The 114,830-nt window shown below is 45.7% G+C and overlaps 2 protein-coding genes across 3 annotated transcripts; both read right to left on the bottom strand.

The window, feature by feature from the left end:
- Positions 1 to 3,118: 3,118 nt before the first annotated feature.
- On the bottom strand, positions 3,119 to 85,602 carry Arfgef2 (ARF guanine nucleotide exchange factor 2). 2 transcript variants are annotated; one of them, XM_075963111.1, is made up of 39 exons: positions 85,287 to 85,602; positions 69,648 to 69,678; positions 68,921 to 69,044; positions 62,691 to 62,837; positions 61,352 to 61,531; positions 60,736 to 60,991; positions 56,877 to 56,945; positions 54,474 to 54,625; positions 50,755 to 50,885; positions 47,841 to 48,075; positions 47,044 to 47,143; positions 45,556 to 45,695; positions 43,860 to 43,968; positions 42,590 to 42,773; positions 39,934 to 40,045; positions 39,266 to 39,471; positions 37,258 to 37,342; positions 36,954 to 37,125; positions 35,949 to 36,100; positions 34,156 to 34,284; positions 32,981 to 33,139; positions 31,994 to 32,141; positions 30,824 to 30,923; positions 30,628 to 30,668; positions 30,365 to 30,534; positions 28,763 to 28,914; positions 27,511 to 27,683; positions 26,373 to 26,533; positions 25,414 to 25,544; positions 25,154 to 25,283; positions 24,453 to 24,588; positions 23,274 to 23,412; positions 23,117 to 23,171; positions 20,413 to 20,527; positions 17,078 to 17,208; positions 13,160 to 13,328; positions 10,108 to 10,246; positions 7,424 to 7,541; positions 3,119 to 6,641 (listed from the first exon to the last, which is right to left on the bottom strand). In XM_075963111.1, exons 1-39 carry the CDS (start codon positions 85,405 to 85,407, stop codon positions 6,465 to 6,467), a joined length of 5,379 nt encoding a protein of 1,792 aa, XP_075819226.1. In that variant the 5' UTR covers positions 85,408 to 85,602; the 3' UTR covers positions 3,119 to 6,464. The 2 variants fall into 2 exon arrangements, with proteins under 2 accessions (XP_075819226.1, XP_075819227.1); XM_075963112.1 differs by having other exon boundaries at positions 54,474 to 54,622; positions 85,287 to 85,553.
- A 9,125-nt stretch (positions 85,603 to 94,727) lies between these two features.
- Positions 94,728 to 100,455, bottom strand: LOC142844435 (EKC/KEOPS complex subunit Tp53rkb-like). Its single transcript, XM_075962883.1, has 3 exons — positions 100,149 to 100,455; positions 97,966 to 98,384; positions 94,728 to 97,729 (listed from the first exon to the last, which is right to left on the bottom strand). Exons 1-3 carry the CDS (start codon positions 100,453 to 100,455, stop codon positions 97,670 to 97,672), a joined length of 786 nt encoding a protein of 261 aa, XP_075818998.1. The 3' UTR covers positions 94,728 to 97,669.
- Between the last annotated feature and the right edge of the window lie 14,375 nt (positions 100,456 to 114,830).

Genomic DNA, 114,830 nt, shown 5'->3' with positions numbered 1-114,830 from the left:
TTGAACTCAGGACCTTTGGAAGAGCAGGCAATGCTCTTAACCACTGAGCCATCTCTCCAGCCCAAGAATAAATTTTTTAACAACAAAGAGGGGCCTTTAGTTCTTACTGAGTACAGTCAATGTGGCAGAAACACCCCCACTGTCCAGCTCAGGATGTAAGCTGGATAGAAAAAAAATGTGATGTCTGTATTCTCTGTTTCTACTTAGGTTGGTTTTTGTTTTGATTTTGAGACAGTGACTCACTCTGTAGCCCAGGCCGGCCTTTAACTTGCTTTAGGTCTCCTGTCTCAGGCTCCTAACTGCTGGGATTGCAGGCCTAGGCTACCATGCCTGGCTTATTTTGGGCTTTTGAGGTCAGTTCTTATGATTGGCCTATGTAGACTGACCTTGAACACCTGATCCTCCTGCTCCATCTACCAAGTGTGGGGCTACCGGAGGCATGAGTGCTGTGTGATAATGCTCTTGCACACTCTAAAGATTTGTCACTTGTATTAGTTTAATAAAATGCTGATTTGCTAGTAGCCAGGCAGGAAGTTCAGATGGGGCAATCAGACTAAGAATTCTGGGAAGAGGAAAGGCAAAGTCAGTCACTAGCCAGACGCAGAGGAAACAAGATGAGAATGCCTTAGTGAGAAAAGGTACCAAGTCACGTGGCTAAACACAGATAAGAATTATGGGTTATTAATAAACCTGAGTTAATAGGTCAAACAGTATATAATTAATATAAGCCTCTGTGTGTTTATTTGGGAGTGAATGACTGTGTGAGCGAGCAGGACAGAAACTTCCATTCACACCTAAGCTTGACTTTTCTGTTCCCTCATTTAAAAAATAAAAAATTGGGGCTTCTTACATGGCTCTGTGGCTCATGGCACTTGCCACCAAGCCTGACAACCAGAGTCTAAACCCCAGGATCTACATGGTTAAAGGATGGAACTTATTCTTGGAAGTTGTCCTGTCACCTCCACCTGTGCCACAGCATACTTGTTGACATGTACACATAAAGTATACCTTTGCATGCACATAAAAAGTGTAATTAAAAACTTTTGTTTGGTGCGGGGCATAGCACTGCAGGCCTTTAACCAGCATCAGGAGGCAGAGGCAAGGGGATCTCTGAGTTCCAGGCCAGCTTGGTCTACAGAGTGAGTTTCAGATCAGCTTGGGCTACACAGAGAAACCCTGTCGAGAATATCAATAACAACAACAACAACAAAAATATAAAACAAAAGCAAAAGTTTTTTTTTGAAGTAAGTTTTTTTGGGTTTATTATATTACTATTATTATTATTTGTTTTTTTGAGACAGGGTTTCTCTGTAGCTTTGGAGCCTCTCCTGGACCTCACTCTGTAGATCAGGCTGTCTTGAACTTAAGAGTGCTGGGATTAAAGGCACGTTCCACCACCACTGCCCAGCCTTGAAGTAAGTTTACAGCTGCTGCAGCTGTAGTTCGTTTGCTCGTCTAGCATACACTAACCCTCGAGTTTCATTCCCAGTGCTCCATAAAACCAGGTCTGGGGTGTGTTCAGTAGTTCCAGCATTTGAAAGACAGAGGTGGGGGATTGCTATGAGGTCAAGGCCAGCCCGAGTTACAGACTAAGACCCTGTCACAACCAGCCAACCAAATAAATAAAGTAGCTGAGATTGCAAGTATGCACCACCAGGCTGTTATTCTTATTTTTTGTAGTGTTAGAGATTAAACACAGGATTCAATGCATGCTAAACATGTACTCTACTGCTGAGCTACATATACCACCTCAGGCCCATGCCTAGTTTTCATGAAACCTTTCCCAAATCCTCATTCTCACAGGTGGTGCTTCCCGAGACCAGCGCCCTCCTTGGAAAGCTTCATTCCGGCCCTGTTCTACCTTCTTCCTCCTCACAGCTAGTCTGTCCACAGGCAAAGGTTAGCTCATCCAGACAGTGGTCCTTTGAGGTCTCCCTGAAGTCATATGGATCTGTGGAGACAGACCTCTTGTTCAGCCACTTCTAGGGGTGTGTGTGCTAGGAGGGACAGACACATACACACATTCATAAAGAGGGTCTCAGACACACTCACACACACAGCTTTGCAGTGCTGACTGAAGGTTGAGGAAATGATGCCAGCCATGGGCCAGTCCTCCCACGCTGCCATGTGGAGCCTGAGAATTCTACTTTTGAAGCTGTTGTTATAGTTCATTGGTAAAACCAGCACGCATGGAATCTTGGATTTGATCCCCAGAACTGAATAAAGACCAGTGCAGTGCACCCCTCATAATGACAACATTATGAGTATGTGGGGGCAGGAGAATCAGAAGTTCAAGGTCATCCTTTGCTACATAGCAAGTTCAAAGGCTAATTTGGGATATAAAAAATTCTCCCCATAAATAAATAAACAAGTAAATAAATACTGAAAAAGATTGGGGATGTAGCTCAGCGACAGCACCTGTCTTGCCTGACCTCTGGAGCTCACTCTTCAGCATCATACACTCAAAGGGGTCATCAGTATTATCATCGTCTCCCTTCAACATTCAAGGACCATCATGGAGGAGAAGGCAGAAGGAATTTAAGAGCTAGGAAAGAGGGCGTGTTGCGGAATGCTGTCTCCTGGGCACGGTGTGGCTGTCGCACTCTGGAACTCACCACGGCTGTGCAAGAAGAGTGAGGATGATACACTGTGATGATCAGACCACCTTAACAATGGACTCCAAGAAATCAGAATCCTCCAGGAGATCTCATGCTAGGAAAGGAGAAGGCATAAAGCCTGGGCAAGCCGGAGGGGACCCCACCACACACTTGACAGACTACCCTGCCAGTGAGCAGAACCGAGACAGTGATGGGTCAGAGACTGGTGGCCAGGACTGCTGTTATGAAGATTTCTTGCCCTCTGCTTTCATTTTTATTTTATAAATGTGTGGGTGTGTGGAGTGCCAAGTGTGGAGACCAGAGGAACCTCTGTGGATGGTCTGTCTCCACCTTTATGTGGGTCCCAGGGGTCAGGCTCAGCTCACCAGCCATCTCCCCTGCCTGGAGCCAAGTCCCATCACCAGCGGGGAATGACAAGTTTGTATCTGCTCTGGCAACAAACTCAACCCAGTCCAACCTATACGGCTTGACAGAATATAAAGTATGACATTAGGATCGGCTTTACTTTTTAAAACTTTATTGATTTTCCACCTGATCAAAGCATGGGGTATTTAATAGTATTATACATAATATTTTTACATAGAAAACTTTACATAGCATTTCATATTATATAATTCTGCTTTATTCTTTCAAAAATGTTTACATCCATTGGGCAAGGAATGCTTTTCATTAAATTATCAATATTAAATGCACTTAATCATTGTGTATAGATGAAATCAAAGTAGCTAGTAACTAACTTTTAGGCATTTTCAAAGAGGAAAAACATACATTTGCACATAAAGAAATGTTTGATGCAAATATGCAAGATAAAATTTTTTAAAAAATTAGAACACTGAGAAAACCCACACATTTGATGAGTGTCATTTTCTGAGAGCAAGGATTTTCAGATGGAGTCATTCTTTACGATGCTCAGCTTTGGTTTTTTTGTTTTGTTTTGATGCTTCCCAAACCACAAAGCTGCTAGTAGACAACTCCAGCTTCATGTGAGCTTTAGCTGTGTCTACCCTCCCACAGACAGTGAAACAGGGTTCAGGAGGATCCAGTGCCTACTGCCACCAGTATCCACTAGCACTGTAGCAACAAACACCTGAGTGGGGCGGCCACATCTGCATGTGCCAGCATGTTTTTTTAGAAGTAGAAAGACAAGTAAATACATAGCCATAATCACAAAAGAACAACAACAAAACTTTTTTTTGAAGGTGGTGTCTTTATAGTTTTTCTCATTTTTTTTTCACAAAAGTCACCTGTTGGAGGAAAGTGTTGTGTTTACAGATATCACTATACAACTTTCCTAATGTCTGCTTTAGTTATACAGGATGAGGGAAGGTGTGCTTGACTCTAGGGCGCACACCAGACATGCGCACACCAGACATGGCATCCCCACTCTGTTTGCTGCTCAGATGCCAAAGCTGGTGATTTTCTTAACAGAACCGCTTGGAACTGCAGCTTGGGAACAGAAACTTCTTCAGAGACCAACACTTAAAGCATTCTGATAAAGAAATAAGGCCTTGGAAGATAAGCTGCTCCGCCCTTCCTCCTCTGCTGCCCCTGGGCAGCATCTGCCTGTGAGGGTACACAGCTGTTCCCACTCTGCACTGATGTCCAGTGGGCTCAAGCTACATTTGCCATGACAAAGACTAGATTTGTTCATTACAAAGAATTTATACTGAATGGCTTGTTTCTGGAGGTCAGGGACACCACTGTCCACTGACAAGAAAAGTTACCCTGAATGGTTTTACACTGCTTTTAAAAGATCTATTGCTGTACAATTCAAATGCATCATTCAGAAAAATCAATCTTTTTACATAACAAAATGATAAAGAAATTCGAGCCCAGAAAAGTCAGTAAGAAAACACACTGACACACTCCCCACTCTGTAAGGGGCAAAAATTACAGAGGAGGCAGGGAACACTGGGGGCAAAGCGCTGGTGTAGATGGGTGGAATGTCACATGACAGGGGAGGAGAGCCACCAGTCAGGGACACAGCTCAGGCAGGATGTACCCACTGAACATAATGCATGTTCCCTGATTACATGTGTAGTACAAATACTGCAGGGACCACTGAGAGCTGAGGTCATGCTGAGTGGCAACACCAGGGAGGACATCTCAGGTGCAGGTTTGCGGTGCAGCAAAAGATGTAACAGATTCCAAGACACGTCAGTCACATGTGCTCACACCTGCACTTACGCCAACATTCTCCCACAATCCCGCCCTGCGAGGTCATGGCCCTCTCAGCTGATGTGTTAGGAATGATCTCAACCTGCTACTTTTTTCTTTGGTAGAGAAATTAAAATACTTTTTGGGAAATACAAGCATAAACACAAGTTCTGCTGGCCAAACTGAGCATGTGGCGAGGCTGTCAAAAACAAGAGAAAAAAACAGCAAAAGCACCAGGAATCCCTCTCTAAAAAGAAAAAAAGGGTCCAATTCCACAGACGCACTCCCAAGGGCTGACTAACTTCTAAGGCACCAGAGTTGACATAATACAACCCCAATTTGTAGGACTTGATGCAGGCAGAAGTCTGGATGTTTCCACTGCATTTCATGACATAGCTTAGTACTCAGTGCTGCCCCAGATGAACAGTGGGGGAGGGCAGACAAGGAATCGTGTGTTGTCTTTTTCATGGGCTCCAGATCGATTAAGCTTCCTCTAGCTTTGCTGCTGTGGGTGTTGGGAGCGCTCAGAATTCTCTCTATGAGGTTCTGGGCATGACACCATTACCAGTGTAAGGACCCCAGAATCTAATCTCGCCAAAGACGCCAGCTCCTGGCCCTAATTAACAGCTCTAGGTGCCACCCCGGCCATTGTCACAGTCCAGCTGTGCTGGCCCCACAGTAGCTCCAGTTCCACTCATGGCAGGGTGGGGGGCACTGGAGTGACCCTTATTATACTAAGTTACTGTCCCCTCCTCTGATGGTCCCTCTAACAGGGACGGCAAAGCAGCCACACTAACTGTCAGACACTGCTGAGAAAAAACTACAAAGGTTTACTCAAGGATAAACAAACTCTGGGTCAGGTGTTTCATTTTCATTACTATTTCATATTAGAGATTTCAGAGAGATGTGCAATGCATTCTGGAAAATTTATCTAGAAAATTTAACGGAACACTCACCCACAAATACTTCCAGGAAGGCTAACACCTTCATTAAACTCTTTTTTCCCTACAGACTTTGTCTCCCCACCTTACTAAAACAGGGAGCCATGAGGCACTACATTTTCTTCAAACCTTGCAAGCTCTTTACATCTACTAAGCTCTGCCTTTAATCAAATCTTCAATATAACTTTGTAAAATACTCTAGAAGTCACTCAGACAATAACAAAACATAAGAAATAACATTCTTTTCCCTACCTTTCTTAATCTAAATAGGCTGACCCAAAACTGACACAAACATTCAAACTTCTCTAATACATTCAAACAACAAAACACCCAGCGTACTTAGGCGGCAGTTAGCCTTACGAGGAATTTTATTAACACACTCTCCAATAAACACGAATCTATACAGTGATGTTCAGTACATCCAAGGAGAATGACTTCCTCCAACAAAACATTTATCGCCAGTCTTGGAACTCTGCGAGAAAACGGTGGTTTTCACAACGACAGATGTGATAGTTCTGTCAGCGAAACGGAACGACGGATGGAGAGCTGACTCTCCATCACTCTGTTACTGGTATGCAATGGGTTAATGAGACACCGTGAGCCTCTGCTGGGGACTCTGAGGAGGCCAATGTACAGGTCACCACTATCCAGGTCTGAACCCCAACAGGGTGGGTGGCTCCCTGTTTGCCAGCCAGGATGTCATGACGGATACTCTGCAGAACCATAGCAGTGACCGTGGGAGCCAGTGCTACCACGTTGATGACAGTGCTGCGGGCACTTGTGATGGCTCTTCTGGAATCCATATCTTATACACCAGGCCTATCCGCAGGAAGAACTTCCGGAGAACTGCTCGGAGCTCAGGGATCAGGTCAAACTGCATGATTTCACACAAGTAGGGGTAGTATACTGAAGCGTGTGCTTTGAACTTGCAGTGGGAAAGCAGAAAGCCAAGTTAGATATGGAACATTTCTTTGGTTTTGCACCAGTTTTCCAAAGGTATTTATCTCAGTCTAAACAACAATATTCAACAACACTGCTGCAGCTTTTTCTTATTATTAAAACTTTTAGCTGGGCGACGTGGCATATGACTAAAGCAGAAAGACTGCAGGTTCTGGGCCAGTCTGGGCTACACAGCAAGACCTCTCATGGCCAGGCAGTCGCAGCACACTCAAGAAAACGAGATCTGGGTGTGACTTAGTTGGTAGAGTGCTTGCCTAGCATGCATAGGGCCTTGAGTTCAATCCCGAACACCCCCAACATCACACAAATCAGTAAGTAAATAAATCTTTTTTTTTTTTGTCCTGGAACTCACTTTGTAAACCAGGCTGCCTCTGCCTCCTGAGTGCTAGGATTAAAGATGTGTGCCACCACTGGCCAGCTTGTAAATAAGTCTTATAATGCTGCAGAAGTAGAGGCAGAAGGATCAGGTGATCTTCAGCTCACAGGGAGTCCTGGGCTATATGAGGCCCTATCACAAAACACCCTCAACGAACCTGTCCATTTTAATGATACTGAATTTTAGTTATAATAGTCTTGCTTCCCCAACAGCCACACACATGGTTCACACTTCATCCTTTCTCAGCTGGGAAAGGCCCTGTCATCAGAAGACACCCACTTTCCTAACGAGCTGTCTGCACAGTCATCTCAACTGGAAGAAAAGCACCTACCCCGACCAGAGTCTGCAAGAGACATTAGCATTCACTGTACCTTTTCGTCATTAATTTTGAGGGTTTTGGTTAGGAGTAACAGCAGGAGATTCGTCCATGCTTCCCGATGGCTTTCAGAGTTCACAGTAGTGAAATAGGCAAGCGCTTCACTGCAAACCCTGGAATTAAGAGACAGGCATGTCAAGACAGTAGTTGGCATTTCATGTCCAGTGAAGAGTCAGATTCCTTCAGTGCCCTACTAAATACCTACACTGGCTATGCCAACCTGGGCAAACCACCAGGTCTTCATTTTTTCTGTCACATGAAAGCTTGGCTCTGGCAATGGCCAATGTGAAGCTTGGTCAGTCTGTAGCACATGAAGCACTGAGGACTTCTTCACTGTATATATTAACTGTCTCCCTTCTCACCCGTACCACGTGAAATTCCTCCAGACTTAAATGTTGTGCGGCAGCCCAGACAAGAGATGCTAGGAGCCTATGCTTTAGGCTTGATTTAATGACAAGGGTATGGAGAGAATAAGGCGGGAGAATTATGAGTTTAAACTAGCCAGTTTTCTGTGGTATATAGGGAGATTCTGTCCCAAGGAAGGGTGGGGAAGAACCATTGTAGCTCCTTTAATCAAATAATTCTTTCAGTCAAGACTTAGTGCTGGGGTTGGTGTAACACACCCCCAACATTTAGGAGGCAGAGGAAGGAGACCAGGAGTTCAAGGTCATCCTTGGCTACATGGTCAGTCTGAGGCAGCCTGGGCTACATGAGATCCCATTTCAAAAGATCAAACAAAAGTCTATTATAATATTCTCACTGTAAGACATCTGGAAAGGGTATAAAATTATTACTGTAAGAAAGGAACTCCATTGTTTTAAAGGACACACGAGAATATTTTATAGCTGATTTCTCCTCCTACATCTCTTTTTTTGGGTGTGTGTGTGTGTCCACATAATGCTAAGAAATGACCCTATGATGTCTACCACTGCACTATGTAGTCAGCCCCTCATCCCCAAATAGCTGCCAATATTTTATTATAGGAATATACCAAAATCAAAATATTGAAAATTGATACACCCACTTAACAGTTAAGAGCCACAGAATGATGTTTCTGTGTGCCGCTACTAGTTGTGTTGGAGACTGCCGCCTTAGTGCAGGGAGCCAATGATGTGTGTTACTGTAGATTTCAGAAGAGTAAAAGAAAACCTGGGAACTTGAGGTGCAGCTCAGTGGTAGAGAATGTACTTAGCCTGTCAAGGTCAAATTCACACCCCAGCATCAAAGAGAACTACGAAATATGAAGCTCAGCAGCCTTTTGGTAATGGCCAGGAAGTGGGTGGAAACTGGCCTGCAGTTTACATTGCTACACTTCTGTGTGTTGAACCTGCTAATTCTATGACCCTGTATCTTCCTGCAAAGAAGGAATGACAGGATGTCAGGGCTGACAGCAACTCCTTGGACCTCCTCACAGGAGAAACCTACCCACCTGAGTACCAGCCAGAGCCAGGACTTCCCTCAGTCTCAGCACTCAGAGGTCAGAGCACTTTTTACAGTTCAGGGAGGGGTTGGAATGCAGAGGAATAGCCCTGCCTACTCTGCTCAGGATTCTAGGATCTGAATGGATGAGGCAGAAGAAAGCCAATCACGGAGTGGTGTTGAGTAGGAATTTCTCTCCTACACTTTTGTATGTAATCCTGGCTGGCCTGCTACTCAAAGGGATCCACTTGCTTCTGTCTCCCAAGTTCAGGACAAAAAGTGTGTGCCACCACACCTGGCTTTTTTTTTAAATTTATTATGTATGCAGTGTTCTGTCTACACATATGCCTGCAGGCCAGAAGATGGCACCAGATCTCATCCTAGGTGGTTGTGAGCCACTAGGTGGTTTCTGGGAACTGAACTTGGGACCTCTGGAAGAGCAGCCAGGGCTCTTAACTGTTGGAAAATATTATTTTCAGGTGTGTGACTTTTGTTTACGCTGTATATGTTTAACTCTATGAAGCTGTGATTTTCTTTGCCTGTCTAAAACACCTGATGGTCTAATAAAGCGATGAATGGACAATAGTGAGGTAGAAGCAAGGACAGGCGGGGATTAGTGTTGTGATCTAGCTGCCCTCACAACCCCCCTCCACACAGCTGAACTTCCTTGTGGTCTATAATTGACAAGGATGTTTGTGTTCTTTCTGGCCGGTGGTTTTACATAGAAGTAGTAGAGGTATAAAAGGCTTTAGCTGGGGTAAAATAAAGGTTACTGTTTTTCCACCTGAAAAGAAGCTTCCGTGTCTTAATCCCAACAACCCCTCCCCCTCTGCAGCAGGCCAGCAGGCAGAGAGTAAAAATAGAAGGAGAAATCTGGGAGGAGAGGGAACTAGGAGCAAGAAAACAAGGAGAGGAGGACATCAGGGGCCAGCCACCCAGCTACACAGCAAACCACAGAGAAAGTAGTAAAGCAAGGTCTACAGAAATAGAGAAAGAGAAAAGCCCAGAGGTCAAAAAAGGTCAGGATAATTTAAGATAAGAAAAGCTGGCAAGAAACAAGCCCAGCTAAGGCCGCAAGTTTATAGCTAAGAATGAGCCTCCATGTGTGATTTATTTGGGAGCTGGGTGGTGGGCCCCTCAAAGAAAGTCAAAAGAGTAAAATACTCAAAACATTTAATCCCTGATCTATCGCTCTGGCCCTCTCCTATTCTTTTTAATTCACAGAATTATTAGGTAAAATTAATGGGAAAACAATCTTACGTTAAAAGTCGCTGCTGTATTTCACCCCAAGAATCCCTGCGGTCCTCGTCGACATACATTCTAAACAAGATCCTCAAACAACAGGCCAAGCTGCTGGTTTCTTGTTTGAGAAGATTGGGTTTGGACTTGCCCTTGAAGCCTAGAGAGACAAGGCAATCAGGTCAGCAGTACACATTACCAGCCTGGACAGTTGAGATGCCATGGGAGAGGTAGTCCTCTAGTTAAGCAAGAAACTGTGAGGCAGCTGGGTGGTGGTGGCGCAGGCCTTTAATCCCAGCACTCAGGAGGCAGAGGCAGGCGGATCTCTGTGAGTTCGAGACCAGCCTGGTCTACAAGAGCTAGTTCCAGGACAGGCTCCAAAACCACAGAGAAACCCTGTCTCAAAAAACCAAAAAAAAAAAAAAAAAAGAAACCGTGAGGCAAATGGTGGTGGTCATGACTCTCCAGCGTGACCTGTGCAGGTGCAGTGCTTCTTCCATTTAAGAATTTTAGCACTCATGCCAGGCGGTGGTGGAGCACACACCTTTAATCCCAGCACTTGGGAGGCAGAAGCCAGTGGATCTCTGTGAGTTTGAGGCCAGCTTGGTCTACAAGAACTAGTTCCAGGCTGGAGAGATGGCTCAGTGGTTAAGAGCATTGCCTGCTCTTCCAAAGGTCCTGAGTTCAATTCCCAGCAACCACATGGTGGCTCACAACCATCTGTAATGAGGTCTGGTGCCCTCTTCTGGGCTGCAGACATACATACAGACAGACTATTGTATACATAATTAATAAATAAATTTAAAAGAAAAAAAAAAGAACTAGTTCCAGGACAGGCTCCAAAGCTGCAGAGAAACTCTGTCTTAAAAAACCAAAAAAGAAAAGAGAATTCTAGAGTTCAGGCTGGCAAGAGGGCCCAGTGAGAAAAGTCACTTACTGTGTAAGCCTGGAGACCTGAGCTGACTCCACAAAGTTGTCTTCTGACAGCCACAACACACATGCTATGGTATGTACATACCTTTATGTTATGCACAGACAACAGTTTTTAAATTTTAAGAAAGGCCGGGCGGTGGTGGTGCACGCCTGTAATCCCAGCACTCAGGAGGCAGAGGCAGGTGGATCTCTGTGAGTTCGAGGCCAGCCTGGTCTACAAAGGGAGTTCCAGGACAGGCTCCAAAGCTACAGAGAAACCCTGTCTCGAACCCCCCCCCCCCAAAAAAAAGTTAAAAAAAAAAAAGGGCTGGAGAGATGGCTTGGTGGTTAAGACCTTTGTCTGTTCTTCCAGAGGTTCTGAGTTCAAATCCCAGCGACCATATGGTGGGTCACAACCATATGCAGTGAGATTTGGTGCCCTCTTCTGGCCTGCAGGGATACATGCAGGCAGAATATTGTATACATAATAAATAAATAAAACTTTAAAAAAAAAGATAAATTTTAAGAAAGAATTTCCTTTAATCCCAGCACTTGGGAGGCAGAGACAGGTGAATTTTTGTGAGTTCAAGTTCTAGGATAGCCAGGCCTACATAGAGAAAGCCCATATCATAAAAAAAGATTGATGTGGGATTCCTCTCTGTATGCTGTGAATACCATTGGTTAATAAAGAAACTAGTTTGGCCTGATAAGGTAGGTAGGTGGGGAAAACGAAACTGAATGCTGGAGAAAGGAGGCAGGGTCAGAGAGAAGCTATGTATCCCTACCAGAGACAGACGCCAGAACATTACTGGTAAGTCACTGCCACGTGGTGATACACAGATTAATGGAGATGGGTTAAATTTATATGTAGGAGTTAGTCAAGAAGAAGCTACAGATAATGGGCCAAGCAGTGATTTAGTTAATACAGTATCTGTGTGGCTATTTTGGGACTGAGCTGCCCCGCAGCTGGGAAAACAAACTAAGATCCTTCCCTTCAACAGATGATGGATGATTTTGCCTACAAAGCACCACAGTTTTTTTTTAAGTATGAAAATATGCTTTATACATATATAATAGATAAAATATTAATGTAAAATTAATAATTACATTAATAATTAGAATGAACAAAATGTTAGTATATAAAATATTAATATATATAAAAACAATCAGCCAGAGATGTGCCAATTACTCTGGACAAAACCTTCCCACAGGCAATGGGCATGGACAACAGTCATTTAAAATGGGCAAGGTAGCGCATGCCTTTAATCCCAGCACTCAAGGTAGAGGCAGACAGATCTTTGAGGTTCTACAGAGTGAGTTCCAGGGTACCCAGGTCTACACAGAGAAACCCTGTACCAAAAACCAAACCAAACCAAAACTAAACCAAGCCCACACAAAACAAACTAAACAACAACAACAAAACCTCAGAGTCAGGCCTAGTGGCCACAGCTGTAATCTTATCACTCAGGAGGCTGAGACGGAGACTACCATAGCCTGGGCTCATAGCAAACAATTTTGTTTCGACAAAACAAGGTATCTGGGGAGAAGGTTAAGGGATCATAACAAAAGTCTGTAGAATGTTTTGGCAAAGTTCAGGATTGTAAGACACCTACAGTTTCTACCCATGGAAAAATATGTAAGTATCAGGGGGCTGGAGAGATGGCTCAGTGGTTAAGAGCACTGCCTGTTCTTCCAAAGGTCATGAGTTCAATTCCCAGCAACCACATGGTGGCTCACAACCATCTGTAATGAGGTCTGGTGCCCTCTTCTGGCCTGCAGGGATACACACAGATAGACTATGGATACATAATAAATAAATAAATATTAAAAAAAAAATATGTAAGTATCATATAGGCTGGTGAGACGGTTCCATGGTCAAGAGCACTGGCTGCTCTTCCAGAGGACCCAGCTTCAGTACCCAGCACCCACATGGAGGCTCACAGCTAACTACAACTCCATTCCGAGAGGATGCAGTGCCCTCTTCTGACCCCCATGGACATCAGGCATGTGGTACACCAACATACATGCAGGTAAAACGCTCATACACATAAAAACAAACAATAAATTAAAACAATATTAACATCAGAACTCTCTCCAAAGACTTTAGTATTTTAGGATGGTGTCTGGTATGGCTTGTCACAAGCCTGTCTGTGTGCCTCACCTGCTCTCCAGAGAACAGTTCGCTGCTCATAGTTGGAATTGAAGGCCTTGGAGAACGAATGGGACTCCTGCAGGCAGTCCAACAGCTTGAAGAGGTGCTGGGAAGACATGAACTTGTACATGCCCTGATTCTCCGTCTCGATGTGGATATCTGCATCTAGTGTGTCTTGCTAAAGGGGAGAAACAAGATGGCTGAATGAAGACTTTAGCAGGTACTGAGGCATTGTTAGGGCAGACAGACAAGACAGTCCAAGTCTCTCAGAATCACTCTTGGAGTGCTTCCACTCAGAGTCTGTCTCTGGCTGCATGCTGAGGGGCTGTGTGGTGGCGGGCTTGGGACCCATGTTTCCAAGCTGTCAGTCAGTACTGTCTGCTGCGTAAGCAGGGAGTGTGCTTCAGTACCTCACTACAACACTGTGCTTTTTCTTTTCTTTTCTTTTTTCTTTTCTCTTTCTTTCTTTCTTTCTTTCTTTCTTTCTTTCTTTCTTTCTTTCTTTCTTTCTTTCTTCCTTTTTCTTTCTTTCTTTCTTTTTTGTTTTTTTTGAGACAGGATTTCTCTGTGGTTTTGGAGCCTGTCCTGGAACTAGCTCTTGTAGACCAGGATGGTCTCGAACTCACAGAGATCCTGTGCTTTCTCTTTTCAAATGCAATCAAAGTGGCAGATGGCCAGAGTCCCAAGCTAACAAAGACAGGGAGAGGAGAGCTAAGCCCATGGCTATTGGAGATCAGTCAGATGACTACTCAAGCCCAGCGATGGCCTTAAGACTGGCTAAATATGTGTGCAGTGCTCCAAACTGTTAGTCAATGTACAGCCTGAAACCTGACACATGCTCAAGAGACTTTTATATTTCTGGAAATTTCTAGGAATTGGCCATCCTCCTCGTAAGAGGCTGAGGAGGAAAGACTGTAAAGTGTCCTAAGTTGATCTAAAACTCTGGAGCAGTTGCTGTCAAAACCCCAGCTGATGCCAGATGTGCTAACACACACCTACCTGCTATACCAGCTGAGACAGGATGATCAGGACTAGCTTGGGCTACCCAGTGAGTTCGAGGCTGAGCTGTACAGTGAGACCCTATTTTAAAGCAGATGCTAAACTCCATACAAGATTTGGATTGGTAGAGAAATCTTGAAAACATACAAGACATTCCCAGCTTCTAAAACACTAAAAAGCTACAAGAATCAGGTTAGTGTTCCGCTGGCACACAGATGGCGATGAATTAAGCAGCATGAGGACACAGAAACAGGCCTTGTACTGATGGTAAAGTGGCTTCTGAGACAAATGCCAGGAAAGGAAAGACTGCATCCGTGCTGAGGGCGCAAGACCATCACACACCAGAGACAGAACTGGGTTCCCACTTTACACAGTACACAAGAACAAAGCATGTTTGAAGATGTAAGGACACCTCATGCAGAGCACCCTTTCTTTTGAGACAGGGTCTCTTTTATGTAGATCTGGCCATCCTGAAACTCACTCTGTAGACCAGGCCAGCCTTGAATTCACAGAGCTCCTCCTGCCTCTGCCTCTAGAGCACGACGATTAGAGGTGTGCACCACCACCTCTGGTCACTTATATAAACATCTTAAAACAGTTAGAGGGGGGCTCAGCAGTTAAAGAGCTCTGGCTGTAACTCACATGTTGGCTCACAACTGACTAAAACTCCAGTTCCAGGAGATCTAACGACCTCTCCTGGCCTCCTTGGGCAGCAGGCACTTTGTGCACAGATACTTATGCAGACAAAACACCCATACAAATAAAATTAAAAAAAAACTCTTAAAACATGGTTCTATAGATAAGTATGGTGGGGTGCACCTGTAACCTTAGCACTGGGGATGTAAAGGCAGGAGATGGAACACAGCCCAGCCTAAGCTAGGAAGCAAGTTCAACGCCAGTCTTGGCAGACATGAGAGCCTGTCTCAAAAAACAAAAAACAAAAAACAAAAAAAAAAACAAAACAAAAAACAAGCCAGGTGGTGGTGGCACACTCGTTGAATCGCAGCACTTGGGAGGCAGAGGCAGTGGATCTTTGAGTTTGAGGCCAGCCTGGTCTGCAGAGGGAGTTTTCTAGGACAGTCAAGACTACACAGAGAAACTCTGTCTTGAAAAAAATTTAAACCAAAACCAAAAACTGAAAACACACATAGAAAGGGAGAGGAGTTTCCGGTCATAACTGACAAGGAATGAGCATGTGTTATATACACATAACTTAGAGTTTAACAGTAAAGCAGTATTTATGAAATGGTCAAGTGTCCACCAAATCAGATGGTAGACTCTACTACTGTTAAAGACACCATATGAGGGGTGGAGATGGGACATTTTTCTTTTTTAGTGAGTAAGAGTACTGCTGTGCAGTAGCCTGTTTTAGCTTCCGCAGCACTGTGATTACAGGCAAGCACCGCCACACCCAGTATCAGTCATAATGGCCAGAGGAGTAACTGTGCTATGGAATGGCCACAGCAGAATGTTATGTGGCCATATGTCAAAGAGATACTGCTGTGCTGTGTAATACAAATGAACTCAAAACTCCCTGCTAAATTAAAGGATCACACCCCAAAGTTCACACTCTGTACTCTATATATGAGATGCTCTCAACAGGCAAATCCAGAGACAGAAAAGCCGATGAGTAACTCGCACGGTCAGAAAGAGGAAAGGGGACTGCTGATGGCCACAGTACTGTTTTCACAGGAAAACATTCTCAAGTGACAGTGTCTGCATGCCTTTGTAAAAACAAAGGACTGGACTGCTTAGCTTAAAAAAATGAAAAGGGCAGAACGTGCAGCTGTGTTAAATTCAGCAGTTCTTATCCACTTAGGTGGCGACAGGGCTGAGGCTCTGCCTGGATACAGGTTGCTGGCTGATTGCAGCCCCTCACTCAGAGCATGCTAGCCTCAAGCTAGCAAAGTCTCCAATGCAGCATAAGGTTATTGCCTGGATGCTGGACACTAGTTCTGCTTCTAGAATCGTTTACATGCAGAGAGCCTCACATACAATACAAAGATGTGCTTCCTAAAGAAAAGCTGGGGGGCCGGGCAGTGGTGGCGCACGCCTTTAATCCCAGCACTCGGGAGGCAGAGGCAGGCGGATCTCTGTGAGTTCGAGGCCAGCCTGGTCTACAAGAGCTAGTTCCAGGACAGGCTCCAAAACCACAGAGAAACCCTGTCTCGATAAACCACACACACACAAAAAAAAGCTGGGGCTGCTACATTTATTTTGTGTGTGCATGGGTACCACAGCATGTATATGGAGGTCAGAGGGAGTCGCTTCCCTCCTTTTACCATGTAGGCCCTGGGCTCCAACTCAGGTTTTCAGGGTCAGTGGCAAATGCTTCATTCACTGAGCCATCTCACTGGCTTCAGGAGTTTTTATATACATATTGTTCCTCTCACATTTTTGTTGTAGTTTTCTCTGTAATCCCCTGGCTTGCTTTTGTTTCTGTTTGTGATTTCTGAGACAAGGTCTTATGTAGCTCAAGCTAGCTGCAAACTTACTGAGTAGCCCAGGCAGGCCTTGAACTCATGACAACTCTCTGGCCTTAGCCTACTGAGTGCTGGGATCTCTCACATGTGCCACCACACAGCCTTCTCAGTTATTGATGATAAAGCTGTACAGCAAGGGTAGGGAGTTTCCCTGAGATAAACAAACCTTTCCCTAGCACCAAGGGAGGGTGGTACCTGGGCAGTGCTATGCTAATAAGCCAACTCTAAGGGGAATAAAGACCTTTGCCTTTCAGTGTTCTCTGTGGTGTATGTTGTTCACTGTGCTCAACTGCCAGTGAGCAGCACAATGTTTCTAAATGTAAGGGTGGACAGAGATGAGCATGATGGGATCGGGACTGCCCATCTGTGCTGGCTCCAACATGTTGCTGCTACTCACAGCCTCCCATGGACAAGAGTGCCCCAGCCCAGGCCCTGGGGTAGTTACCTGGGCAGCAACCATGTGCTCTGCATCCTCCTTTTTGCTGGTCGCAGGGTAAAACACGATGTTGTCAATGGTCTGTATCAACTCCAACTGAACCACACACTTGATGAGGAGGCTGGCCAACAGCTTCTGATCTACATAGATGATAAACATTAACCCTGACAATGATTCAGTACTCTTCACTGAGCTCTTCCTGTGTGCCCAGAACACACAATGAATGAAAACCCTGCCCCCCCCCCCAAACATCCACAGTACCCAAAACAACAGGTAGGACCTAAGAGTGGTGTTCGGTGGCATGACAGGGTAGAGAGAGGTGAACCACCAGGGTTGTATTGCAAGCTTAAGCAAAATGCCAAATGTCTCCTCCCAAAAGTGGTTATGAAACAACAAAAGAAAAAGGAAAGCAGAAAAGGAGGGAAATTCAGGAAAATTGAAAAGGAAAGTAAGAAAAATTGAACAAAGATCTGAAGGTGAGAGAATCGACTGCAGAACCTGTGTCTTTCAGCAAGTTTCACCGTCAGCCACAGTGCTCCTACACTGCAACTGTGGGCTGCGCCCTCATGGCGGGCAGGCAGGGTGCCGACACCAGCTAGCTTCTGAAAGCAGACATAGCTCAGTTTATAAGGGTCCGGGGAGCTCTTCTAAGTTCTTAGTTTCTTGGCCACTTTTTTCCATCTTGGAAGTGGTGCAGCTTTCTGCATCTCCTACTTCTCTACATCTTTGACATGATCTTTAGGGCACTTGTACCCATGAGGTTCTAGATTTGATCCCCACCCCTGGAGTGGGGTATGAGGAGGTGCTCTTTTACCCTATAGAATAGTGAACCTTTGCCTAATCACAGTTCTTTATTCTGACTGCTCCATGCACCCTGTGTCTCCAGCTCGAGGGCTTGAGCATCTCAAAAGTTCTGTCCGATTCGTGGTCCACTAGGTAAAATGAAACTCTCTCTCAGCGCATGAGAGAACTAGAATGTTGGAAAGTCCAGCACCGCGACAGGAAGATGGAAAGCAGTTGTCTTTTTAAACGTGGGTGTAAAAGTCTACAACAGTGTAACAACTCTCTCTGCAGAATGTTCCAACTTTCGAGGGAATGAGGAGTCAGTTCAGGGGTAGAAGTTTCCCTAGCATGTAAAGTCATGGGTTCAATCTCCAGAAACACCTAAAAAAAATTTTTTTTGGTGGGGGGAGGATTTTTTTAATGTATATGAATGTTTTACCCGCACAGACATTTGTGCTGCATGTGCATTCCTGGTATCCAAGGAGGCCAGAAGAGGGCATCAAACCCCCTGGAGCTGGAGTTATAGAAGGTTATGAACCTCCAAGTAGAACTGGACCCAAATTTAGGTCCCTATAAGAACAGGCAGTGCTCTCAATTGCTGAGACACCTTATCTTTCCAGCCCCCTAATCAAACTTTAATTTTAAAGAATACAAAGTCATCTAGGTGTGGTGGCACACACCTATGATCCCCAGTGCTCAGGCAGCAGAGGCAGTGGATCTCCTTGAGTTCATCAAGGCCAACCTGGTCAAAGCAAGTTCTAGAAAAGCCAAGGCTACACAGAAAAACTCTGACTCAAAAAACAGAAACAAAACAAAAACACAGTGACATTAGCTGGGCATGGTGGCACACCTTTAATTCCACACTTCGAGGCAGAGCTCTAAATAGCAAGCTCTGACCTAATAGCAAGTTCCAGGACAGCCAGGACTACATGCAGAGAACTTGTCTCAAACAAAAATTACAAAGAAGTTGTAGCTGATGGTAATAAAAAAACCAAACTATTCAGCCAGGTATGGTGGCCATATCCTGGAGGCTGAAGCAGGAGTCGGGAAGACTGTAAGTTTCAGACCAGCAGGACTAAAGTTGGATTGTGGTTCACAAAACAGAACAAAACAAGAAATTGTGCAGACATTTTGAGCTCAGAAGGGAGGCTGAGTTGGGAAAGCAGGAGAAGAATTAACTGCTGCCTGCAGGCACAGCAGGGACTCCAGTCCCAAATACCTCTCCAAATGCAGACATGTTTATACCTGACCCCATCCAACTAATGACTTGATTTAGAGATTATGACAGATCAGGAACCTTTAATCCTCTGGCTATGAGCAGTCACCAAAGGACAGGACCTCAGTCCCAGGGGCCTTCTCAGTGGATTTCAAGAGGATTTTTATTCCTTCAAAAGGTAACAGGGATCACATATTGTCTTATCCTACTGTGGTGCTTCAGAAGTCAAGTCCGTGTTTACTTCACAGCCTGGCACGTGGAGAATGGGGTGGGATTGCCCTGAAGACAAATGATGGGGACACCACTTCAGACAGAACTGGAACACTGTGAAGTGTCAAAACTGTCTGGCCCTGTCAACTACACATTGGTAAGTTATAGCACCTGCCATTCAAATGCAAAGTGGCATTCTTCAAAGGACAGCAGAAAGACCAATGAACTCGCACACGGAACAGGACAGCATCTGGCACATAAACAGGGCCATACAGTGCAGCCCTGGATGGCATGGAACTATCTATACAGATCAGGACAGGAGCATCAAACCCAAAATCCACTGCTAGAATTAAAGGCATGTGTGCTCAACGCCACAGTCCAGGTGTTTTTTCTTTGAAGTCACTGGAATTGGTTTGCAGAGCACCTACAGCCCCAGGTGGGCGTGACAGACATAGAGAGCAGGTTCTCACAGACATGGAAAAAGGCTCCGGTCAATTAAAATTAAACAGGAAATCACTCTAGAGACATATAATTTTATTGAAGTATTCCCAAAGATCAAGCAAACAGGAGCAACCTTAACAGATGGCAACCTGGAAGCATCCATCAAAATACCAAATGTTCTTCTTACCCTCTAACCCCATTGCTAGTTAATTTCTAGGAATTTTCTAATGACGTGTGTTAACGCAGAACAGTACACAAGGGTGCTAGTCACAAATGACAATAATTAAACAATAACTGTCCATTATTAAGATTCATCTAAACAAAGATGCATCTATATACTGGGGTACCGATAACAGCAGGAAGGAATGTGAAAACTATGTATTGATAGTGAATGGTGCATTAGGTGAAAACGCACTATCACATACTATCCTATAACTGGTATAAAAAGGAGAGGAAGACGTGTGTTTGTAGGTACATATGTGACTATGTACAAGCATGTATTTGCAAGTATATGGATAAAATGACTTGAGAGAGGCTGAAGTGAGCCTGGCAACACTGTGGCACGGGAAAGGGGAGGAGCAGGAAGAGTAGTGTTTGTTGACACTTCTGTGCTTCCCAAACATCTGCGTCACATACATGTCTGGTCCAGTTAAAATAACTAAATGGCAACACACCCAGAACAAAAGAGTCTTACTTGCATATGGTGCACCCTTCCAGCTGTCATCAGTGGGGTTGGAGAACTGGCTCTGTCCTCTCTCGGAGGCATTTCTGTCTATGCTGCTCAAAGACTGACGGTCCAGGTCCAAATCCTAATGTAAATCAGAAAAAAACAAAAAGACAATGTTTGTTTCTCTTTGGTATCCAGCAAAGATGTGACTTTTAACCAACTTTTAATACCTATGGCTCATGTTAAATTAGTTAAAATGTCACAGTTTCCTATTTAAACTCAAAACATTTCTCTCCACATTATAATGATGAGTGTGGCAGGTTTTTAATTAGGTCAAGTTAAAAAATAAACCAGCAATGTTGTAGCTTCTCATACTAAAATGAATATTTAAAGACAGAACTAAAATGATGAATGAACAAGATGGCACAGCAGGTAAAAGTGCTTGCTGCTGAACCTTGTGACCCAAGTAAGTTACTTTAGGTTTTTAGAGACAAGCTCCCCCTATATAGCCCTGGTTGTTCTTGAGCTTACTATATGGACCAGGCTGGGTTTGAACTTACAGAGATCCATCCACGTCTGAGCACCACCATACCCAGCAAACCCAGAAAATATTTAAATACCATGCTTTACTTTAAACTGAATAAACTCTTGGGCCAGTGAGATGGCTCAGCAGGTAAAAGCACCGGCTACTATATCTACTGTTTAATCCTCAGAATCCACATTATGAACTAAGAAGCACTTCTCCAAGTAGTCCTTTAGATACAGGCGGGCACACAAACATACACAATTAAACAACCTAGGGCTGGAGAGATAGCTCAGTGGTTAAGAGGACTTGCTGCTCTTCCAAAGGTCCTGAGTTCAGTTCCCAGCAACTACACGGTAGCTCACAACCATCTGTAGTGAGATCTGGTGCTCACTTCTGGCCTGCAGGGATGCATGCATGCAGAACACTGTATACATAATAAATAAATAAGTCTAAAAAAAATCGGAAAATAAAAATTGAATAAACATTGACTTCATCTATCTTCACGTTTAAGGCCCAAATCCTTTTAAAATCTAATGTTCTTAGTGTTATTTGGGAATGTAAATGAATCACACGCCTTCCTGAAGTACTAAAACAAAAATTGTTTTTGTTTGTTTTAGTTTTTCAAGACAGGGTTTCTCTGTGTAGCCCTAGCTGTCCTGGAACCTGCTCTGTATTGGGAACTCACAGAGATCCGCCTGCCTCTGCCTCCTGCGTGCTGGTATTAAAGGTGTGCTCCACTACCGCTCAGCTCAAAACAAAGAATTTTAAAGAGAGATTTAAATCAGAATTTTTCAGTTAAGAGCATTTGACTGTTCTTTCAGAGGAACAGAGTTTGATCCCCAGTACACAAGTCAGGCAGCTTCACAACCACCTGTAACTCCAGTTCCAGGGGATCTGAATCCCTATTCGGGACTCCATGGGCACTGTACTCACATGCACAAACCCATACTCATCCACACAGATATACACATATCACAGTTTTTTTTTTAATTAAAATTTATGTGACTTCATACAAAAAATACCTGGGTGGTGGCGGTGTACACCTTTAATCCCAGCACTCAGGAGACAGAGGCAGGAGGATCTCTGTGAGTTTGAAGCCAGCCTGATCTACAGAGCGAGTTCCAGGACAGCCAGTTATACACAGGGAGACCCTGGCTCAAAAAAACAACAACATCACAAATAAATAAATAAAACAAAAAATAAGATGATCACTTATTTGGTGAGCAGGGCACTGTTAATTCAGGACAACAATAAGCAAGGAGCTGTTTGAGGATTTCAACAGAAAGCTGGTCCCAGAGAGAACAAACTTGCAGTACTGAGCAGCTCCTGAGAAGACCTTCTTTTTTTTTTTTTAAATATTTATTTATTATGTATACAATGTTCTGTCTGTGTGTATGTCTGCAGGCCAGAAGAGAGCGCCAGACCTCATTACAGATGGTTGTGAGCCACCATGTGGTTGCTGGGAATTGAACTCAGGACCTTTGGAATGAGCAGGCAATGCTCTTAACCACTGAGCCATCTCTCCAGCCCCGAGAGAAGACCTTCTTAAAAAGACACAGAGACACGCTCACAATGCTCTGTGCTCACCTACCTGCATAGAGTGCGAGCCCTTGGCATGTGCAGACACAAAGGACAAGAAATGCACGTGGGTTTTTACTGCAGGAGACTTATTTTAAAAAACACCTTTCTGTACTTTGTAGGAAATGATAAAGGCCTACTTAGTTCTTGGGGAGACAAGGCAGAGGGGCTCACTATAAATCCCCTGGCTAGTCTGGAACTCACAGAGACCTGCCTGCTTCTGTCTTGAGCACAGGGATCAAAGGTGTGCACTACCACACCAAGCAGGCATGTTAACAGTAGATCTTGTGAACCTTGTGAACTTTTTCACTCCTGTAAGAAAACTATAAAGCATATAGGCTGATCGTTTGATGTGGGTTTTTTTCCCAAGACAGGGTTTCTCTGTGTATTGACTGATGTCTTAAATTACATTTTATTTGCTTATTTTAAGTATTTGGGTGGGCTAGGAAGGGGAGGGTGTGCCATGGTGCACCTGTAGGAGTCAGTTTTCTGCCTCTACCATGTGAGTCTAGGGCACTGAACTCAGGCCATCAGGCTTGGTAGCAAGTGCCTTTACCCACTGAGCCACCTTGTTAGCCTAGGCTGACTAACCTTATTAAGATACGAGAAGAAAATAAAGGAACTTACCAAATGTTTATCTGATGACTCTTCCTCCATTCCCGCAGGTCTCCATGTAAGCAAACTTAAGGGAACAGGAGACAAGGCAAAGATCAGAGTAAGTTGCACCCGGGAGCCAGGCAATGTCCCCTGGACACACAAACATGGTAACCGCCTTAGCACTTACACATGTGGAATGGTGGTTTTGAAAATATCCAACATGCAATTGCAGGTTTCGTCCCAAACAGCAGGGCTGAACTTCTCTCCATTGGATATCACTAGGTTCTCTAAGCAATTAGTACCTGATCGCGCCAACTGCTCATTATCTGCAAAATCCAACAGCATCTGCCATTAAACTTGAACTGCTGTCCTGACACCAACCAAATGGAATCCAGGTCTTTATCTGATACTGGGAGGTAAGGATTGGAGCTGGAGGTATGTAGGTTTTAATGAAACCAGGCTATAAAGAATCACATATTATAGCTGAAGTATGCCATTAAGAGGCCCAAGTTGGGGTTGGAGAGACAGCTCAGTAGTTAAGAACACTGGCTGCTTTTCCAGAGAATTTGGGTTAAATTCCCAGCATCCACATGATAGCCCACAACTACTGTAATTTCTACCCAAGGGATTCCTCTCATGGCCTTCATGGACATTTAGCACACACTTGGTACACAGACATACATGTAGGTAGAATACTCATGCACATAAAATTTTTAAAATGTAAAAATATGTATTTTTAAAGAAACACAGTGATCCAATCAGTTTTGCTGGTAGGGGTGGAGGAAGATGAGGGTTTTACTGCTTTAGTTAACTGGCTCACATACAGGAAATAGCAGAATATGCAGAAAAATAGTGTTTCTGATTTAATCACTAACAACATTCCAATTTTTGCCATCAAAATAATATAGCTGTTTGCTGCCTACCTTAAAATGGAATCACTTTTCAAAAATCTTACCTGAATTTAATTAAGTTTGCCCTGGCCAAAATGAGATCCAGGTCTTACTAATCCATGATCTTTATCTGATATACAGCAACATGAACACACAACTACTCAAACGAAAGGATGTCCACAAAGTCCACTGATGAAGCTGTTGATTTTGATTCCAAAAATACTTTAAAAAATATTGTACTACCAAAAATTACAATCATATAAAATCCAAAAGCAAAAACGTACATCTCATCTTTTAGAACAAAACCAGTGAGATCCATCTCTAAAATGTGCTGTATAGAACAACCTGGGAAGGGACTATTGGATTAAATTGTACACAGTATCCCTTGGGATTACATTTATACTTTCATAGAAAGAAAATTAATTTTTCATTAGGCTCCGTGAGGAATGTTACCCCCTCCCCAACTTAATGAATACCTTGTTTAACGCACCACTGCAGCTGTGCAAACACATCTGTGAGAAGCACTTCATTCAAAGCCTCGTAGAACTGGGTGAAGACGTCACAAATAGCATACAGTGCGTGATTGCAGGTGGTTGTCATCCACTCTGATTTCTGGGGGAAAAAAAAAGATGAATCTTCAAAACCAAACTCTGTAGTGAGATGACTATTCCTATAGCTAGAACATCCTTTAGTGGTAAGTACCAACATCTCAACACCGTCTGCACCACTCACTCAGAACCACTACCTACAGAAACAGCCGTGTGAGCAAATGTGCACTGAGGAAGATGTTCAACACCATGACAGTCATACTCAGAACAGTGTGACTGGAGAAGGGCTTGTCGTGTCCATGCTGTCCCCAGCTATTATGTCACCGTGAGTACTTAGGGACCAGGTGATAGGACAAAACAACAAAGGTGAGCAGCCAGGAGCCGGCAGAGCTGGCAGGCAGAGTCCAGGGCCAGGTGGGAAAACCATGAGTTACTCCTTTCCTTTCTCTCCCCAGGAAGGGATCTCCCAGGACTAGCTGACGCTGGTCTAGGAGGGACATCCATCTGTCTACTTGACAAAGCACTTTAAGTATTCAGTGTTTTCAAACCCCTGCTATTTGGCAACGCAACCCCAGGAAGGTCGGCCAGGCCTTCTTGCCACTTGTAGGCAATCACCTAGCTCCACCCACCTCTGACTGTTGCTCAGGGAGTTTCATGTTGTCAAAAATCCGAAACACGATTCTGAACAGGTCCTGCCACCAGTGTTTTGCAAAGGTGTGGCCATAGCTCTTCATGATCTCAAACATGACAGTGAGTCCTCTGGAGGAAAAGCAAAGGAGAGCCGGTGGGGAAAACACCAAAACCAAGATGGGGGAGGGAATCAAGCCAGGGACAAGAAGCTGACTTATTTTAATGACGTCAAGGTCCAGCTGCCCTGAGGACCCATTACCTGGTGCGCACATCTAACTTGCATCTGTTAATGATGCAGGAGAGCTCAAACAGGATGGGAAACCAGCCTCTGACCCAGACTCTGTCACCAGGAGCCACATTCATGTCATCGCTTGTGTATTCTTGCAGTACCTGCAATGAAAATCATTTCTCAGATGCAGCCTAAGCAAGCAGTAGGGATCAGAAAGGCAACCACACATGGACTGAGCTCCAGCCAACCTTTTTCCCAAATTCTCTGTTCAGCAGCATTAAAGGGAAGTCCCAGAGAGACTGAGAAAGATATCAACCTGCCCATTTGAGGTGTTAGTCCCCTATGAACCTATGAACCTGAGTGAGGAAGCTCACAAGAGCACTGGGGCAGAGAGTGTTATATTAAGAACTGTGCTAAAGGGCTGGAGAGATGGTTCAGAGGTTAAGAGCAAAGGCTGCTCTTTCAAAAGTCCTGAGTTCAATTCCCAGCAACCACATGGTGGCTAGCAACCATCTGTAATGAGGTCTAGTGCCCTCTTCTGGCCTGCAGATATACATACAGACAGAACACTGCATACATAATTAACAAATAAATAAATAAATAAATTTTTAAAAAAAGAACTGTGCTAAAGATCAAAGGCTGCTAACCAAGTATCCAGAATAATGTTTGCATCCAGAACATTACTGCAAGACACAATACTCAATAGCAGTGGCTACTAGTTACTGAGTGCTTGCTATGTGCCCATTTACTGACAAGTTGCCCAAGGTCAGGTAGCCAGGGTCTTGCAGACTCTGTAGACCAGGATGGCTTTGAACTTAGAGATCAGCCTGCCTTTGCATCCTGAGTGCTGGGATTAAAGGTGTGCACCACTATGCCATGTCTTGGACACACTTTTCTAACACACTGATGGGAAGGGCTTTGTCAACAGCAAGGGTATTGGCCCCACAACTCTCTGGTTCTTCCCACAGAAGCAAGGACGGGAGACACACCCGAGGCCTCTCTGAGACATATTTCCCACAGAAGCGGATGAGCCGGATGGCCTCCATGCTGGTGTCAGGGAAAGCAGCATTGCAGGCAAACTCCGACAAGCACTTCACAGCATCCTGGAAGGAGTCGATGGCTGCGGGGAAGTGGTGCTGGAAGATGGTTGCTGGGGAGACATAAGGCAGCAGGGTTTGGAAATGGAGGTCAGAGCCAACTGTCTTCATGAATCAGGACCTCTGGGGAAGCCTTTTCACAGCTGTTCTTTCTCTGTGCCCCAATTTCTTCTTTGACAAAGTGGAAAAAACAAAGGTTACTCATTGTAGTTCTGTTTACAATTTCCATGAACACCAACATGAAACACTAAATATCTGCTCCCATGGGAAGTAGGAGCTTTCTGGGAGCCTGTCATGTTCTCATCAACCAGCCTTGTTTCAGCTGTTCTTGACGCCTTGTGTACTGTTACGGTATCAACACTGAACCAACAACCAACAGCACCGCAACTCCCGCCTACAGCAAACTTGTCTTTCAGAACAAGACACATTAGTATATAGTCAGAGCTCAATACCATACTCTAGGTCATTTCCAAACTGAAAGCACCAACAGAAAGCACAAACAGGCCGGGTGGTGGTGGTGCACGCCTTTAATCCCAGCACTCAGGAGGCAGAGGCAGGCAGATCTCTGTGAGTTCGAGACCAGCCTGGTCTACAGAGCTAGTTCCAGGACAGGCTCCAAAGCCACAGAGAAACCCTGTCTCAAAAAACAAACAAACAAACAAAAAACAGAAAGCACAAACAGGTGAAAACTGCACTTGGCAGACCGCAGCGAGGACCCCTGCTTGCCGTGAGGAGAGCGCCATCTTGTTCTACCTCAGTTCAGAGTGTGTCTTGAGTGGCTTGGGTTTTCTACACTGTAGTGAGTCTGTACCTTCAGACATGGGACTTGCAAGGTTGAGAACTGGCTGTATCTCCTTTACTGGGCTGTTGTGAAGATGAACACATGCTTCTAACCCTGCCCAGCATGTTTATTCCAATACAGCAGAACTAGAGCAAGGAAGCTCCCATAACAGTAAGATGAACAGTTAAGAAGGGGTTACCTACTAGACTTCAAGAGGAATGTCAGAGGGAAGGGAACTGAGACACTTACAGACAATGTGGCCAGTGGTTTGGAAGGCCAGTTCCACAATGTTCCCATCGTGGTCAGAGGCTGCCTGGTGGAACACAGCAAAGATGTTCTTCCAGCCTGAGCGGATGTTGGCAGCTTGGGAGCTCACCATCTGGGCGATGCAGCGGATCACCATGTCCCGGATGGTCGGGGACCTTGGCAAGAGGTGGGAGGGTGGGAAGATAAGACACATTCTGCCCTTTCAGGCAGCACATTAGAAAACCATGATTGATTGATTGTTGTTTTTCGAGACAGGGTTTCTCTGTGGCTTTATTTATTTATTCATCCATCCATCCATCCATCCATCCATCCATCCATCCATCCATCTATCTATCTATCTATCTATTTTTGTTTTCTGAGACAGGGTTTTTCTGTGGCTTTGGAGCTTGTCCTGGAACTAGCTCTGTAGACCAGGCTGGTCTCGAACTCACAGAGATCTGCCTGCCTCTGCCTCCCGAGTGCTGGGATTAAAGGCGTGCGCCACCATTGCCCAGCTGAAAGCCATGTTTTAAAGCACACAGTAATGCATATTCGATTAGGCTCAGCTTCTCCTCCTATGCCACTGTGGAATTAGAGCAACTGACCATCCTGCAATCACAGAACCATAAGGTCAAGGAAAAAGTGCTACTTGGTGTCCAGTAGAAATATGGAATGGACAAGTCTGGATTTATAAGGATTTGGGCAGTGGAACCAGAGTTGGGATTATTTCTGACTTCTTGTTCATTGACAATGACCAGGCTGCAAAGGCCTGTGTTCACTGACCACATGGCAGCCATTCAGAGAAGGCAGAGAGAAAGTCCACAAAGTAAAGATGCAACGTACAGCAAGGAAAGACTGACTGCTTACCTAACCAATTCCAAAATCCCAGGAAACAGAATTCCTGACTTCCTGACTTTTTTTTTTTTTTTGCCACACAGACTTTTAAAACTTGCTGGAGATGCGTATGCATATATATTTATACATATACACACAGATGCACACGTACATATATCAGTGTGTGTATGTGGTGGTGCTGGGGAATGCATGTTCGGGATTGTAATAGGACTGCAGACATTCTAAGCAGGGGCTAAGCTAATTCCAAGCCCTTGGACTATGTGTTGATTAAAGAGGTTTTTACGCAGTTGTTCAATCAACTACCAGGAAGAGAAAGAATCCATCATGTGGTTGGTGGTGGGAGAGACTTTCAGACAGCAACAGGAAAGGTGACAAGGGTCTTTACAGTAAAGTACATTACCTATTTTTCTTCATTATATGCTCAAAAGGCCTCAGAAAATCCTTCTGAAATCTGAAGTTGGCTAATTCTCCTTTCTCCAGAAACTTCATGGAGAGTTGCCTCAGTGAATCAACAGCAAAGATGGCCACATCTTCATTGGGGTTACAGCCAACCTAGCAGAACAGGAAGTGAAAAGCAGGTTCAGTGGAAGTGTTGTGGATGTGGGGTCTACATTAAAGGCAGGCAGTCTACCTGCCCACTCTCTGGGAGGCACATCTACAAAGACAAAGAATGCTACTTCTTGGCTGAGGCCTGTCACATGTCAACTGTCGCAGTTAAAGACCAGCGAGCCTCCAGCCTCTTTCCTGGGCTGGGATTACAGGTGTGCACTGCACTCCAGCATGTGGTTGTTCTTTCTTTCAAGTATTTATTTTTGGTATATATGTGGTATGTATACATGTGTGTAGGGTCGTGTGCAGTGCATGTGAAGGTGAGATGTTGACATCTTCTATTGTTTTCCCCATTGCCTCAGACAAGGTTGCTTACCAATCCTGAGCCCACCAAGGGCTAGGACAGCTGGCCAATGAGCTCTACGAGCTGGTCTCTGCCACTACCTGGGGATACAATGTGCACTGCCTAGTCCAGCTTTTATGCGGGTTCTAGGGATCAAACTCAGGGGCATGATCATGCTTGCATAGCAGGACTTTGCAGACCAAGTCATATCCCAGTTCTCTGAATAGAATGAAATCTGGAGTGGAGAAATGAAGCCATGGCTGGCTTACTCCAGCACCCGTCTGTTTTAAAACAGCTGTTTGTTCTAGATGTCTTTCGCTTGTCTCTGACTTACAATAAACTGTAGTTTTTCCAACAAGGTTTTGGAAGAGGAGTGGCAATGGAGCCTGTGTATAAGAAGTTCTGACACTGAAGAGTGTGTGAACACGGCTCTGCTATGGTCAGTAGGAAGGGACTGTAGAATTTCATGCCTCCAAGCACCAGCAGGTTTGTCCAGCCACTATAATGGTATTACCCTGTCCTCAATATGAGTTTATTTTTAAAACAGAATGGCAATAATATATGCAAATTGGCTGCAAAGGATGGTATATGCCTTTAATTCCAGGACTTGGGAGGCAGAAGCAGGCCAACCTGGTCTACATAGTGAGTTTCAGGACATCCAGAGCTACACAGTGAGACTCTGTCTCAAAAGACCTTTAAAACAAAGAAAAGAAGAAAAAGAAAGGGTTATATCCAGGTTGGCCTACAACTTGCTATACAGCCAAGGATGACGGTCAACTCCATGCTGGATTAAGGCATGCGCCACCATGTCCTATTTGTGTAGTGCTGGGGACTGGACCCTGGGCTCTGTACATGATGGACAATCACTCTACCAAGTGAGCTACTGTTCAGTCAGGGGTACGGATAGGAAAGTGTCTTCATACTAGTGGACTTTTAATTCATTTTACATGACTCCAATCCAAATATAAGCACAACATTTATTCCTATCAAGCTGTCCTTGATTTCACAGGGAAAAATGAATTGAGGGCAAATCCCCCAAATGGAGCCAACTCTTCCCATTCCTGTTTTCTGTCAGTTGCTGCTAAGAGCTCTTTAGAAGCGAGCAGTTACCTTGTTGAAGTGCTCTCCAATGACATGCCATATCCGAGACCACTGCAGCCGGATTCGGCTCATGTTGTAGTAAGATATCTCCACAATCTTCTGCAGGCTGAACATCCGGGGATGGTGAGGGGAGGCCAGCTCATCCATGGACACAGCACACAGCCAGCGGACAAAGTCAACTGGAGACAGCAGCGCATGGGAAGCCCAGTGAGAGACATTCACACCATCACAACAGGAGGCATATACAGTTCTCACAAGAGTAAGACACATACCTATTGCATTTCCATCCAGTCTGGTAGAGCCAGTAAAAATTCTAGGGGGGAAATTGAAATTTCTCAAGAACTCAGATAAGGAAGAGAGAAAACATTAACAGCTAAACAGATTGGATTCACCACACCCAGAAGCTAATAAATGACACCAGGTGCAGGTGGTGTCCTGCATGGTGTCCATGGAGAACAAAAGCATTACCTGTCCACTGCAACAACCACACTCTGGGAGCTGGTTTCACCAACAGACTCCTGGAAGCTGGCCATTTGTCTTTTATCAACACCACCACTCACCAAATTACCTAAAATACAATGCACAAAATTTAGGCTGAGCACAGTGGGGCACACCTGTATTCCTAGCACTAAGAGGGAGAGGCACAAGGATCACAAGTTCAAGGCCAGCCTCTGCTACAAGCAGCAGGATTTGGGAAAACTGCCTCAAAAAAGCAAAGCAAGTAAACAACAGAAAACACCCTTTGCCTCAGGCAAATACAAAGGACATAAATGAGAACAGGAATGCCAGTTAAACACTCTAAGAACAAAACGCTCCACTGCTGACGGAGTAAAAAGCTTACATTTGGGGTTTAAAACACATCCTTGCTATGGCTCTCTTGCTTGTAGACCGGCTCCCAATGCTTAGGAAACAAGCAAGGAACAGCCAAGAGCTCTGAGAACACACAACAGCGGGACACTGGTGGGCTGAGCAGGATTTCACTGCAGTCATCCTCCACAGCAAACAAGGACAGCTGCTGTCACCACCTGTGCCCCAGAACTTGAACTGTACTGACTGCACTGTGCCTCTCCACTGTACTTGGACCCAGCAGCCTCGGCTACCTCCCTACCATGTGACTCTGCTCAAGTCACTTCCCCTATGCTTTAGTTTTCTCAGTTCTACACAAAGGGAAGGTAGCAGCTCCCATATCATTGGATCATTGTGAGGATCAAATAAGCTAAAATACATAAACTAGATGCTCAGAATGTGGCCTGGCACATTTGCTTGACGTTTTGACTATTATAATCATTACAGAGCTGACCAGAGTCCTTCAATCCATAGCAGAGATGGGAACAACCATTTACTCTAAGAACATGGATGAAGTGTAGTCAGGATCTAGTCTCTCCCTAGTACAGACACAGACAACAGTGAAGCCCTTACTGCAGGGGGCCCCAGCAAGGCCCCAGGTGGAGAAGGAACATGAAAGCACCCTACTCATGCTGGAGAACCAGATGCTTTACTCAACTCAATCACACCAAGGCACTGGGGCTGCAGCTGCACAGGAAGAGGACAGACACAGGGTAATCCTGATGTGACAAGGAGAGCATCATCACTGTTAACCTGTGAATCTGTGCTGGCCAGCTGGGCCTGGTGTCTTACCGAGGCCAAGACCCAGGAATTCTTCTCCTGCCAATGTGTGGCCCTTCAGGCTCCCTTCTCTTTCCCGCCCGGAGCCAGACAGATAGCGAGTCTTCACCCCAGTTCCTATCAGCTGAGCGAGCTCCAGCTGGCTGATGCATTTCAAGATCTAAGAAGAAGGGGTGAGAAGTGAAGCCTTTACAGCCAAAAATAGGATGCCTAAGTCTTCAGTCTCTGTGTTTCCTGGAACACACAGTTTTTCACACTAAGAATAAATCATAGGCCCTTCAGATGGCTTCCCTAAAGTCAGAATCGCTGGCTAAGCAGTAGTAAGAGTCCTGACTGTACAACTATGATTGTGGTTTTAAAAGCACACTACTAGGCTGGGCGGTGGTGGCACACGCCTTTAATCCCAGCACTCAGGAGGCAGAGGCAGGTGGATCTCTGTGAGTTCGAGGCCAGCCTGGTCTACAAGAGCTAGTGCCAGGACAGGCTCCAAAGCTACAGAAAAACCCTGTCTCGGAAAAAAAAAAAGCACACTACTAGACACCATTGTTTTCTAACTATTAAAAAGCAAACAAACAGCCAGTGGTGGTGGCGTGTGCCTTTAATCCCTGCACTCAGCCTCCCTGGTTTCCACACTGTTCCTTCATCTTGCCACCTGTCTTTCCATTTCTGTTTTTCATGTTTTGAATGGTACTTCTCCCAGTCCATTCCTTCAGCTGTGATCAGCTATGTGCCCCACCAAAATAAGTTTCCTAAAACTCTCCTGATCCCACCCCAACACCAGCCCAAGTTGCACTCATTGCTGTCTGTCATTATGCCACGTGTCTGCTGATTGTTTTGTTACCTGCCATCAGTGTCAAGAGGGCATAAACTCTGTACTCACGGGCAACTTTTAGACTCATGAGGTAAAGGAAGGATTAACTTAATCAACAGAACTAAGCAGAAGGGGAAAAGACATAAATAAGAGGCTGAGCTATCCCAAGAAAAGGCAGAGACGCATACCTCATGCCAAGAGTTGCCAAGGTAGTTGCCATCAGTGTGAGCCACGGTGATGAGCGTCTTTATGGTGTCAATGTTCTTCTGCTTCATTTCCGTGATGCTGGAGCTGGCTGTCAGCAGGGAGAAGCGAGCAAGGGCCTGAACATAGGCATCTCGTTCCAGCTGAAAGAGAAGCCCAGAGAGCACTGTGACTCTACCCTCAGTATACCCACTCACATAGCAGGCTGGCACACTGAGCTTTCCTGCTGTTCCCAAATGTACACAGCAGGCTTTTGGCTCACCAGCCCTCCAGCCATCCCATGCTGGCATGCTTCCACCACTGGACCACCGAGGCTCTCTGTGCACAAGCACAAGTGAGAACTAGCTCTTTGCAGTGACAAATCACACACTATCTGTACTGTGTTCTAATCTCTCTGCTGGATGCCAAGACTATCAAATAAATGCTATTATTTACAGCAATTCTGTAAGGTAGATATAAATGAGGAGCTAAACAGTGCCTCTGAGTTTGGAGGGGCAACATCACCTGGCTAGAGAAGTACCAGAGTGGGCTTTGAAACTTCAGAACCTCAGGTCTTGATACAAAAGAAAAATCCCTAGAAAGATGGATGGGGACAGAATACTGAAGCTGTTAGAACAAAGTAATGGGCACATTTTTACTGACCTAGAAGCAAGGTGTGGAACAGACACCAACCGTGTGACTGTACAAAAGCTCGAGACTGCATTGATTTGTTCAATGTTTCAGGATTCAAACAAGGTTCATATCAATATTGTATTCAACCATCTGCTTCCTCAGAGCAGGGTAGGAGATAGGGAAATCATAGTAAAAATGGGTTATAAAAAGCAGCAGCAGCTGGGGGAATGCTGGAATAACACTGAGAGCTTCCAGGCAGCTGATCACACCATGCACTTTACGAGGGAGCGATGCCCTCAACCAGACACTTAAGCACCAGGGCATGTAAGTGCGGCACGTGGACAAAGAGGCTGCTCTGTCATCGCTAGCTGAGTAGTTAGTTTTGATCTGGACCTACAGTATTCCCCCAAGCCACAGTTGTTTCTCAGTGGGAATGAATAAGCGGTTTGCTAAAACAGTTAACTGGAAATGCCTGGTAGTTTCAAAGCTTTTACAATCTGCAAAAACACACCATGGTATCTCTGGAACCCCATTCACTTCTACCCACCTGCATTCCAAAGATGCAGGCGATGCGGACTGCACACCTGATGCCTTCCAAACACAGGGAGGCCACCTCCGTGTCATCACAGTTCTGCAGGCCAATGCTATAGGCTGCCAGCAGCGGCGTCCACACCAGCTGCCAAGGAAGCAAGTTTTAATAACATCCAGAATTTCAGTATGGCAGGAGCACTTAGAATAGTGGTTCCCAACCTTTCTAATGCTGTTAACACAGTTCCTCAAGTTGTAGTGACCCCAAAACCATAAAATTATTTTTGTTCTTACTTCATAACTACAATTTTGCTACTGCTATAAATTGTAAATATCTGATAGGCAGGATCTTTGATATGTGAGCCCTGCGAAAAGGTCAGTTGACCTCTAAAGGGGTCAAGATCCACAGGTTGAGAACCAATGACTTAGCGTCCATTGTGTCAGAGGAATAGCCAAGACGCCATGTTCACTCTAACTTTGACTTCAATCTATTCCATTTGCAATATAAAAACTGCTTATGAACTGTGATCACTATAAATGAATGTACTATTTAACAAACATTGTCAGATTCCCATGAAACTGGAGTTCTGAATAGCTGCTAGGAGTGGACTGGCCGTCTGCAAGAGCAGCCTGTGCACTTATTGGCTGAGCCATCTCTCTAGTCCCCCGGAATCAGTTCTCTCCATAGACATTAGCGATCAGAATGGTGTGTACACCAAAGCATGTAAGTGGGCTGGACTAGGTGTACACGCCTTCAAACCTGATCAAATTTAGTGGATCTCTGTAGTCAGAGGCCAGCCTGGTCTACTGGTCTACTTAACAACCTCCAGGCCAGTCAAGGCTACATAGTGTGGGGAAAAAAGATGTTGCAAGGTAAGCTCCATGGGTAAAGAAGCTTCTGCCCAGCAGAAGACACAAGCTCAACCCAAGGACTCACATGGTGGAAATAGACTGATGCCAGCAAGCTGTGCTCTGACCTTCAAAGTCAGGCTGAGGCAAATGCATTTTAAAAATTACACTATTTGTGTATGTGTGTTTTCTAAACATTTGAGAGTAGAGAACAACTGCTCTTTTCTTCCACCTGTTCTTACCTGATAAACTAACCCTGAAGCCAATAGGGTGAGCTCACATGAAAACTGGCCTTTTATGGCTGGGGAGAGGGCTTAGTGAGTAAGGGCACTCATACTTGCCTCCAAACCTGACAGCCTGATTTCAACCCCTGGAACCCACATGATGAAAGAAAAGCACTCACTCCTCTCACCTCCCTAAACTCTATGGTGTGCATGCACACAATAAAGGTAATCTTAAAAACGAAATGGTCCTGCTGGGTGGTGCTGGCACACGTCTTTAATCCCAGCATTTGGGAGACAGAGGCAGGCGATCTCTGTGAGTTCAAGGACAGCTTGGTCTACACAGCTAGTTTTGTAAGGACAGCCATGGTTACACAAAGAAACTCTGTCTCAACAAAACAAAACAAAACAAAATACCCAAAACAGTCCTTTCATAATGTCATGTGCCTGAACAATTATTAATTTGCTCAATCCCCATCAAACCATCCAAACAGTTAAAAGATGGAGAGTGACAGACCTGACCAAGGCCAGCCACATGGCTACAAAGTAGCAAAGCCAGGATTCAAACCCAGATGGTAGAGAGCAGAGGACATGGCTGTGCTGGCATTTGCAGAAGGGACTCCCTGTTGAAGCACCCCAGTTTTCCTCTCCATTCTCCCCCACTATGGTCTTGCCAGCTAATTTAGAGCAGACCAAGTGTAGAATTAGGCCTGGCAACATGCCAGTTTCCTAGGATACTCACTTTGAACATTGGCCGGACATGGTCCAAGTGTGTGGCACTGGTAAATGGAGCTTTGGCATGGCTCACGGCCTCCATTAGAGCTTTGGCCGTTTTAGCCATCTGTTCCATTTCCATATTGTACAGTAGTCGCCGCTGCTTTTCACTAGCTACGTCTGCAAAGAAGTAAGAGCACATACAGAGTGCTTGCCATGTGCCAGGAACTGCCTCAAGTATTAATGATTAACTCACGAGTCTCCCAATCAGTTTGTAAGCCTGTTACATATATCCCCATTTTACAGATGGGGATGATGAGGATGACTGGTTAGGTGTCTTGGCTTAGAACTAACAGAGCTGCAGCTTGGCAGGAGTAGTTAGGCTCTAGGTCCCGTGTTCTAGGCACTGCACCTGAGCTTTTCAAACACAGAGACTGACGGCACCACAGAGAGAATAAGAGTTCCAGCCACAATTGACAAAATCATCATGAGTTCAAGCTTTGTGGAGCACTTTTGGGGAGGACAATTTAGCTCTTAGAATATGCATTTTAAATTCCTTCTTGTTCCTAATTACAAATGTAGGAAGAATGAAGAACCACATAATCATAATTAATTTAATCACATTCAGGTGTCTAGATATGCAAATTAAATTTATCACCCGCAGTGTACTTAATTATACTTTCTGGTGTACTCAAAAGGCAGAGCTGAGCCCCACGCCTAGACAAAGACTTACAAGCAACTAAGGACTGATCTGGGGAGAACTAGTTTCCCCAGGCTGAGGGGTTAGCTCTGAAATCACAGACTTACAAGCAACACTAAACGGCCTCAGCAGGTTGTATTTATGTATTTGTATATTTATATGTATATGTATATGTAACATTGACAGAAAAGAGGTCATGAATCTCAAAGGGAATGGGGCAGGGGAGTCCTAGGAGGGGATGAAGGAGGAAAGGGACAAGGAAAATAATGCAATTATACTTTAATGACAGAAAAGTTAGTGCTGATGGGCAAGTCTGCAGAAGGCAAGCCTTACTCTGCTTGGTAGATTTGGTTGCAATTGTGTGCTCTTTTGTCTCCTTCATTGCAATTTTCTTGCCTTCTATTTCTTCGTAGATACTGGACAGATACTCCTCTGGTAGGTCTTTACTATCATTGATACCCCGATTCATTTTAATATATTGCTCTTTTGTCATTTTATTCTTTACCTGAAATTTAAAAAAATAAGAAAAACATTTTTTTTAATTTTTTTAAAAGAAAAACATTTTTAAAACAATGAAATACCCAAACAAATTCAGTCATGTCTGTGGCTATCATATATGAATCTCAAGGCATTTTACCTGAGGGCTGTGCAAATCCGTAGTTAGCATAATAATGGAATATGCCAGGACGTACGCAGTGTCAGCACTAGCAAACAGGGTTTGCCTGGAAGAAAAGAGCCCAGATATGAAGCACGGCCACAGTGATGTCAAGCAGGAAGAATGGCAGTAGTGGGGACCTGGTCACCAAAAGCAGGCCTGCTGCACCAGATGATGTGGAAACAGGGAAGAGTCTTCTGAACAGGAATTATCACCACACAGGAGTTAACAGTCCAGCGTACAAATGGAGCTAAACAGCTTCATGTAAATTTTTTCTTTTTTTAGTTTTTTGAGACAGGGCTTCTCTGTGGAGCTAGCTCTTGTAGACCAGGCTGGCCTCAAACTCACAGAGATTCACCTGCCCCTGCCTCCCAAGTGCTGGGATTAAAGGTGTGCACCACCACTGGCCTGGCTAAAGTAATTTAAAAAAAAAAAGCTTTAAGGAGCACTGTGGGCGAGAGTGCAGGCAAACAGGCGCAGGCTGCCAGGAGATGCCTGCAGATACCAAGCCTGCTAGGGACTGTGCTGGGATGAACGACTGTGTCCTTTGTATGCTAGGAGCTTCTTGGGCCTCCACTGAAGAGCATTACTTATGGCACAAGAGCATCACACGAATTCTTTCTTAGTTATTATTTATTGATTCCATTACCCATTGTGGTACTTAACAGCAGAAACACAAAGCAAAATATTTATATTGTTTTAAAGCATATGCCTGAGGTCTGACATTTTTGTGTTAGGCAAGGAAAGAAAGGCAAAACCATGTAGACACTAAGCCACATTCCATGTGAACTGAAGATGGAAAAACTGATCTGTACACACAGATGACCAGAGGCTGCCTGTTGGTCACACACTGGCAGGATTGGGACTGATAAATATGAAAATGGAATTGACCTGGGACAAAAGCGTCATCAAAACGTTTCCCTCACAGTGCACTCACTCACACTGCTCGTGCAGGGAGGCCCATGAGGCCTCAGACAAATTCGCACATCTTGGCTTGGCTAGTTTTTAGCTGACTAATTTTGGACTGGATTCTCAATCTTTCAGAGAGCCTCCGTTTCCCATCCATAACACAGGCCTGCCACTGATTCAGCACAGCGAACGAACAGCAGGGCTTAATGACACTTAGCCCTATGTTTTGGGTCAGGACACAAAGCAATGGGTCTCACCAAGCTTCTCCGTACATACATATTTCCCCATGCAGCTTGCCTCCTCCCAGCTGGTGCCCTGCCTTCCCTAGTTAGTCCTCGTTTTTGCTATATGACACTTACATTCCAGCTCTCTTTCTGCCTCTACCCCAGTTAGTATCAAAGTTTCTCTAGTTCCTATAAAAACAGTGACTGACTATTAAGCAACTAATAGTTCAGCAGGTAAAGGTACCAGTGTTGATGAACTGAGTTCAATTCCCAGAAATCACACCAAGGCAGAAGTGAACTGGTTCCAAAGTTGTCCTCTAGCCTCCACACCAGTCACGGCACTCGTGCCCCTCCACACACTAATATTATCATGCACACACATGTACAATAATGAACAACATAAAATTTAAAACACCAGACATAAAATCAAGTACTTGTTGGAAAGTTTTATAATGTTACACAGTTTATTTATCAGCATGTAATTAAAAAACCCTCTGCGTTCCGCACCATGCTAGCTGTTGTGAAAGAAGACTTTACCCTAGCTTTGTAATCTGCTCCCTTCAATGATGGTATTGAACCATCCCTTGTTTTTGTTTGTTTTAAGTCAAGGTAGCTTAGGCTCGCCCCCACCTCTCACTTCCTTTGCCTCTACCTCTTCAGTGTCAGCACGCCCAGCTAGCTACAAGATCTCAGGCAAGTTACTTAACCTTCTTGTCTGCAGCACAGAAATAAATAAGGTTGTTGCAAAGTCTTCTGGGGGATACTGCTTAGCAGAGCTGCAATAATTAAACCCAAACCCCAAGGGCAAAACCTCAAAGTGCAAAAAGGAGGAAGTAGTTGCCATAGCGCTCACTCACCCTTGGTTACATTCTATATATCGAGCAGCAAACTTCTCCATTAACCGGTCAATCTTCTGCGCTTCCCCAGGCAGGCGGAAGCCTTCCAGGAATGTCCTCAAGGCTGAGACAAATTCTTTTTCACAGAAGTCCAGTTGGTCCACATAGGCATACATCACCTCCTTGTTGAACCTTGTGCTATCACCCAGAAATTCGCCAACCTGGGTCTGAAATACATAGATTCACATCTAGAAACTGTCAAATGTGGGTGATGGCTGTGGTGCTGGTGGCTGGAACACAAAGACACTAAAGAGTCCACAGCATCTGACTGCTGGGAAGCAGGGAAAGATCGTCCCTGCTTCCGTATGCACGACAGCTTGTCAGAGAGAGGAAGAGAAGGAGAAACAGGAAGCTTACATATGAAGGGCAAGAGACATACCCAGCCAAAGAATAACTTCCAAAAGTCAAGGACCACTTTGGACTCGGACACTGTCCCCCAAACAAGGAACTGTGGGTCAAAGTAGCATTCATTCTCATCAGAGAATGCTGTGCAGTGCCAGGAGAGAGCACGACTGCAGGAGCCAGGATACAAAGCAATTTTCACTCAGGGCCAGTCAAGCTGGAGGTACAAGCCAGTGAGACACAACATCAGCCCATAGGGCCACATGCTGTGCCTAGCCTCGACTTACAGAATCTAGCCGCTCCTCCTGGTGCAGAAACTGGGCAATGTCCTCTACATCTGTCCCCAGCATGCCTTGCTCTTGGAGAAACTGGATTCCCCGCTTGGGCTTCTTGTTGAAGCTGTATCACAAGGAGAGGGGACAAGACACAGGTGGCTGACTTAAAACTCTGGGGCAGAGAGAAAGTTAGCAGGGATACAGCAACTGTCCCACAGCTTTCCCAAGTTCGACCATCAAGTTTTTTCAATTTATTTATTAATTACTTATTTGCATGTGTGCACATGTGATCAAGTGTGGACTTGGTCCTGAACCTTTTACGATCAAGTTTGACGTCAAGCACCCTCACCCACTGAGCCATCTCACCAGCACTGTTCTGCTTTTGGTTTAGTGTTTTGGTTTTTTTTAAAGACAGGATCTCACTTTGCAGTCCAGGCTGGCTTCAAATTCACAGGAACCCACCTGTCTCTGCCTTTGGAGTGCTGGGATTAAAGGTGTGTATCACTATACTTGGTCTTATATTTTGTTTTTTGAGACAAGGTCCTCACTGTATGATCCAACCTGGCTTTGAACCCATGGGAACCCTCCTGTCTAAGACTCTGGGGTACTGAGACCACAGTGAACCACCCCACCTTAGCAGCTCTTAGTTTTTGACCCTCCAATTACAGACTTAGCGCCTGTCAACTAAGTCACTCTCCCCATCTTTAACAGTAAGAGAACCCTGGGCACTGAGCTGGGCACAGAGCCATCTGGAAGACAGGACAGTAGTAACACAAAGTTCAAGCCACTAGTGAGACAGCAGTAAATATAGGGACTTCTGACTCAGATAAGGGTGTGTTCTAGCATATATGTGTGATGGCCGATGCTGCCGTAGTCATCCGATATCAAAATGGGTTCTCAAACTATCGCTTTGGCCCTCCCATCCTTTGCAAAGTAGGTACAAGATAGTTACTTTATGCTTTCTAATAAGGAGAGGCAAAATCAATGGAAGAGTTCATTTTGCCAAATCTTGCACGGGAGAGGGACAAACACAAATAGGCAAGCCATGAAGACACAAATGGATAAGGACAGGGAAAATTGGACTTCTTTAATCAGCATGGCTGTGGGATGCCTCTCAGAGGAGGAAACAGTGTTCATGTCTGAGGGATTAGAATGACAAAGAGCACTAAGAGAACAGAAGGAGCTCTTCACCATGGTGACCAGGGGCCTAACAACAGGCCATGTGTGCCAGTGTGCTGTCAGAAGAGGACAGGCAGGGAGGCAGAGGAGGGGTGAGGCTCATGTTTTCAACTACCATACCACTGTTCTCTCTGCAGTGAACTCCATAAAAACTGTTATTTTAGTTGCCATAGGGAAAACAAAGCACCCCAGGGATGGTGAGGCAGGAAAACACAGAACTCAGCACTTCCATGCAAAGCTTGAGTGCTTCGCTTCAACTGTTAAAGGGAGCTCGCTCATTATTCAAAAGTAAATAGCACAGAAGACTAGGAAGAAACAAAGACTGAGCAATTATCACAAGGATGGGTCACCATAATGTGTAGAATGTCCTTAAGTTTCAAACATGTGTGTTCAAGTATGGTGATGGCTACAAATTACAAATGGTTCAGAAAAACCTACACACAGCTAAAGAAAACACAGTGAACACTGAGTTTTCTGCTCAGGGAATAGACAGTGGCTTCTTCCAGATACTTTTTGTTTTATTTTTAAATTTTTTTTTAGATTGCATTTATTGTTATTTTATGCATATGCGCATTTTGCCTGAATGTATGTCTACAAGCCACGTGCGTGGTCGTGTTCCTCAGAGGCCAGAAGAGGGCATCAGACCCTCTGGGATGAGTTAACAGAAGGCTGTGTGTGAGCTATCAACTAAGTGTTGAACACTGAACCTAGGTCATTTGGAAGAACAGCTAGTGCTCTTAACCAATGAGTCATCTCTCCAGTCCATTTAGTTTTTGGTGGTTTTGTTTTCTCAGAGTTTATAATGTAGCCTAATCTCAACTCAAGGCTATCCTCCTGCCTCAGCCTCTCAAAGACTAGGATTACAGGCCTCAGTCACTATGCGTGGATGTTTTCTAAAGTGTTTTTTTTTCTTGTTGTCAGAAAAGGCAAAAAAAGGCCTCCTGAGCCGCACAAAGCTGCTCTGTACAAAGCGAGTCTCCTCCTTTCACACCCCTATGCTCTCTCCACGCCTAGTAGCCATGCAGAGCCCTCGTCACAGGTATTTCCCCTGCAAAAGTCAGCCTCCAGTTCCTTGCTGTGGAATAATCCCCTTGAACACAATTTATCACTTAAATTGGTATAATAAAACACTGACTGGATAGTAGCCTAGTATAGGTGGGATGACCAAACTAAGGATGATGGGAAGGAAAAAGGTAGAGTCAGAAGAGTTGCCAGCCAGATGCAGAGAGAATAAGATGGGCATGATGCACCAAGAAAAGATACTGCCACGTGGCAGAGCATAAATAAGGACTATGGATTAACTTAAAAATATAAGAGCTAGTTAGTAATAAGCCTGAGCTACTGACTGAGCATTTATAAGCAATATTAAGTCTCAATGTGTTTATTTGGGAGTTGCTGATGGGACAGAAACTTCTACCTACAGGTCCTAGAGAAAATGTAGCTTTGTCAAAAGCCCTGAGAGATGGTACAGCCCAGCAGCCACACTCACAGCTCGATGCCATGCTCAATGATTTCCTTCTGTTGTTTGATAACCTCAAACTGCTCTGGGTCATCCTGAATGGTTGTCTGAGTCCCTGAGGACACTGTGGATTCCACTGATGTCACACTGCACCGTCTTGCCATGTCAAGGCCTTTTCCGTCTCCCATTTCCTGATCTGGGAGCCTCTCCTGACCTGCAGTGACATAAAAGCAAACAAAACCAATTAAGCAGATAGAATAGATGTAGCTGAGCAAGCTCCAGCTTTGGTGCCCATTCCTCAGATATACCACAGGTTTGCATTCTAAGGGGCAAAGATGCCAAGCCTATCACTTAAATACTTTCCTCAGTATCACACAGAAATTTATTTAACATAGAACTCAAACTACTTCTAAAATTCACAAGCAAAGAAAATGTCAAAGCAAGACACTTAATAATAAACGTAAGGACTTGCCTTACCAAAATCCAAACTTCCATCACTCTATATAATTCAGTAGTATGGTGTCTACGCAAACATGGACAATTAGTAGAGAACAAGAAGACTCAGTGAAATTCTCTGGAACCAGGCCTGACTCAGGGTGGTGGCAGGAATGAGTCAGGAACGGAGGTCCAGGTAGGGCCAGGTCATGGCACAGAAGAAGAAGCCTGCAATGTCTCCATGAAACTCTAGCTCCACAGATTTGACACCCTCTTTTGGCCTTCTTGGGTACCCACACTTGTGTGCACAAATTCATTCACAGACACAGACACAGACACAGACACACACACACATACACACACACACTTGTTTTAAAGTAGGGCTGCAGAGATGCTCAGCAGTTAAGAGCACTTCCTGCTCTTCCAGAGGGCCCAGGTTGGAGTCTCACATCAAATAACTCACTCCAGTTCAGGAAATGTGGCCTCCTCAGGCACTCACACACATATGACACACATACATAGGAAACAAAAGCAAATCCTTAAATAAATAAAATAAAATCAATCCTTTTGGCTGAGCAGCTCAGTGGTAAATCCCCTTACTAGCATACATGAGGCTCTATGCTCAGTCTCTTGCACCAAAAGAAGCAAAGCCCTTTCTTTCTTCTATGCTGTTGTTGGAGCACCTTAGCACAGCTACAGGAAAAGTGAACGAACACCCCACATGTATTAAAAAGCACGAGCTTTACAGTAACTGCAGGAATTTAGGAAACACAATAACTGTCTACTACAATCCCAAGTCATTCGACTTGTCCCTACCCTGGTGAGCTGCATCTGAAAGGAGGAGTCGCACACATTGCTCACTTACCCAGGGTGGCCTGGTGGTTGGGGTTCACGTACAGATCCTTGCTCCATTCCACCATGCACTTCAGAATGGACACGAGACATTCCAGGCCTTTCTTCCTCAGACTGAGCTCCTAGAGGCCCAAAGTGAAGAGTACAGAGCCTTACCACACTTTACAGTGAGCAATCTGGGGCTCCTGGGCAGTCCTGTGAGGCTGCCTGGGAATCACTAACAATCAGCACTACTACAAACAAACCCAGGGAACTATTAAGAGCTGACATGTGCTAATGGTACTTCAAAAGCCCTAGTCGTCTCTAATAGTGTCATCACGGTAAGCATTCAAGTATGACCTGTGTGACTTCCTAAGTGCAAAGGGCTATCTGTATCTTTTTAAAACTGTCTCTGTGTGCATGCATAAATATGTGCGTATGTGCACACCTGTGAATGCCAGAGGACAACTAGAATATCATTCTCAGAAATGCCATTCACCTGGCTTTGGGTCTCTCACTAGCCTGGGGCTCACTAACTGGGCTAGACTAGCTGAATAGCAAATTCCAGGAATCCGCCTGTCTCTGCCTCCACAGCACACTGGGGTTATAATGTGTGCCATCATGATCAGATCTGTGCATGAGCTATGGGGATCAGACTCTGTCTTCACGTTTTCCAGGCAAGCACTTTACCAACTGAACTCTCTTACCAGCCCCATTAGTTGAATTTTCTAAAGAAAGTTTAAGGCTGGAGAGATGCCATGCAATCATGAGGACCAGAGTTTGGACCTCAGCAGCCATTAACAAGCTCGGTGACCTGCCCATGCCTGAAACCCTGGCTTTGTTAGGGGCAAGATGAGGCTTGCTAGAGATGCAGGCTTCCTGCCTAACCAAGAAAATAAGAGCTTCAGCTTCAGAGAGTCCCTGCCTCAAAGGACTATGCAGGCAGGCAGGCAGGCAGGAAGGAAGGAAGGACGGACGGACTACACTATTCATTGCTTGTGGAATAAAATACTAGCAAGAAAAACAAAACCTGCTAATATTTTAAATAACAGTCTTAACTTGTGATCTAAAAAAAATTTCAATTACTTAGCACATAAATAATTCTGGATAGAACATATACCCTAAATACTGACAACTGTATTTCATTTTAAGGTAAACTACAGATAAATAATACTAATTTTACTTAAGTAGGGTTTTTGTTTTTTTGAGATAGAGTCTCAATATATATGCCAGGCCTGCTAAGAAATTGTGACCCTCCTGCCTCAGCATCCTGAGTGCTGGAATTATAGGACTGTGCCAACATACCTGCTACATAGTTAGAATTTCTTACATTTAAAAAATGAACACAAGTTATAGACAATCTCAAAAAACAAAAGCCAGTGTTTTAGACTCACAATACTTTAGGCAGCACAAATCTTCCTGTGGCCCTAAGGACGGCTCTGGCCTTCCTCCAAGAAAAAGCCTAGATGCCAAGCTGCACATGCCACTCAGGGACTGAAAACTGCCTTTCCCCCAGGGTTCTCTAATGGAGCCTTAACACAGGCACTCTCCTCTCCACAGCACATCAACTGACAACTCACCTCTTTACTGTCCTTTCACAACAGCAGAAGCTGCGTGTCTGTCTTTTGTCCCTTAATGTAGGCCAAACCCAGTGACAACCGTATGGCCGCACTCTATGATGTCTATTTCAGAGTAAACTTTAAAGACAGCATGTACCTTGGTATTTTTACCTGTAGAGGCGTCATCCCCAGCTCATGTCCACTTCTTCCCTGAGCGATTTTGGATAAATCATTTACTAGACGCTCGAAAATGTTAGCAGCATTTAAGTCACAGTCATAGTTGACATAAATATCCACAACACACTGGGCATCTTGGAAAATAACACACACATATTAGAAATCTGGATCAAAGACAAATGATTACATTTTCTTTCTTTCTCTTTCTTTTTTATTGTTGTCAGTATGGGTACGGAAACCATGGCTTTATGAATACTAGACAAGAACTCTACCACTAAGCCCACCTATACTTTCTTTGCTAAAAATAGCCTCTGTGAACCTTTGCCCAAGGTGGCCACACCTTAAGCAAGAAATATGCATCAGAAGCATGATAGTCTACTGTTCTGAGGCCTGCCCACCTCTATCAGCTCAGGCACTCCATTTCACCTTGCAGCAGGGGTCAAAAGGCAGTGTTTGCCTGTCTGCAGAGTCCTGGGATGTCAGAAGATCCATTTAAATTCACCTGAGGTCCAGAAAACAGCAGCACCAAAACCAATCTGCCATGATTACTAAATTTCTAGAATTTACAAAACCTGGTGCTAACATCAAAGGTCCCCTGAGCCAGTTCTTCTACAAGACAGGCAAGGTGGGCCTTTCTCGGTCAGTATGAATGAACCTTTTTCAAAAGAGATTAAAAGGCATATATTTTGCTGGCAGTAGTGGTGTACACCTTTACACCTTTAACCCCAGCACTTGGCACGCAGGGGCAGGGGGCTCTCTGAATTTGAGCACAGCCTGATCTACAGAGTGAGTTCTAGGACAGCCAGGGCTACACAGAGACACCCTGTCTCTGTATGGAAACTCCCATCCCAAAATGTATTTTCTTAGTCATTTTTAAAAAAGTATGTGTAAGCCGGGTGGTAGTGGAGCACACCTTTAATCCCAGCACTTGGGAGGCAGAGGCAGGTGGATCTCTGAGTTTGAAGCCAGCCTGGTCTACAAGAGCAAGTTCCTGGACAGGCTCCAAAGCTACAGAGAAACCCTGCCTCAAAACAACAACAAAAAACTATGTGTAAGTTGAGTATGGTAGTACAGACTTTAAACCCCAGCACTAAGAAGGCAGAGGCAGGGGGATCTCAAGAGTTTGAGGCTAGTCTGGGCTACATAAGTAAGACTCTGTCTCAAAAGGGAAAACAATGTGTATATGTTGGTTTGAAAGTTTCTGCATATGGATGTAGTGCCTACAGAGGCAAGAGGATGTCAGATCCCCTGGCAATTGTGAGCTACCTGATGTGGGTGCTGGGAAGCAAACTTGAGTCCTCTATAAGAGAAGGAAGGGCTCTAAACAGCTGAGCTATCACTCCAGCCCTGCAAATGAACTCTGTAATGGAAGGACTTTCTCAATAATTCACTAAAACACTACAAAGAGGAACTGATGATCTTGATACATGCTTGGCAGACAAAAGCTTCAGAAGCTGTTCTGAGTGTCCCGGGTGAACGTACCTGCACAAATCCTCGTCAGGGTCTGAATGACCATCCAGCGGTGCTCAAAAGAACTTGTGGATGTTTCTAAAATGTTTAGGAAAATCTCTTTGAAAAAGACCTGTGTGACATGAAGACAAGGAAGGAGCAATGAGCAGTCTCCATTTAGGACTCAAGATGCCAACACCTTTGGGCCAGGCAGCTCTTTGCTATGCAGAGCAGCCCGGGCAGATGCAAAGTGGGGCGTGCACTTGCTGAGGAACATGGGAGTCCAGCCTGGATGGTTAGCAGGACCTCTACCCACAGTTGAGGAGCTAGTACAGGGTCCGCATGTGTTGTAACTTGAGAAAACCCAGAAATTTGTATTTGTGAAATATAATGTATCAATCTGACAACTAATTCAAATTATTTCAAACAATTTGAGCCCAGACAGACATTGGGGTGGGGATGGGGTGGGGTCTGAGCTGAGAATATAGACCATGACTTTAAATCACGGGTGAACAGAACTTTTCTGACAAGGTCTTTCCCACTCACTCAAGTTCCACTAGGAAGGCTAGCTAGTAAAAGGGGTATCTTACTATGGTGGCTAGGCCACCAGCAGCTTACTTGCTTGCTTTTTCTGGAGACAGGATCTCATGTAGCCCAGGCTGGTCCCAAGTGAACTACATAGCTTAGGCTGTCCTTGACCTCCTGATTGCTCGGCTTCTAGCTCATAAGTGCTAGGATTACAGGCCTGTGTCATGCCTGACTCACAAGCAGGCTTCTCATCTGGCATTAATGTCCCCAAATAAAAACCACTAACTGAAGTATGTATGTACCTCTATCTGCATTTTCAAGTGCATCTTGAAGTTTGAAAGAAGAGTAAGAAAAATAGCAAGTGAGAGCTCAAAGACATCAGGTACTGAGGACACGCCATTCTTGGACAGGGCCACACACAGGTACTGCTTAATGGCAGTGACAAACATCTCATGGCTCCTGAAGACTGGGCCAGCGTTCTGCAGCACAGAGAGCAGCAGCTGCAGGGAAACCACCTTGGAACGCAGCTCATGGGACCTACAAAGGCAACAAAAGACAGTGATGGTGTGCTAGTAGGCGGAATGTTAGACAGGATGCTTTTAGTTTTGCAGGGTCTCACTGTGTATAGCAGACCTGGAACTTGTGATCCTGCCTCTGCCTGCCAAATATTGGGCACAGACAGAAACAGTATGTTACTTGAAAAGCCTTTGATCTTTTACCAGCTACTATGTGACTAAGGATGACCTTTAACTCCTGATCTCTTCCTGCCTCTGCCTCCCAAGGTTCGGTACTACAGGGATGCGTACCATGCTCAGCCATGCAGAACCTCCTGAGGCCAAGATTTAAGAATTAGAAACAGCAGAGGTGGAAAGATGACTCAGAGATTAAGAGCTCTAGCTACTTTTCCAGAGGTCCTGAGTTCAATTCCCAGCAACCACACGGTGGCTCACAACCATCTATAATGAGATCTGGTGCCCTATTCTGGTCTGTAGACATATATGCATACAGAACATTGAAAACATAATAAACAAGTCTTAAAAAAAATAGAAACAACATCTACATGCCAACAGGATGAAGGCAGAGAGGATAAGATGGGCCCCTCAGAACCTGTAGGCCCTCCGAAAACAAAAATGATTCCTTTTTGTCTGTTTCCAACACAAAGTGGATAACGGGCAGAACAAGGTGAGAGTTGAGTCTGGAGAGCCAGCTCTAGGATGGATCCATGTAATTACTTCACAATATTCTGCTGCAGATTCAGCCCCATACTCTTCACTCTTCATCTGCATGAAGACAGGGCTGTGATAACACTGTTGCCCTCACAGGATCTAGAATCATCTAGGAGATAAGCCTCTGAGTGTGACTATGGGGGGGTTAGGTTAAGTTAATTAAGGGCAAGACCAACCCGTAATACGGTACCATGCCATGGGCGAGGGTACAAGACTGCATAGAAAGGAGGGAGGAGCCAAGCACAGAACCCAACATTCTCTAATTCCTGACAGTGGATGCAAAGTGACCAGCTGCCTAAAGCTCCTGCCACCATGCCTTCCCCACCATAATGAACTGGACCCTCAAACTGTGAGCCAAAACAAACACATTGTCTTCTGTCGGGAATTTGCCATAGCAATTAGAAGAGTGTCCAATCCAGGGCTCTTTATCCACCAGCCTCACAGACTCCTCCTACCACTAGCCCAAGGCAGGGTTGTTAAGAAAATTCACCAGGTACCATGGTGTACTTCTTTAATCCCAGCACTTGGATAGCAGAGGCATTTGGATTTCTGTGAGTTATCAGTCCAGCCTGGTCTACATAGTAAATTCCAGGCTAATCAGGACTACATGGTGAGATCCTGTCTCAAAATACAAACAAACAAACAACAACAATTTAAAAAAGAGCAGGTGGAGAGATGGCTCAGTGGCTAAGAGCACTTGTTGCTTGAAGACTCAGGTTCAATTCCCAGCACCCATAATTCCCCTCCAGTTTCGGGGAATCTGGAACTCTTCTGATCTCCAAGGTCACCAGGCACATACCTGGTACACATACATGCAGGCCAAATAATTGTACACATAACATAAAATAAATGAATCTTCAGGGCTGGAAAGATGGCTCAGAAGTTAAGAACACTTGCTGCTCTTGCAGAGGATCCAGGTTCAGTCCCCAGCACCCACATGGTGACTCACAACCATCAATGACCCCAGTTCCAGAGGATACAAGAGGCATCCACATGGTGTACATACATGCATACAGGCAAAACATTAACATGTACAAAGCTAAAACAACAATAAAGAGAAAATAATTTTTTTCTAGCTGGGTAGTAAATTACTGTAATCTGATCACTCGGGAAGTTGGAGCATGAGGATGCTGAGATGAATTAGGTCAGACTAAGTAACATAAAGAGAAGCTGTCTCAGAAGGGCAGCTGTTGGGAGAGTGGGGGAGGAAATGGCTCAGCAGGTAATGGCACTTGCTGCCTGAGGGCCTGAGTTTGGTCCCTGGGACCAGGTAAAGGTGGAGGAGAGCACCGACGCTACAAAGTTGTATGATGATTTCTGTGCACACCAACACACATCACACATACATACAATCATAATAAAGTTTGAAAAAATGGAGCTCTTTTCCTAATGGTTCAAAGACTGAGGTTATAAAGATGAGCAGTCAGGATTCCAACAGCAGAGACTGGGAAGTACACCACCCTGTACTTAGAACAACATCTACTTCACTTCACCATTTTCACTGCAGTTCATCACTCGGGCAGCCCCGGGGTTGCCCTGCAGTGAAGGACATAAGACCTAGAATCAATTTTCTGGCTCTAAATAAAGCCGGTTCTCTTCTCTCCACAGTACAGACACTGTTGGCCAGCCACTTCACTGGGAAGAGACACTAGGCTTAGGCACTAGGCTCTGGGGCTTAAATCTTGGTTCATGGAGCTGAGGTTTCCAGTCAGGGCCAGGAATGGAGTCTGTAGGCATCTTGTCCCTTCACAGCCTCACAAAGAAATTAAGCCCTTAGTCAGTACAAGACATACAAAGCAAGAACAAATCTGGGCAAGATTCTGGATAGTGGAGACATGGCAGGGGGACGGGGAGGTGTAGGGACTGCTTGAGTCTGGAGAAATGTGAAACCATCCCACACCTACACTGTGGGAAACAGGGGAGGACAAAACACAGAACACAAACTCCCAGGTCACAGGGTAGCAGATGACCATAGCTGCTGTGAGCTTACTTTGGATCTGGGGGTCCTTCCCCGAGAGGTTTCATGGACAGCTTGCACAGGGAACGAAACACCAGGAAGGCATCCTTCTGCAGAATGTGAGAGAACCTAGCAGCCACTTGATGTCCTTGAACATCTGGTTCCTAAAGTTAGAAACAAAGGGAAATTCAGGAAGAAAAGAATTATGTCATGGAAACCTAAATTCCTGTATTTATTCAACTAGAAGGTGGGGTGGGGGAGAAGACACAAAATAGATGCCCCAATTGTGTCATCAGAGAAACTGTAGACCTTGTGAGGCCAGGCGGAGACACACACACCCCTGTCGTCCCAGCACTGGGAATGGAGGCTGAGGATCAGGAGTGTAAAGTCCTCCTCAGCTACACAATGAGTTCCAGCTCATAGAGGCTGCTCAAGAACCTGTCTCAAACAAACAAAAAAACAGCCAGGCAATGATGGCGCATGCCTTTAATCCCAGCACTCAGGAAGCAGAAGTAGGCAGAGCTCTCTGAGTTCAAGACCAAACTGATCTACAAAACCAGTTCCACAACAGTCAAGGCTACATACAGAAATCCTGTCCTTTTTTTTTTTTAAAGATATATGTTTATTTATTTATTATGTACACACTGTTTTGCCTGCATTCCAGAAGAGGGCACCAGATCTCATTACAGATGGTTGTGAGCCACCATGTGGTTGCTGGGAATTGAACTCAGGTCCTCTAGGAAGAGCAGCCAGTGCTCTTAACTTCTGAGTCATCTCTCCAGCCCCAGAAAACAAACAAACAAAAAAAAAAACCCCAAAAAACAGAAACCCCCAAAACCACAGAGGCCAGCAAGATGGCTCAATGGGTAACAGCTCTTGCCATTCAAGCGGGAAAAACTGAGTTTGATCCCTGGAACTCACATAGCAGTAGAAGGGCAGAGAGCCAACTCTAGAGTTGTCCTCTGATCTCTTATATATGTGCTGTGGCACCCAATGCCAAAAAAATAATTATACACATTATACACATACGCTCTCAAGAAATGAAGGAAGGAAGGAGAGAGGAGAGAGAGAGAGACTGGGTAATGGTGGTGCGCGTCATTAATCCTAGTATTCAAGAAGCAGAGACAGGCTGATCTGTATGAGTTGGAGGCCAGCCTGGTCTACAGAGCAAGTTCCAGGACAGCCAGGGCTATATAAAGAAACCCTGGTGTAGGGGAAGGAGAAGAAAACAAAAACAAAGAAGTTATTTGTAAGAACTCTAAAGCAGAATGAGTGAGGAAAAAAAATGATATGTACTTCAAAATCGACTTAAAAATATTACATTTAGCCAGGTGTGGTAGTGCACACCTTTAATCACAGTATTCAGAGATGGAGGCTGGCAGATCTCTCTGACTCTGAGGCTAGCCTGATCTACACAGTAAGTTCCACACCAGCCCCGGATATCAGACCCTGCCTCAAAAAGTAAGTAAGTAAGTAAATACATACATACATACATACATACATACATTTAGGGTATATATAGAGAGGTGGCTCACTAGTTAGGAGAACTTGATACATTTCCAGAGAACCAGTTTGATTCCCAGAACCAAAATGGAAGTTCAAATCATGCGTCACTCTAATCCTAGAGAATTAGATGCCCTCTTCAGCCCTCCCCAGGCACCAGGCATGTACATGGTGTTCAGATATTCATGTAGGAAAAACACTCAATACACATAAAAATAGATTTAAAAATTATTTTAAGCATAATAAAGTAAATATATACAACATATAACAAAGATCAACAACCTTTACACAGAGATTCTTAGAATTGATTATAGAAATGTAGGAACCCTCCTCTAAAATGAAAACTGGGCAAAAAAGACGAGTAAGTAATCACTAAGAAAGCCAAATAGAGGGCTGAAGAGATGGCTCAGAGGTTAAGAGCACCGGTTGCAGTTTCAGAGGCTCGGAGTTCAATTTCCAGCAACCACAGGGTAGTTCACAACCATCTACGATGAGATCTGGTGACCTCTTCTGACGTGCAGACATACATTAAGGCAGAACACTACGTACATAATAAATAACTAAATCTTAAAAAAATAAAGTAAAATAAACCTAGCAGGGTGTGGGATCATGATGGAGGAGGGCCATATGTCTATTGGTTAATAAAGAAACTGCCTTGGCCCTTTTGATAGGATGGCAGCTTAGATAGGTGAAGCAGACAGAACAGAATGCTGGGAGAAAGAAGCCGAGTCAGGGAGTCGCCATGATTCTCCTCTCCGAGGCAGAGGCAGGTTAAGAATCTCCCTGGTAAGCCACCAGCTCATGGTGCTACACAGGTTATTAGAAATGGGGTAATCAAGATGTGAGAATTAGCCAATCAATAAGAGGCTAAAACTAATGGGCCAAGCATTGTTTAAAAGAATACAGTTCCGTGTAATTATTTCGGGACATAAGCTAGCCAGGCGGCCAGGAGCTGGGGCAGCAGGGAAGCGGCCCGTCGCTCCTAACACTACAGGATCACATGCCTTTAAGGCCAGCATAGGCAGAGGCAGGCAGATCTCTGTGAATTTGAGGCCAGCCTGGTATACAAAGTGAGTTCCAGGACAGCCACGGCTGTTACAAAGAAACTGTCTTGAAAAAACAAAGAAAATAAAAAGAAAAACTAAACTTAAATAATGTTATTAGGGTGGGATTGTTCTCTTGTCAGAATATAAGGATTCAAATGAATGCTGTCACTCAGTTTTAACGCAGGAAGAGAAAATGGCTTTCAACAGACTACAGGAGGGAGGGTAGGATCTGAGTGGTACCTTCCCAGTTGACCAGTTGACTAAAGGCATAAAGCTTTCAAATCATTCATTTATTGGTAACAGTCCACACACACACACACACCCCTCCCTACCTCGGTATTGCTCAGCCTCCAAAATGCTGGCCTGTCAGGCATGTGTTAGCATGTTCATTTAAAACATTTCCTCTCTTGCTCTGTGTGTTATGTGTATATGCACTTTTTTAGAAATTAAATTCAGTTATATTTTACTCTGAACCAGAGCCTAGTTCATGCTAGACAAGCACTCTGCCTCTGGGATATTCCTCAGCCCAGAACTACCAACTCCTGACTCAGTGACACTGAGGAGACGGCACACAAGCATGAGAACCCGAGTTCAGATCCCCAGCACTCATGAGAGTCAGGTATGGTAGCAGGTATCTGTAACTCAGGTGTTGGAAAGTGTAAACAGGCAGATCCTGGGCTCAATAACCAGCCAGTCTAGCCAATCACTGCCTTCCAGACTCAGAGACTTTCTTTCCAAAAAGTAAAGTGGAGAACAACAGAGAAAGACACCCGGCATTGACCTCTGGCCTCCACATAAGCATAGGCAAGCACATGTACACATATGCATTTGCTTCTCTCTCTCTCTCTCTCTCTCTCTTTCTCTCACACACACACACACACACACACACACACAGAGGATTAGGCGTATATATTCATAAAAGAGGCAGAAACAGACAGATCTCTGTGAGTGTGAGGCTAGCCTAGCTATATAGTGAGACCTGGTCACAAAGAAAAAAGTTCAATAGTGACAGTGCATATAACCAACGTTAGCAAAGGCAACTGTGCTTCACAGAGTATGAGACCAGGTCTGTGCGACAAACACCTGCAGGGCCCTCTCGCATAGCCATTTCTCTGACAGAGATCTAATTCTGTAACCTTTAAAAGCGTGCAAATGAAAGGGTGTCCGTATGGGATATGGAATATGAGATGCACAATGACATACCAGATTATCTGCTGAGGACAGTGACTGCCTGTCGTCGGCTATGCCATTGGTCTGTGAGTTTTCATCAACTCCTGGGTGAACAGCGTATTCCTGGCATTCTAGGGTACCCAGGACTCGGTCAGGCTCCATCAGACCATGCTTTTCTGCGGCTTCTTAAGACATAAGTACAAAGTCATTGCCCGGTGAGAGTACCCCAAAAGGCTTCATGAACCAGACAGCATTTGCTCGCTGACTCAGTGCTGCATGCCCCCTCTCCCTAATCCCTACAACACAGTGCTGCTTAGGCTTCCTGCCTGACTCTTACCCACAACCTCACAGCCAGGGCCACAGCAGTGCCTAACTCCCCACAGGGTTCACTCACAGCACCTGCAGAGCTGTGAGCTACAGCAGTTCTGCCCACCCATCCACTTCTGAAAAAGACAGGAAGTAGCAAAACATGAAAACCAAGATTTTATTTAAAGGGTTAAGGTTAGTAACACAAGAATTAAGACACAGTTTAAAAAAAAACAAACAAAAAAACTTAGTCACAAGGAAAAACAGCTTCCTGGAAATCATGTAAAAAACAGAAATCACATAAATGTTATCATTCAACTAAAGAAAACATATCTAATCCTGAGCAAAACAATGACTGTGGGAAGAATCTATTACATAGCTCTTCATATACGCACATGACACCAAAGAACTCAAGCAGTCTCCAAAATGTTTTTTGTTTTGTTTTGTTTTGTTTTTTGTTTTTCGAAGACAGGGTTTCTCTGTGTAACAGTCCTGGCTGTCCTGGAACTCACTCTGTACACCAAGCTGGCCTCGAACTCAGAGATCTACCCGCCTCTGCCTCCTGAGTGCTGGGATTAAAGGTGTGCGCCACCACACCCAGCTTCAAAATGTTTTTCTAAATAGAAAATATCTTAAAATTATATCTATTTATTGTGTGTGGGGGCCAGAAGACAACTTGTGGGAGTAGCGTGCTCCTTCCACCATGAGGGTCTCAGGGACTGAATGCAAGTCCTCAGGATTGGTGGCAGATACACCTTTCCCTGCCAAGTGATCTCAATGGCCAGAAATAGTTTTATAAAACATATATTTACTGGACATGTAATTGACCCAGTGCTACTGTACAATAGGCTGAGGTGTGACACGGTTGACACGGACTGTGTGATGGATGGCAGGAGCTACTGTGGCTCTTTAAGGGCTAAGTAAGTTCTGGGCTCTCTGGAAGAGCTTGGCTACACCCTAGTAAACAAACAGAAGGCTCAGAGATGTGGCTTTCAAACTATGACATGAGGCTGGGATGTAACTCAGTGGCAGTGTGGCATGTGTAAGGCCCTGGACTTAAGTCCAGCTTGGAACTCACTGTGGGTTCTCCTGCCTCTGTCTCCCAAGTGTGGAGTATAGGCATGGGCCACAACACTCATACAGAATTGAATGTAGGAGGTGGAGAGATGGTTCAATGGTTAGGAGCACTAGCTGCCTTTCCAGAGGACCCGGATTCAAACACTCCCAGCAGCCACATGGTAGCTCACAACTGTCTGTAACTCAGTTTAGATCAGGAATCTAACACTGTCACACCAATGTGCTTAAAATTAAATAAATTTTAAAAAAAGAATCGAATGTAAACCATGCCCCAGTCTGAACACATACACATAAAAATCCTGCCAAGACTGTATGAAAAGAATGAACATTTCCATGCCTCATGTATCCAACTACACAATTGTTTGTGTTCTATTCTCTCTCTCATTTAAAAAAACTCTTTTTTTTTTTTTTTTTGTTTTTTCGAGACAGGGTTTCTCTGTGGTTTTGGAGCCTGTCCTGGAACTAGCTCTGTAGACCAGGCTGGTCTCAAACTCACAGAGATCCGCCTGCCTCTGCCTCCAGAGTGCTGGGATTAAAGGTGTGCGCCACCACCGTCCGGCTAAAAAAACTCTTGATTGCAAACTGCTACCATTTTTTTAAGATTTCTTGTCCAATTAATGGCACTGGGACAGTGTTGCACATGCAGCCACTGACTGAGTTTGGAGTAAAGACAAAGGAAACAGCATCAAGGCTAGCTCTATAAGCTGACCAGCACTGAGCGCACCATGAGAGGCAGCACTGGAGGCTCCCAGTGAGCACCACCTTCCTGTGTGCCTAACACCTACTGCTGTGTGGACTGGACACAATGTCCAGTCTTGACATCTTAGCAGTTCTGCAGCAGAAGACATATGGAGTGGACCCCTGTGTCTCCAGGTAGAGCATCTAATACTCCTTTACCTCAATAGAACAGAACCAATCACTGTGTGTCAAGTGCTGGGAGGCAACAGCAACTCAGTTTCCAAGAACTCCAAGAGTTCACTGAGGAGAACCAGATGCTGCCTGAGGGGCTCCACACACAAAGAGGCATGAGTAAAGGCAGGGCTGTCCACTCACCTTTCACAGCAGATGTGACCACATCCTCTAAGATGTCCTTTACCACCTCCTGGGCTCCATCGTCAGTGCCTACATACACCCCAAACACGAACACAGACAGGGTGTTTCCAGGGAAAGAAAGGAAGGAGGAGATTATGGCGATGGTCTTCTAGAGTCCTGCTCTAAAGCACTGAGGTACAAATGTGTTCCCTCCACTGCCATCTGCCAGCAGAGAGGACCCCCTCAGATGCAGAACCCAAGGGAAGGATCTGCTTGGATTTCAAGACTCACTCTCCAGAGCACTGAAACCCTGTCCTGTCCTCTGCTCCTTCCTATGACCCAGCTGCTCAACCCAGCCAGTCCCAGCCCCAGTGAGAACCAGAGTTGATTGGGTTTCTCTGTGCCTGCATGAAGCTCCTGACCAAGGAGAGGAGCTTTGGCGAGTGCCATGTTGGACTCCCTGAGTCAAGCCTAGAACTCAGCATGAGCTCCTAACCTGACACTTGAGGACTGGCTGCATTTCAGATGAGATTACTCGGCCAAACGGCAAATGTTTAACTGGAAAGGGTCCAACATCTCTAACTATTAATTCCTTATTTTTTAGAAAATTAGTCCCAGAGAGGCGTTTATGGAGTGAACAGAATGAACAAGCTCTGACTAGAATATTCCATATCACTGGTTAGAAAACACTGTATTAAGCAAAGGCATCATCTTGAATGAGCAACAACAAAGAGCGTCAGAGTGCTTGCCTCAGTGAGGACTCTCACTTCTGCCAGACCTGAGCTTGGTCTTTGCGTTTCTGGGGAACAGTGCTAAGCATGCTCATCTTCAATTGTCACTGAACACCCATAATCAAATCAACTCACATGGAGCAAAGAGCCTGAATGGAAACCAAGAAATGACCCAGTCACAACCAAAATCTAAATTCATTTCTCTATCTCAAAACCATGATTTAGACTGGATTACAGTTACCCAAGCCTCTGGTTGAGTTTTCACACCATCCTTCATGACTTTTGCCCCATTTATGCTCTGCTTACATCATCACAATGCAATGACATTCAATTTACCTTAAACAGCGAACAAATATCAACGTAGAAGGTGCTAATTATACCATAGCAATACATGCTAAAGTGTGTAACTATTAAAACACAAATTGCTCACTTACCACCCATAAATCATCTACATTATGATCTGTAAATATTAAGGCTAGATATTCCAGAACTGGCTTTTCCATCTGCTGGTACGGGGGACTGAACCAGGGCCTCACATATTGGACAAATGCTCTACCATGAAGCTCCACTCTAGCCCATGACTAGGCATTTCTTTTTGTTCATTCTTTCTTTCTCTCTTTCTTTTGTTTGCTTTTCAAAACAGGATTTCTCTGTACAGCTTTGGAGTATGTCCTGGAACTTGCTCTATAGACCAGGCTGACCTCAAACTCACAGAAATCCACCTGTCTCTGCCTCCCGAGTGCTGGGATTAAAGGTGTGCAGCACCACTGTCCAGTGACTAGGTATTTCTAGGTTCCTGTTTAGTTCCAACACACTGATGCTAGGACTTCATTAATTATGTTGATCATTTCTAAGCTGTACTATCTGCTGCACAGCACCTTGTTCACAGTCAATGTCCAAGAGACATGTAGTCATTTTATCAGAGGCTTGGGTGGCTCAGTGTAACCAGAGGCTATAAAGTGATAGCTGACAGAAGCAGGCTTGCAGGTGTGTGTCATTTCCTTGCCAATTGCTCATAAAACCTTTGAATCGGTGACTAATAATTGTTAACCGAAAGACTGTTCAATAAGTAACACATCTGGCATCTATTAAAAAACCTGATGCCAAAGCTGGGTGGGTGGTGGTGGCACCTGCCTATAATCCCAGCACTCAGGAGGCAGAGGCAGGTGGTTCTCTGTGAGTTTGAGGCCAGCTTGGTTTATATATTGAGTTCCAAACAGCCAGGGCTACATAGTGAGACCTAGTCTCAGGAGAAAAAGAGAGAAAGAGACCCTGTCTCAAAACAAACAACAGTAAAAACATCTCTGAAGTCAGGCCTGGGGGCGGGGGGCAGAGGGGGGGAGTGTTAAGGCTGCAGCCCTAACTACAGGGACGTTTAAAGCAGAAAGATCACAAATTAAAGAACCCCTTTAATTCCAGCACTTATGTGGGGGTGGGGTAAAAGCAGATGGAGCTCTGTAGGTTCCAGGTCAGCCTGGTCTACTACACAGTAGGTGCCAGGGCAGCCAGAGCTAAAAAGTAATACTCTGCCCAAAAAAGGAGGAAAAGGAAGAGGTAGAGGAGGAGGCAGTGGTAGTAGAAAGAGAAGAGAAGTAGAAGAAAACTTTCTTTTAATAAAAGACTAGAGAGAACTGTTTCGCACAAAAGTAGGTTCAATAGGGGCCTAAGGTGAAGGCTCTGGAGATGGTGTGCTTGGCCTGCTTCCCAGTGTGGGGATTTAAGTCCCTCAAGCTCCCAAGCTTCCACCCTTCTCCTGTACACTCTGAGTGAGTGTGCTGGGAGAAGGCACTCATGCCCCTCCTAAGGAGGACTGCTCATTCCTGTCACTTCTCTGGCCCCAGAAACTAAATCCATAATGAAAATTTCCAATTAACCAAAAAGAAAGCACTTTCAATTCACTAAAGCCTTCTCATTTCCAAAGAGAACAGTAAAAGTTCCACATCGATACTGCAGACTTTCCATTTAGACGGCAGCAGGGTCGCCCTTTGGCTCTGTATCCAAGGGCTCCACATCCACTGTCAGTGACATGCAGACAGGGAATAGTTGGGGAAAGCACATCTGTACTAACAGGCAGAGGTACCACCACCATCATCACTGGCAAAACAATACGGTTCACCATCTGCACAGCACTGACTTGGACAGCATAGCCTGATTCACTATGAGGAGAATGAAGCTAACATACAGAAGAATACCACACAATGATGTTCTTTATCACCATGACAGACAGCAAGAAGGCCAACACCAGAAGACCAGACTTCATCCTTGACCTTGGCCCAGGACTGTGAGTCAAAATAAAACTCTTTTTTCTTTATAATTTAAAAAAGAAGCTAGGTGGTGGCGGTGGCATCATCAGTCATGTGACTGAAGCAGAGATGACATCAGCTGAAAAGACAGATCAGATACACTATATAGAGCAAAGGCCGTGAGTGAAGAATTAGAATCATTCCGGAACACAAGCTTTTGAAAGCCAAAACGGCTTTTGAATCTAGTTCAGACTACTGGCTCGAGAAGAGATGCAGATATTCCTAGGTCATCACCATTTTTTGCTTAATAAATCATTTACTATCTGATTATAACCATATATGGCATATTATTTTGTTTAAAAATGGAAACAAAGGCCAGTAAGATGACCTCCTGCCAAGCCTGACTCCCACAAGTAGGAGTCTAACCTCTATAGGTGCTCTGTGGCACATGCATAGCCATCCTCATACACAAGTGCACACAAACACACAAACCAAACAAAAAAAAATTAAAGCAAACAAAAAAAAATCAAGTGAATTTTGTTTGATGACTAGAAGACAACAAAGCTGTCTCCATGCCATCAACCTACCTGCCCATCTGGTGTCCTAGCTCCTCACAGGGGCTATGCATGGCACCAGACTGCCAAGTACTAATTAATCACCTAGTTAACTCCCTGTGGAGATGAAGGGCCCCAAACTGTACCTACTGTGCTAAGGCTGACAGGAGCAGCAGCAGGCAGTTCCATTCCAGAACGTCCATCAGGTCTCAATGGCCGTGCCCCACGTAGTCAACAGAAAAGGGGAGGCCAAGAAAAAGCCCAGAATAGACAAGCTGCACCCAGGGGTTTCCTTAACTGCTAGCCCACACTTCCTGGTATGCCCCACAACCCCAGGAGGATGCCCACTCACCCCTGGAAGGCTCAGTGGAACCAGAGAATGATGAACTTCTTTCTTGGTTAGCCTCTCCATTTTCTGAGCTTACTTTTCCTAGGCCATTCCTGGCATGATCACCGTTGGGCAATTCTGTTTTTTCAGGAGTCGTTGGTTTGCTCTGGGCCTGGCTCTGTTTCAATCGGCTGAATTTGGGAGATCCTGCTGTGGCCTGGATCACAGGGGACTGAGGTTTAGACTGGATTGGTTTTTCCAATTCTCTGGCTTCCTGTAACTAAAGCACAACAGAGAAGGATTCCATCTAAATAGTTCTAGCATCATAGTAAGAAACAAAATTACAACAGCCTATTGTTTCAAAACTTTCAACAAGCTAATCAAACTTCTGAGCTGTTTTCCTGGGCACTGGGGTTAAACCTAGGGCCTTGTATATAATAGGGAAGGGCTCCACCACTCAGCTATATCCCCAGTTCAGCAGACTTAGAATGTGAGGACCAAACTATAAAAATCCATGCTCGAGCTGTCCCCTGGTTTTAAAATCTAAGTCTCAGGAAGGGATAAACTTCCAGAGCCAGGGGCTCTGCACATGCATGAGTTGATATCAGCAGGATACTTGGCTAGCCCAGCTGTCACTCACCACTTGGTTTTCCATGCGGGTAAAGATGACATTCAGCATTTGGGTAAGTGTGGCCTTGGCGGTGGTTTGATTGATGAGGTTTTTGCTGGCCAGATAGATATTGTAGCATGTCCTCACTGTTTGCAGGATAGTGCCCTCATGAATTTCAATGTGTGGGGACGTCACAGCAGTCAGAAGAGCCTGAGACAGCAGAAATGGTCACCTTCTAGAATGCCCATATTCCCCTTGGTCAAACCTTTCTAGAATAGTTGAGGTGTCCTGAAACTTGTTATATACAGGCTGGCCTCAAACTTTCAGCAACCCTCCTGCCTCTGTTCCCCAAGTGCTAAGATCACATATTTGTACCAACACATTCAGCCTGATTTCTCTCAATTCTCAGGTGGTCCTTCAAAATCATCTGGATGATTAATACCCAGAGCCAGTTTCCTATTGTTCGGAGTTTGAAAAGCAACTGCTAATTCCCTAAAATTCACATCGTTTGAAGTAATTAAGCTGTGATGAAACAGGTGTTTTAGTGGCTAGTTTAAAAAAAACTAAGTGCTTGGCAATGGTGGCTCACACCTTTAATGTGAGTGAGCACTTAGGAGGCAGAGGTAAGAGAATCTCTTAGTTTGAGGCCAGCCTGGTCTACAGAGTGAGTTCCAGGATGGCCAGGGTTACACATATAAACCCTGTCTTGAAAAATTAAAGTTAAAAAAAAAAAAAAAACCCAAAACCTGAAAATTCTAAATGCTAATATTGGTTTAAAAAAAAAACTAAAATGAAAACTAGACTGTTCCCTCACAAAACACACTCCCTGACTTCATCCACAGGAATCATGAGTACCAATGTACAGAGGCTCCCAGTTTCCTATTGGGTTCAAAAAGATTTAAGACAAGTTCACTACCATACAGCTGAGATACTCAGGACCTAAGATCTGGAAGGAGGCCTTTATCTATCCCTCTCATTCCCTGACACACTGGTGGTACCAGTTCATGCCAAGCCCTTCCTGACAGTAACCATGGAACAGGGAAGAAGAGCTGGGAAGAAGACAGGAGCGGGTTCTGGCGTTAAGAATACCAATGAAGACTTACAGAGCAATGGTTGGCTAGAACCCAGAATCTCCAGAGAATCTCAAGCAACTAAGTTCACAGGTGATTAGAGCATTGTGGGTGGGACTGTTTACTAGGGACATACCTGGTTCTACTCCTCTGGGCTTATGGCATGCTCGTAAGTCATGATGCTAACAGGAGCTCTATGTAACTCTTCAAATCTTCTGTTCCAGCTCAACATCACCCAACCAACACATGGTAAATTAAAACCCCACATTCCCAAACCCAGACCCTGCAAACAGAAATACCTTAATTATTTGTAGCTGAACCCCTTCATCCGTCTGAGGGCCCTGAAAACAATTGCAAATGGTTTCCACAATCCTGTCGATCAGCCGCTTCCCAGGAGCTCCACTGTCAGGGGCGTTGCCAGTGATATGCCCATATGCGATGAGTTTCTACACAAAGAAAAAACAAAGGTTACAAGTTTCTGCCTGGCTAAACAAGACAGGAGGGATGATGGTTCATATGGCAGCCGATGCTCCCGGGAGCCAGGCAAGCACAGCTGTTCTGAGTGGAACTTCTAGCTATCTGCCAGGGAATGAGCTGCCTTTCAGAGGCTACCTGCCTAAAGCACCTTATACTCGACCTGGACCATGGCAAGAGAGAGATCCATGAGACAAAAGTCAGGGTGAGCTCTACACCTGGCTGAGATTCATACTCATGCAGAGGAGCCTGTAAAATCGCAGTCTCCTGGACCTTGACCCAGACCTACTGAACTGAAGTAATGGAGCAGAAGCTCAGAATCTGTTCTTTTCTCAGCTGTCTAGGTCATTCTAGAGGTCAGCCACCATAAGGCCCAGGCTTCTAAGGCACACTGTGCTTCCAGGAGCTGGTAAGGATGTGAATGTGCTATTGTTCCAGATGTAGCTGTGCTTCCTGCCTTTGCCTACACAGGTAAACACGTGTTGCTGAGGTTGCCCACAGAGCCCCCACCACAGTATTAGGACGATGGCCACCCTGCAGAAGCCTGCAACATTTCTGAGTGGCTTTCTTCACTGCTAGCTACAAAGCACCTTCATGCAATAAGCATAAAAAGATTAAGAGTGGCTTGAACCGGGCAGTGCTGGGGAGGCAGAGGCAGGTGGATCTCTGAGTTCAAGGCTAGCCTGGTCTACAAGGATACACAGAGAAATCCTGTCTCAGAGAGAGAGAGAGAGAGAGAGAGAGAGAGAGAGAGAGAGAGAGAGAGAGAGAGAGAGAGAGAGAGACAGACAGACACAGACAGACAGACAGACAGACAGAGACACTTAAAAGCAGAAACACAGTATACAATGGGATTACAGAAGGAACAGAATGTCTGCCCCCTCTGCTGCTCAAGCCTAATTCTGGTGCCTGGAAGGAAGTGAGTAGAATGGAAGACAAGCAAGAACTGTTCACTCCCACCATGACCTGCTGCGCTGGGCAGGCTCCTGATAGGGTGGGGCTGGCTTCAGGTGGACAAGTGCTTTTCCCTCTTGACACTAGTGTTCAAGTTGTCAGAGCACTAGGATATGAGCGGATGAGTCACAACTCCCAAAACAAGGTTGGAAAAGAGAGTCCTTGGACCAGAAAGTAGCTTGCTGCTTCAGAATCACACCTGGGTTCCATGCTGAGCACCAAAACAAGAGAAAACAGGCTTTCAATTGAACATGGTTACACAGGCTTGTAATCCAAGCACTTGGGAAGTTGAGGCAGAAAGATTATGAATTTGACGCCAGCCTAGGCTACATAGCAAGCAAGAGCTTGTATCAAAACCAAAAACAGGGCCAGGTGTGATGGTCACACATTTTGAATTTCAGCACCTGAAAGGCAGAGGCAGGCAGATCTCTGGACTACGTAGTAAGCTTCATGCTAACCAGGAATAGATAATGAGATCCTATCTCAAAAATAATAATATTAAATAATTAACTTTAATTAAGGGCTGGGGAAACAGTTCAGTTATGAAGTGCTTGCTTGCCACATAAGCATGAAGACCTAAATTTGATCCCCAGCAAAAAGCCAAGTGTAGTGGTTGACATGGCCTTGTAATTCCAGTGTCAGGAGGTGGAGACAGGCAGATCCTGGAGGCTTGCTGTCCTGACAGCCTATCCTTATTACTGAACCCCAGTTGCCACTGAGAGACCCTGCCTCAAAGTAGACAGCTCCTAAAGAACAACTCAAGGATCATCTCCTGCCTCTACATGTACCCACATACATGTGCACAACCCACCACGAACACACATAAAGCCAACCAACAAAAAGAGCTAAAACACAACATCTGTGATATAAATAGGACAATCTAGGCCAATGATTTCCTATGGGCTTCACTGGGATTTAAAGAAAACAACATTCTACTTTTTATCTTTTTTCTTTTGAAACAGAGACTTATCTACACCAATCCTGAACTTTTAATCCTTCAGTCTCTATATCCTGAGTGCTGGGATTACAGGTTTGCATCACCATGTCCATTCTATTGTGCTGGAGAGTGAATCCAGAATCTCATGCAAGTTAGATAAGTACTCTACTAGCTGAGTCATATCCCTAGCACTAATTTTGTATTTAATTTTTAAAAAAATTATTTATTGGCCAGGCAGTGGTGTCGTATGCCTTTAATCCCAGCACACAGGAGGCAGAGACAGGCAGATCGCTGTGAGTTCAAGACCAATCTGGTATATACAGTGAGTTTCAGGACAGTCAGGACTGAACAAAAACATCCTGTCTTGAAAAAAAAATTATTTATTATTATTTTTTATGTGTGGGATTTTTTTGCCTACACATATGTCTGTGCACCATGTACATGCCTGGTACCTGTGGAGAAGAGGGCATCAGATTCCCTGGGACTGGAGTTACAGATGGTTTTAGCCACCATATAAGCGCTAGAATTGAACCTGGGGCCTCTGGAAGAGTAGTCAGTGCTCTTAATCACCAAGACATCTCTCTGCTCCACTGCTCTTACTGCTTTTGAGAAAAGGTCTTACTGTGTAGTCCTACCTGGCCTCCATCTCACAGAACTCCACCTGTCTGCCTCTACACAACTTGCATTTAATTTTTATCTTGACTTTTTAAAAGTTCTATAGCAAACAAAATTTAGTAAGTTAAATTTTTAAGTTAAAATATACTAAACTATGTTACAAAAATATTAATATACAAAAAATATTAATATACAACCAGAAAAACATTGGCTTGGTCAAGACAGGCCCTGCCCTGGGGTAGTGTGGGCCACTACGTGCAAAAGGAAAGGAGCACAGGACTCCGAGTATTGTAGAAGCTGCAGCAGAGAAGTCTCTAGGCTTCTCCCAGCAGGAAAGAACTATGCCAACTGTGCTTATCACAAAGCAAACCCTAAAGCACCTTTGTCCTTGTCACCTCTCCAAGATAAATGAATGATAAGGCACAGTGCAGGTAACTTCAGCTGGCTTCACTTCTCTCAAAATCAGACTTCATCCCTAGATTCTGGCTTTTGGTTTCCAGGACATGAGTTTCCTCAACTGCCAGGAAATTCCAGTCAAGCAGGCTTGACAAGGCAGCAGAGGGTGAGCTCCCTTGCCATTTAGTCTTCCAGGGTGCCCATCCACTTCCTAAAGTCATAAAAGGATAGTGCACTTTACACCTGCATACTAAACAAAGAGACCCCAGTAAACCTACTAAACACTGAAGAATTCCATTCAAAAGGAGAACCATACACCTTAAGCCTCAAGACTCCCTGTGAGATGAAGGTGTTTGAAATCATGGACACACAGAGTTCCAGGAAGACACTAATGTTATCATTGAAAAGCCAGGTCACAGGGTGACAGCTAAGCAAGGCTGATAGGCGTAGTCCCAGCACTCAGGGGGCAGAGGCAGGTGAGTTTGAGGCCAGGCTGGTCTACAGAGTGAGCTCCAGAACAGCCAGGGCTACAAAGAAAATCCTTTCTTGAAAAACAAACAATCAAAAGAGCAAAGTCAGCCATCTATCCATAGAAGACCAGGAACTGAGCACACAGGTCAGTGGTGGGACAGCAGCCTCAGATTAGCAAATAAACATGCATCTCTGTGTTGCTATGACTGGAAGCTATGTTCCCCAGATCCATATTTTTTTTTAAAATGTGCATTAGTGTTTGGCCATGGGTTTCTGGTTCCCTAGAGCTGGAATTTACAGACAGTTGTGATCTGTCATGTGGGTGCTGGGAATTAAACCTAGGTCCTCTGGAAGAGCAGTCAGTGTTCTTAACTACTGAGCCATCTCTCCAGTTTCCTGGATCCATATATTTTAGTCCCAGAACCCAGTGACCAGTGTGCTTTATAAGAAAAAACCAGAGGGCTAGCTGGTACTCTAACACACTAGGGCACAGTGAGAATACGGCAGTCTACAAATTGAGCCAAAATCCTCACCAAATCAGCCAGGGCCTTCAACTTGGACTGCTCATCCTCTGAAGCTATGAGAGAGCTGGAGTTCTATAGGGCTCAGTTATCATAGCCCAAACTGAGACACACTGTGCTCCAACAAAACTATCCACAGAGCCTGTTTTCAATAAGATCTTAAGTGTGCGTTATAAAGTCCTACATATCCACCAACCCTGTTACTTAGAGGGCAGGCGATCTTGAGCTTGACTAGCCACCTTTTTAGCTAAGCCTCAGATTCCTTGACTCTAAACAAGAATGAAAACGGACACCTCAGAGGGTTTTTGCGAAGCTTAAACAGGTGATGGAAATGAGGTACCTGGGCCAAGGGTGGGTTGAGGCAAGAGAGAGCCCTGTGAAGGGTGTGAGCTATCAATGTCTCAGGACATCGATGTGTTAGCCATCAGGACCAGTTCCCAAACTAAACCTTGTCATGGGGAGAAACAACTAAAATTAAACTATGTCAGATTTCCTTGGGAGACATTCACAGCATCAAATATCTTAGGACAGAAGTAGGACTGAGCCTGCTATTTAAGAATTCTTGGCTCATTAGATGCTTCACATAGGACAATCTGTACAGAATTATCTGGAATGAAAGAAATAGTTTTTCATTTGGAAGAAGAGCTTTTCTGGGGGAAAAAACCCTGTCATCAATTCTAAAGTGTATGCATATTAAAGAAAAGAGATTAATTGAGTGAATACTAGATCGAGGATGCCAAAAATGTGGTATGCCCTGCCACTTTGCAGTTCTTTGCCTTGGCTGACAGAACTATAACATTCTTTCTCAAGAAATGTGGGCATTCATGAGGCTACAAGGCCCTTTTAACACACTCTCTAGACAACCCTAACAGCATCTGTTCACAGCTCCAGGATACAGCCAATACTTCTGCATTGGCAGGACTGCCCACTAAGCTAAGAGGTGGTCAGGAACCTGGGTTAATCTAGAAAAACAAAAATCAAAAAGTATGGCTTAGGAACTAAGGCACCTGAGCTGTCCCATCTCTCTCTCTCTTTTTTTTTTAATATTTATTTATTTATTATGCATACAATGTTCTGTCTGTATGCCTGCAGGCCAGAAGAGGGCACCAGACCCCATTACAGATGGTTGTGAGCCATCATGTGGTTGCTGGGAATTGAACTCAGGACCTTTGGAGGAGCAGGCAATGCTCTTAACCTCTGAGCCATCTCTCCAGCCCGCTGTCCCATCTCTTATGACATTGTCAGACAGGCTCCCCACTTCTACATTTCTATGTCCTCAGCAGTTGGAGATCATCTGAGGACACCATGGAACTCTAACTGCACTCAATCATCATTTTCAGACTGCTGCTTTCAAATACGCTCACTGACTCCTCACTCAACGTATCTGAAAGCCCCCAAATCAGAAGGGTGGGACTTCTGTGGTCACTTGGAGGACAGTGACAACCCCGAATCATAGCAGAGGACAAGATGACACTGCTTTCTTTCAGGTATTCACTGTCTTTTCTGTCATGTTTTTACTGCTTGCTCTTTATGCTCTTGAAAATGCCCCCCTAGTGTGTGAGAAAGCGCTTCCTAGCATTAAGGAGCAAGAAGGCTGGGGCTGCCTTAGAACTGTAGGTGTTAGACTTGGTTCAAGAGTGCTCTCAATGCTTCTGGCTGTGGATTCAACGTTAATGAGCCAATGGTACATATTCAGAGGTATCCTTAAATAGACGCATACAGAAAATGAAGTTATAGACTTATCAGCTGGCCCAAACTGGAGACCCGGGAAACCCAAGCCTTCATTTCTCAGGGCTGGCTAGCTGATGTTCAAAGAGACTGTAGCTCGGAACTACCACAAATAATCAGGTGTGACTGTACCTGTTTCTATGCATACTGATCCTGCACATCAATGCCATCAACAATGAGGCTGGGAGCACATCATATGCCCGTATATATCAAACACAATCGACCTACAGATAATACACTTCTGGGGAAATGTGTATTGTAACTAAACACAGATCCACCCCTTCCCACCAACATGAGATCTTCACAAAGGAAGATTTGAACGCTTTTGCACCACCACCTCCAAGGGCATCCTCGGTGCCAGAGCAGCATGGCTATGGGTAAGAAGAGCCTGTGGCTCTGAAGGGCCCCTTTGCACCAAGTTTACATGTGGTACCTGCAAGCAATCCAGGGATGTGCTGACCACCCGGGGAGACTTGGACTGGCAGGCCAGCTCGAATGGAAGGAAATACTTGTCGGCTTCAATGAAGTTTGCCTTTGGCGGAGCTGCAGCACCAAGCCTGGAAAAGCAGGAAAGGGTAGAAAGGAAAAATGAAAAAAAAAAATAAATAAAAAAGAAAGGAAAAAAAAGCTCACTTCTCTCCACCTTACTCTATTTTCCCACTCTGCTTGTAAGCACTCAGCTCAAAGTACTCCAAGCTCCATCTTGGGGTTGCTACGAGCTGAATACATGTAACCCAAGAAAGAAAACTCCAGAATGGCATGTGTAGAAAGCAAGAGCTCTGACTCATAACGGACTCACTGGCATCATGGTCTGACACTGCTGCAGCCATGCCAGAGCCAGGTTTCTAAACTATGACTCCCACCATCAAGATAAGGAGCAGGCACCAGTGCAAGTTTCCCCTCGACACACAGGACAAGGCTTCTGCCTCCTTCTCAAGAGAAGGTTAAAGGCATCAACTTGACCTTCTTTAACCTCCCTCCAAGTACACAAGCCCACAAGCCCCGGGCCAGTCACTTGCCCAGACCAGGAGTTCCACCCATGCGAGCACGTGCTAACAGGGGTGTGCTGTCCCTTTAAATATAAGAGTAAACATGCGTGGATGGGGTTCCCATGGCCGCCACCTGCAGTACTCCCAAAAGGAGGAAGCACTGCTGCTTACCTCTGCTTTTCTATTTCTGCTTTAATTTCATCTGGTGGAAGAAGAAAAAGCATATTAGGAGCATGTAATACTTACAGAAAAGGAAGATTTGCTACAAGCATCTGGAAACCACTGGAAAGAGTACTTATGAGACTATGCAACATTCAAATATGCTATAAAGTGAATCAAGGACTTATCACAGCAGCAACTGCCAGCCCATGGGAGTTACTGTGCTAGGCATGAGTTCACCTAACACCCACAGGACCCTGTAGGTGGGCACTACTGACACCCTGAAGCCATCCTGTGCATGCCTCTACCCACTAGATAACAGCAGCACTTCCTGTCTCCTGCGTGTGCTTTGTGATAAGGTCTTTTTATGCAGCCAATGTTAACTTGGAATTCAGAATCCTCCTGCCTCAGCCTATGGAGTGCTACTAGCAGGTACTAGCATGCTCCCTCACAGTCCTGAATACCAAGCGGTCCCTGAGCAAACTCCCTCCAATGAGAATGAAGATTTCAACGAGGAAACTCAGACATAGTGAGAAGAGAGAATTTCCCCCACGTTAAGAACTGGGGGTAACTGTCAGGGTGGTGGTGGCACACGCCTTTAAACCCAGCACTTGGGAGGCAGAAGCAGGGGGATCTCTGTGAGTTCGAGGCCAGCCTGGTCTACAGAATGAGTTCCAGGACAGTCAAGGCTTACACACACACACACACACACACACACACACACACACACACACACACACACAAACCCTATCTAAAAAAATCCAAAAAACAAAACTGGGGGAATCAGAATTTGAACCCAGGTCATGGCTCTGTGGTCTACAATCTACCTTCTCTGCATAGCAGGTGTATGGTAAAATAATTAACACAAAACATCTAACTATGAAAAAAAACATCTAACTATGCAAAAAACCATACACAGAAGACTGGAAACAGGATAAGAGAGTACTGAAACAAGGCAAATATCGGAAGTTATCTAATGATGGGGGAGAGTCTTCTGGCTTGTGTTAACTTCATTGGTTAAATAAAGAGACTGCCTTGGCCCTTTAATAGGACATAAAATTACGTAGGTGGAGTAAACAGAACAAAATGCTGGGAGAAAGAAGCTGAGTCAAGGAGTCGCCATGATTCTCCTACCGGATACAGACGCAGGTTAAGATCTTCCCTGGTAAGACACCTCGTGGTGTTACAGGGATATTAGAAATGGGTTAGATCGATATGTAAGAGGCTGGAACTAATGGGCCAGGCAGTGTTTAAAAGAATACAGTTTCTGTGTAATTATTTCGGGTATAAAGCTAGCCGGGGGGCGGGAAGCAGCCGGCTGCTCTTAGTACAACAATCTAAATAGTGGAGTAGTGATGTTTTATATTCAGTTAATTGGGGGAATGGCAACAGTGTGTATGTGAAAAATCAGAGAACAACTATTGGTTGTCTGTTCACTACTTCTACCAAGTGAGTCCCAGGGATTGAACTTAGATCACCAGGTTTGGCAGCAAGCACTTTCACCTGATGAGTCATCGTGCTGGCCCATGTTCCGGTTTTTCCCTATTTTTTTCTTCTTCTTTCATGTGTATGAGTGTTTGCCTGCATATATATCTGGGTACATGCATGCTTGATGTCCAAAAAGGCCAGAAGAGGGCAAAAAATCCCCTGCAACTGGAGTGACAGACTGCTGGGAGCCACCATGTGGGTGCTGGGAATCAAACCCAGGTCCTCTGCTCAAATCCAGTGTGGCTCAGCTAAAGAGCAACAAGCAAAGCAGGCCAGGATACAAGACTAGACTGTATAAATCTTAGATTAGCAAACAAAAGCCAGAGAAGGTTCAGGTAGAGGAGGGATGAATCCAGGAAATCAGTCTAGAGAGCCCATGTTCATAAGCTCATATGTCCCCAGCTCACAAAGCTTGCATTGAGAATTAATCTGTAAACTATAAAAAAAATAAACTTTCACTAAAACAAACCACAAAGGAAAAACACAGGCACTTTTCCCACTCTGGCAGCTCTTCCAGCCAGGAGCTGGTTTGCAACTCAGGTATGGAATCTCCCAGTCACCTTTCCCATCAGGACCAGGGTAAAAGTACACTCTGGTTTTCCTAAAGTGCTAGGGAAGTCTCCGGCCTCCCATGGACAACAAGCACCCTAACCACTGGCATATATGCTGCAGCAGCAGCCTAGGGAAACATGAGGCCTCTCCCATGAGCAAATGCTACCAGGGAGTTCAAGAAATCTCCAATGGCTGGGCATGGTGGTGCACACCTTTAATTCAGAATTTAGGAGGCAGAGGTAAGTGGATCTCTGTGAATTTGAAGCCAGCCTGGTCTACACAGAGACTTCCAGAACAGCCAGGGCTAGGTACAGAGATCATGTCCCAAAAACAAACAAACAAACAAATGAAAACAAAAAGCAAATCTCAGATGCAAATCCCACAATCACAGACTTTTAATTTGACCCTTAAGTGTTAAGAATTAGGAATTGTTGCACTTCCTAAATGACTTCTGTTGAAGAAAAACCGCCCTGAAATTCTGTCCACTCAGCACAAGGGCACAGCGTGGCACAGACAGTGCAATACCTTTGCAGAAGCAGGAAGCTCCTGAGCCTGCCTACCCACGGGGCAACTTAGACTGGCCATGAGTGTAAAGAGGAAGGCAGGACAGAAAGCAAGGTTAGCCAAGAGATAATTACACAGGCCAGTTAGAGTGCTGGGTCCATGTGCAAATCATCCGGACAGAGAAGCAGCAGCAAACAGGCTGCCAGAGCCTTTTTCACAGGCTGGACATGTCCAAGAAACGGTTCTGGTGTCCATGGTTCTAGCCGACTGATGGGCCCTGGATATACCATGGTTCTAGCTGATTGATGGGCCCTGGATATACCATGGTTCTAGCTGATTGATGGGCCCTGGATATACCATGGTTCTAGCTGACTGATGGGCCTTGGATATGCCATGATTCCAGTTGAGAGGTGGGCCCTGAATATAATATGGTTCTGACTCAGACAGGCCTTGGATATGCCATACTGTGGTTCTGGCTAAGACAAGCTCTGGGTATATTTAGAAAACACAACTGTTTTCTCACTAAAAAGAGGGAGAATAAGGAACGAGGGCAAGTGTGGTGTAGAACCAAACTGACAGTCTGAGTGTAAGATTCAAACACAGCCAGGTACCAAGCCAGACAAGGTCAAACCTGTCAGCTGAGTGGTATCAAACCCCCTGAATCTTGACTTCCTATTGAAAAAATTTTGGATGACAAGAAGCAGCCCAAGACCCCAGAGACTGCAAGATGACTTGAGTGCAGCTAACTGTATGAGCCACCTCAGGAAAGAAGTCTTGCCACAATGTGACAGGGGCAGAGCAGGTACACAGCACGTGGCCAGTGTCACTTTAGCTCTTACCTTAAATCAAAAGCCAGTGGGAATGCACACTCTGTAGTGCCCTGAAAGAATACTTGGGACAGCTGCTAGCAGTACTAGCAACAATGCTGTGTACTCTGCAACCCAGGGTGGCAAACAAGATCCATTCATCAGCCAGTGTGACATATATGAAGTCCACAGTCCTTTCAGTGGGGACCTCTTAGCAGGCCACCCCATCCTGGGCACACAAACCCCACCCACTTAAAAAGATGACAGGAGGATAACAGGGAGAGAGGGCAGCTGGTGGGACTCTCACCCCTGCACTTCACTCCTCCACATGCTAATACCACTGCATCTCCCAGTTGAAAAACTGGCAACCAGCAGCAGTAAATGAGCAGGTTGCAAAGAAGGAGACAGGGCTGAGCTAGAGCAGCTGCAGCTAGAAAGACACAGAACTCCCCAGAGATCATTTCTGGGTGTTGCCATTACCTACAGAAACAACACCTCCATTTACTAGCAACCTGGCAGCAGGCTTACACTCTCCTTCCCAACAATGACCATCACAATCCTCACATCCAACCCTGCCCAAGTCCATCATCAGCCAGTGCCCTCAGATCCCAGAGCATCTCTTCTAACAGGACAGCCACACATCCCTGCTATCCTAATCAGTCCTGTCCCCCTTTAAGTCTCTCTCAACCACCTGTTCCTCCACCCCAAATCCACCTACAATGGCTGGTCACACTCTGAAGCTTGGTACTGTGAGGAACTGGGACACTTTCAGCTCCTTGCTAGCCTCTGTACATGCCCTCCTCTCCTTTCAGCTAGGCCACCTATCCACATGCTCCCAGAGGAACGTACTGTGGCCTGCCAGACCTTCCCATGACTGATCCTTCAGTTTTCCTCTTCCTACATTTTCCAGGTGGAGCCCTTCAGCAGAACTGCTGTCGGATGAGGCACTCTGCAGCCATGACGTCTGACCTCTAGTCTCAATGTCTGGCACAATTCCACCCTCTGGTGACCTGTCTCCACCTAAGCAGACATCCAACAACATGCTGGTCTATGATGTTGCCATCACCAGACTCAGAGAGAGCCTGAATACTGTCAGCCTGTCCCTCCCATCCTGTTTCTGCACCATACTTTGCTCTCCTTGGTCTCTCTCACTAACTGCCATCATGACAGCCTTCCCTCATAGCTGGGGTAGCAGCCTCTCCTTCACAGAGAAGTTAGACGCTATCACAAGAGACTCCCTCAACTTCCTGTTAGCAAGCCTACAAAGGGACCTGCCTGTGCCCACCCTCTGATCCCCTTGTGTGGGGGTGAGGCACCCATGCCTACCTGCTTCCTTGGGGACTTTATGTTCTCAGGACTAGTCACTCTGACCACTTCTCACCACAAGGTCCCATCACCGCCACACTTAATTGCCTAACTATTCTGCTTCTGGTTTTCCCCTTCCCTCTCTCCCACCCTATAGCTCTTCTCTACACAGCAGTCAGAAGAACTGTCTTAGAGTGTGTGACAGTTAATACTGTCAACTTGACGGGATCCAGAATCACATAGTAGACAAGCCTCTGGGCATACTTGAGACTGCCTACATTAGGCTGGCTGAGGCAGGAGGACCCACCTAACTGTGGGCAGTACCATTCTATAGACTGGAGTCCTGGTGGAGAAGAGAGAGACAGAGAGAAAGCTAAGCATCAGCAACCACTGCTCTCTGCTTCCTGGTTGTGGACATATGACCAGAGCCTCGAGCTTCTGAAACAATCAATGCACTGGACATCAAACCCGAAACAAACTCTTCCTTTCAGAAGCTGCCTGCTTCAGCAAGGAAGTAAACAATGTGGGAAGTGCCTCACAGAGAGGAGCCAATGGCCCTCACTTGCTCAGCTCTTTCCCATAGCACAAAGTAAGCTCAGAATCCTTATGGCTGCCAGGCCTCTATGATTTGACTCCAGTCACCCCTCTGGCCTCCCCATCCACGACAACTCTGGATACCACCCTCCACCCCAACCATATCCCAGGGCTCTCCTTTAGTCCTAGGATCACGTTACCACTCTAAAAGGCCTTTCAGCATCATTAACAACTGCCACCTGGTAGCACCCTGCTCCGAAGCTCCCTAACCCTTTCTGTTTCACTCTGGTTTCCTCTTCTCATCTTTCTTCAGAGTGCTGGTCACCCTTGACACACTATGTGTCAGCTCCTTTACACCCGTTTCCCAAGCAGGGGAGAAACCCTACGACAAGCCAGTCCACAATGCCCACGAGAATGTACAGCAGACAGAAGCAGGCCCTCTGTGTGTGCTCAACACCTGTGCAAATCATCCTTTTCCTTTCCTGTATTATTTAACCTCTCCCTCTGTGGATCCCTTTTCAATGACATTTAGAAAATTCCAAGTGTCTAATGGGACCAGAATTTATCCCTAGTGCATGAACTGGCTTTTTGGAGCCCATTCTCTATGGAGGGATACCTTGCTCAGCCTAGATATAGAGGGGAGAGGCCTTGGTCCTGCCTCAAAGCGATGTGCCAGATTCTGTTGACTCCCATGGGAAGGAAGCCTTACCCTCTCTGAGGAGTGGATGGGGGGGGTAAAAGGTGGGGGGAGTAGGAGGAGGGGAGGGAGTGGGAACTGGGATTGGTACATAAAATGAGAAAAGATTATTCTAAAATAGATAAATAAATAAAAAGAAAAAATTCTAAGCATCTTCTACCTTAAAGAAAGAAAACTAAGTAGGGTGGTGGCGGCATACACCTTTAATCCCAGCATTCGGGAGCCTGAGAAAGAACCGTCACAAGTACCAGGCCCACCACCACTAACTACATAGCAAGATTGCTTCAAAACCAAAGAAAAGAATTAAGCCTTCCATGGGCCACCCTCCCCCTGACAGCAGCCCAAACAAAGCCTGCGCTCACTCTATTTCCTCATCTCCCACACTTACTTCTGACCACAAGGATTCCACCTGCAGCACCCCACCCAAACAGTTCAAGAGGCCACCGGTGACCACATGTCCCTAACCTGATAAGCATGCTTCCAGTCTCCATCTGACTGGCCTCCCTCAGCACCCAGAATTTTTCTCTGCATCTGCCCTGCGCTTCTCACCAGTTTCTGCTCTAGCTCCCTCTGCCCAGGCAGGAAGAGCTGGAGGTCCTCACACTAGGCCCCCACCCACAGACTCCAGTCTCTAGACCAGGCCTCTTAGGGATCTCAGGCTTTATCTATGCAGTCACTTCCTATTTCAGGTGTCTAACAGGATGATGCTAGATATAGTTTGTATATAGCATGCCCTCCAAAGGGCCAAGTTTTAAAGACGTGGTCCACAGATGGTAGAGCCAAACACCAAGAGGTGATTAGCTCGTGAGGGTGCTAACTGCACGATAGGTTAATCACTGGTGAGTTCATCCATCAAAAGGGGGCCTGGCTGGAGGCCAGTGGAGGGAGTGGATCACTCAGGGATGTGCCTCTGAAGGCTGGCTTCTTCCTGGTGCCTGTTTCTGTTTCTCTCACCTTCCTGGCCAGCTCTTAACCCACCACATCCTTCTACCCTGATGCTCTTCCTCACCTCAGACCCAAAACAATGAAACTAGCCACAAACAGTCTGAAGCCTCTGAAACCATGGCCCAAAGTTTTCCTCCTTTAACCTATTCCTCTAAGACATTTGCCACAGCAATGAAACACTGACTAATGAAAGTCCAAAGGCAGATCTGGGTTCCAGCTCAGATGAATCTACCCCCTCTTCCTGCCCATATGGTCTTCCCTCTTTCCATCTGATAGTTCAGATCACTGAGTCAGCAATCTGGAGCTGGATGAACAACTCCAGTTCTTATGCCCTTAGCCAACTCGTCATCAGATTACCTTAGCTCTACTTTTCAGGCAGGCCAACAATCCATCCACTTAGCTCTATTTGCATTGTCATCAGCCCAAGCCACCCACCCACTCACCAACATGATGCTAACTGCCTCTTAGTTGATCCCAAGCAATCCCTTTAGCCTCTCTGTAATATGTGAACACTGGTCAAAGAGACTTCAAAACACAAGCCTGACTGTGCCAGCACATTTCCCGTTTCAGGCTCTTCCATGTCACCCCACTGCTTTTGATCATGATCCTATGGGTCTCTGACCAGCCTCTCCTGCCTTACTCCCAAGTATACTGTGCCTCAGCCGTATGCTGCTCTGTCACAAAGCCTTTTCTTAGGCTGGTCCCTCTCCTGAAGTACCTCCCACCCAACCTCTGCGTCTGCATTCATCATTCAGATCTCACTCAAGTCAGTGTCCAGTGCTCTGAAACGGCAGGCTTCTTGCTAGCATGGCCCAGAGGGTGTGACTCCGGCTGCACCAGAGCACAGTTTATTTTATTCCCCTTGTTTATTTTACTCCTCTGGCATCATGATCCCAAGACATCCCTCTAAACGAAAATCAGACTGTCTGGACAACAGACAAAAACAAAATAAACAGCAACAGATATGCAGAGACAGCTCCCTAGCACTGAGGGGAAAAGCCTTTTTTGTTTGTTTGGAGACAGGGTTTCTCTATGTAGCTTTGGAGCCTGTCCTGGAACTCACTCTGTAGACCAGGCTGGCCTCGAACTCACAGAGATCTGCCTGCCTCTGCCTCCTGAGTGTTGAGATTAAAGGTGTGAGTCACCAGTGCCCGGCAGTGGAAATCCTTTACATCCCATCACAGAAGGCCTGTTCTCCCCATAAACCATAAAACCTATAATGCACGCTAACTAAGACTAGCCTGGCAGAAAGAGTCCAAGAGTGAATCAGCAAATGTGAAACTATTTTCTAAGCTAACCTCATTGGAAAGGAGACCAAGCAGTCTCCTGGTGGGTCACTTGCACCTGCAGAGAGCCATGATAAGGAAACCCGCCAGAGCTACTTAAGACTTAGTTAGCATCCTGTGATTAAGCACACGCTCTCACAGGTCTGTTCTTCTCTGAAATCGCCCTAACACTGCCTTAACTCTCCCAAGATTTACAAGTACAGATCACAGGTCTGGATTCATTCGCTCAGCCAGAGTCCTGAGCTCTACAGACCAACTCATGAGTCAGAAGGGTGAGCACCCAGGTCCTCCTCCTTGGCCACACAGGCCTGAGAAACAGCAGGTCACCACCTGCTCCTGTCTGTGCCCCTTCTTCATGGCACTAGCTGCGCTAGCTCACTTCAGCCGGGTCAGTAGATATTCTCATCTCAGAAACAAGGCATCAAGAAGCTAGATTAGCTTACTTGTATAAGCAAAGGGTCAGCCTTTCCCACCGATCTTGACATACATTTTAATTACCAACACAACACAATGTTCAGCTGCTGTTGCTCTAAGGTGAGCTCCCTCCTGGAAATGCTATAAAACTTTTCAACAAAGAGTAATCTGCAGGAAGCTGGAGAGATGGTTCAGCAGTTAAGAGCACATTCTACTCCTGTAGAGATATGAGTTTTGTTCCTAGCACCCACCCATGACAGGCACCTATAACTCTTCTTCCAGGGGATCTGGTAATCTTGTCTAACTTTCACAGGCACTTATACACATACACGTGCACACACAATAAAAATAAAATAAATCTATTTTTTAAAATGGAAGTTTATATTTTAAGTTATTTTATTATTTTGTATGTATGGGTTTCTGCACACAATGTATGTGCAAGGTACTGAGAGCGCATCTGATCCCCTGGATCTGGAGTTACAAATGACTATGAGCCACTCATGTAGGTCAAACCCAGGTCCTCTTACAGTCTGTGGTTTTAACCAATGAGCCACCAATTCAGTTTCCTATGTTTTGGTTTCTTTTTTCTTTTATTTCTTTTTTTCTTTTTTTAGCTTTTTGTTTGTTTGTTTTTCAAGACAGGATTTCTCTATGTATCCTTGGCTGTCCTGGAGCTTGCTCTGTAGACCACACTGGCCTCAAACTTACAGTCTGCCTCTGCCTCCTTAGTGCTGGGATTAAGGGCAAGCACTACCTATCTTGGTCTTTTTGTTTGTTCAGTTGTTTGCTTTAAAGAGTAATCTGTAGAGGCCATGAGCCTTGCCAGTTCAGGTTTTGTTTTGGTTTCTGAAGACAAGGTTTCTCTGTAGAGCCTTGGTTGTCCTGGAACTCGCTCTGTAGACAAGCTGATCTCTAACTCAGAGTTCCGCTTGCCACTGCCTCCCAAGGGCTGGGATTAAAGGTTTGCACTACCACCTCCCAGCTTCCAGTTCAGTTTTTAATGTAGTACATCACTTGTAGACAAACTTCCTAATCCAAACACCAGATTTTACTAAAATTGAAGGCTTTATTCTAAACAGTTTCAATTAGTTATTCTATTTTTGGATTTTGAGATAAAAGTTTGTCATAGAACCTGGGCTAGTACAGAACTCACTCTGTAAATCAAGATGGCCTCAAACTACAGCAACCTTCTGTTCTGGCTCTCAAGTTTTGGGATTAGAGGTGTATACCCTGATGCATCAAATGTCACTTCTGAGACAGAATCTCAATAGATAGGAGAGCATGGCTTCCAACTCATGATATTCCCACCTCAGCTTCCAGAATACTGGAATTACAGGTATATGCCATATTAAGCAAGTCGCAGTATTTTTAACATTTTTCAAATTTCACACTTAAGGTTCTTCCTAACAGTGACAAGAGGATTTTTGTGCTGTGAATAGGACTTCGCACATGCTAGACAAACACTGCACTGAGCACATCTCTAGGCCTAAATGCTGACTATTCCTACACAGCTAGAGCTTATAAATATATCTGGTAACTGCTTCTTCTGAATGACATTTAAACAAGCTCAACCAACAAACCAACAGACCCACCCACAGGCCACCTCTCCTTCGTCCTCTTCACAGTACAGCTAACCCTGGAGAAAGCCCTGCTTGTGCTTACTATCTCCCCATCTCCTCCCACACCTCCTCCCACACCAGTCTGCCTTTCACCTGCAGTGTGCCACTCAAATAGTTCAATGGATGGCCACTCGTGACCCACAAGTCTCTAAACTCTGGTATCAAACAGAGAAATCAGCATGCCTGAGACTGGACTTCATCCTCCACAGGTTAAATAAATCGGAGCTGCAGCTTCCTTTGTCCACCCACTGTGTAGCTGTGGGCAAACCACTCTCTTTTGTTTCCCACTGCACAGGTATCCCAAATAGTCATCATTCTGTAGGACAGAGCTCAATGTGGCTGATGCAGACAGACATCACGAATCAGAAAAAGCTAGCTCAATGATGCTCATATGAAACCACCTACCAGCACAACAAAGACAGAGTAAAATGCTACAGAGAGAAAAGATCTTTTGTAGCATATGCCTTTAATCCCAGCACTCAGAAGGCAGAGGTAAAAGGATCTCTGTGAGTTCGAGGCCAGTCTGGTCTAAAGAGTGGGTTCCAGGACAGCCAGAGCTACACAGAGAGAGACCCTGTCTCAAAAAAAAGAGATCATTTTGACCATAAGCTTTCAAATGTCTCAGAATTCAGCTACAGAAAACAATCTCTTCATTGAAACGTCACCAGTGTAAGACTGTTTTCAAAGACACGTAACTACAGAGTCAGTTTTATATGAAAAATAGATACACGTTTGTTCTTAGATTTTCATGATGACTGAGCATGACAGTTAGCATTTACAGAACACCTTGACCCTTTCATAGTACTTTCTGCATACTAAATTATTAAATAGTCTATCTCTCACACATACACAGAAGGGAGGATCGTTAGGATGATCCAGTTAAACTGTCGATAAATCTTTCCATATTCAATTTAAAAACACTTAAGATTTTTTTATTCCTTTTGGTCAACCTTCCAAATGTCATACAATTTAAGAACAGAAATATAGAGACATCATCGAGAAAGGGGCCCTAAGTAAGACTTTAAGAATGGCATTAAATTCTCCAATTGAGGGCTGAAAGGTTGGAGCTTATTAACGCAATCCAGGCATCATTAAAGAGTCAAAGCAACAATGTCCCTGGGTGAAGAATACTCTCACAGGCTCTTGCTTTCTCCTGACAGAGTTAGAAGGACACCACCCCCGATTTGGATCGCCATCTATGTGTTTGATATTTAGAGAGATGACTCATTAGGTCACTCCAATCTTGTTCCACCTGATCATCCCTGCTTTTATAAGATACAACTCCTGTCTTCACTGCACTTAGCAAGTTAACGCTGTACCAAGCATGGCCTATCCATCTTGTAATCACGTATTTTTAGAAAAGATTTATTTTTATTTTATTTGGATGAGTGTTTGTCTACATGTAGATATGTATACCATGTGTGTGCCCAGAGAGGCAGGAAGAGGATGTTAGATCTCTTGGTACCCATAGTTTGTTGTGAGCCACCATGTGAGTAATAGGAACAGAGCCCAGGTCTGCAAAGGCAGTCAGCATCCCAACACTCCTTAACAGCTAAAGCCAGCTCTCGGGTCCCATAATTACATTCATTTATTTTATCTACAAACCAAGCAGATCAATAAGTGACTCCTGAAAGACCTAACCAAGGCTAAAAGCACCACATCAGGGTGCTTAGATTCTGTGGTAACAATCACGGCAGCATGCATCTGCTGAGCATCCAGCTAACTTCACCTTAACAGTAACCCTGGCAAATGTGGAAGATTAAGAACAAACATGGCAAGTAAAGGCAGATGATTTGAACCCAGATGATCTTGAATCCCAGAAGGCTCAGAGCTTCTCACAGACATGAGATACAGCCCTGAAACCCTAACACTGCCTCCCATCCTCCTCACCCCACTGTAACTGGCAGGAACCTGTCACAGAAACAGTTTCTGGTAAGGACTCTTTACCATCTAAGCACTTCAGCTTTCGTTGGTCACTTACAGTTCTTACCAAAATTAACGATAATCTACACATTATCTTTAAAAAATATTATACTTTTTGGGGTTGGAGAGATTCAGTGGTTAAGAACACTGGCTGTTCTTGAGGACTGGGGTTCAATTCCCAGCAGCCACATGGTGGCTCACAACTGTCTTGTTCTATAACTCCAGTTTTAAGGGATCCGACACCCTCACACAGACATACATGCCAGAAAAACACCAATGCACATAAAATAAATCACTTTTAAAAAAGTAAAGCAAGGGAGCCTAGGCAGTTTGGATGCTCACCTTACTAGACCTGGATGGAGGTGGGTGGTCCTTGGACTTCCCACAGGGCAGGGAACCCTGATTGCTCTTTGGGCTGACGAGGGAGGGGGACTTGATGGGGAAGGGGGAGGGAAATGGGAGGCGGTGGCGGGGAGGAGGCAGAAATCTTAAATAAATAAATAAATGTAAAGCAAGAGGGGGCTGGAGAGATGGCTCAGTGGTTAAGAGCATTGCCTGCTCTTCCAAAGGTCCTGAGTTCAATTCCCAGCAACCACATGGTGGCTCACAACCATCTGTAATGAGGTCTGGTGCCCTCTTCTGGACTGCAGACATACACACAGACAGACTATTGTATACATAATAAAATAAATATTTTTTTTTTTTAAAAAAGTAAAGCCACCACCGCCTGGCTAAAAATCCTGCTTTAAAAATAAATAAAGCTGGGAAGTGACCTTTAATCCCAGCACTCAGAAGGCAGAGGTAGGAGAATCTCTGTGAGTTAGAGGCCAGCCTGGTCTGCAGAGTGAGTTCCAGGACAGGCTCCAAAGCCACAGAGAAACCCTGTCTCGAAAAACCAAAATAAACAAAATGCATCATACTTTTTACCCACTTCCACTTCAGTCATTTTTCCTTATTTCTTCCTCTTTTTTGTACATACATGTGGTACACATTCAGAGTATGCATGGTCATGTGTGGGAGTGTATACTCTCACCCTTGTGCACGGAGGCCCAAAGTTAATGCTGGATTTCTTTCTTGATTGCTCTCCAGTTCCCCAGGCAGTGTCTCCCACTGAACCTGAGCTTACCAATTCAGCTCGTTAGCTAACCAGCTTGCCCCAAGAACTCCCTATCTCTACCTCCCAAGTGCTTGTGCTATAGGCAGTCACCACACCTGCTTGTCTTATATACACGTGGGTTCTGGGGAGCTGAACTCTGGTCTTCACACTCATGCTGCAAGCACTTTATATACTGAGCTCTCTTCCAGCCCCACACATTTCTCTTCTTAAATGGAATTACTTAAACCCAAGACGAGGTCTTGAGATACAGAGTGAAGGAACACCACATATGCTGTGATGTTTTTACTGCTTAGCAGGGCGGTGGTGGCGCACACCTTTAATCCCAGCACTCGGGAGGCAGAGGCAGGCGAATCTCTGTGAGTTTGAGACCAGCCTGGTCTACAAGAGCTAGTTCCAGGACAGGCTCCAAAGCTACAGAGAAACCCTGTCGCGAAAAAACCAAAAAAAAAAAAAAAAAAAGAAATAAAAGCAAGTCTTTTCACTAACTACGCACATGGCTACTCTCTTAAAGGATGGTTCCCTTAAAGCAGTCCTGTGTGAATTCCCTAATCACTGGTAACAAGGAGCCTTCCCTCCATTTTCACATAACCTGTTGAGCCATTTCTTACATACATATGTGTATGTAGTGTGCATGCATGTATGCACGCTCACATGTGGACACGCATGTAGAGTAATTCAAATGTGCATTTCTACATCCTGACTTGCAAAAATCTGAACTTCTAAATAAAAACATGATCCAAGAATATCTAATAATGCACCAATGCAATGGCCCACGGGATGATTTTATAAGTAGGTCCTAGCAGTGTGATATTTGATGTTAAAATTTCTAAACAGGAAATTAAAACTATGGGTAGAATGGAGTCCGGGCAGGTTTCACCCTGAGGCTCCTGCCATTATAACTTACAGGCTGCTTTTCCAATGCTTCTTCTACATTTCCAACTCTCAGCCCTGCTTTTTGAAACAGAAAAGCTTCAGTAACTGCCTTCGATAGAGCCCAAATCCCACAAGATTAGCTGCTTCTGGATTACACAGGCAGCAAGCCCCTCCTCCCAACAACAACAGGACTCACAAATGTTTCCCACAAGGCCTAGACCTTCCACAGGGAAGTGCAAAGATCCCAAATCCATTCCGAGGTCTCAAGTGAACTCTCTCCTTGCACCAGAGAAATTCGACTGTAACAGAAAAGCAGCCTTTCTATTTGCTCAATGTGTTAGGAAAACAGTCCCTTTAAAAAGATCCCCACAGATAGCCAGGCACACGCTTTTAATCCCAGCACTTGTGAGATTGGGGCCAGCCTGGTCTCCAGAGTGAGTTCCAGGACAGCCAAAGCTGTTACACGGAGAAACCCTGTCTCTGAAAACAGCAGCAGCAGCAGCAGCAAAGATCCTAACATGGAATTGCACAGGCCATAGGGTGGTGAATTAGTAGGAAGACAGATCTGGTCAAATGTTCTGGTGCTTTCCACCCACAACTTTTCCTCTCGAAACTCCACATGGTAGACAACGGCTTGCTTTTTAGAAGTGGGCTCAAACATCACATCCAATCTAAAGCAGATCTCGGGTCCTCTGGATCACTTTCGGCTCTTTTATCTCAAGGCAGTAACTGTTAGTATTGTTTTGTCTGCGCTCCCAGAATGTAAGCGCCACAGGAGTCAGCAAGGACTCCATTTCCCCATCATGGCCATGTCCTCAGTGTCTGGTACACTAGCACTTGATAAGTAACTAAGACGGGAGACTGATGCTGGTGTTAACTACCAAGCTTTTACCTAGTTAGACGCTAGAGACGTCTCTCTTCCCATAATCCATGGGTCCATTCAACAAGCAAATATTTACTGAGAAACTATTATATGCCAGACACTGTCAGAGGTGCATAGGGCACCGCACTGAACAAATCAGACAAGTATCTTTGCTGGGCAGAACCTTTATTTTAGGAACCCGCCATAAAATGAGGCGATGTCTTGCACACTGTCCAGTGCCTAGAATATAGATCACCCTGCACGCCTTCGAGGTGAAGAGCTCAGAGTCCGGGTGTTCTCCAGTGGGACATTTTCAAATTAAGCCTCTGGGGCTCCTCAGCACCAACTGGGCAGCTCTCTCACCTACTCTGCTCGCTCACGTGGGAGAACCCCAACCCGAACAGCCCAGGTAAAGGAAAAACTTAAGAGCAAAGGCGACTGCTTCTGAGGACTTGGAGATGGTTGAAGGGAGGAACCAGGAAACGGGACAAGAAGTCGTGGCAAGGCCCTAGGCAAGGAGGCTGGAGAACCAGCTCTGGCTGTCACCAAGTTGCTAGGTGACCTTGGGCCAGTCTCTGCCGCCCCGACACCAGCTCCCCCAGGACAGGAGGCGGAAGAAGCCGGGAGGGTGGGATTCGGGTTGGGGAAAGCGGAGGCCAGCAGGCCCGGAGGGTAACGGCCGGCGCGGGGAGACCGGTGCGGGCCAGGCCGGGGCGGCTCACTCACCGAGCGCCACCTGGCAGGCCCTACGCAGCTGGGAGTGCTGGGGCCGCTTCACCTCCTTGTCGGCTAGGATCTTCTCCAGGGCCCGGGACACGAACATGCTCTTGGTCTGGCTTTCCTGCATGGCCCTGGCCGGCGGGGGCCGGCAGCCCCGCAAGCCGGCGGCACGAGCGAGCAGGAGAGCGAGGCTGAGGGACCAGGCGTCCCGGCCGGCACTGGCCGCGTCCGTGCGCGCCGCCCTGTCAGGAAGAGACGGCCCGGCCCCACGGCGCCGCCATGTTGAGGCGCGTCACGTGACCACGTGACGGGCGGTGTCGCTACGTCTGTGCGTCGGTCGACCCTATGACCCCAAGGGCGGGGGCCAGCCCGGGGGCGGGGTCAGAATAAGGGCAGGGCTCTGTGGGGGCGTGGTGGGTGGGGTGGGGGTGGGGGGAATGTAGGGGGCGGGGCGGCGGGGTGGGCGTGGCCTTGTGGTTGGGCGGGGCCTACACCGGTGGGGCTGGGTTGGCGACCCGCCACGGGATGCAGGGCTGGTCCAAGTGGGATGGGTCTGGTAGGGGGCGTGATAATCACTGGTGAAAGGCTGGAGAAGTGGGCAGCTCTGAAGGGGAGAGGAGGGAAGAGAGGTGACAGAGAGCATGAGACAGATAAACTGAGAAAAGAGAAAGAGTAAAAAGCTATAAAAAAAGAATTGAGAGTGATAATAAGCAAGAAGAGGTCAAAGGGGAGAGAAAGGAATGAGGTGACAGAGAGTAGGGACAGTGAAGAGAAAGGAGTAGCCAGGCGATGGAGGATAGGAAGATGACAAGGAGGGGTGATGCAGGAAGGGCAGAGAAAGCGTGAGCAGAAAGAGGAAGCTCGAAGTAGTGAAAACCGGGGCTGAGGCTGAAGACAGGAGGTGAGGGTGGGTATGAGAGGAGGCAGGAAGAGAGGGAACAGGGCAGAGCGGACGGGAACAGAAAAGTAGGCAGAGAGAGAAAGTGGAGAAAGATGGCACTGGAGTGGATAAAGGGGAGCAAGCGAGGAAATCTGGAAAGAACTTTCTGGCAGAGAGGAGGAAAAGAAAGGGAGTGAGAAGTGGAGCGGTGAAGTGAAGGATCTGCAGTGAGGTGAAGGATTTGCGTCCCTGTCCAGAAGCCAAACCAGTCCTGTTGCCCCAGGGGAGACAGCTCCTAGTTGGGTAATTTGGAGGCTTCGGCTTGGTTTTTTTTTTGTTTGTTCATTTGTTTGTTTTTGTTTGTTTGTTTTGTTTTTGTTTTTACACAGGGTCTTACTTTGTAGTTTGTGCTAGCTCGAAACTCTGGACCAGGCTGGCCTTGAATTTGCATTAATCCTTCTGTCTCTGCTAGTGCTGGGATGAAGGGCACACAGCGCCATCTTGGTTACGAATTTGTTTACTTGCTGCTTTGGGTTTTTGTTTGTTTGTTTTTGACACAAGCCCCGCGGTGTCCCAGGCTGACCTTGACCTTGAACTCAATGTCATCACACACACCCACTCAACTGGGATTGTAGGAGTTTGCCAGCACACCTGAATGTCTGCTTTCTAAGTGGCAGTCTTTGGTGATGCTGCCAAAAAGGACTCTCTCCCTTTTTTCCTGATCAGTTTTCATCAGCCTCACGTTCTCACAGGATGGAAGACAAGACAGGAGCCTTTGGAGCACTTGACAGGAGAAGAAACTGACTCTGAGAGCCGGTGTGGCATGGTCTGTACCCGAGTGGAAGATAGAGGCACTGACCCCAGGGCAGTTTCCATGTACTGATGCCCCCCGCCTGCCTCCCCATAGGATAGCCTTGATTCTTCGGCTCACAAGCAAATGGTTATTCCTCATGGTAATTTTGGGAATGACCCATGCCAACATGTTCAAATGCTCAGCTCAAACATCCCCTATTACCTGTGTCTACCTAGCTGGTGTTTCTAACAGCATTTGCAGACCTTCAGTGTTTGCCATTTTGTTGGGCTCGGTCCCTGGACGTGGTCCAGAGCCAGGCAGAAAGTTTCAAGACTGCAGAGTCCATTGATTCCAATGTGACTTCGAAGCTCCTGTCAATAGGAAGCAGTCTGTTTCTCCACGCCCCTGAGCCTGGGCTCCCCTCATGACTGTCCTGACCCACAGAGTGGCAGGGTGTGAGGCTGGGCACAGGGAGGCCTGGCCCGTACCTTCCTTGGCAGGGTGTTGTATGATTCTCAGAAGAGTCCCAGAACAAAGAGCACATAGAGAGAACCCAGTTTTCCCAGCTTTAGCCAGCCCTCAGCCAACCTGTATTCAGCAGGAGAATACAACAGCATGAGACACTCTAGTGAGACCAGCAGAGATGCTCAGAAAACCCATGTACTGGAGGGAAACAGCAAACACTTAGGTCACTATAGCTTGGAGGGATGCTTGTTACACAGCAGTCAACCACTGGAATCTCTTGATCCTTATGCCTTGAATGAATGAATGAATGAATGAATGCATGAATGTGTGAAATTCTCAAACTACAGCACCAGGTGGAAAAGTTAGATTTTGAGCTGCATATCCTGCAGGGAGGTCAGACTGAGACATTTAGGGCTCAGTGCGAGGGAACCAAAGACAAACAAGCTCAACGCCCTTAACTGCTGGTTGTTGAGAGGATACTTTCAACAGCCTTGACAAGACACCAGGGAGAGTGACAGGCCCTACACCAGGGAGGGTCACAGGCAAACAAGCGAAGACAGGGGGACTGTTGCCAAGGGGGAGCCTTGTTCCATACAATGCCCTTCGAAGCTCCCAGATCAGCCCAGAGAGCACACAGACAAGCTCTGAAGGCAAAAGTCACCTGTTGGTTGACCTAAATGTCATTAATTTTGGAGCGATGCATTATGAGCCTCTCTGTAGCTTCCTTGCGGATGACACTGCTGTGTGCCTTATGGTAACAGTTGCCTGGTTACGTTTGCAGACACCCAAATGCCACTTTTGCTACAGTGGTGGTGACTCCTTACTAGAGCTGCAGGACCTGATGGGCATCTGAGATGGAACAAAACTCTGGGTAGCTCCATCTTCAGACCATATCTGGCCCTGTTAACTAACTCAACCACCGAGCCAGATTCTATTCAGTTAATAAGCTGGGAAATGTTTTATCCAAGACAACAATCCAAGGCGGACTTGACCTCATGTCCACTGGAGCCAATATGTGATTCTTGTGTTTCACCCTTGACAAACCAAACACCCCTAGTCTTTCAGCCTTGTTATATAAAAGGCCCAGAATCAACCACAGCTGGAAGAGGACAGCTACGAGAGCAACACAGCACTTCCTGAGCACTCTGTGCCCACCAAACACAAAGCCAAGATATGTGTGGACAAGAACACCTCTCCTTCTCTATCCCTGAGACGTTGCCTCACAAAGCTCAGGTTGGCCTTGAACTTCTGATCCTCTTGCCTCTTCCTCCCCACTGCTGGGATTCCAGACCCGTGCCTTGTCTACATAGTTTTGGAGCTCAAGTCCAGAGTTTCAGGCCTGCTAGGCAAGTACTCTTACCAGCCGAGGCATATCCCCAGCCCCAAAATTGCATGAATAATGAACGGACGACTGCCAAACTTTAACCCTGTTCCCATAAGACAATCAATAGAGACCTGCACTTCCCTTTGTCAGGCAGGTGTCTGGGAACCTCTGGTTTCCCTAGGCTTGAGTGACAGTAAAGGAACCCTGCCTGTCTCATGCCTTGGTCTCCTTTCTCCCTTTATACACTATATGATCTGCCATCCACTATGAAGATCATGCCACCCCTCTACCTAAAACCCAGAGCTGGCTCCCTGTTAGCTGTGGAGCTGACTCTCAATACCATTCTATGGTGACAAGCTGGCATGGGCCCCCTAAGCTCTCAGACCTCATCTCCCATCTTTTCCTCCTTCTTGGGGATGGCAGGCTGCTCTAGGCTCCTTCGTGTCCCTTTAAGACTTTGGCCTTTAGCCAGGTGATGGTGATGCATCCTTTAATCCTAGGAAGGTGGAGGCAGGCATGCAGCCCTCTGAGTCTGAGACCAGCCTGGTCTACAGAATGAGCTCCAGGACAGCCAGGGCTACAAAGAGAAGCCTTGTCCCAAAAACAGAGGGGGAGCCGGGCGATGGTGGCGCACGCCTTTAATCCCAGCACTCGGGAGGCAGAGGCAGGCGGATCTCTGTGAGTTCGAGACCAGCCTGGTTTACAGAGCTAGTTCCAGGACAGGCTCCAAAGCCACAGAGAAACCCTGTCTCGAAAAACCAAAAAAAAAAAAAAAATACCAAAAACAGAGGGGGGAGGAGGCTTCTGAACTCCTGTGCCTCTCAATCAGTGCTTCTCTATAAAGGCCAAGGTCCCCAGAGGTGTTTTGAAATTTGGGGGTGGGATAATGGGGGTTGAACCCATGTATGTGCTTGGCAAGTGATATATCAGAGAGCTACACCCTCAGCCTTTGTTTTATATTTTACTTTGAGACAGGTTCTCACCAGATTACATAGGTCTTGAACTCAAAGTGGGTCTGAAGTTGTGATGTCCTGTCTCAGCTTCCTGAGTAGCTGGGGCTGCAGGCCTGGGCCACAGCCAGCATTTTGCCGGAATTATACCATCCAGATCTGGGTCAGCCCATAAAACAAGGATTGCATGTGCCTTGTGGCTGGACAGTGCTGGAGCTGAGGGACAGGACCTAGGAATGGAGTCTACTTTGCATAAAAGCACACAGTATGTTTTGCATAGCTTAGGTCCATCCCCCCTTCTAGAGACAGGGTCACATGTAACCCAGATTAGCCTTGAACGCAATATGTAGCTGAGGATGATTTGAACTCTTGATTCTCCTGCCTCTGCTCCCCAGGTGCTGGGATTCCAGGTGCGTCTCATTACTCCCAACCGTAATTTGAATACTGTAAAGCTCTCCAGAAATACAACTCTCATTGTAACTCAAGGGGCCATGACATTTTGTCTGGAATCTCACTGCACAGTGCTTGCCACCTGATGTGTTTGAAAGCACAATGATCATGCATTTCAAGTGGGGGCCATTCCTTTCAGAAGGCTGAGCCATCTTTAAGGTGGAACCTTGCTGAAGAAAGTGGGGGTGTAACAGCCCTGTCTGTCCTGGAACTCGCTCCGTAGACCAGGCTGGCCTCAAACTCACAGAGATCCGCCTGCCTCTGCCTCCTGAGTGCTGGGATTAAAGATGTGTGTGACCACCACCGGCTGGGGCTCAAGGTTTTATAGACTGGCCTCTCTTCCTGTCTGCTCTCTGCTTGTGGACTACCAGTGTGACATGATGGACTGTAGCCCTTTTCACATTGGAGGCTGAACAAACCCTTCCTCCTAAGTAACTCTTGTCAGAGACTGAAGTAACTAACCATCACCTGATAACCTGAGCATCATCGTTCCTGCTAGTGACTGGTGCGGTACTGGTGGGTCCGTAGCTGCAGCTGCAGTGGGAGGGGTTGGCAGATGCTGCCTGTGGGTGGCAGCTCCATCCTGTATTCTAGTGTAATTGTGCCTGTTGATCTATTGAAATAAAATTAGTAAATTATACACTGCTTTCTTTTGGCTTATCTTTTAAGGTCATTATCATTTATTAAAACTATGAGTGTAGGAAGATGCTATTATCTATGAGTTTCTTTCCAAATTTGTTCCTGGAGGCCTTTGGGTATGAAATGAGATGTATACTACCTACTGAGACTGGAAACATGCCTTTGGCCCCCTCCTGTCATCTCTGTTATCAGCTCAGTGTCACAAACAGGAGGCCTTCCCCATCTGAAGCCCCTCCTTCATCACCTGCTTCCACATTATCCTGACCACTTTCCTACTTGCAATGAGCTTAATTTGAAAAGACAGTATCTAACTGCGGTATACTATTTATTGCTATACAACAAGTGATCTGAATAACTAATGGTTTAAAATTATGCATCAGAGCCAGGTGCACATCTGTGATGCCACCTACTCAGAGGCCAAGCAGGAGAGTGAGTTCAAGGCTAGCTTGGGCAACTTGGTCAGATTAAAAATTAATAGTAATAATAACTGGGTATGGTGATGTATGCCTTTAATCCTAGCACCCGGGAGGCAGAGGCAGGCAGATCTCCGAGCATTTGAGGTCAGCCTGATCGGCATAGTGAATTTCAGGACAGACAGGGCCACAGAGAGAGATTCTGTCCCAAAGTAAACAAATAAAAAGAATAAAATAAATGAAACCAGACATGGTAGTTCACACCTGTGATTCTGGCACTCTGGAGAGCTGAGGCAGGAGAACCGCTGCAAGTTTGAGGCCAGCCTGGGCTACATAGCAAGACACTGCCTTAAAAAAACTGTGAATAAAAAAGAACAAAAAGTGAGGCATTTATCACCTTCTAGTTCCTGTGGATTGGAGATTTGTGGCACTGTGGACACTTCTCTTGGGAGGGTGACTTCCCAGAGTGGATGGAACCAGAAGTGAGGAGGTTTTTTTTGTTTTGTTTTGTTTTGGTTTGGTCTGGTCTGGTTTGGTTTTTCAAGACAAGAGTTTCTCTGTGGAACAGCCCTGGCTGCCCTGGAGATTTGGGCCATCAAGCTTGGCAGCAGGCATCTTTATCTGCTGAAGTCATCTCACTGGCCCACCAGCAGCAGTCTTAATTGAACACTCTCCTTCCTCTGGTGCTGGGTGGGACTTTATTGTGTGGCGGCAATGACCTCTTAGCTCTTGGTGGACTAGGGGAGACTGCGGCTGCTCCCCTTGACGCAGCCCCTGGATAGGCTGCTTCCTTCCCAGCATTTTCGTCCCTCTCTCCCAATCCAGGTCAGTAATCACTGGCTCCTCTCCAGTCTGCCTTTTCCTACTACATGCTATCTGTGATCACGTTGCTGTTTGTCCATCTCTCCCTTGTTCTCCATCCCTGCCAGTCAATGTTCATTGACAACTTGACTGGAGTTGGAATCACCTATGAGTGATGTGGGATTCCCCTCTGTATGTTGTGAATATGTTTTATTGTCATTGGTTAATAAAGAAGATACTTTCAGCCAATGGCTTAACAGAGTAAACTCAGGTGGAAAATCCAAACAGAGATGTAGAGAGAGAGGGTAGGCAGAGTCGAGGAGATGCCATGTAGCTGCCGAAGGAGAAAGCAAGCAGAACACCTGACCCCATCTCTTGGCTTCCATTTACAAAAGCCTGCCACCTTCGCTTGAGGTCACTACAGTGCCTTCCCACCATGAACTGCATCCTCTCAACATCTGAGTCAAAGTGAACCCTGTCAGAGGCCATGGAAATATATAGCATATGGTAACTGATAATTCAGATGTCAACCCCCCAGAGGAGTGACTCTCTGATGGAGGTGAATCCTGTCCAGGAAAGGCCTGCAGGACCATTGACTCTGGAAACTGATGCTCATTTTTGCTAAAATAGCTTGGTGTCTCCCCAATACCTGCACTGTAGTGTGTAATCTCATGTGATGTATATATGTGTCGTGGCCCGTGAGGGTCCAACATAAATTCCCTAATTCCTCAAACCGGCTGGAACGGAGTCGCGAGGAAAAGAATCGACAGAGCTTACACCGTCATCATGGAAAATGGCCAGATCTCCGTTTATTCTCCAAACATTTTATATACTCACACCAAATTGAGCGGGGAAGGGGGAAAACACATTACGCCATTCCTTAGGCAGCCAAGTGCCTGGACTCAAATCACATCTGCATCTAGCAGTCAGGTAGACCCTGAATTAGCATCTCTATAAGACATCCTTCCAAATTACAAAGGAAAGAAGCACCAAATATCTGAGCTCTTCAGTCATCAGCTTCAGTCAAACATCTCTTCTCAGGTAATCCACATCTTAACAAAAGAAGCTAGGAGCAGGCATCCTGGCCTTTGTTAGGGGCAGAGACAGTTTGTCTGCAGAGCTACGTGGTCAGCTCGGACCAGGCTAATGGCTTTTGTGTCATATCGAAATATGGGCCCACATATATGTAATCTCATGATGACATCTCATCTTATGGGCACAGGTGGTCAGGAAGATGACTTTTCATTAAACTGCATGATTTTGATATATAGTGTCTATACTGGGACATGCCTCATAACTAGATCTATTTGTCCCATAAGGACTGTAGGTACTTAAAAACCTGTTTTATTCCTTTTGCTCAGACTCACTGCACACAATCAGCTCATTTTTACCTCAGAAAAAGTTCAAACTAGACTAAAGGCTTTTTGTAAATTGATCATAAGTTTAAAACTTTGCAGTTATGGGGGGGGGGTGCTGGAGAAGTGGCTCAGAGGTTAAGAGCACTGATTGCTCTCCCAGAAGTCTTGAGTTCAATTCCCAGCAACCACATAGTGGCTCACAACCATCCATTATGAGATCTGGTGCCCTCTCTGACCTGCAGACAGACATATAGGCAGAACACTGTACACATAATAAATAAACCTTGGGATGAAGAGATGGTTCAGAGGTTAAAAGCACTGACTGCTCTTCCAGAGGACCTGAGTTCAATTCCCAGCAACCACATGGTGGTTCATAACCACCTGTAATGAGATCTGGTGCCCTCTTCTGGCATGCAGGTGTACATGCAGGCAGAACATTGTATACATAATAAATCTTTAAAAATAAATCTTAAAAAAATCTTTACAGTTATGCATAAGGTTAGAGTCACAGATGTCCAACCAAGGTTGCTACACAAAGCACCCTAAGAAAGACATGCTAATGTTTCACTTGCCAAGTCTAGCTGATAAAAGACCTATGGACGCTGTGCCACTGGGCTCTGATCACACTCTTACTCCTGAAACCTTGGTTGCCATAGTTAATGGCCTGGCTCCTTATCACTTACCCAAAAGGTCAAAAGGAATGTGCTTTTGACCAATGAGAAGTAACTCTTGTAATCTTCTTCTTTTCTTTTTTGTTTTTTTAAGACAGGATTTCTCAGCCGGGCGGTGGTGGCGCACGCCTTTAATCCCAGCACTCGGGAGGCAGAGGCAGGTGGATCTCTGTGAGTTCGAGACCAGCCTGGTCTACAAGAGCTAGTTCCAGGACAGGCTCCAAAGCTACAGAGAAACCCTGTCTCGAAAAACAAAAAAAAAAAGACAGGATTTCTCTGTAGCTTTTAGAGCCTGTCCTGGAACTCGCTTTGTAGACCAGGCTGGCCTCAAACTCACAGAGATCTGTCTGTCTCTGCCTCTGCCTCCCAAGTGCTGGGATTAAAGGCGTGCACCACCCATCCAGCTTGGAAACGTTTTCATAGCTTCAAGGCTCACTTGGAGAGAGAATTTTTAGGCTAGAGGAGAAGAAGCTAGGAGACACTAGAAGTGGGACAGGAGAATTAGAATAGAGGCAGAACAATAAAGAGACTGATTTGGGAAAACACAGCATGACAGAGCTCATTTGTTATGTTATGCCCAAAGTCTGGAACTCCAAGAAACCACCAAATCTGATGCAAAAGCAAAGAGTCTTTATTGTGAGTTAACTCAAGCCTTCCTGTCTATCTGAGTAGCAACAACAGTAGCAGGAGCAGAGCAGGAGAGACCCCAAGTAGTGTGGGGAGGGGGGTTTGTAGTAGGGAAAGTTTGGGGAATTCCAAGTTTACTGGCTTGGGATTGGCTGCCCCCTATGGGATGGTGCCTGCTGGTTGGCTCCTCCCATTTTAGGGAGGAGTCCATGATGTCATGGTTCAGGGAGACGTTATGCCTGTGTACTAGAGGTAACTACTCCCTGGGCTGAGGTCCAGAAATGGTCATGGCATATTTCTAGGCTAGAAGTTACCACTTCCCTGCTCAGGGACTGTACTAGGGCCTGGACTCTTAGTTGCCCTCTGATACCCTAAGAAAAAAGTGCTTTTTACTTGCTGTAGTGTCTGTTCTGAACCCTGAAGATAATCTTGGGGAAGAACCCCAAAGAGACTCGATAGAACCCTTCTTACCTTAATCTCTTTGTCAGATAGTTAAAGCAATAAGGGAAATAATTAGTAGATCACTCCTGAGGTGATTAAGTATGAGATCCAGATAAACAAATACATTTTAATATGGGTTATGGTTCGAATGAGAAACGTCCTGAACCTGGGGAGGTCTCTGGCATTTTGGAAAGTTAGGCTGATTCTGAAGAGAGTATCTCAGCATTCACACAAGACAGAACCTGGCATCTTTTTGCTTTGTTTTCTTCCTCTTGCAGTAATGGATTTCTCCCTGGTCTCCCTTTCCTGAGTAATGTCCCCACATGGCAAGGAAGCCAGTCCTGAGGTCTGGTGTCTGGGTGCACGCCTGACTTTCCAGCAGGCTGTCTGCTCCCTCCCTGGCATACACAGGCTCTCCTTGTTCTCCTGCCACGCTGGACAGCCTGTCTCCTTGGGCCCTTGGATGCCTGCTCCTGCATCACTGCTCAGCTGCTTTCCCCACACCGAGAAACAGTTTCTTTGTTGTTTGTTTTTTTTGTGACAGGGTTGCATTTTTTGTTTTAAAATTCTAAAATAATATTAAAATATTAGACATATTTTAAGGCAGGCAGCGGTAGGTACACACCTTTAATACCAGCCTACAGGAGGTAGAGGAGAGGTGGATCTCTAAGTTCGAGGCCAGCCTGATCTACAGAGTGAGTTTCAGGACAGCCAGATGTGTGTCTGTAATGGACATGTGCACATGAGTGAATGTGCCATTGGGGTCCAAGAGTGTTGGATCCCCTGAAGTTGGGGGACACAGGAGGCTGGGAGCTACCCAATGTGGGAGCTGAGAACTCAGGTTTTTGAAGGACAGCACATGCTCTTTATGGCTGAGACATCTCGCCAACACCATTTTTTAGTGTGCAAACATACCCCTCCATGGCCACCAGAGTTGAGAGCAGGCTCAAAGCAGAAACATCACTGTGATAGGACTTGCAGATCTTCTTCAAAGTCAGAGTGCGTCTGTTCTCATCACCCATCTTTCCCCCTGTCGGGGACTCGTCCCATCATCCATCTCAGCTGTGCTGTATCTGTGTGTGCCATCTGCACTGAGGACGTGTTCAAATGTAGCTGTTTCAGACACTGCAGAAGCCAGAGGTGTCACGATGTGGTTTCTGTTTGTCTTGGCAGGGCCTCTCCAGGGCTGCAGGAGCTGCCCCTGCACACAGTGCAGAATAGGAAGGGAGGCCGGTTTCTTAAGAAAATGAGCTACTCTGTCAAATGAGAGGGCACGTACACCAGGAGCTGCTGCAGCCTCTACACCCCTGCTTCAGCCGAACTTAGCCCAATCCCCACCAACAATAACAATGATCAAAATGATAATTAACATTATGTCAATCCAGGTTGATTATCCCTTCATTTGATTGTTCCAAATTTAAACCATGCATTGTGTAATTATACAGACTTAACTCTCTCCGTTGTAACAGTGTTTCCCATTTTTTAACATGGGGAAAAAAACCCTCTCTTTTAACTAATTCCTCCCTTTAAGACAGTTGTCTCACCAAATCTGATGGTGATGGCAGTGGAGCCGAAGACTGTGCAGCACATCTAACTGGAGCACACAGGCGGTACACAGCCTGTCTGAGGACAGTGCAATTGCTTGCGTGCAGCCGTGAGCTGAGAGCATGTAGTGGTCCCAATAACAGCAGAAGCCTGAGCAGGTGTCAAGGCAGCTACCTAGTGTGCCGGCATCAGTCCAAGGAAGGGGTATGGGGGAGCCCACAACCCACAGGGGAGAGGGAGCCGGCTGTCTGAGAAACACATCTGAAGAGTGGTGGGAGCCTGCGGCCGGAGCTGCCTAAAGCCAGAGCCAACCAGTAGAAAGGGGTAAGTCTGCCTGCAACATTTGAAGCCCACGTGCCTCTGGCGCTTGAGGCCTGTGGAGTTTGCTGCAGAGAGGCTGCAACAAAAAAAATTCCAAACTTGCTCAGAGGCTTGGGGAAAATTGGGAGAAAAGCTTAGCCGGTGAGGCAGTAACTCCAGTGGGAGCCCCTGCGTGTAGTTCTGGTGTGTGCCAGTGGCTGCAAAGCCATAGGCAGGCAGCCTTTTCGTGAATTCACGCCCTAAAGTTGGGCACTAGATATAGCATGAGTTCTAATTGGTCTTAATAATAAAAACCCAGAGTCAAACATTAGAGGGTGAAAGCTCAAAGATCAGAGAAGCAGAGCAGTCAGTCACTAGAGTTCTTACCTCTACAAAATCCTCAACCAAAAAGGGGCTGAGTTCCTATCTCCTCCCACCTTATATTCCTCTCTTTCGGCCCAGCAATATCTGTACAGACCTCCAGACCGCTGTGGTTAACTAGTGGCTAGCTCTGCCCTCTGATCTTCAGGCAAGCTTTGTTAGAGTACAAAGAAGATATCAACATCCAGTTCTGCCTAGACCAGGCCTTGTGCACATTAAGCTCCTGAGAACAGTGAACCGCAGGTGACGGTGGCAAGGCACAATCGCAGGCCACTTAACAACAACCCCACTGCCTAGGCCCAGCTGCACCCACAGCATTCTCACTGGGAGACAGTTACTATAGCAACTCTGCTACCTGACCATGGACCGCTTTCTCTCTCTCAGGCGCACTTCATCTAACTTCTTCTTCTTCTTCTTCTTCTTCTTCTTCTTCTTCTTCTTCTTCTTCTTCTTCTTCTTCTTCTTCTTCTTCTTCTTCTTCTTTTTTCAAGACAGGGTTTCTCTGTGGCTTTGGAGCCTGTCCTGGAACTAGCTCTGTAGACCAGGCTGGTCTCGAACTCACAGAGATCCGCCTGCCTCTGCCTCCCGAGTGCTGGGATTAAAGGCGTGCGCCACCACCGCCCGGCTTCATCTAACTTCTTCAGCACTGGACCAGACTTTTTGGATGAAGTACCATAGCTCTTGAGAAAGGCTTCAAACACCGTCTCGGTGTGGGGGTGGGTGCTGAGGAAGGCCTTCTCCAGGACATAAAGGTCGACGCCTTTATCCTCCGGCAGTCCCGAAACAAAACTCAGCCCGAAGTCGAGGAGCACGATGTGCAGCTGCTCCAGGGGCCGCCTCAGGAGCATGTTGGAGGTGGTGAGGTCCCCGTGAATGAGGTCTTCGTCATGCATTCTAGCCAGAACCTGCCCGATTCTCCTGGCCAAGCCCAGGAGGCACTGGGGGTCTTTTTCGGTCTCCATAGTAGATCGGATATAATCTCGAACAGTCACCGAGTCTTTGATTTCTTCCATATATAAGCAGTTAGAAGCATAGTCCATGAAGAAGACAACCGGGGCAGCTATACCTGCAGTGGACACACAGGTGTTAGTGAGTGCGTTCTGTATGAAGGAGGCGTCACATGCACAGGTAGGGCCAGCTTTTCAGTCTAAATCTACTTACTCTGGAGCAGGGCTGAGGAATATGGTGGGAATGATAGAACTTACCCAGAAGCTTGCCCAAGCCCTGTCCAAGCCCTGCTCAAGCCCTCAGGGACTATGGCCCAGCTCAGGGTGCGTCTGCAAGTGTCAAAGCTTGCTCCTCTTTCTCAAGTCACCTTAGGACTGGAATTCATTGCTACTCCCCCCCCCCCAAAAAAAAATGAAACAAGAATCCAGAAGGGAAAGCATCCTCGCATCCTCCAGTCTGAGCAGCTATCTGACTAGCAGGAGGCTAAGCAGCATATCATCTTACAGACCCATCTTTTTCCCAGGACAGGCAGGTTCAAATCCCAGTTTCTTTCTTATTAGTGGTGAAACCTCAAGGTTCCATTAGCTTCTCCATATCTCGGTCTCCGATACTGTTAATGCAGTAACAATAGCTCCAATTAACTCCAGGACTCTCCTGAATGCCAACCTCGTCCAGGACACTTTCCTAGAAACTGGGGACCTGTCAATGGGGATCAGGGTAGCCACCACCTCTGTCTGATAAAACTTACAAAAGAAGGTGAAACAGAAAATATGGACATTACAGCTCCATTGCTTCTGCTAGGACAGGAAAATGCTGGCCTGTTCACTGCTGAGCTTCCCAAGGCTCCTGGCACCTATCAACCACTAAGGAGAAAACCAAAGGAGTGTAAAAGAGAAAGGCCCAGATCCCAGCTACAAAGCCAGGACACTTGGTTGTATGCGGAACTTTGGACATTTTCCCTCTTTGTGCCTACTTTCTCTGGAGGACAAAGCTTTCTCGCGGGGAACCAAAAGATGTTTTAAAGAAAGAAAGAAAGAAAAAACACCCAGGAGTAGTGGCTCACGCTTTAAATCCCAGCACTTGGGAAGCAGAGGCAGGCAGATCTTTATGGTTCGAGACCAGGCGAGGTAGTGAGGTCCAAGAAAGACACAACAAACAAAAAAGAAACTATTTAATGAAGTTTATTGAATGCCATGGTAACTTACAAACGTAATGTACATCCTGAGATGCGACCTCGACTATGATTTCACATTACAGCTGAGGAAACTGAGGCAAGACAACTTACTGAAGGGCCACACGGGAAGCAGCACGGGTAAAATCTGAATCCGGCAAGCCTGGCTCCAGATACACGCCTGTCAGGGCACCCTGTACTTTTTGTTTGTTTATTTTTCGAGACGGGGTTTCTTTGTGTTGCTTTAGAGTGTGTCCTGGAACTCGCTCTGTAGACCAGGCTGGCCTCGAACTCACAGAGATCTTCCTGCCTCTGCCTTAAGAGTGTTAGGATAAAAGGTGTGCTCCACCACCTCCCAGCCGACATCAGTGCTTAAAACTACAGGTCTCAAAGCTAGACAGAGAAACAACAGCAGCAACAACAACAACTAAACAAAAAACAAAAACCATATCAAATGGAGAGAGGACTACAGCAAGCAGAAACGAGGAAACTGAGGCTCCATGCGCTGAACGACACGTTCAGAGATAGCTGCCGAGCAACAAACCAAACGGAAAGGCGCCCCGTGCGACGCTGGGAGTCCTTAAACACTGCTGTCTGGTCCCGTCTCGCGGGTCTCGGAGCCCTATTCAGTCCCGTCCCGTCCCGTCCCGTCCCGTCCGCCCCATCTCCCGGGCCTTGAAGCCCCGTCCACTCCCGTCCCGTCCTCCCCACCCGCGCGGCGACAGCGGAGCAGCGCCCGCGCCTCCTGCACCGTCCTCCGCCGGCCGAGCCGCGCCTCCAGCGCCGGGTGCCGGTAGCTCTTGGGGGAGCGATGCTTCACCACGGCCGTGCGGCCCTGGAAGCGGCCGCGGAAGACGCGCGCCTCGGCGCCCTGCTGCAGCAGCTCCAAGCCGCTAAGGACCAGCCGGCTCTGCCCTCCCTCTCCGAGGACGGCTATACCTCCGCCTCCGGTTCGTCCCCCGCAGCGCGGCTTGCGCTCACTCGCTTCAGAAATCGTCGCTTCCGCGCCACACGACATGCCCCCCCCCCCCCCCCCCCCCCCGCCACTCTTCTGCTCCGCCGGACCTTTCCTTCTTTCCTTGCTCTGGCTTTCCAGACAGGCGACTTGGCCCTTCCCGAAGCTCTTCTATCTCCGTGACCGCTCGGCAACTTTCGGTCAACAGCGTCTCACTTTCGGCTTTCTCCAGAAGTCGGTGATGCTCAGACTTTGGGAGCCGGCTCCAAGTTGGAGACATTTTAGGGTCTCCCTTCCCTCCACTATCCTACCCTTCTCTTCTTTCTCTCTCCTTTTCTTTTTTCTTCTTTTTTGAGCAGGGTCTTACTGTGTAACCCAGGATAACATCGAACTCATGCTCTTCCCACTTCAGTCTATGGAAACATTCTCTTTAAACCAGGTGGGAATGAACAGGACCAAGGAAAAACACCCTAAAAACCTGACTTGGGAACAGGGATTGAAATCCCACTAATCCTAGATGTTCCTGAGTACAAAACCCCACCCCACCAAGCCCTGACCATCTATTCCCAACAATCCCTGAACCCCTGTGGACAAAAATCCACCAACCCCAAACCACCCTGGAAAACTCTGTAACCACCCCCTTCCCAGAAATCCTATAAAGATCTGTACCCTGTTCAGTTTGCTGTAGCCTCATCCTAGAGGCAGCCACACTCCTGGATTCTTTTTTTCCCAAAAAAATCTCTTGAGTGAGGTTTGTTGTGTGGTATGACATTTTCGACTGAGCTAAACCCATCTGTAGCAACTTTCTCTGGAGCCTGAGCCAGGGCAGAGCGAAGTAGACTAGTAACAGTTCCCGAACTGAGCAGAGTTGTTACACACCCAGGGGAACCTAAGCAGAGCTGTAACACTGTAGCTGGGGAAACTTTCCCTTAAGCAGAACAGCTCTGTATGTAACACTTCACTGAACCTGGGCAGAGCTGTAGCAAAGTCACTGGAAAACCCTCCCCTGCCCTACCCGGCAGAGCTGTTAACAGCGGGGGAAACCTTTCCCTAGAGCAGAGCTGTAAGCTGCTATGCTTACAGTGACTTAGTGGCATTCCTTGCCTCCCGACTGCTAGGATACATCACTGTCCAAGCTGCAAAGCTTACAGGGTGGAAGGTACTAGGCAGAGCTCTCTATCCAGATGCCACCAGTGTCTGGCATCAGCGTGACAGCAGCCAGCACCATCCCTCTGTATTCAGTTTCCTCATCTTCAAAATGAGGATGATGCCGGGTTCTGCTGGAGCCAGGGTTTATCAGATTAAAAGAAGAGGGTGATTATGCAATGCCAGTGGACAGGGGCCCTCTTCACATGGCCTCTGACCTCCCAGCCTCTGCCCTATGCTCCTTGGGGTCCTGTTGAATATACAGAAGAGAAGCCCTTTGGACCAGGGTTGCTATGGCACCAGCATCCTGGCTCTGTGGTCCCTGGGTTTCGTTCACACTCATGACAGGACCCTTTTCACACATCAGACCCTTTGTGTGGACTGAATGTTTTCCAGTAAAGCTCACCCCGAACCGGTTCCCTTTATATCCCCCAGTGCTCAAGTTTGTAGCTTCATTATCATAACTGTTTGTGTCCACGCAGCCATTGCTATGGTGACCCAAAACCATCTGACCCTTTGCCTTAGAAATCTACAGTGCAAAGACGCTGACCAGAGCCAGGCTTGCTAAGTCAGGCTGGGTTTAGCTCTTTAAACCAGAATCAAACGTTCAATGGCTCGTCACTGTGCTGAGGATAAAGTACCTACACCTTAATTCAGCCCATGAGGCCCTGCAGGGAGCTCCTGCATCTCTTAGACTGCTCAGCAGACTGCTGCCCCCTACTCTCTGCTGAAAGGGCAGGATGTCTCAGCACTAAACTCAGTGCACCGAGAGCTGAGCTAAAGTGCCCGGTATTGCTGGTACAGTGATGTACAGGGCAGGGCATCTTGTGTTATTTACCACTGCAACAACAACCAAATGACACGCTTAAACGCCAGGGGAAATAATGCTAGACACAGCCACATGGGGGCTCATGTAAGGCCATTCGAACTTCTATCCAGATGCTGCTCAAATCCTCCCTCTTCTCTGCCAGCTCTCTCCCCAGTGGGAGTCACCTGAGGAACCGGCCCCTGCTATCTGCACCCCTCAGTAGAGGGTGACCCTCCTTCCTCAGTATTCAATGGTGGCCATCGAAGTCCCTGAACACTTCTCACAGTTCTGGAGATCAGCCGTGTGGGTTGAACCTCCCTGGGGGAGAGGCCAATGTTGTAAGGAAGGTCACTTGGTGGTTCTGGCCGCTCAGCAGCTCAGACTCATAATAACCACACAGAAACTGTATTATTTGCAATACTGTTTGGCCAATAGCTTAAGTGTATTTTTGGCTAACTCTTACATTGTATATTAACCTGTCTCCACTAATTTGTGTAACACCACAATGCTGTGGCTTACTGGGTAAAGTTCCAGTGTTTTTCTCTAGTGGGGCTACATGAATTCTCTCACACTCCATCCTTCTTTCTCGCAGCATTCAGTTTAGTTTTCCCCGCCTATCTCTGTTCTACCCTATCACAAGCCCAAAACAGCTTCTTTTTTGGAAAAAAAAAAACAACATTTATTTATTTATTATGTATTCAATATTGTGTGTATGCCTGCAGGCCAGAAGAGGGCACCAGATCCCATTATAGATGGTTGTGAGCCACCATGTGGTTGCTGGGAATTGAATCAGGACCTTTGGAAGAGCAGGCAATGTTCTTAACCTCTGAGCCATCTCAAAACAGCTTCTTTATTAACCAATGATATTCACAGCATACAGAGGGGAATCCCACATCAGGCCAAGGTGCTAACAGTACTATCTCTTTCTGGATGCTCTGAGGACCATGTTTCCTCACCTTTTTCCTTGTTTTTTTGTTTGTTTGTTTCTAGTGCCTGGTAGCCTTCCTAGCATACAGGAGGAACTTGATAGATTCAAAGAACAGATGGATAAAGAAAACAAGGAAACATTTGGCTCTGGTGTGAATCAGGTCCTGCTTGTCAGCACACCTTTACCTGCTCCACACTGTTGGTTCATAGATGCACACACACCTCAGATGGCCTTGAACTTGTAGCTGAAATTAAAGGTCTGCACCACCACACCTGGACCAGAGAAATTCTTTCTTATTAGGAAAGTAAGCTATGGGAATGTGAGTCTGGGCTACCCCAGAAACCTGCCTGACAACAGGCAGGGAGGATTACTGTGTCTATCCTTGGGACTGGATACAGCTATGCCTGAAGCAGTTTTCAAACACAAGTGAACCAAGGTATTTCTACTTTTTTCCCATCACTTTACATCTCTCTTATCTGCAATTTAGAGCGTATCATCTCCAGGACAACAGACAGGTGGCCCAGAGCCCTTGACAGATGAAAGAGAGAGACCCCAACCTCACACAAGTGAGGGAAGTTGCCTGCGGGCCATGCCGGAGGAGCCCCAAGTAGCAGTGAAAGTTCCAGGTGTCAGCCCAGCAGAAGGGAATCCTCTGGTGGGCCAATCTCATCTAGGCAAGTCCACAGAACTACAGACCCCCCAAAGAACGTCTTTTGCTTCTGCTGTGTCTTTACATTTTTGCTGTGGCTCTCTTTCTCTGGTGTCTAGCATGGTGTGAGCGCATGTGGGGAGACCTCCACTGCCTGTAGTATAGTGTGTTTATCTCTTGGAAACATCCCATTCTACTGGGTATTTTTACCTGTGGATTGTCAGGAAGATGACCCCTACCTAAGCTGTACTGTCTAATTTGATAATAATAATAATGATAACCTGTGCAGAGTTTTGAGGAATAAAAATAAATACAAGAATGTGTTTCATAGTCAGGGTCTGTGAGTCTCATGTAAGAAGCGGCATGGATTGTTGTTCAAGTTAATGACTTACTATTGAGTCCCCATAGCCCAGCTAGTTTAAATTCTTTTTACCTTAATGTTGGGAGATGAGTTCCCAGTCTCAGAGTGCATCACAGCTGCAACAAAGCTGTGAAAACAGCAAAGTTAGACTAAGATGCTTTTGCTAAATAACTTGGAGGTGAAAAACCCAAGAAGACAATCTCAAGTTTCAGAAAGGCACACAGTTGAATGCGGGACTCTTTAAGGTCAAGGAACAAGAACAAAGCAGCCCAGTTATTACTGGCTGACAAACTCTCCTTGCTAGGTTTGGTTCATGACCAGAGGTGATGATTTATTTCTTATACCCATTTCTGTCTATGGGGGCCAGCCATGATAAGCTAAGTATGGACAGGTCACCCAAAGGAAGTTCTTTATTTCCAACCATTATCAACTGCCAGAGTAGAACTCTGGCCCTCGATAAATTTAATAAGAGGCCCGAAGCTCAGTAGTTTACCCTGAAGCAATACCTGGTATCAGGAAAGAACCACAAGCTGAGATAACCCGACCACCGCCCAATAGCAGACCATTAAAAAAAAAAATGCCACTTGCTGTCAAATGGACCACCTGCCAGCACACCTCACCTGAACATCCCTAGACAAATGTCAGCCAATCAGGGGTCCTAAACCTCCGAGACCCCTCACCCCCACCCTTACTACTATAAAAAGCCAATTCTACTTGAGCTTGGGGATCTCTGGTTATTCCAATAAGATGGAAACGCGGAGAGACCAAGTTTGCAAACTTGATTAAAATAAAGGCTCTTTGCTTTTACATACAGGACTTGGTTTCCTTGTTGGCTTTTGCGGGGACTTTGCGGATTTGGGCATAACACTGTCCTCAATCTCCTGATGTAAGAAACTATTAATGAATGGATATGCACCCTAAAGATTTAAAGCAGAACTGACTGATTCTTTTTCATATATAAAAGTTTGGGTTTGTGATTTCTTTAAGACTCTTTATAAGATTACCTTTCAGGATAAGTAATAAAGTAATTGGCCCTTTCTTTGTAACTGCAAAATGCAGCCTGCCAGTAAGAGACGACAAGAACACCTTGCTTGCCACATGGTTATTCTGTAACAAGTTGCTTGGGTATGAATGTCTGTGGGTTCTTGAGATAATTTGTTTTTCACCTACAATAATAAAACGTTTGAGCATGTGAGGGAGATGAAAGCATGTTTTTATCTATAATCACTCGCTTGAAAAATGGAATGCAACTGTTTTGACTCTGTACTTCCTGGAAGATTCTGTTGAGGTCTAAAAGCTGTAAAGCAACATGAGATGAGAGAGAGAGAATAGAGAGAGGATAAAGAAGAATAAGAATAAAGAAGGAAAATATCAAGAGAGTGAGTGTTTTTTTTTTTTTTTTTTTTTTTTTTTTTTGGATTTTTCGAGACAGGGTTTCTCCGTAGCTTTTTGGTTCCTGTCCTGGAACTAGCTCTTGTAGACCAGGCTGGCCTCGAACTCACAGAGATCCACCTGCCTCTGCCTCCCGAGTGCTGGGATTAAAGGCGTGCGCCACCACCGCCCGGCGAGTGTTTTTTTTCTTAACCCCCCTTAGATAGAAAAATTTAGCCTCGCTGACTTCGTGGATTCCTATCAAAGCCCTGTGCTGCTGGAGGCTGGTCCCCCAGACAGCAGTAGGAAGTGTTACAGAGTTTGTGAGCCCTGGGAAAAGACTATAGACTCAACCCAATTATAATTAAAAGATTCATTGATTAGCTGCTAACAGGACCAACAATCTCTGAGCCAAAGTTGAGATGGCTGTGAAGGAAGAGTGTGACAGTTTGAAAGAAAATGGCCCCAAAGGGAGTGGCACTGGTAAAAGGTGTGGTCTTGTTGGAGTGAGTGTGGTCTTGTTGGAGTGGGTGTGGTCTTGTTGGAGTGGTGGGGTCTTGTTGGAGTGGGTGTGGTCTTGTTGGAGTGGTGGGGTCTTGTTGGAGTGGGGGTGGTCTTGTTGGAGTGGTGGGGTCTTGTTGGAGTGGGGGTGGTCTTGTTGGAGTAGGTGTGGTCTTGGAGTAGGTGTGGTCTTGTTGGAGTGGGTGTGGTCTTTTTAGAGAAATGTGTCACTGTGGGGGTGAGCTTTGAGGTCTCTTTTCTCAAGCTTCACTCAGTGTAACAGTCAGTTAACTTCCTGTTGCCTGAGTCAAGATGTCTGACTCTGTTCTGGTACCACATCTGCCAGCACTCTCACTGCCATGCTCCCGCATGGACTAAGCCTCTGAAACTGTAAGCAAGCCACCCCAATTAAATGTTTTCTTTAAAAGAACTGCCATGGCCATAGTGTCTCTTCACAGCAATAAAAACCATAACTAAGACTACCCAAGACGTATGGGAAGGACTCTTAAAGGGGAAAAACCACATGAAGACCTTCGTTATCTGTGCAAGCAAGCAAAAACTGTTCTGTTCTGCCAAGTGAAGATGTTAAGGCAATTCAAAACAATCTTTGGGTATTTGTGCAAGCAGATCACAGAAGCGAAAAAAAGCAGTTAGTCATATCACAAGTCATGGCTGTTGTTTTGGGTGGCCTCATTGAGTCGAAGTTACTGAAACTTTTCTTCCAGACACCAGAGTCAGAGACAAATGGCTGGTGGGTACCGTTTATGGCTAACATAAAACAGCTTCTTTAGCCATAAATTCCCCACTGGCCCTAGATCATATGAATCAAATTATTTTTTATTTTTTTGAATCAAATTATTGATTCACATTTATGTAGGGGTAAAGGTTGATATTCTAATTAAGCCATGCAATCAGATCTCAGCTCCCATCTTGAGGGACCCTTTTTGTAACTTTCTGATTTTAATAGGTGTTTATAATACTGAAGGTGCCTGGAAGCCAGCATGAGCTTTGGTATGCTAATAGGTACCATAGACATCCCTTTGTTTTATTTTGGCAGTCATAGGGAAAAGGTTTCTTTGGTAGAAGGAAACTACTTTCCTTTGAAACTAACCTTCCAGCCTTTTGTTTATGATAAGGGGTGATATATAGTCTCTTCTGTAACAGCTTCTCTGATGACCTAGGACAGTGTTGTCAGGCCCAGTTAGGCTGGAGTACTGGTCAAAGTCCTGGAGTGGGCAGGGTGCATCTAGTTTGCTGTCCAAGCTTTGTTGGGCCATATGAGGCTAGTGAAGTATAGGTAGTTTTGGAGCAGTCTGGAATGCTGGTCCAAAGCTGGGGCTCAAGCTGGTATGAGATTTTGTGAGAAGCGTCTGGTTTACATTGGCCTCGAGTCCAGGACTTGCTAGTTTTGAAGGACCTGAGGCTGGTGTGTTGGAACAGTTTGCACTCTTTAGTTGATGGAAACCTGCTGGACAAATATATAAACAAGGAACAGAAGTTAAAGTTTAGGAGCTTAAAGGAAAATCTTATATTCGGAAGTTTTAGGCCTATTATCCTGGTAGTCAGGGAAGAGAGAGAGAAACCCCATCTTCAGGGGTAGACAGGGGGAAATTTAAGCTGTATTAATCTGGAGTCCACTTGACCTATGAGAGGGATCCAAGTCTTATGACTCCCTTGATTCCTTGAGCTTACATGAATTTTACATGATTTTTTTTTACAAAAAGAGATAAAAGTTTTAAATATATTAGCATTACCACTGTTTGTAATCTGTGCTAAAATCTACCTCGTAGAAAAGGCAGGTTACAGGTGTCTGAAAGGCAGCTGGAGTAGGCTCACACATCTGAGTCATAGCAAAAGCTATGGATTTGGGTTAAAAAGCATGAACACTTTTTCCTCTGTCCAGAGAGCCAGATATATGTTGATTGGGCAGAGATGTTTTAGTCTAATGAGAAGCACCTTTAAGTCTATACTTCGAAGACATCCAAAGGAAATTTAAAATCTTGAGCTGGTGACTAACTAGAAAGTAATAAGAGGTCTACCAGCTTGTCATAACTCCATTGATCAAAATTAAAAACCCTGAACTTTTGAATCTTATTATAACACCCACATGGCAGCTCACAACTGTAATCCCAAGATCTGACACCCTCACACAGACATACATGCACGCAAAACACCAATGCACATAAAACAAAAATAAATAAATTATTCAAAAGTACATATATAAAAACAGAACTAGTTTGGAACAAACCTAAGGTAAGACAGAGCTTTCATAATTAGTAATAAGTCTCCATGTTGTTATTTGGGAGCTGGGCAGTACAGAGAAATACTTGCTACATATGGCGTCCAGCATGAGGGCTGAAATATCCAAACACAGGACCCGAGAAAGCCTAGAAAGGTTCTGCACAAGGAGCTGGATGTAGCTTCCTAGTCCTTCTGTCTCTCAGGTAGGCTGGCATTCGGTGGCTTTCAGTGGTGTGCCTATTGGCTGCTACTGCAGGCTGGAGCCAGCTACCAGTGCCATGTGCTGAACTGAGCCACACAGCAGCTGACTTGGCAGCTCAAGATTTGTCTCATGTGGTCAGAGAACGCTGCAGATGCTTAGTAAAGCCAGGTCCAGACACAGAAAGCCTCTAAAAAGGTACGGTTTAAAAATGTTCTCACGTGCTGAAGAAAGAAAAGAAAATGGGTATAGACAGCCATAGGGAAAATAGTTGAAAAAGAATGAAGTCTTTAAAGAGGGGGTAAAATTGTTATGAGTCAGGCATTTACACCGACCTGCTCTTAGGGACCTGGTAGGACACAGCAGCAACTGCCGCCACCAAGATGTGGCACTGTAGCTGCTGTAGCCACTAAGTAGAACACTCTCCCTATGCGCATGCACTATATCCCATTATAAAAGGCAAGCCCTTCTCGACTCCCTTCTTTCCTTCTGTGTTGGCTCAGAGGCCATCTCTGCACCTCCCCCCAATAAACCTCCCTTGTGACTTTGCAATATCCTTTGGTTCTAACTCGCCAAGGTTGGCTTCTGCCACTAAACTATTACACAAATAATATTTTTTTAAAAAGTCACATAAAGATGAGAAATACATTAACACAACGGAGTACTACACAGCAGAAAAAAATAATGATATCTTGAAATTTGCAGGCAAATGGATGGAACTAGAAAACACCATATTGCTGGGCCGTGGTGGCATAAGCCTTTAATCCCAGCACTCGGGAGGCAGAGGCAGGTGGATCTCTATGAGTTTAAGACCAGCCTGGTCGGCAAGAGCTAGTTCCAGGACAGGCTCCAAAGCTACAGAGAAACCCTGTCTTGAAAAACCAAAAAGAGAAAAGAAAACATCATATTGAGTGAGGTAACCCAGACCCAGAAAGACAAATATAATATGTACTCACTCATAAGTGGCTTTTAGACATAAAGCAAAGAAAAACCAGCCTACAATTCACAATCTCAGAGAACCAAGGCAACAAAGAGGACCCTAAGAGAGACATACATGGATCTAATCTACATGGGAAGTAGAGACAAGATCTCCTGAGTAAATTGGGAGCATGGGGATCATGGGAGAGGATTGAATGGAACAGGGGAGGAAGGGAAGGGAGAGGAGAAAAATATATAGCTCAATAAAAACAAGAAAAAAGAAAAAATGTAGAGAAACCCTCACGGCCAACCTTCTGAAGGAAGAAGAACGTCATGCATGTGGGAAAGGCAAGAAGGAAGAACCCAGAACCTCCCTTTCATCAGAGCAGGCTAAAGTGCTTTAGTGACTCACTGACATGTGACAGAAAGAGGCACAAACTGTAGAGGCATTGCAGCAACTTCCCTCAAGGGCTGGGTACCAGGCAGCCTGCAGCATGGAGCTGATCAGTCTGTGTTGTTTCAGTATCTGGGTGGGAGGGGTACTTTGTTGCATGGTGGTTGTGTTGTGTGCTGGCACCGACCACAGGACCCTCTGTCCTATAGCCACACTGCAGTCCTGTCAGTAAAACACAAATCGCTGCCATCAGAGACGTCAGTGCGATCACCCCGGTCTCTGGCCATCTGGAAGGCGAGGCTGATTCTGAGGAGCGTATCTCAGCTTTCACAGGAGAATCCAGCACCTTTTATTTTGTTTTCTTTCCCTTGCAGTTGATCAATAGTAGAGCTGTCTTCAGGATCTCCCTGGCCCCTGCTTTCCTCTGAGTAACGTCTCTAATGTCTCCACTGTACACACGCCTGACTTTCCAGCAGGCTGTCTGCTTTCTCCCCAGCACACACAGACTCTCCTTGTTCTCCTACCGTGCTGGACAGCCTGCCCACCTCCGTGGGCTCTGTCCCTGCGTCATTGCTTAGCTTCCTTCCCCACATTTTGAAACTGGATTTTGAAAATATCTTCTTTTAAGCAGGGTGGTGGCAGCACACACTTTAAATTCCAGCACTTGGGAGGCTGAAGCAGGTGGATCTTTGTGAGTTTGAAATCAGCCTGGTCTACAGAGTGAGTTCCAGGACAGTCAAGGCTGTTACACAGAGAAACTCTGTCTCAAAAAAAAAGTCTTTTAAATTTATTTTATGTGTTTATCCATTTTGCTTGCATTTGCATCCATGCACCTTGTCCTAAAGATGTCAGAAGAGACTGCGCAATGCTAGTGCACCCCTTTAATCCCATTCCACTAGGGAGGCAGAGGAAGGTGGATCTCTATGAGTTCAAGGCCAGCCTGGTCTACAAAGAGATTTCCAGGACAGCCAAAGCTACACCAAGAAACCCTGTCTCAACCCCTCCCCCCACAAAAAAAGAGGTCAGAAGAGGGCATTGGAGCCCTTACAACGAGATTTCCGAATGACATGAGTTCTAGGTTGGCTTCAGGTCCTCTGCAAGAACAAGTGCTCTTAACTGCGGAGCCATCTCTTCACTCCCCTAGACAGTGCTTTGTTTGTTTCTTTGATTGATTTTGTGATGTATTTTCTCTGTGTACCTTGGCTGTCCTGGAACTCTTTCTGTAGACCAGGCTAGCCTCAAAGTCACAGAGGTCCACCTGCCTCTTCCTCCTGAGTGCTGGAACTAAAGACATACACTAGCCCTGACCAGTTGAAACAGCGCTTTTTAAAATATGCACTTAAGGAAAACCTCAAATGCACCTTCCCTGGGCCTTCTAGGGCTCAGAGTGGTGTTTGAGGCAAAAGCTTCATTAGGTTGGGCCCCAGTTAGGAACAGGAAAGAGGATTTGGGGATTTTCCCTGAGGCAAGATAGGTCTGTTCTCTATGTACCATTCATCTACCTATCCACTATGTATGTCTCTATCTGTCCATCCATCCATCCATCTATCCATCCACGTGTCTGTCCATCCATCCATCCATCCATCCATCCATCCATCCATCCATCCATCCATCCATCCATCCACCTATCTGCTTATCCATCCACTCACCCTCCCAACCACCCATTCATGGATTCAACAATTCACTCACCCAGTGGTCCGAGTTTTTTAGAGAATGAGGTAAGTGTAGGGTCATTTACCAAGTGCGGAAAAGGAGACTCGAGACTCAGGCCCAATGTTACCCTTGCGGATGAACACTTCCAGAAGCGATGCCACTTCTCCTAGCAGCTCATCTTTTGTCATGGCTAGAATTGGAAAGGAAGCCAGTGCCCATTAAGTCCATTTTCTCCACCTCAACGCCATTTCCATCTTGTCCATCAGAGGGCGGAAGAGCCCTGGCAGTTCCTGCCGGCTCCACGCCCGGTTTTACTCTAAAGGACTGAAGGTTCTGGCTTCCTTTTCTTCTCTTAGACTCCAACTCAAAAGCCAGAGTAAAATCTGACGTCACATCACGTATGAGGAGAAGTTTGCTACTGACCTGTTTAGTGTGCAGAACAAAATCTCTCCTGGTGCCTGAGCCCTTCTTGAAGGCTACAGGAGACTAACGCTTAGTGATCCTGCGTGAGGAGCTACAAGGTGTGATCCTGATAACTGGTATTTTCTCTAGGATACCTGTGCATCACCCTTGCACGATTTGTTCTCCCCAATTTTTGAGGTCCCTGGAAAGTCAGAGGTTGATTCCTTCATCAACCTCATCTTCCTCCCGCCACGTATTCATCAAGGGGACTTGAGAACTTGAGTGTCTCTGGGAGTGTCAGCTGTGCCGGTGTGTCTTCCTTTACTGGTGATTCCAAAGCCCCACCAATTCCCTTCTCCATCTGCACTGCAGGTGACTGAGTTGAAGTCATGGAAGCTCCTGGGACCGGAGGTGAGGGCACCAAAAGCCCCGAATGGAAGAGATTATCCACAGCAGACAATGCTCCAAAGTACCAAGCCTGTAGGAACTGCAGATCCTCTCTGGTCTAAGCTATCCTGCAGACTGTGGGCGTAGAGTTCATCTCTGCCATCTGGGTCTGCAGAAGCTTTGCTGTAGACCCGATCTCCTCCGGATCTCCTCCCCAGCGCCCTATAGAGATCTGGCTCCTGCTCTCTCTGTGCCTTCATGAAAGCAGCTGCCATGGCTTTTTATACTGTCAGCTCGAAAAGGGCTGAGGGCAAGAACTGTTTCCTGTTTCTCAGATTCCTTAGAACTGGGGTGTTAACCGCCTCGCCCCCATTCTCAGTAGACTGTAGTCCATGAAGATGTTCTTTTGTTGGTTTTCCCACTTCGTAGTACATTGGGAAAAACACAGTATGTGGCTAAACTTTTATAAACGCCAAATGCTGTTGTTTCATGTTTTAATTTTCCATTGGTGGTAGTGATATTGATGTTATTTAAAACATTCTATTTAAGGGCCTGGAGAGGTGGCTCAGCTGGTGGATTTCTTGACTAGCATGCAGAGGGACCTGAGCTCGATTCCCCAACAACACATAAAACAAAATAGCATGAAGGCACAGCCTGTAATCCCAGCCGGGTAAGTGGAGGCAGGAGGGTCAAGGTCAAGGTCGTTCCCAGTTCTACAGAAAGTTTGGGGCCAGCCTGAGGCACAGGCAACACTGTCTAAAAATGATTCTGTTTTTATTTATTTATTTTCATTATTTGAGACAAGATCTCTTGTAGTCTTGACTGTCATCAAGCTATGTGTTTAAGGTTGGCCTTGAATGTCCAATCCTTCTGCCTCTGCCTCCCAAATGCTGGGATTATAGGCATGAACTACCATGCCCTGCTCTTACATAGTCTTTCATTGTGAAATACTAGTGTAAATATTTCTTTCTTTCTTTTTTTTGAGACAGGGTCTCACTATGTTGCTCTGACTGTCTCGGAATTCACACTGTAGACTAGGCTAGCCTCACATTCAACAGAGATCCACTTGCCTCTGTGTTCCAAGTTCTGGGATCAAAGGTGTGCACAACTATGCTCAGATAGCACAAATATTTCTGTTCGTTTTGGGAATTTTACCCTAAGCCTTTACTTGTCTATACAAAAAGTAGGCCATCTTTAAGTTGACCTTCCAGGCCTGCATTTTGTTTTTAAGAATTATTACTGACCTTAAGACATCCAAAAGGCTAGAGACCATTGTCCCTTCATACCTAGCTCAGACCCCAAAGAAGAGCTGACATCAGAAAACACTGGGTTGCCATATTATATAACAACATTACTCTATTCCTGACTCTTTAGTCAAGAAAACGGAAAGCAAGACAGAAACTTATACACGAAGGCTCATGGCGAAGTTATTCCAAGGAGAGAAACAATGCTAAGATCACATGTCCGCGATGAGATGAGATGAATGGGTGAATGAAATGCAGGTCATCTGACTGCGCACGGTGGTGCACACCTTCAGTTCCAGCACTTGAGAGGCAGAGGCAGAGACAGGTGGATCTCTATGAGTTTGAGACCAGTCTAGTTGACAGAGCAAGTTCTAGGACAGCCAGGGTTACAGGAAGAAACCCTGCCTCAAAAATAAAAACAAAAAGAACAACAACAATACAAAAACAAATAAAACAAACAACAACAAAAACCCAAGGAATTCTTTTTTACTTCTAAAATCGTTCGGTTAGGTTTTCTGTCACTTGCAGTCAAGAGTCCTGGCAGCCAAACATGCATTTCCATGGCTAGGCGACTGTTCCAGGTGTTGCCAAGAGTTCATCGTGCTGATTTGTTATCTCCTAGGGAGCCAAATTCTAATTAATGATCAGGTGATCGATCGATCAGAGAAGCAGAGCTTCTGACATACAGTGTAATTCAGGGAGTTGCCTATGGGTGGCAGAAACGAGGCATGCCAACCAGTGAATAGCCACAGAGGGCGGAAAGGGCTGCCTTGGGGTGGGGCAGGATAGGGTGAGGTGTCCAGGACCAGGAGAAGCTGCACGGCAGAGCTAACCTGGGGTCCTGTGAGGAAAGCTGGAACCTTAAGGAGCCTGAGAAATGAAAAGTATACTGAATATAGTGTCAGGGATGTAACACAGCAGCCGCTAAAGATAATGCGCACACACAAATGCTCATGTGTATGTATGTGTGTATATATATATATATATACATATGCATACACACACACACACACACACACACACACACACACACACATATATATATTTTTTCTTTGGCTCTTTTGGGGGCCCATTACCCAGGTCCCAAATAAATCACACGGAGTCCGGATGTAGCCTGGCTTATTTCTAGCCAGCTTTTCTTACCTTAAATTAGCCCATCTACCTTTTGCCCCTGGGCTTTTATCTTCCTCTATTCTATGTACCTTTCTTTACTTCTTAGTCCATGGCTTGCTGTGT

This window comes from Microtus pennsylvanicus, chromosome 2 (assembly GCF_037038515.1).
Source record: "Microtus pennsylvanicus isolate mMicPen1 chromosome 2, mMicPen1.hap1, whole genome shotgun sequence".
NCBI classification, from domain to species: Eukaryota; Metazoa; Chordata; class Mammalia; order Rodentia; family Cricetidae; genus Microtus; species Microtus pennsylvanicus.
This window is presented reverse-complemented; position numbering and strand designations above follow the sequence as displayed.

Excerpts from the sequence above, each read along its gene's own strand:
- Arfgef2 (XM_075963111.1), bottom strand. The coding sequence starts at position 85,407 with ATGCAGGAAAGCCAGACCAAGAGCATGTTCGTGTCCCGGGCCCTGGAG. Across the intron at positions 45,696-47,043 it reads CCTGACGAGGATTTGTGCAG|ATGCCCAGTGTGTTGTGGAT; the intron begins GTACGTTCACCC and ends TTATTTTCCAAG. Across the intron at positions 42,774-43,859 it reads CAACCACCAGGCCACCCTGG|GTCAGGAGAGGCTCCCAGAT; the intron begins GTAAGTGAGCAA and ends ATGTCACTGCAG.
- LOC142844435 (XM_075962883.1), bottom strand. The coding sequence starts at position 100,455 with ATGTCGTGTGGCGCGGAAGCGACGATTTCTGAAGCGAGTGAGCGCAAG. Across the intron at positions 98,385-100,148 it reads GCTCCGCTGTCGCCGCGCGG|GTATAGCTGCCCCGGTTGTC; the intron begins GTGGGGAGGACG and ends TGTCCACTGCAG. Across the intron at positions 97,730-97,965 it reads CATCCAAAAAGTCTGGTCCA|AAGAAGAAGAAGTTAGATGA; the intron begins GTGCTGAAGAAG and ends AAGAAGAAGAAG.